Raw genomic sequence first — 122,271 nt, forward strand, 5'->3', positions numbered from 1 at the left:
TGTCCTCCCAGCTTCCCTCCGGCCCCTGCAGTCTGTGCTCTGCTTGGAAACCAGAAATTCTTTAAAAACGCTAATCAACCCTTGACTCACTCTTGCCCTCCACCCTGCATTGGCTTCTAGGCATACCTAGAAAAAAAATCTGAGATTTCAAGGTGACTTGCGCACTCTGCTCCCTGCCTTAGGGCTCAGGGCAGCAGGACAAGCCACCTCAGGGCCTTTGCACCTGCCGCTTTCCCTGCTGCGGACCTCTCCTGGGGCTCACTCCCTCACTGCACCGAGTCCATGGTCACCATGGTCACCTCCTCACCTCAGTGACGCCTGTTTCTAAACCCCAGCCCAGCCTCTCACCCTTCTTTTCCTTCCCTCTCTAACTTGTCTTACTCCCTGGATGCTGGTATGGGCCTGCTTGTTTGTTCTTTGTCTCTCCCTTCCCTAGAACATGAGTGGCACAAACGTGGAAAGCCAGTCCTGTCGCCCACGGTCTCCTGGTGCATGGGAGGGTGCCTGGCAAGAGCGTGGAGTTGGTGACTGTCACAATTGGACACATGAATGAATGAGGGCTACGGTCCTTATCAGGCTATCTCTTTGAAACCTAGAGAAAGATAGGCTGAGAAGGGAGGTAATATAATTGTATCCTGTAAGAAAATACCAGCGGCCCAGCCCTGTCTTCTGCTGGAGACGTTGGCTTTCCGGGATCAGGGCTGAGTCTGCCTATGCCATGGGCTCCCGAAGAAAGGCTCTTCTGCTCCCTGGAGGGACACAGGGGCAGGTGGAGAAAGCGCTTCAAACAGGTGGCCATGCCCCCTGTCTTATCTCTATCAGGGGCCCCGGGGGGAAAGAGGAGGGAAGGGCTTGCGAGCAAACCCAGTCCCTGCTCTCAGGGAGGTTTCTGGCAGCTGGGCCAGCCACGACTTGGCTCTACACAAAAATAGCACGTTCCTCCTTCCTCGGTGAGAGGGAGGAGGCAGAGGCAGAGGGAGCTCCTCCTTCCTCACCCTGACATCCCCTTGGCATCCCCTTGGCCTGAAGTGGCCCCAGAATACAACTCTCAGCAACCAGGCCCGTCCCAGGTATTGGGTCCACCCCAAGGCCAACAGGTGCTGGGATCATCTTCCACATTTCCCTGCTCCTTCAGAGGGATGTGCCCGGCCAGCAGTTCATTGTGGGAACAGATTCCTGGGCTCCAGAGTGTCCTGTGAACTGACCACTGCTCCTGCGTAGCTCCTGCAGAGTTTGGGGGTCCAGGGCTGAGGCCTAGTACCATCACCATCTGTCCCTCTCTCTCGACTCTGTCACCACCACCATCAGCCCATCACCTCTACCACTACCACCATCACCACTGGAGTAAATTGTGTCTCCCAAAAATATATGTGTAAGTCCTAACCACCACTGCTGCCCCCACCCCCCACCTGAGAATGTGACCGTATTGTATTTGGAGATAGGGTCTTTCTGGAGGTGATCAAGCAGGCTGAGACTGTTAGGGCGGGCCCTGATCCCATATGATGGTGTCCTTATAAAAAGGAGCAGTGTAGACAGACAAGATACATGTGAAGGGAAGACAACTCGAAGATACACAAAGGGAATGCCACATGAGGACCCCGGATTGGAGGGTGAGAATGATGCATACAGAAGCCAAGGGACACCTGGGGCCCCAGGATCCCGGAGAGAGGTCTGGAACAGTCCCTTTCCTGGCACCTTCCAGGGAGCACAGCCCTGCTGGTATCTCATTTTGGATTTCTGGTCTCTAGAACTCTTAGACAATACATTTCAGGTGTTTTAAGCCACACGGTTTGTGGCTGGCACTTTGTTAGGCAGCCCAGGAAATGAATACAGCCATTACCAGCATCACCAGCACCACCATCATCACTACCACTATCACTGCGGCCACCACGGCCACCCCCTCAGCCTCACGGCCAGCATCCCCCCTGTATTAGTTCCCTGGCTGTGTAACAAATGACCACAAGCTTGGTGGCTTAAACCAAGATTATTTTCAGAGTTCAGGAGGCCAGAAGGCCAAAATCTAGGTGTCAGCAGGGCTGCATCCCTTCCCAAGATTCTGGGAAAAATCTTTCCTTGTTCCCTCCTCTTTCTGGTGGCTCCAGGTTTTCCTGGGCTTGTGGCTCATCACTCCCCTCTCTGCCTCATTCTGCACCTGGCTTTCTCCCCTTCGGTGTCCCGGTCTTCTCTTCCGTCTCATATAAGGACGGTTGTGATGGCACCGAGGCCCCACTTGGGTAATCTAGGGTGATTGCATGTCGAAATCCTTAACTTCATGACATCTACAGAGATGCTTTTTCCAAATCAGGTCACATTCACGGGTTCCGGGGATGAGGATGTGGATATATTGTTTGGGGGGCCACCATTCAACCCACTACAATAGCCAGTATCCCTCCTTCCCCCGCATCAGCCATCAACATCATCACCAACATTAGTTAAGTACTAGTACGCACTGGTGTTAGTCCCAGGACTTCTCTTGCATCACCTTTATTCCTTAAGACAACCCAGGGCTGGTACTATTATCCTCACTTAACACATAAGACAATGGGGACTTAAAGAGAATTCATTTGTCCCAGGTATCACTTAGAAGTAAGGTATTTGGAGGTGCCTGGGTGGCTCAGTCGGTTAAGCAGGTTAAGCATCCGACTCTTGATTTCATCTCAGGTAATGAGATGGAGCCCTGCATGGGGCTCTGTGCTCACTGGGGAGTCTGCTTGAGATTCTCTCTCTCTCCCTCTGCCTCTCCCCCCACTTGCTTTTGTACTCTCTCTCAAATAAATAAATAAATCTTTTTTTTTAAAAAAAGGCAGTATTTGAACTCAAGGAGTCTGACTTCAGAGCCTGCTGCCCCCTCAGCTCCTGAACTTCTGATCCTACAGATAATTCCACAGAAGGATCAGAGTGGTGCAGTGAGCACCTTAATGGAAGGCAAGGCGCCAGGGTCTAGGTCCAGGTCACGCCTCTACCCACTGGCAGATCTGGTCAGGTCTCTTGCCCTCTCTGGCCTCAGTTTGCCCACCTGTAAAATAGGGAAGCAGGAGTGTTTGGGCTGCATAATCTCCAAGGTCTTCCTAGCTCTGGATGATACTGGGGTGTCATCTGTCATCTCAGTCCTATTCAAACACTGCCTGGCCTGGGGGGGGGGGGGCGGGAATCTCACATCAGCTAAACTCTAAACCAGTGACCAGAGATAAGCTGTGCTTAGAAGGCCAGCCCGGGAGTGGGGGGGAGGAGTGGAGGGTGGTGCAGCCTTCCCGTATCAGGGAGCTGGCAGCAAAGTACTGGGGCAGGACAGAGGTGGGGGTGCGGGGTACTCTTCTCGGAGCCCAAGACTTTAGCTTCATGCATTCAGGGAGGGCTCCGCAGCCCAGAGCTGGTGGATGCTGGGAACAGAGCTGAAGATAACTTTATCTTGCCGTGGCGCCCCAGACCCAGAGGCCTTAGCCGCTTGTCGCTTTAGACTCCAGAGAGTCTGGAGAGGCGAAACCGGCCCTGGAAAAGCCCTGGTTGATCATCTAAGGCCAAGAGACCAGGAGAGGCTGTGGTGACCAAATCCCAAGCCTCCCGTCCTTGGAAGGGGGATAAAAACACAAAACGGATTAGGGGGAGGGCCTCTGAAAATTCAGTTTCCAAAACCCGGTCTGTTCATTAGCAGTCATTTGTTTAGAAGTATAAACATCTTTTTAAAAATCCTTTTTATAATGTGAACTCCAGAGGCCCCTTTTCCTCTGGCTCTGGTCTGGAGCAGCAATTGTTTGCCTTTCAGCTAATAATGTTCAAGAGTGGGGAGTTGAGTTAGGGACAGAATTGCAAACTTTAATTAGCAGGATGAGATTAGCATCCCAGCAGGGGCTTGGGGGGTGGGGGCATCCTTCAGGCCCATCGGATCCCTGTGGACACACCTCCCGCAAACCCCCCAGCTGAAGGCTCCAGTGGGGTAAGCAGGAGCCAGGCCAGCCAGAGCTTAGACCTGCCGAGTTAATCTTCCCTTGCTAGGCCTCCAGCTGAGCCTCACCCGATTCCAAGGCTCCCAGTCCAGCTATGGCTTTCGTTGCCCAGCCTCTAACGGGTTTTGTCCCTGCAGGTATCTCAGGCAAAACCAACACGGGCTGTGTGACCTTGGGACGGTTGCTCACCCTCTCAGGGTACCGGCCTCTGTGTAAGTGGGGGAGGCGGGGCGCTGTGGGGAAGCCAAGCCCCAGCGGGGGTGCAGGAATGCGAACCTCCTCCCTGCACGCCCAGGGCTTCGGCACCTCCAACCCTGCCCTTGCTCGGCTCGGGCAAGGCTGAGAATTTTCTGGTCTTTATCTGGTTCAGTGTTAAGTGCTTCCAACGGCAGCGGAGCTGTTCCACCACAGTCCCCAGGAAACTGGTCCACGTAGGACCGAGCCTTCCCGAGAATGAAGTCATCCGTTCCTTTTTTTATGTTTTGTTGCCTTTCTCCAGCACGAGTCACCCGGGCTCTGCGGTCCCTCCCCGCGCACACGCGCCCCGCCGCGGGGGTCGGCCGGGCTGACCGGGAAGGGGCGCGGGGCGGGACCCCCGGGGCCGCGTCTGCTCGGGGCGCCCCCCCCCCCCGCGCCTTCCCCTGCCCGCCCGAAAGGTGAGCTCCCGGGAGGCCGCCCGCGCTCCGGCGCGGCCCGCTCGGCAAACAATAACAGTAAATAACGCTCCCTTGTCAACGTAATAAAAACGGAAACGGTTACAATGTTTTTTAATAAGCGTCCCCCATCAATCTGCCGCCCCCCTCCGCCCTCCCTCCCGGGCCGCGGGCACCGGCGGAGAGGGGCGGGGAGCAGGGGGAAGGGGGGGCGCCGGGCGGACCGGGCGGACCGGGGTCCCGGAAGAGAACGCCGCGGGGCGGGGGCCGGGGGGGCAGCGCCGCAAGTGAGAGACTAGGGGGCGCGGGCGGCCGGGGTCACGCGCGCCAGCCGAGCCGGGAAGCGGCCGCGGTGAGTAACACCGTTGCCATGGCGACGTGGCCGCGAGGAACAGGAAGCGGCAGAAATAGCAGCCGCCGCAGCCCACGCCGCCCGGCCCCTCCCCCCGCGAGCCCGTTGCCACGGAGACCGGCGCGAGCGAGGCTGCGCGGGCGGCCGCGGCCTCCTGCGCCCGGGCCCGCGCATGCGCCCCGCGCCCTGCCCCGCGCGGGCGTCTCGGAGGCACCCGCCGCGGCCCCGGCGCCGCCCGGCCCCGGGAGCTGCCCCGCCGCACGCTAGGGTGCGGGGGGGGGGCTGGGGGGGGCGGCGGAGAAAAAGGAAAAAAAGCAAAACTGTGCTGTCCGCCTTTGTTCCCGGCCTGTCCGTCGGTTTCCCGGCGCTGGAGGCGGGAGCCCAGGGGGCAGGGACGCACCGGCCGGCGTCCCCCGTGTGGTCCGAGCGCCGGGCCGCGTGCGGGGGCCGCCGAGGGGAGCCCGGGCCGACCGCGACCCCGCGGAGCCTGACGCCCTGCGGGGACCGGGCCCCCCTCCCGGGTTTCCTGCGCCTCCTCTTCGCCTGCCCTTCCCCAGATCCCAACCGGCAGAGATGAAACCCCGCCAAGCCCCAGGCTCCCTCTCCGCTCCCCGGTGGCCAGAAAACTATGAACCAGTCCACCCCCTCCCCCCAAGGAAGTTGAGGGAAACCTAAATGTTTCATAAACAAAAGCACTTTCCAGCAACTTGTTTACGTGAAAGCCTGGCTGCAGCCGCGCACGTCTGAAGCTGGGGTGTGCGTGTGCGTGTGCGTGTGTGTGTGTGTGTGTGTGTGTGTGTGTTGGGCAGACACACGATCATCTCCCAGGCTGTTTGTGGAGGGTTTTTTTCTTTCCAGATTTTGTTTGGTTTGTTTTTAATAAGGGTCAGAGGTCTGGGTTTCTGCGGGGAAGGGGGAAGGGTCACCTCAGATGGACAGGCCAGGGGGTCCCAGGAGGACAGGTCACGGGGCCTGCGGAGCTGGGGCAGAGGCCAGGAGCCGGAGCCTCCCCATCTGGCACTGCTCCTTGCAGGCAGGGGGGTGTAAGTGGGCGCCAGGCCCTCTGGGCTGCTCCCCAGGGTATGGCCCGGGAGAGGGCCCCGGCCAAGGACTTTGGGACCTCTCTCCCCTGGGCAGGACAGCTTTCATTTTCCTGGCCCCTGCCCTGGCCACACTGGCCAAGAGGGAAGGCAAGCAGAGCAGCTCATGTCTCTGGGGGTTTCTCTAATGGAAATGATAACGCTTTTGTTTTCGTATGGGGTGGACTCAGACTTGCAGCGTCCAGGCTGACCAGATGAGAATGTAGGGAGCCAGTGTGTGAGGAAGGGGGAACCACTGCTTCAAACCTCCTCCAGCTCTTCTCTCTGCACCCCTCCCGCATCCCCAGCCAGCCTGGTCCCCTGTGTGGTGGCCTTGTGCTGGCCATGGGATTCTGGCCACCTGGCCTCCACAGAACCGAGGAAAGAACGTGGGGGGCGGTCATGGATTGATGTTCCTTCTTCTCTCCTCTGGCCCCCTTTCCACGTGTGCCAGAGGATCCCCTGAAGGCGAAGCTTCTAACATCCAGAAGATGTCAGGTCCACCATGCCGACTTGGCATCGTTATTAGCCCTCTCCTTCTAGAAGGAAACGAAGACGTAGTTAAAAGGGAGCTGGGAGCAGTTGCGACAGTAAAGAGAAGACCCCACCTCTGTCCAAGGGCAGGCAGTAGCTGGTGCTGAGAACCAGGGCTTCAGGACCAGACTGTCCTGGGGATGAATCCCAGCTCAGGCCCCACTGAAGCCTGAGCATCTGGATAGTAGGGACAGTGCAATGCCCGCCTCCCACATTGTGATCATCCCTCGAAGTGATGCGTAAATGTTCTTAGCAGCGACTGGCGCGGAGTCGGTACTCAGAACACGGCACTATTGTTGGAGCTGGAAGGGGCTGTCCAGTCTCCCTGGTGTGACCCAGGACTGCCACCTGGGAGCCCTGAGACTCTGGGCTTGGCTCTGTCCTAGGGCAGGTCCATCTTCGGGATGATAATCACAGTAACCCCTGAATTACTCTGCACCAGGCACCTCACTGGGGTCTGTACATTGCCTTATCCAATTTAGCCTTCAAAACAGCCCTCGTGAGGACAGCCATGATCTGTACCACGATGCTCCTGATTTCACAGATGAGAGGACAGGTCCTCAGACAGGCAAAGCCACTTGCTGGGGATCACAAGGCTGGAACGTGGCACAGAACACAAGGTGCTTGAGTCCTGGACCGTCATGCACTCCTGAAAGCAAGCATCGTGTTTGTGTTACTGTCACTCTTACTGCTCCTCCTCTGACCTCTTCCTGGCTCAGGCCACAGCCCCCTCTGCATTCGTATCCTTGGGTTCAGCCATTCTGGACTCTTCTGAAACTGGCAGGGACCCAGCTCCCTTAGCACGAGATCCCCTCAGGGGTATGTGGGGCTTGAGGGGAGCCAGGTGGGCCCCACACGGACTCTGCTGGCAACCTGGCAGTGTGTGAGAGCTCCCCCCACCCCCTCCCATCCCTTCCTGCCACTTCTGCCGAAGGGTTGGGGTTCCTAACACACACACCCAGGTGGACGTGTGGCATCCAGATGGTGCAGTTAATTGCGCTGGAAACTGTAAATCTCTGTTATTATCCCAGCTCTCCTTCTGCTCTGCTGTGCTGTCACCTCAAGGCGCTAGAGGGGCCACTGGAGGTGGAAGAGGTGCCCCTCCAGCCCCACCCACCCAGCCTAGGCTTTGTTCCTGCTCAGTAGCCAGGGAGGAAATTGCCCAGTTGTGACGTCCACTGCCTACATTTGAATCCTGGCCCTGTCACCTCCCGGCTGTGTGGCTGCTGCGTGACTTAATCTCCCTGTTATTCTCAGTTTGCTCATCCATAAATTAGGGAGGGTTACAGCACCTGCCTATCCCAAAGGGGTCAGGTGGCTGATGTGGGTGAGTCCTCTGCCCTGCCTGACTCCAGAGGGTTCTCAGGATGTTACTGGTGATAGCAAGTGTTTCCTCTGTGCCGAGTGATACAATGCGTTAGCTCAGTAAATTCTCAAACAAGCACATCACTGGCCCATTTTACACGTGAGGAAGCGGCAACTCTGAGAAGGCAGGTGAGTGGCCCAAGGCCACACAGCCAATTAGCAGAGGAGCTAGGATTAAAGCAGGCAGACCTGTGTGGCTCTAAAGCCCTCGCTGTAACCCTAGGTTCCTAGCCCTCCCCACTGGAGCCCCTCTGGGGCTCTAAACCAAGGTCTGCAGTGATAGCATCATTAGCCCTGCCCAGGGCTGGCTTCTATAACCCAGGTCTGAAAGACACTGGGTTAATAGGTCCTTAATAAAGTCAGCAGAGGCGTCTGTATCTTTCAGGGGCGAGGGCCAAGGGGCCAGGTGCAGCAGATGGGTCCTAATGAAAATGCTAGGGAGGGGGGAAGGAGCCTTGGGGTGACCTGCCTGCTCACACCTCAGAGTCAATCCTCTGTTCCTCCCTACGTGGGTCACTGGATGCCTCCCAGTGCAGGGGACAGTCACCCATCACTCACTCCATCCATCCATCCATCCATCCATCCATCCATCCATCCATCCATGTATTCATGACTTAATCCTCCTTCCCTTCCATCCCTTCATCCAGTATTTATCGAGTACCCATTTTGACCCAAATCTTAACTTAGGTGCTCAGGGTCCCTCACTCCAAGGGCTTCTCATTCTAAAGAAGGCATTAAATAAACAACCAACTCTGCATTCACAGGATGCCCGGAAAGAGGACATCTTGGGGGCTCTGAGACTGGGCTGTGCAGACCCACCTCAGCTGAACTCTCTCGGCGACCTCCTCTGGGCCAGTGGACACAGAAGGGGGTGCACTGCGGTCTCCCCTCTTCTGCGATTCTAAAATTTCAAGTAGGGTGAGGAAGCTCCTAATCAACCCACTGCTGCCCTAGTCCCTAGGATCTGCCCTCGACCCCCGCGGTGTCTCCAGTTCAGGACTAGATCCACTCCAACTGGTCAGATGGGAAACAACGAGCTGAGACAGGGTCAGGCGCAGAGAACTGGGCCAGCAGGCAGGGTCTGGTCCTGACTGTGCCACATGGTGGTGGCCTCAGATATGGCCCTGGGGACACGATCTCCCAGAGTGATCCTTCACCTCGGCTGAAATGCCTTGGAGGACCTGGGAAGCCTCAGCGATTGGGACATTACTGTTGTTGTTGTCGTCGTCATGTTGTTACTACAGAGGAAACGGGTCTAGAGTGACTGGCTTTGGGCCGTGCCATCCATTCAGTGGTCACCATTTGTTCCCTCCCCCGTCAACAAATGTTGATTACTGTGACCTATGCCATGTGCTGGGCCCCCAGCCAGGAACGAAATCAGATTAGATCCTGAAGTCTGGGAAGGATGATGAACAGGGGTGTCACCTTGATCACCAACTCTCCGTGGGTTAAGGCTCTAGTGAGAAACCTGTGTTGAGAAGGATTCCGAGGCTGCATCTGGGCTGAGAGAGCCTGAGGTCAATTAGTAATGTCTGCCACGAACACAGGAAGGGGAACACTGGCCAATGCTTTTTCTGGTCTTAACACTGAATAACAGGAAGGACCACAGACAGGAGACCCTTGGTGACCGTGGCTGGCCTGTTACATGAACTTGGGCAGGTCATTGACCCCCTACTGCCTGCCTCTTTTTACTACTTTGTGAGGCTCAGATGCTGACATCATGGGACTCTGTATTTTTAGGGGTAGAAGGAGCCAGGAGAGCCCAGACTTCCTATTTTTTTTTAATTTTTATTTATTTATGATAGTCACAGAGAGAGAGAGAGAGAGAGAGGCAGAGACACAGGCAGAGGGAGAAGCAGGCTTCATGCACCGGGAGCCTGACGTGGGATTCGATCCCGGGTCTCCAGGATCACGCCCTGGGCCAAAGGCAAGCGCCAAACCGCTGCGCCACCCAAGGATCCCCCAGACTTCCTATTTTAACCCACCATCCTCTGGCCTTACGTGAGGACCAAGTGTGATACGCCCTGTGCAAAAAAACACACAGTGCTCGGTAAACATGTGGCCCTGGGGGGCAGGGGCAGGGGCAGGGGCAGGGTGGGGGAACAGGATGAAAGACCAGGATCTTGGAGCTGTGGCAAGAGTGCAGGAAAGCCTGGTGCCCAGCTGCTCTGCAGACTGTCCATGTTTGGGCCTCGGCTGCTCCATCTGCACAATGGGGTGGTTGGAGAATGGACATGCTGCAGGGTCTCCCACATCTGCTGTCTTGTGATGCCTACAATGCTGAGGCAGCTGGAGGCTGGGAGAGGAAGTATAAAGGGGCAGCACCCCAAGGCAAGGCCACCTCTGCTGGCTCCGGAGGGCTGCTCAGCTCCGGTGGGAGGTCGCATCCCAGGCACACCCCCTTGATGCTGTCCTGGAGCAAGGCAGGCAAGAGGGAAGAGAGTGGACAACACGGGGTCCCCAGGAAGGGCCGGAGGGGCTGAGACCCCTGACCAGTGGAACCAGTGGATGCCCTGACCAAAGCCCTGGAATTGAGGGCCCCCCACAGCCCTAGGACAGCAGGCTGGGGCAGAAGACTCAGGCCAAACCTTGGTGTTGAGCAAAGAGCAGAAGGAAAAAGGAGAACAGATCGAGGCTGGGAAGTGGACCCAGGAAGCAGACGTGCCAAGTCTCCACGAGCCTGACTTAGGGGTTGAGGGCACTGAGACCATGCTACCCACGCCCCTTAAAAATTCCTCATGGCTCTCAGAAATTCACACTCCTTAGAGGTGGCGCACGCTGCTGGGTGAGAGTTAGGAGCCAGAGTCCGAGCGCCAGCCTGGCCCTGTCAGCTGTGTGACCGCCAGCAGCTTCTCTGGGCCTCTGTTCCTCATCCCTCGATGGGGATGGTTAACAGCACCCACCTCCTGGGATTGTTGGCAGGTTCAGGGAGCCTCAGGGCCTGAGGCAGGCTAAGCACGGTGGGTGCTGGACACACGGTAACCGTTCAGCGGTGGGGCAGCTACTGTCACGGTTACTACTATTGCCTCTAAACTTGACAGCACGATGCAAAAGACCTTGAGCACTTGAACCCCAGTCGGCCTGTCAGCTCCACCCATAGGACCGCATGGACAAGTTGCTTGACACCTCTGACAGCTGTCCGGAGTTCTGTGCACACAAAGCCAAGTGGCAGTTCCTGGGGTACAGTCCGCGTTTCCCTCCTTGTCTGATCCTCCTACTTCAGGGTGACTTCTCAGGCACGAAAGCCATGGCCGATCCCTTCTCCAGTGCTGGGTGCCCAGCACTGTGCCTGTCACACAGTAGGTGCTCCTCAGAGGGGACTGGGTGATTGGAGCCTCCTCCCCGAAGCAGTGAGCTTCACAGCAAACAGCAGACCACTCCCACTCTCCTTCCTTATCAAGGAGAAACAGGACGCCTCAGTGCTTCTCTGATGATTCCCAAGGGAGAAGCTTCTGTGAAATGCTGGGGTTTCTAAGTTAGAGCTCAGCAGGAGGGGGAGACATGGGGGCTCCACAGAGGGTCAGAGCCCCCCCCCCCGCCCCCCGCCATCTGCTCTCCCCAGCCCCTGACTTCTCCTTGCCCTTCCCTGGCAGGCCTCCCCTGCCTTCTACTCCTGGCCTGGGCAGAGTGCTGATCTCAGGGATTGGGTGAGGAGCAGAGAGGAGGGTGTAGGTGGGCAGCAGGTTCCCGGATCCTACAGGAGCTGCTGGGGTCAGAGAGGAGGTCGCTGTCACGGCCTGGTGAGCAGTCTGCAGCATGGAGACAGCCAGGGAGGGGGTGCTCTGGGATCAGCCCTGCCTGGGCCCCTGTCCCCACTGCTCTCACTGGGCTTCTTCTGGATGCTCGCTGGGAGGCAGCCAGGTCTCCCTGTCCGGGCAGAGGGGCGGCTATTGCTACAGTCCGGCTGGATGCTCTGCTCCCAGCCATCTGCCCCAGACCAAGGGTCCCTGCAGGATGCTCCAGTTGAATAGGGTCAGGGGGTTATTGCTTTCAGCCCTTTCATTTGGCAGATGAGAAAGCTGAGACCCCGGGAGAGAAAGGGCTGTGTTCAAGGTCATGTGGTGAACCCAGTGTTCTTTTCTTTAGCTTGCTGCCCTGCCAGGAGAGGAGAAGACCCATCGACCTTGGATTTGACCTTGAGGAAATGGAAAAACTTGGACCTTAAAGACAGCAGATTGCCATGGCTAAGCTATGGGCAGGCTGTGTGACCTTGGGCATGTTACCGAACCTCTCTGAGCCTCGTGCCCTGGTGAGGATTCAGTGAGATGACAACTGCATGGTGCCTAGTAGGCCTCTTGGCATGTGCAGAACTCTCAGTGAACAGGAGATTTCTTATGATGCAGGAGCAGGTCAGCCTCGCCTTGAACAAACACAAGTGATGAGATGTGTTCTCATGTGGACATAGCAACTACTCTGCCAGTTTAGGCTGTGGTAAAATCCTCCGCGGAAAAGGAAGAACAATGGCACCTCCCTCCAAGGGCTTCTGTGGGGGCCGGTGAGATAACTTAGGGGTGCAGGACCTGGTGACCACAATCTCAGAACTCCGTCTTTTTCAGAAACTAAGGGTGCCTGTTATGGAGAAAGTGCTTGCTTTTTGATTGCAGGGTTGGCTCAGGAGACTTGGTCTCTGGTCCAGTGCTTCCTGGGAGAAATACAATCTAGAGGTGTGGGGGTTCCTTGGACTGGGAAGTCCCGCCCAGCAGCCCCTGCTGCCAGCCTGGTCACGGGTCACCACTGGTCCTGGCTTCCTACCCGCCCCCCCAATCCCATAGGCCCTGCCCTTTTCAGAGGGGGGGTGGGGTACACATTTTCCAGGCCCTAGTTCCTTGGCAGCTCCGAAAATTAATTGGCCTTTAATGTGGCATAGTATTTATTTTAATTAGCAGGAAATTGACCAATTTCTTAATAAGGGGCTTTATGGAGGCTCCGCATTTAGGGTGGGTGGTGTGTGTGTCTTGGGGCGATTTGGTGCTCAAGCAAGAATGATCCCCACAGCCCAAGAGGGGACTTTGGGCGCTGTAGAACTCTGACCTTTCTGGCTGCAGTCCTCCCTTGGGGGATTGAGAGGAATTGATGAGACCCCGCAGGTGAGGGGGCCCCTGCCTGGGGGTTAAGTCAGGAGATGATGGGAGGAGAGGACTCTGGACCAGGAGACCCACAGAAGGCCAGGTGGCCTGACTACATGCTTGTCAGGGGTCTGACAGCCTCGAATTTTGCCTTTGACCTTGGTCTATTGGGGTCCTGGGAATAGCTCACTGATCCCCAGGTAGGCCTTCACAGGCCTCCTCCCCATTTGAGGAATCAGTAGGAATTTCTTTTTTAATTTATTTATTCATGAGAGAGAGAGAGAAGCAGGCTCCATGCAGGGAGCCCTTCATGGGACTTGATCCTGGGTCTCCAGGATCAGGCCCTGGGCTGAAGGCAGCGCTAAACCGCTGAGCCACCCGGGCTGCCCTCAGTAGGGACTTCTTAAAGGACCAAGTTCCTTTTCTTTTTTAAGATTTTATTTATTTGACAGAAAGAGCACAAGCGGAAGTAGGCAGAGCCACAGGCAGAGGGAGAAGCAGGCTCCCCGCTGAACAGGGAGCCTGCTGTGGGGCTTGATCCCAGGACCCCGGGATCATGACCTGAGCTGAAGGCAGACACTTAACCAACTGAGCCACACAGGTGTCTCCCAAGTTCCTTTTCTTTGGTCTGATGGCATCACGGAGGTTCCCCGAGCCTGCGGTACCCCAATTTACAAATGTGGAAGCTGAGGATGTGTTTGGCCTCAGCCTCTCAGAAGTCCCCTACTCACCCCTCACGGGCGGGCCAGCCCCCAGAGAAAGCAGCTGTGACCTCCAGGGAGCTGGGGGTGGGGGGCCAGTTCTGCAGCAGCCTGCACCTCTCCTTTGCGGCCTATTGGCGGGGATAGTGAGCGTGTCCAGTGTGTCCCCTGGCCTGTTGGTCCCCTGAGGGTAGGCCCTGCATCTGTGTGCTCAGCTTTATACCCCAAACCACAGGGTAGGTGCCCTTCATGTGTTAAATGAGCAAGTGAGGGGGTGGATGATGGAGTCAACCAAAAACCAACCCACCGATGACACCTAGTCAGGAACTGTTGCCATCCCTCTGCGTTGGAGTGTCCTCATGATTTCATACCTCAAAGTACTGATGGGGGGGCCTCACCCCCTCACCCTGACTGCCTAACTCACCCTCAGGGAGTGGCCTTACCCCCTCTCATTTCCCAGGGATCTGACCCAGGAGCCTATGTGCAGGAAGGGGAGGAGGATGCTCATTCCCTCTCCAGCCTAGATCCAGAGGGGCTATGCTGGGCAGTCTCCAGTGGCTCAGCCTCCAGGCACCAGGGCTGCCCACTGCCCTCAGATCTGAGGGGCTCCCTAGGGATCTGCTCCAGCCACCAGCTGGGGAGAGCAAAGCCATGAGTTCCCCCTGCCTCCTCCCCCAGGAAAGCCATCCCAATGCCTCCTAGTGGCCCCAGGCCTGCTGAGGGGCTCAGTCCCTGGCCATCCCTGGGTTCCTCAGCCCCTCTGCCTGGACTCGGACCCTCCAAGTTCCCCACTGATTTATTTAAAACCTGGGAAGCGTGGGTGGCTCAGTGGTTTAGCGCCGCCTTCAGCCCAGGGCAGGATCCTGGAGACCCGGGATCGAGTCCCACATCAGGCTGTCTGCACAGAAAATCTTTAAACAAAAACAAACCATTTGCACAGTGTTTTCTCTGAGCCAGGTGCCGTCCTAAGCATGTTAGAGATATTTATCCTCAGTGTGAAGTAGGTGCCATTATGTCCCCATTTTATAGACGAGGAAGTGGAGGCATAGAGGGTGGGTGACCAACCCTCTTCCCCTCAGGCTTCCACTGCCGCTTCTGGGGCAACGAGGTTCGTTTCTGCAGGCTTCTCAGGTGTTTTCCGTGTCCCACTCACCAGGCTCCATCCAGCCCACGTGATTTTATGCAGACACTGGCAGGAAGGATGGGGTGGGGCAGAGGGTAGCACAGTGGCCCCTGACACGCTAGAGGCAGAATGGACCAGGCCCCTGGCACTGGCCACCCATGGCTTGGATTTGGACCGCCACGTGCAGCTGTGTGGTCCCCGGGCACATGCTTCACATCTCTTCTGAGAGTGGGGGGCAAAACTCTTGCTCCAAAGAATAAACAAGTGAACCTGTGTCAAGTGCCCAGCATGGTGTCCAGGAGCAATTCTTGATCTATACAGTTCATATTCCCTCCTTTTTCTCCCCAGTCTGTCCTTCCAGACCTGGTTTTCCCAGAAGCCCTTGCCCCCTTCCCAAGGCAGAGTCCCCAGGGACAGGTGTCCCCAGAGCAATTTCTGTCTGCGTCACTCGGCCTGGTGATTGGTCATGTGCGCTCTGGCCCCTGGCCCCCCAGCACCCCAGACAGAAGGGACACCAGGCCAGAGGAAGGCAGGGACTCTGCTGGGAAGAGAGCCAGCATTCTGGGCTCATTCACTTGTGAGGTAAACATTTATTGAGCACCTATTTTGTGCCAGACACATAACAGCCTCCAAGAATTTCCCCCCAGGGGGTAGGGGAGGGGAAGACAAGGGAACTGGCCACTTTGACTCTGGTCATGGGGCTGGGATCAGCGGAGGCAGGACCTGGCTGGAAGGTCTGGAGGCTTCGGGAAGTGACATCCAACCTGCAGCTCCACGAGCAGCAAGTGGCTGAAGGGAGGCAGGTGAGCGGGGTGCATTCCAGGCAGAGAGGGCCAAGAGACAAGTATGGCCTTCAGGAGATGGTGGCTCATGGTCATGGTCACGAGTCCCTCTGGTGCCGGTGCTGACAAAGGTGAACAAAAAAAGCTGGTCCTTGCCCAACTTCCAACTACATTCCAGTGCTAGATGGAGGACAGCAAACATCAACCAAGTCATCATTTTTTAAAATGTATTTATTTATTTAAGAATAAAAAGAGAGCATGAGCAGAGAGTGGTGGGGAGTAGAAGGGGAGAAAGAATCCTCAAGCAGACTCCCTGCTGCGGGGCTCAATCTCATGACCCCCGAATCACGACCTGAGCGCTCAACTGACTAAGCCACCCAGGTGCCCCTCAACCACATAATCCAATACATAAAGGAGATCATTACAGAGGGGAAGAGCGTATAAAGCCACTGAAATGGGGAGGTGGGGAGGTGGAGGCAGAGTGGCTTCCAGGAGCTGGGATGTCTCCTGAGGGTGGTGGGAGCCACGGACACCGGAGCAGAGCTGCTCGCATGGAGGGCCTTTCCCACGACTCCTTGGAACAAGGTGGAGAAGCAGAAGAGCCCCAGGGCAGGGCCGTGGAGTGTCCGGGTGAAGGATGGTCAGGGCTTGGGCCGGGCCGGTGGCCGTGGGACTGAGAGAAGAGAAGAGGGTGGATTTGAGAACGCTCCAGGAGGTGAAGGGACAGCCGGGATGATTCTAGCTGGGAGGGTGGGGATGAGGCTGACCCCGGATTTCCAGCTCAGGCCCAAGGGGGCTGACCACGATGCCATTTGCCAGCTTGGAGAGCCTAGGGAGGAGGTTGATGAGCTCAGCCTGAGCTCGTCCAGGGTCAGGTGCAGGAGGCAATCTTAGCGGGAAGCATCCAAGACCAGGGCAGAGGTCAAGGGCGCCTTTAGACCAGGACAGAGGCAAAGCCTGCAGCTGTGGGGCCGAGCAGCCCCAGGGTCCCGCCAGATTCTGCCTTTCTCAAAGGAAAATTTATGTCATTCATCCCTTCTGGTGTTTCTGACTCATCCCAGAGCGTCTGCAACATAAAACATTCGAGAATCTTGAAGACTTTTCCTCTGGGTTTGCGAAGTCCTTCAAAGCGCCCTTCCTTGCTCACACATTCCTTCCACGGGGACCCACGGGTCAGAGGCTCCGATTGGGGAAGGAGAGAGGCTATTTCTCCTGATCCCATTGGAAATGATGCTTGGGGTGGGGACGGTGGGGTGTTGAGTGTGGTCCTCGTGGGTGGAGGGTGGCACGGAGGCCCCCAGTTATCCTCCCTGAGAGGCAATACCTTACCTCCTTAGGGTGGCAGCTCTGGGTCTGTTTGGCCCTACCACTGGGGCTGGGCAGGGACCCAGCTGGGTTCTGTCGCCTGATGGAGAAAGGGATGTGTGTGTGTGTGTGTGTGTGTGTGTGTGTGTGTGTGTGTGACAGAGAGAGAGAGAGAGAGAGAGAGAGAGAGAGGGAGCGCCTGCCTGAAACCTAATTGTCCGCTGTCTAATCCGTCAGCGGGAGGACAGCTTGCCAGCCCCTCCCAGGCAGGCTGATAAATGCCGACCAAGCCCCCCTGCGCCAGAGCTGCCTTAATTGGTATCAGGACGTGCCTGGACTCCATCCTCCTGGCTCCTGCCTTCTTCCCCTCCTGCCTCAGCCTCCAGCCCCAGCAGGGCTCACTTGCTGCCATGGCCCTGGGAGGAGGGAGTGAGACCGGAGACAACAGCTCCTTTTCTGTGGCACCTACTGTGTGCCCGGCCTCTGCCAACAAACCCTCTGGCTGCCCTCACCCATCCTCCTGCAGCCCCGCGAGCTAGGGGACTCAGCCTACTTTCCTGTCTGCACACACAGGACCTATTTCCTGAGCCTCTCTGCATGACAGCTCCCCCACCCCCAGGGCTGGGTGCTGGGGATGCACTGCAGGGGGAGATAGATGAGGCTGCCTGGCCCCCAGGGGGCTCCCCGAAAACTGGCAGGAAGGGGCTTATTCCCAGACAATTGGCCTGGTAGGGCTTGCCCATTTTAGGAAGTTCAGAGAGGTTTGGCAACTTGCCCAAGATCACACAGCTAGAAAAGGAGACAGAAAGGGCCAGGTTGCCTTCAAAACAATCACTCAGTTGGTTCTCAATCTCGTGTGAGTCTAAATCACTGGGGGTTCAAGTTAGAAACTCAAACGCCTCCCCCTGAGATTCTGAATGAGGATCTGGTGCCCCCGAGAATCTGCATGCACATGAAGCTCTCTAGCGTGTAGGCCACTCAGGACCTGGATGAAGGTTGGTTTTCCCTTCCACACGCTGATAGAAAATCAGGAAGGGGGAAGCCAGTGGGACAGAGATGATGTTCCCTTCATTCACTGAACCGGTACTAACTGAGCAATTGACTTGTGCCAGGCCTCGCCAGGTGGTTTGCAGGGCCCTATGCAAAAGAAAAATTAGGGGCCGCTTGTTCAAAATGTGTTAAGAATCTGAAGATGGTGACCACAGACCATTAAACCAAGCTGGGACCCTGAGCCACTGGCAGGTTGCTTTCCGGAGAAACAGGAAATAGTCAACCAACGAGCCCGAGCCCTGATCCTGACCTGGCCCCCATCCCTTGGCTGGGATTCTGAAATTAATAAAGGATCCGAATGCCTTAAGTTCTTTTGTAGGACAGTGGTAAATTCATTTGGAGGCAAAACCTGACCTCAACTGACAGGAAGCTATGTATGGTTTTATTTATTCTCCTTGATGTGAACATTTGTCCATTTGGTTGCAGAGCTACCAACGGCTGTGATTGCGGAGGCTGCCCAGGCTCTGCCGGGTGTTACCCAGCATCTGCTGTATGCACCAGATTGATCTGCTAAAGGGAACCACTGGAGTTCCCCCCAATACCTCTGGCCCAAGGGTGTTAGGGAAAGAGATTTGGATTCACACAAGACTTGTATAGACACCCCGTACAGGATGATCACCATGCACGCCAATGTATTTGAGGTATAGTTGACATACAATACTATATTAGTTTCAGGTATTCAATATAATGATCTGATGTTTATATATTCCCTGTTTTTCTGCATCATTGGAAGATAAGAATCTGGCAGTGACCCCACCCAGTACCTGGCTTACCTGTTCTTGGGTAGTGGACAGCGGCTCTGTGGGAGAGAAAGTGCTCACTGGTGAGACCCAGGGAAATGTCGACAACAAAGCGGTTTTCTGTTTTTCTTTTCTTTCATTTTTAAAAATATTTTATTTATTTATTCATGAGAGACACACACAGAGAGAAGCAGAGACACAGGCAGAGAGAGAAGCAGGCTCCCATGCAGGAGTCCTATGTGGGATTTGATCCTGGATTTCTAGGATCACACCCTGGGCTGAAGGCCGGTGCTAAACCACTGAGCAACCCAAGCTGCCCTCCTTTTATTTTTTATTTTATTTTATTTTATTTTATTTTATTTTATTTTATTTTATTTATTCCTCCTTTTATTTTTTAACAATTTTACTTATTCATTTGAGAGAGAGAGAGAGAGCAGGAGCAGGGGGAAGGACAGAGGGAGAAGCCCCCAGGACCCTGGGATCATGACCAGAGCCAAAGGCAGACGCCTCAGACTGGGCCATCCAGGCTCCCTAAATACAGATTTTATTTCTAAGTAATATCTGTACCCAACGTGGGGCTCAAACTCACAACTCAGAGATCAAGAGTCGTATACTCTACCAACTGAGCCATCCGAGAGCCCCCACGGAGCAGTTTTCTTGAAAAAAGAGCCTTATTGATTTCACATGTAATATATGTTCATCATCATCAGAAAATTAATACAAAAGAAAAAAGTAACAACAACCTGAAATCTAACCCCTCCACAGTAACTACTGTTGACGTTTCTGTGACTACCCTGCCTTACAGATTTTTCTAGAGATAGCCTTTTCTTTCCCCCAAAGATGGGTTTCACCACCTAGTATTTTGCAACCTGCATTCTTCCCCGTCACTGAACAGTATGCTGTGGCCATCTCCCCACATCTGAGTCATGGTTTGTCAGGGAGACGAGGAAGTCCGTGGTAAACACGTCCTGTAACCAGCTCAAACAATCTCCCTGTTGCACACTATTTGAGTCCAGTGTTTCTTATTTTCTTTTAAGATTTTATTTATTTATTCATGAGAGACACGCAGAGAGAGAGAGAGGCACAGACACAGGCAGAGGGAGAAGCAGGCTCCACGCAGGGACCCCAACATGGGACTCGATCCCAGAACCCCGGGATCATGCCCTGAGCCGAAGGCAGACGTTCAACCGCTGAGCCACCCAGGCGTCCAAGTCCGATGTTTTCACTAACTGGTGTCCTTGTGCACGCACCCACCTATTTCCTGAGGTCAGGTCCATAGATGTGGAACCCCTGGGTCCACCCGGGGTGGGAACCTCCCTCCCTCGTGTTGTAGATGCTGCCACATTGCTGACACACATCTCTCCCAAAGAGCCATTCTCTGATCTGAGGGAGAGGGGCCCATCCAGGCCTGGCAAGGCGTCCCCCACAAGCCCTGCAGGGAAGGCAGGAAGCCAGGAGGGGTGGCCCATCAGCACTGCCATCGTGGTCCTGAGGCCACCTTTACATCGCCTCCCCCTGCCTCCACTCACTGTCCCCAGCCCCATGGAGGCCCACTGGCTGCCACCCCCAGCAGGGCCTCTAGCTCTCTCTCCTCAGGCAGGGACAAAGGCTGGACCCCAGGCCCCCACACACCCTAATCACTTGAGCTGTCTCCTGATTTGCATGTCCTTAAGGCGTCTTGATTAATAGCCCTTCCTGGGATCTTCTCTGCTCCAACCATGAGGGTTCTGATTGCAAAGTGGCCTCAACTCTTTTAAAAATAAGATCAATCCTCCCTAATGCAAGTGGAGCCTGTGCTTCCCTGAACAATAAGAGATCTGGAGGCCTCTCTCAGGAGCCCCATGGGCACGGAAACGCTGGAAACTTCTGGAACGAATCAGGCCAAAGCCTTTTTCTTTGACATTAACCCTCGTGGCAGTTGTTGGGAATGGACATCATCTTCCCAGTTACAGAAAGGAAGTGGAAGCTCAGAGAGGGCAAGCTCTTTGCTCAAGATCACCCAGCCAGGGAGCGTCCGGCTCAGCAGGATTTGAATCCAACCCTGTCTGATGGCAGCCAGACCTTAGCTGACACTCTTAGCCTTGTTACAAGCAGGCTGGGCAGGGTGCCGGGGCTGGAAGAAGCGGACACATTTAGCGAGGTGGCCATGACCCTCGGCCCCCCGTGAAGCCGGGCCTCGCCCCAAGAAGAGAACCAAATTGCCCCCCCTTGTTACGTTTCCATATCTGGGGGGCTGGGGCAGGGGGTGCCCGGTGTCGCTGTATCGGTTGGGGGACCTTTCCGGCATGACGCAGGGTCCCGGGGCCACACCCACAGCGGCACCTGCGCCCTCCCTGTGCCCGGGGCGGTCCTCAGGGCATCCTGGTCTGCGCAGCCAGGGAATGCCGCTTGCTCTCTACGGCCTGGAACGTTCTCAGGGGGCCTGCTGGGGCAGGATGGTCCAGGGTGGCAGGGCACGGAGACCTGGCTCCACTCTGCCCTGCCCTCCTCTCGGCCACCAGGCAACTCCCTCCCTGCTTCTCACTGGGGCGGGGTGGCAGGAGCAGCAGGTTTAAAATGCTGTGAGTGTAGCGCCGAGTTCTCCTTTTATCTCCTTGGTTGAGCAGTTTCTCCGCCCGCCGCTTCCCCCCTCACTCTCCCCCCACCTCCCCAGGTCCTCTCTCTCCTGCTGGTTGGGTCGCCAGGGTCTCCCAGGCCTTTTGCACAGCCCCTGGGAGTGGGGACCTGGCTGCTAGGAGTGCCTGCTGTCTCTGGCCCTCTCGGGGTTTGCTGAGCTGAGTGTGGCTGTCCCCGGCTGGGACCTGCCAGGCCACCGGGCCTTGGAGCAGGTGTGCACGCACGGTCCACCGGCCCCAGCTGGGAACAGGCCCTGGCTGGCCTCCGAACACGGCGTGCTCGTGCTCGGGGCTGTACCTTCCTCAGGAGCTGTTCCGCTCCTTTGGAGACACCCCCACGGGGTGGCAAGGGGGCAGCAGGAGGCACAGCACAGGCTGAGAACATTCTCTGGTGCCAGGCCCCCGGGCCTGAAGTGCAGGCACCCGGCACAGTGGCCCTGGGTGTGGCTCCCGGTTCTGGCAGGGGCGGCCCCTCCCCTCTGCTTTCCTCTCCCAGCTGGGCCTGGGCGCACCAATGAGTTGAAGGATTCTAGGGCACATTCCTGAAGCTTTCAGGTTTCAGAGACCAACACAATTTGCAAAGGAAACTTTGAGCGGATGGATGGGGTGATGCCGATTTTACATTTTGCTGGGGGAGGATGTTAATGAGAACAGACAAAACAAAGAAACACGCATTAAAAATCCCATCATCGGGGCACCTGGCTGGCTCGGCTGTAGAGCATACAGCTGCCCATCTCAGGGTCATGAGTGTGAGCTGGGGCATTGAATGTAGAGATTATAAATAAATAAACTTTTTAAAAATCCCATAACATGAAATAAATTATATTTTAAAACCCCAAAGTTATGAAGGACACAATCTTTGGATGAAGAAATGTCCTCCCCCAAAAGGAGCATTTGGAGTTTCCACGAATGTTTCTTCTGCATGAAGACCTGGAAGGTTTGCCAAGCATCCAGCACTGGCCCCTAACATGGTACTTGGGGACATCCCATTGGTCATAAGATGGCTGCTCCACCTCTGGACATCACATCCACATTTCCAGGCAGGAGGAAGGGGGCAGAGTGAAGTATATTTTCCTTAAAACCTTTGCCTTTTAACTCAGGAAGGGAAACCTTCCCTTGGCTCTTCTACTTTCATCTCATTTGTCAGAACTGGGTCACATGCCCACCCCAGAGCTACAAGAGAGGCTGAGAAATTGAGTGTTTTCATTTTCTGGACTCTATGGGAGAGGAAGGCCAGAAGGAAGGGGGGTGGAAGGAGCATTTGCACATACGGTTTTCTGGAAAGTCCCAGCTTTCCTTTCGTTTTATCCCTCCCTCCAGTCTGTGTGTGGAACCTTGGGCTCTCATGACTGACCGTGGCCTCCAGTCCCTGGTTCCTTAGGCAGCAGCCCACAGAGCCCGGTTCAGCCTTCTTCCTAGATCTAGACAGGTCCCTAATTCAGGGGTGCCAGTGTTGTCCTTGCCTGTTTGGGGGTTCCTGGTTTGAAGAGCACCCCAAAACAAAGCCTGCTTTCAGAGCAAGAGCCCCAGACAGAGCTGCCACGTAAAATATAGGCCATCTAGTTAAATGTGAGTTTCAGAATAACGATGAATTATTTTACTATAAGTATTTGCATGAGATATACTCAAACTAAAATGTTCGCTGCTTATTCAAAACTCAAGTTTAACTCAGTGTCCTGTATTTTTATTTGTTAAGTCTGGCATCCTAACTCCCAGAGTCGCAGCGTCTAGAGCTAGGAGATGTGAGGGAGAGACTCCAGGGCAGGTCTAAAGGTACTGTGGTGTGTGGCTTTGAGAACGACGCCTCCCCTCTCTGGGTTTCCCAGGCCCCATCTCCAGATGGAGGTCACTTGAAGCTCCCACCCCAGTAGGGCCAAGATCACTGTGAGGCACCCAAGAGAGCCTTCTACTGATGAAGGAGGGACAGCACGGTCCGCTTCTGTCCTTGGTGTTCCTTGGCTTTTGGGGGTGTATTGACCAGGAACTGCCCTGATGTACCATGAGTGCTGCTCTTGAATAGGAACTGCACAAAACTGAGGCTTACATAGGTCAAAATGGTTGAATATTGGCACCTTCCTACTGTTCAGTCGAAGGGTTTTACATGGAAGGAGAAGGTGCCCCTCCTGGCACATCTCTGCCTTCAGGGGCAGAATGGGGTAAAATGGGTTTGAATCCTGACTTTGTATCTTCCCCGCTGGCAGACCTTGGGCAAGTCCCTTCCCTCTCTGAGCCTCAGCTTGTCTTCCTGTGTAATGGGTATGCTGACAGTGGGGTTCCCCTCGGCTAAGTACAGATGAGCCCACTGAGCAGGAGCCCCGTCTTCACCAACCCTGCTACTCTCCGTAAACTGTCTACCCCACCTGTCTCCCCGTGGTAGCTTCTCCAGGGAGGCACTAGCTTCAGAGAGTGTGCTCAGGGGAGTGTGGGCAGGGGTGCATCACTTCTGCAGAGTGGGCCTGGAGACCAGCCTCATGTCCCATGGTTCCTCTTCCCCTGCTGCCCCAGCATTGCCACGAGTCCTCTGGTGCCAGGGATCCCCATCGGTGTCCCTGAGGGGCTGTGCCCACCTTCCACTTTGCAGGGAGCTGGTGTAACCCAGCCAGGGGGCACCCGAACGAGACCTTGCTTCCACACCTCACGTCAGTTGTCAGCTCCCTGGGAAGTGGAGCCCCTCTAGCAGGCACCTGGGCACACCTGCTGCCGCCCAGCCACCAGTACTATCTAGAAGGCCAAGCAGGCTGTCAACCAGAAAGCCAGGGAGTCACTTGGGGTTGTCTGTGAGCAGAGGTGACCCCCACGGACTCAGGGGAGGGTTCTGTCCCAGGCCCCATTGGCTCAGACCTGCCAGATGGTGAACCCTGACTGTCCTCTCTCCAGCTGTGTGATGTCCCCCTGGGCCCCCCTGCTTTCTGTGAAGAGGAGGGGCTGCCTGGTGCTGGTTGGGTGCACAGGAGGCCTGTCTTGTGCAGGCCCCTCGTTTTCCAGATGGGGAATCCATCCAAATCCCAGGGAAGGGACCACCCAGAGCTGGTCTGGCCCCTCAGCAGCCAGAACTCCAGGCAGCAGGCCCTCTGGGTGCCTGGCGGCAGTGCCAGCAGAATCTGAGCAGGAAGGAGGAAGAGGAGGCAGCTGGAGCTGTGGGGGTGAGGGTGGAAGAGAGGAGGGCAGTGGAGGCTGCCCCACCCCCCCAGGCCACCCAGAGAAAGGCAGATCCCGAGCCCCTGCCAGCTCTGAACCCCAGAAAGCCTGTCTCCTTCCAGACCCCTGCCCCCTCCTCTGTGCATCCCCTCCTCCCCACCCTCCTCCTCCCCACAGCTTTGCGGCTTCCCCTGGAGGACAGGCAGGGCCCTCCGGACCAGGGGTGTGCGTGTGCACTGTGCGGTGGCCCCTGTGCGTGCGAACGTGCCTTTGTGCACACGTGCGTGTGTGTCTTGGGTGCACGTGCACGTGTCTGAGTGTCTGGCGCGTGAGCTCGCGTGCGTGTGTGTGCGCCTCCGCGCACATGTGCGTGTGTGTTCTGCGTGTGTGTGTGTGTGCACGTGTGCGTGCCCGTGCGCGGCGTGCAGGCGCGGGGAGGGGGCGCCGGGCGGGCGGGCGGGCGGGGATTTAAAGCCGCTTGGGCGCTGGCGGCGTGAGCGCTGCTGATAAACAGCCCGAGAGCCCGCAGCAGAAGCGCTGGCGGCGGCGGGAGGCTGCGTATCAGAGCTCCTGGCAGCCTCGCAAAAAGCTGTCCCCGGGCCCGCGAGCCGCTCTATCAGCCCACGGAGGGAGGGCGGGGGCGGCGGGGGGAGGGGGAGGGAAAAAGTATTTGCTTCAGCCCTTAATCACGGAATTTGAAATCCCAGCGAGTCGGTGCCATTTATTTTCAGAGGCTGTCAAGGCTGGTTTCAGCATTTAAAAGAAAGGAGGATAAAAAACATTTGCATTTCTCTCTACTCCCCCCCCACCCGGCGGCTCGCTGGGCGCTCTCCCTCTCTCTCCCCCTCTCCCCCTCTCTCCGAGCCCCGCGGCAGAGCTGGGGCTGCGTGTCAGCGAAGGAGGGCACCGCGGGCTGGGACCCGTCGGAGGGCGGCGGTCGGCCTGATTCTGGGGTCGGGGGTCTGGGTGCTGAAGGCTGGTAGTGGGGAGGTGGACTTGGCCCAGGCTGCTGGGCTCAGGGTGCTCTCCTCATTCAAGCTGGAAAAGAGCCCTGGCCCCTAGATTCGCCCCGGGTCCTCCAGGCTCCTGAGGTGGAAGTCTAGGGTATTGGGGCCGGGAGGGGAGCTAGGACACCCCCAGGGCTGCCCTCTCCCTGCGCAGGTATGGAAACCGAGGCTTGGAAACCGAGAATGGCACAGCCAAGGTCACTCTGGCAAAACCAGGACAAGGAGGGAATCCTATGGATCCTGCTGAGCTCGGGGCAGGCGCAGGAGACAGCAGAGGGCGCAGGCCTGGGGCTGCCCATGAGGTCTTTGCAGCGAGATGGGCCTGAACGCAGGTCATGACACCTGCCAGCACAGTGACCTTGGCCACCATCCTCTGTCTGGCCTTCAGATGGAGCCCATGGTACCTCCTTCCAGGACCAAATCACCAGGCACACTGCATGGCCCTGGGCATGGGGGGCAGCCCCATCACCGGATGGCCTTCTAGCACCACACCCACTTTCCTTGTCTGGTGTCTCTCTTGCTCCTTGGGGATGACTGGAGGCTCAGTGGCCAGACCATTTTGTCCCTGAGGAGGCAGGCTCGGGCACACGAACCCCCAGGGCCCTGGGGCCAGGTCTGTGCCCCAGGGCCACTCTCTGAGACTGTTTACTCTTTGGTAAAATGAGAAAAGTCACCCAACTACAGTTGGGGTGCACTGAGTTCATGCATTCGGAGCACATGCAGTGCCCCACCCTTACCATGGTGGTTCTTACTTACATTATGAAGATTACAGGTCCACCTGTCCCAGATTCTAGGCCTCTCAAGGCCAAGACTCTGTGGTGCATGTGTGAATGTCCATTGGTGCCAACCCAGGGGAGTGATGTTAAAAACAGTGGGTAGGGCCTCCGCTGGGGAAGACAGAAAGGAAGGTCTCAGGGGAGGAGGAAACAGCCCAATCCTGTGGAAGGAAGCTCCCCACTCTTGCCCAAAGCGAAGGTGCAGAGACTCAGGATATCCCACTCCCTACCCACCTTTACCAACACGTGCTTATTTTTTTTAATTACAAAAAAGGAGATGCCTTGTTACAATACCGAAGGTAGAAAGAAAATAGCAAAATTACCTCCCTCCCAACACCTCACAATTCCACTCCCCAGATAATCAGTGTCGAGTTTAGTACAAAGTCTTCCAGATTTTTCTGTCAATACAAGCACATATAAGCCTTTTGTGGAAGTCGGGCAGTCTTATGCATCCTGGTTAGCAGTTTATTTCCTTTGACACACTGTAGTCTCCTTTCCAAGTTCTTTCTCATGGTATTCCCCTGTGCACGTGTGCCCACGCGCGGTCGACCGATCTGCAGTGGCTGGGCATCAGGGTTGTGTCCAGGCTTCTACAGCAGGCATCAGAGGGGCCACTGAACTGAATGGAGTGTGCAGGGAACAGCCGGTGGCCGTGGGGCCTCCATCCCCTTCCACAGGGAGAGGCTGGTGGGCGGGGCAGGCGGAGGGGTGGGGGTTGCTGCTAGGACCAGGGCTGGGGGGAGGTGACCTCAGGGAAAGCAGGAGCGTGGCCATCATCTCTACCAGGGAAGGAAACCCTCACCTGGCTACCCAGGGCCTGGGGATGTCAAGGCCTGGGGACAGGACCCAGCCTGGGCTGTCCTGGTCCTTCAGTGAGGAAGTGGGGATGGTCTGTGCTCTGTAAGTGGAGGGATGTCAGGAGCAAGCTCCTTCCTCTTGCTCTTTTACACTTTCCATGGCTCCCAGGCTCTGACTCTTCTTCCTTTCAAACTGCCTCCCCATACCGGAGACGAATCCCACGCCTCGTGTCCACACATGGTGCCTAAGTCAGCAGGGAGGTGGTGGTAGGAAGTCCAGAGCTCTGTCTGCCGTGAGGTAGGGCTTTTGTTGTTTGTGCATCAAAGGGAACATGCACAGTGTGTTTTTTTGGGAGACAGGCTGAGCCGTGTTCGGTGACAGCTCCATCAGTCTTGAGCTCTGAACCCTAGAACTCTCAGCTTCCTAACCAAGAAATGGGGACCACACTAGCACCTGCTGAGCAGGACTCAGGGAGGGATCCCCCAAAGCCTTCAGCAAGCTCCCCGACACACAGGATCTCATAAAGTTTTGCTATCATTTGATTTTTTTTTTTAAAGATTTTCTTTATTTCTTCATGAGAGATACAGAGAGGGGCAGAGACACAGGAAGAGGGAGAAGCAGGGTCCTTGCAGGGAGCCCGATGTGGGACTGGATTCCAGGACCCCAAGATCACGCCCTGAGTCAAAGGCAGATGCTCAACCCTTGAGCTACCCAGGCGCCCCCACTAGATTATTTTTTAAATTATTATTCCTAATAACAACATTTTAAAAAATCCGAAGTTGTAGAAGACCTCCGAGTTGGTTGTCAAAACCAAGAGAAAGCCTGTGGTAGTGTGTGCCGTGTGTGGGGGGTATGTGTGTTCTGTGGGGATGCAGCATGTGTGGTGTGTGCAGTAGAGTAACTGTAGCATGAGGGGTGTGTGCAAGCATCAGTGTGGGGTGTGCGTGTGCCATGTGTGCACAGAATGTGTGGTGCGTGTTGTATTTGTATGTGTGGTGTATGCACACTACGTGAAAGTGGCACATGTGGTGTGTGTGTCCTGAGTATGTTGGGGTGTCCTTCTCACACCATCCTTTGTGCCCTCAGCTCCAGCCAGACACTCTCTCCCATGACCTCGGGCCCCTGGCCTAGCTCCTTCTCCCCAAGAATCACTGTCACACCTGTCTTCCTGTTCCGAAGGACAGGCCTGTGGGTCTGGGCCACCTGAGAAAGCCCAAGGACAGCCCCAGGGAGCAAAAGAGACCCTCAGTCTCTAACCAGTTTCCCAGGTGGCCCCACCCCACTGAATGCAGGGCTGTCTCATCCACCCCCCTGCATTGGGTTAGGGTTCAGTGTCCCTCACCCCTGGCTGTGGGAAGTTGCTTTACCTTCTCTGGGCCCCTGTATCCTGTCTGTAAAACAAGGATTATAATAATAAGGTCATAAGCTTATTTAAGCTCCTCCTTCCCTCCTCCAAACAAACAGACAAACAAACAAGTAAACCAGAAAAAGCTCAAGCCATCAGGTACTTGGAACATGAAGGAATTTCTGCTAGAAGGTGATCAGCAGAGTACCTACCACATGAGCTTCCAGGCCGGAGCGTCTCCATTTCTCCCTTCCCTCCAAGAGGAACTGTGTTTATTCATGCAGACCCTCACTGCACCCCCCTCCCAGCCCTGCCTGGCTCTGGCAAGATTCCTAGATTTGCAGGGTGGGCAGGGCAGAGCTGAGCAGGAAGGTAGGGTGTGAGTTCCCCAACGAACAGGCTCTCCCAACACCCAGGCAGGGGCGCAGCTGACTCAGGATTCTCCACCCCAGCTGAGAAGGTCCCCAGCTAACATTTGTGTCCGTCCCAGCAGGACACGGGGTGAGCTGGCCCTGCCTCTCCACCCACTTTCTCACCCACTGCTGGAGAGAGGAGGTGGGAACAAGACCTCAGGTGTGTATGGACCCTCAGAGTTATTCAAGGTATGTTCATGGATCTTGTTGATGATGCTAGAAAATGAACAAGTCTCCTCCCCTCTGGAGGCCTCAATTTTCTTAACTATAAAATGGGGCTATGATGAGAAATCCATGAGCTCAGGATGTGAATGAAGCTGCTGGCACAAAGTCCCTATGCATAGTCAGTATTAACCGGTGTTAACTATCATGGCGGGGGCTCCTGGGTGGCTCAGATGATTGAGTGGCTGCCGTCGGGGCTCAGATTGTGATCTCAGAGTCCTGGGATCAAGCCCTACGTCAGGCTCCCTGCTTTTGCAGGGTCTGCTTCTCCCTCTTCCTCTGTCCCCCACCCCCTCAACATTCTCATTCTCTCTCTCTCTCTTAAATGAATAAATAAAAATTTTTTAAGATTTTATTTATTTATTCATGAGACACACACACATACACAGAGAGAGAGAGAGAGAGAGAGAGAGAGAGAGGCAGAGACACAGGCAGAGGGAGAAGCAGGCTCCATGCAGGAAACCCGACACAGGACTCAATCCCGGGCTCTAAGATCATGCTGAAGGCAGCACTAAACCACTGAGCCAGCCAGGGATCCCCTGAATAAAGAAAATCTTAAAAAAAAAAAAAAAGGGAAACAGGAAAAACCATCATGGCAGATGCTGCCTCTGTTGCCAGTAATTCCCTGCCCTAAGAAGATCGTGCCTCTCGGCCCATGGTCAGTGACTCACAGTGCCTCCCTACAGGCAGAACATACTTCTGTGCCCGTTGACATTGGGCTTGGCCATGTGACGTGCTCTGACCAATAAACTGTGAGAAGAAGTGCCCATATATGCCAGTGCCCCGCAGAAGCTTGAACAGCTCTCCTGGGGACGTGCAGCTCTCTAGCCCTTTTCTTTCCGGTGGATGTATTCTGTAGAGATGCTACAATTTCAGCCTCGATCTCAGCATGAAGATGGTACGTGAGGTAGTGAGATGGGACAGTGGGGCAAGCATGTTGTCGACAACAGTAAACCTGAATGGAAACAAACCGTGGCTACTGTGATCTACTGATATTTCAGGGATGCTTGTTACGCAGCATAGCCTAGCAAAATCTGACCAATATGGAAACTGGCACCTAGAAATAATGGCCCCAACAAATATGTAGCTCTGGCTCTCAGAGCAAATATCAGGTGACAAGAAAAGAGTTACTGAAGGTATCGAGGGTGACCTTGTCATACGGCAGGGAACATGTGAGAATTCCTGTGTACAGGTAACTCACAAAGCCCATACCATACGGCACTTAGGGCTTTAGCTGAAGAGCTGGGGAAAAAGAAATGTTTGGCATATCTTGTTTGCTATTTGCTGCATGTTACAGACTGAATCATGTCCCCCCACCAGTTCATACATTGAAGCCCCAACGGCAGTGTGACTGTCAGAATGTGACTATATTTGTCGTCTCTTATTTTTAAAGATTTTATTTATTTATTTATTTATGAGAGACACAGAGAGAGAGCCAGAGACATAGGCAGAGAGAGAAGCAAACTCCCTGCAGGGAACCCAACGCGGGACTCGATCCCAGGACCCCGGGATCACGACCTAACCTAAGGGAGACATTCAACCACTGAGACACCCATGTGCCCCAAAATGTGACTGTATTTGGAGAGAGTCTCTAAAGAGGTAATTAAAGCAAAATGGAATCACCAGGGTGAGCCCTAATCAACATGACTGGTGTCCTCAGAACGAGGGGAAGTTTGCGCACTCACATGTACAGGGAAAGGTGATGTGAAGGCACAGGGAGAATGTGGCCATCCCCCAGCCAGAGAGAGGCCTGGAACAGAGCCTTCCTTCGTGGCCGTCAGAGGGAAGCCACCTGCTGACACCTTCAGTGGAGACCCCTAGCCTCTGGGACTGCGAACAATACATTTCTGTCTACTTTGTTACAGCAGCCCTAGCAAACTCGTGCACTGCTTTTTCCCAAGACACCACAGAAAAGAGATGCACTCGGAAGGGAATTAGCCTATTTGCAAGCAGGGATGAAAGGGAAAGAGAGAGCCCAGAAATTCTGGATTTTCAGCGTTGAAAAATACAGCTATTTCTCATCTCTGTCCAGTGACAGAGAAAGGAAGCCAGAGATCCAGGAGCCCAGGGCCCAGTGGCCTGGAGCCCATGGGAAGTTGAGCGATGCCATTGCAAGAAGGCCACCCATCTTATGGGAGCAAGCTTGGACACAAACATCTCGTCCCCGAGTGAAAAAAGGTGATACTGTCTGGGACACACACATAGACACACACACACACACACACACACACACACACACACACACACCAGCAGTTTGTCCTCCAGAAACCTAGAGAACCCAGGGCCATTTTTGGAAAAGCCTGCTTGCTCTTTGCAAGATGAGTGGGCAAAACAGACCCAGTCCCCGCCCCTCTGGCAGTTGGTTGATTCTTCAAATTCGAGTTACAGATGACATTTTAGTAAACCTTCTGACATATTGGTATGTGGAATGCACAGTACGATCTTGGAGCAGATACGAGTTTTAAATTTAACTATCTGCATCCCCAGAAAAGTATTGTTTGAGGAGTCCAAGTGTGAATTTTAAACTTTCTGTAGAGACTTTTCAAAATGGGTAATCCACAACTTGTCAATAAAGAATCTTCTAGGCCGAGGACAAAATAATGCAACTAAGAAGCGCTTTGTGTGATGGAGTCCAGCTGAGATTCGGTCTCACGGTAAAGACGACATCCAGATGTGGCCATTACCTGCTTTGCTCAAACCTCTGGTGATGAAGTCTAGAGAAGCAGGCCTAGAAAATTTGGCTGCGTCTTTAGCATACGTTGCTGAGTGGGGACAAAGAGATAAAACATTAGCTAAGTTTCGAAGAGGATCACACTGGCAAAAGAGCTGCCAGCCTGCACTAAAAGAGGCTGTGACCGTTCACGACTTACAACCACATGTGGGCCCCGGAGGGAAGAGAGCAGATGGAGAGATCTGCTCAGCCCTCCATGAGGGCCCTTGGGTCCTCATTCCATGTGGCCAAGGACGAGATGGAAAAGGAAGTCCACCCATAAGGCCCCCCCCCCCCCCACAAGGGCCTCGGAGAGCAGAGGACAGAAAGAGTTCCAAGGGAGCACCGTGGGGCCCATTGGAGAGTGTCTGTGTCACCCTGGAGGCGGTGGCCCTGGCAGTCTCCACCTGGTGGACTCAGGATTGCGGCGCACGATGCCAAGGACTTGCCTCCTCTTCCTACCCCTTCTAGAAGACAGTGTTTGTGGGTATGCTGTCCCCATTCCAGCATTGAGTAGTGGGCGTGTGGATATGTGTGCCAGGGCCGCCATAACAAAACACCAGACTGAGCGGCTTATCAGGAATTCATTCTCTCACGGTTCTGGAGGCTGGAAGTCCAAGGTGTCAGCAGGGTTGGTTTCCTCTGAGACCTCTCTCTCTCTTTGGCTTGTAGGCGGCCACCTTCTTGCTGTGTCCTCACGAGGTCTCTCCTGTGTGTGTCCACACCTGGGTCTAGTGTCTTTCCATGTGCTTGTCTTCTTATGAGGACACTGGTCTTCCTGGATGAGGGCCCCCACCTTGATGACCTCATTTGAAACTAATTACCTCTCCCAAGACCTTAGCTCCAAATGTGGTTACTTTCTGAGGCACTGGGAGTTAGGACTTCAACATATGAATTTTGGGGAGACACAATTCAGTTTATAACTGTGTGGGAGACCCTCAAGTTTTCCCCCTACTTATAGATCTCTTTAGCAAGAGAGCCATGGGCTGGGGTCATCCCCTAGGGCTGCATTTAGCAGGTGGCTGGGCTGGAGGGTTAAGGAAGGCTTCCTTTATGCTTCTGGTACCCCTCATGCTGCCCACTGGTCTCCCTTGTCCATATGGCTCCTGGGCTTGCTCTCAGCATAGTGGGTTTTCACATGGTGGCTGCCTTCCAAGAGGGAGCACATCGAGAAGCTCAAATGTTAGAAGCTACACAGCATCATGTTGGCTCTGTTATGTTCCTCGAAGCCAGTCCTGGGACCAGCAAGGAATATCTCAAGAGGAGGAGAGAAGACACTATGTCTTCGTGGGAGAAATGAGGCAATCGGTGGCCGTCTGTAATCACCCACATCTGTGCAAGAGAGAGGAATATTTGTGGCCACAATGGTAGGTAGGTCATTGTTCCCAATTATTTGCTGTCTTTCCAATGAGAGGATTATCCATGCCTGCCCCATTGCCATGTGAGTGCAGGCCTCGCGAGGGGTTGCATTCCTCTACCCCCCATGTCAGGCTCAGCCTCATGACTTGCTTTAGCTAGTGAATCAGGAGAAGTGACACCAGGCTGTTCAGAGAAGCTTTCAGATGCATCACGTGGCTTAGCCAGGCTGCTCAGGCCTCCCTCTGCAGAGAAGAGACCGTTAGGGGAGCTCCCCTGTTCCATACAATACACGTCTAATTGGCAAGCCTTCTACTTATCTGGAGACCTTTATATGTTTACATCTCTCCACTTTCCAATATTCAAAGTTTTTAAATTCATTCATTTTTCTAGAAGTAATACCTGGCAAGTTTGGCATCTCAAGCTACCACCTATTCTTCCCTAGTCCACAAAAAGTCCCTGAGGGTGGATATCCAGGAGGTCCCCACAATGGTCACATTTGAGCACACAGCCAGGGAGCACCCTGTATAGTCATGCTCTCTACAGGCATGTGGGGATCATCTGCCCGGGCCCCGCCTGGCCTGAGTTCTGACCTCAGGAACCCCTCCGGGCCCTCACTCAGGAACACTGTGGCTCAGAGTGGTTAAGTGATGCCCCCAAAGTCACTCAGCTAGTAAGGAGCAGAGCTGGGATTTGAGCCTGTCTCTCCAGTGTTCTGAGTTCTTAGCCACTGGGCACTCCGGCCTCACTCTGTAAGTGGTCTATAGATACCTGGTAAGTGGATGAACACAGGACGCCGTGGTTCTTTTGGAGACCTGGAAGGCAGGTCACAGGGGTGTCTCAATCTCAAGGATTGACTAAAACTCATAGAAACTGGGGGGTAGGGTAGGATGCATTAATCAGGGTCCACTCCCCTTTCTAGCCCTTCTCCTCCCGCTCCCAGAAATTGGGTATCTTCAACGCAGAATACAGAAAATATGCAAAACACCAGTGGCATTGACATTAATGAGAGTTTGCAATGCTCAGCCACTGTCCTGGGAACCTTCCATCAATTAGTTCACTTACCCTTCCCAGGGATCTGATGAGGTTAAGGACCATGATTATTCCTATTTTACTACTGAAGAAACTGAGTCACAGAGTAGGCTAACTCTGTGCTTTTCGAGCTATCTGAGGTGGAGGAACTTGTAGAGACAATTTTCCAATCTGCCTGGAACGATATTATTGTAATGAACACAATCACAACTGGATGTGAACAGTGTCCGGTTGGAATGAATGTTTCTAAATTATGCTCAGTTCTGGTGGTTTTCTTATGATGTCAACACATAGTGCGTGGGCCAACACCAGTCTGTGGACCACACTTTGGGTAGCATGGGCTAAGGGACTTGCCAAAGGCCACACAGCTGGTGAGGGATGGGGCCAGGATTTGGACTCAAGTCTGGGCCTTGACCACTTACCTGGCAGAGGGGCTGAGAAGGGTTTGGCCATGGAGTCTAACTCACAATGAGTATCTGAGTATCTTAGGTGCTATACCTCTCCTGACACCCTCTAAGAATCTGAAACACCACTAAATTGATAACTACATTGGGTTCAATGGGTACATTTGGAATTAATAAATAATGAATAAAAAGGTAAACAATCAGACACAAAATTGTTCCTACGTGTCAATCGTGTGTGGGACTCCAGACCAAGATGTTGGATATGGAGACGCTGGAGGGGATCCAACTCCTCCAAATGTCAAAAAAGCCGGGTCATCTCCAGGTGATGGGATTAAAAGTGTTTTTATTTTCTTCATTGAGCTCATCTGCATTTTCAGCAATCTCGCTTTTTTTAAAGATTTTATTTATTTATTTGACAGAAAGCGAGCGCAAGAGAGCAAAACAGGGAGAGGGAGAAGCGGGGCTCGATCTCAGGGCCCTGGGATCATGAATGCTTAGCCAACTAACCCACCCGGGGGCCCCTCTGGCAATATCCACAAAAAGCATGCTTTACTTTTGTAGCAAGAGAAAGGTTATTTGGGAGGAAATAAATAGTTTGGACTCGAGGTTCGCTTACAGTTCAATTGGAGAAAAGATGGTCGGTTCATGGATGGTAAGGATCCTGGCAAAGGAGCTCAATACATGTTTGAGTTCAAGCTCAGTCACATACTAATTGGAAGAAGACCCTTTCTAGGAAGGGTTCTTTTCTTTACCTATTTCTTGGTCTCTTGCCTCCCTTAGTGCCACTGTCCTTACCCTGTGGGCTGGCTGTGCCGGGCCAGGCTGCCTGGACCGAGTCCCTCCATGGGGCACTGGGGGTGTGACAGTCACAGCTGGCCCTCAGGTGTGTGGATGGCCAAGCTGCTCTCTACCTGCGTGGTTGAGGACTCCCTACAGCAATCCGCATACCAGGTCTGTTCAGTTTCTGGGGGAGCCAGGGATGGGACTAGGCAGGTCGTGCAACCCAGAGATCCTGGGAGACCAAAAGCAGGAGCTGCAGGCAGCACGGCCTGTCTCCTCCCTCTCTCTCCCTTCCTGTCACCTAGCTGGTCCCTGGGGCAGAGTGCAGGGTCCCAGGGCCACAGCTCCAGCTTTCCCTCCTCATTCCCCTCCCCACTCCTGTGTGTCCCCTTTCCTGCTGCCTTAGCTCCCCGCTCAAGGTCAGGGAACAAACAGATAAACCCTTTCCCTAGAGCCAGCCTCGGAGAGTCCGCCTCCAGCTAGAATCCAATTCTGAGTCAGGGCCAGGGCTCTCTCTTTCCTGTGAATGTGAAGACAGGAAGGAAATTTTTTTTGTAGCCATAAAAATCAGTAAAAAATGTTTTGTAGGCAGAGAAGAGGCCAAGCAGTTGGCTTTGGTTTCAGGCACGAATTGCAAATGGAAATGGTCAGATATGGGGAGAAAGAGTCTGGAGGTAAACCCTAATATTATTGTAGATTGAGCAATATGTTCTTTTACCTGAGGGCCAACTGGGTGCCTGACGTGACATTGAGAATATGAAACTGACTGCTCCCAGGCTCATGGGGACAGAATGTGAGGCCTAAGAGGAGTCAAGTGTAGGGGCGGGCAGGGAGTTGAAGACTCAGGATGTTTCTAGGCTTTTTGGCTGAGACAGTCCAGCAGCCAGGGCCAGGGTGGCTTTGAAGACCCAGTATAGACAGCAGTGAACTTGATGGCTTTCATATCTTTTGAGGGATGAACCTGGAGACCAGAGAAGACAGCATCAGCCACCTTGGGAAGGGTCATAGAGGCAATGACAGGGACCTAGGGCTTTATCCAGAAGCCCATGGGAAGCCATGAAAGGTTTAAGTAGGAGACTAGAGTGGTCAAGTTTAAATTTTAGAGCCTCTCTCAGAGTGCCTCTTGTACATGTCCTGGATGGAGAGCAGTGGGAGGACAGAGGAGGTTGGTGGCCTAGCAGGTAGAAGAGTGACAGATTCACGGTTGTCAGATGGAACTGACAGATCTGGGTGACCGACCCGACAAGGCGAGGTCACCTGGGAAAGAGGAAAGAGATGCAGACGGCACAGGGGCTTTAGGACAGGGTGCCTGGGGGTGTGGAAGGGCTCTCCAAGAGGAGGGAGGAGAGAGGTTGGAGAAAGAAAAAAATTTTTTTATCTCTTGATATTTATTTATCTATCTATCTATCTATCTATCTATCTATTTATCTATCTATCTATCATCTATCTATTTATTTATGGATAACTTTGGCTCAGTGCTGCAGAACAGGATGTCAAGAAGGATAAGGCACAACTCTGACCCGGAGAAGCTAGAATTCTAGAATTCCCACACACTAAGTAAAAGCCTGTGAGGGGAGGTCTGTAGGGATATCTGGCTGTGAGCATCCCTGGGATTCGGAGGCGGGACAGGTGGGTGGGAGCGCTGCAGGACCCGGAGGGGGCCCATCTGGAGGCATCAGGGCAGTAGACAGCCATGGGACTGAATATTTCACTTCCCCTCCCACAATCCCGTGGGCCTGACTCTGTGCCAGACAAGTTGTCCCAGCTTCAGGCCCCGGCCTGCCACCCACTCAGCCCCAGAGTCAGCCTCTCTCAGCTCTCTGGTCGGCTACAGAGTGTCTCTGTCTCTCGCCTCCCATCTCTTTGGGGAAGACTCTCCCTTCCACATTCTACCTGGATTCCTGCTGCTTATTCTTCATGTCTCAGCAGAGAAGGCTCTCCCTCCTGGCAGCCTTTCCTGACCCCCTAACACTGAGCTGGGTGCACCTCTCCTGTGCACAGCATGGCCTGACCCAAACGCGTGGAGAATGGATGGACATTTGGAGGGATGGATGAATGGATGTTGGTATCAGGAGGGGACACGGTTGAACGGAGGGAGATGGATGGGCTGAGTGGACGAGTCAGCGGATGGACGGATGAAGAGGATGATTGATTCATTGGATGGATGGATGGTTGGACAGGTGGAAGAGCAGTGGGTGAATCCGTTAGGTGGAAGGTAGGTAGATTGGCTAAATGAGTGGGTTGGAGTGGGTGGATCGTGGTAGATAGGTGGGCAGAAGGAGACTGGATATAAAGGAAGACAAAGGAGGGGATCCCTGGGTGGCGCAGCGGTTTGGCGCCTGCCTTTGGCCCAGGGCGCGATCCTGGAGACCCAGGATCGAATCCCACGTCGGGCTCCCGGTGCCTGGAGCCTGCTTCTCCCTCTGCCTGTGTCTCTGCCTCTCTCTCTCTGTGACTATCATAAATAAATAAAAATTAAAAAAAAATAAATAAAGGAAGACAAAGGAGATGAGGTTGGCTCAGGCTTGTCAAAGTCTGTGGAAGGGCAATGGTGTCCAAGGCAGAGGTGGGAGGTGGCCTGGGGATGTTCTCTCCTAACTCCTCCCTCTGACCCTCAGCTTCCTTGCTGCACTCTCTTCTCTGCACTGGGAGGGACCCAGCATTGGGTACAACGAGAGATGGAATTAGCACCAGCAACTTCTTTCCATCTTACCTCTTTTCCATAACTCATCACTCTGTTTATGTTTTTAGCCAGTTGGTCTGATTATTGACAGTGAGCTGGAGTTTGAGGCTGAGCTAAGAAGGCTAAGAAGCTTGAGTGTCTCCTGATCCACTGTCCTCCTGCGTCCTTGCTTTCTGTGTCCTGGAGTTCTTCCAGCAGAGAGCCGGATACCCAGCCTGGCCACGCAGGGCCAGGCTGGAGGCACAGACTCAGCCGGTACCAGCTGCCCAAGCCCTGTCGCCCTCAGCTCCAACCAACCTGGGTCCCTGCTGCCTGGTGACCACCACCCCGCCCCCGCCCAGAAGCTCCGATTTTCAGCTTGGGTTTGATCGCCTGCCAGGATCTCCCAAATGTCAGCTGCAGCGTTAGCATCTTTAAGAGAGCGCCCGAGGCGATCTTTAAGCAGGGAGGCTGGGGCCCCATGCTGATGAGAGGAGCCTGCTCCGAGCTGACAGCTCTGCCTGATGCCTCCCCAGCCTCTGCTCTGGGAGCCTGTGGTCTCCACTCTTTAGGCTTGGATGGCACCTGGGTTTATTTTTAGGCCTGGGTGACTCAGGGCTTTGAGGTTGAGGTCAGTCCCCTGAGCATCCCCTTAACTGGGAGTCCCCCCTGCCGGCCCCAGAGCAGGGAGGGTCCTGTCCTGTCACTGCTCAACCCTCCAACACCTCCTGGCCTGATCCCTGATCCGGAGGAGGAATGGGTAAGTATTTGTTAATTGAATGAATGCATGAGCCTCCTAAGCTGCCTGAAAGACATGAGTGGTGACAGAGTGCTTTCTCCCCTACCCTCACCTTGAGGAGGAGATGCTCAAGGTGAGGGAGAATGGGCAAAGGCTCCAGACTTCGGAGTCAGACCAACAGGCCTAGGCTGGTGTATCAGATCTAGCGTGTGGATGCTGTGCACCTTTGGGAAAGCTGCTGGTCCTCTCTGAGCCTTAGCTTTCTCATTAGTGAAATGTGCAAAAGGATCCTGCCAGCCCTGTAGCATCGTGGGTAGGATCCACTGAGATAATGAGGTGGGAACACTGGCTACAGTGCCTGACACTTAGTAGGTACTCAAAGAACTTCCCCCGGGCCCCCAGGACTTTGCATGTGCTCTCCCTTCTGCCTCCACGTCCTTCTCCACACCCTCGGCCCTGTCCTTCCAGATCATGAGTACGTCCCCCCTCGGGGACTCCGTCCTCACCTGCGCAGCCCACAGCTGACATTCCTCGAGTCCCCCAGGACTAAGTTCAAGCCTCAACCAGAACCCATGTGAAGTGACTGATTTCCGTTCAGAGCCAAGTATCAGCCAATTTCTTGAGGGCAGAAGCTATCTGTATTGATTTCTAGATCCCTGGAGTCTTATATGGGCCCTAGTACACAGTTGGTGCAGAATGAACGAATGGATGGATGAATGAATGACTATCTAGCTGGTCTGAGCAGAATCAACCGAACTTTCTGGCAGGTTTTAGTAATAAGAGAGAGTATGCCTCAAAGACTGAGCCCTACTAACCCCTTCAAAAAAACTCTCCCTCATGTTGGTGAAGGGCTATTGCCTTTCTAAAGCTTCCGCTTGTTCCTCCAATTGTCAGAGGACCGGACAATTATTCTCAGTTCGCAATTGCTCAATTGTCACACAGCATGTTAGAGGCAGGAGCAGAAGCTGCCCCATCCCTGGTCCAAACAATCCTTTTGGTCCTTGGCTCCTGGGCTGATGGCTCTTGGTCCATTTTATGACAACCTCTGGAATTGATATGCTGAAAGGGGGGTTTGGGGAGTTGGTGCACCTCCGCAGAGAGGAAGGATCAGCGCCCAGCTCACCTGAACATATGTTTCCTAACTAAAGGCTGTAGAAACAAGACTCAGAATGGTTATAGAATAAAAATAAAATGAGATAAATGGATGGTGGGTTAGATGGATGGATACTTGGGTGGGTGAAAAGTCGTTGGATGGGTGATGGCTAGATAACTGAATGAGTAGATGGATAGTGGATGGATGTGTGGATGGATGGAGGGAGCGAGGGAGGGATGAATAAATGGATGGATGGACGGATGGGTGGATGGACGGATGGATGGATGGATAAGTAAGTGGATGGATGAGTAGTGGGTGAGTGGTAGATGGATGTAAGATGGGAAGATGGATAAGTGAACAGGTTCTATGAATGGATGGGTAAGTAGATAGGTAGGTGAGTGGGTGGATGGACATGTGAATGCATGGGTGGGCAGATGAGAGAATGGATAGATGAGTGGATAGGTGGGTGAGTGGATGGATGGGTGGACGGAGGCTAGGTAGATGGATCAGTAGGTGAGTAGGTAGATAGGGGTATATAGATGGGAGGAGAGATCAATGAGTGAGTGGGTGGGTAGCACTGACACACAGCAAAAAAGCATACTGGTTGGGGGTCAAAGAATCTTGCCTTTGCCCTGATTCTTTTTTTTTTTTAAGATTTTATTTATTTATTCATGGGAGACACACAGAGAGAGAGAAGCAGAGACACAGGCAGAGGGAGAAGCAGGCTCCATGCAGGGAGCCAGAAGTGGGACTCGATCCCCGGTCTCCAGGATCAGGCCCCGGGCTGAAGGCGGCGCTAAACCGCTGAGCCACCGGGGCTGCCCCCTTTGCCCTGATTCTGTCCCTAAAGCCCAATGGGACTTGTAGTAAGTCATCCTGCCTTTTTGGACTTCAGCTTTTTTATCTGTCAAAAAGAGAAATGGTGGGGCAGCCCGGGTGGCTCAGTGGTTTAACGCCACCTTCAGCCCAGGGCCTGATCCCGGAGACCCGGGATTAGGTCCCATGTCAGGCTCCCTGCATGGAGCTTGCTTCTCCCTCTGCCTGTGTCTCTGCCTCTGTGTGTGTGTGTGTGTGTGTGTGTGTGTGTGTGTCTCATGAATAAATAAATAAAATCTTAAAAAAAAAAAAAGGGGGAAATGGTCCCTGCCCCTCAATGCTCAAAGATCAGAAAAGATTCCTGGGCTGTGAGTACTCCTGGCACCATGGCCTCCCAACCCTACTGACCAGTCTCACCCAGCCACGTGCCTATCCTGTGATGAGCCTGCTCCTTCCTGCACCACAGGGACCTTCCATGCAGCTCCCATCAATATTTTCTGATGGTGCCCAGGGAACTCTGTTCATAGCCAAGTCCAACACAGGGAACAGTCCCTCGAGTTTGGTCGAGCCTGGCTGATCTGGTCTGGAGTTAAGAGGCCATCTCTGAGGTCCCAGAAGTGGATTCTCATCCCAGCTCTGGCACTCAGTGCTGTGGGGTCTGAGGCAAGTCCCTGCACCCGCCTGAGCCTCACTTTCCCCATCTGAAAACAGAGAGATGGGTTGCACCCATCTCCCAGGGTGATCTCTGTGACAAGACAGAGATCTTGGGTGCTCAGCCAGGCGTGGGGCCCCAGGTGGGCTCCGGGAGACAATGCTAGTATTCCTGCCCTGGGGCCAAATGGCCACCTGTGGGGCTTGTCCCTTATTTCACAAAGCTCTGGGGCATGCAGGTTTCTGGAATGAGGAAGTTCTAGGGAGCCAAGAACCCCAGGGAACAGGCAGGCTCACAGCCTGAGCTTTACATGCACCTCATTCCCCACACCCCAGGGCACGGGGCTTCCCCTCAGCAGCCAGGTGACCCTGGGTGAGCAGTCTGGCCTCTCTGAGTCTTGCTTTCCTCACCTGTAAAAGATGAGCCTCGCTTTGCCATTCCTTCACCAAAGTAGGTGATTTGCCTGCCAGCCCGCTGGGTGGGGCCGACCCCCTTCCCTGATGGAGAAGCAAACACTGAGGTCTGGAGAAGTTCTGGAATTAACTTCAGTGCTGAGTTAGGATAGAAACATGGACCCCTCCCAAGCTTTGCTCCTCATGTGCCCTGAGTACTCCAGCTGAAGCCTGGAGCCGAGGGCTGGACTCTGGGGCCTTCAGCACCCCACAGCCCATGAGCCCTCCTGCTACTCCCCTGCCAGCTCCTGGCAGTCCCTGGTCAGTGGCCGCATCCTCGCTGCATGCTGGGTGGTCACGGGGTTCTCCTCGTGGGTGGTAGGGACTTAAGAGATTGCCACTGTTGCCCTGCCTTGCCACACACCTTGTAAGACCCAAGGGGCACCCACAGAGTCCACAGGAGTTTGGGCAGCCCAAGTGACAGGGCTGTTGGGTCAGGTGAGCAACCAGAGCTGGGGACAGGTGCCCAGGTGGGAGAAGTAGGAGCCGAAGGCCCTGAGGAAGCAGCAATGCCAGGTCCCAGCCCCCCTCCAGCCCTAGGTTCCCCCCTCTCCTTCCCCAACTGCTGCAGACTCTGGTTAAAATGGCACCTCCAACCATCTGTCGTCCCTCCCCCATCCCGTGGGCGCGGCTGTGACTCCAGGACTGGCTCGCCTCATAAACAGGCGGCTGGCGGGTCCCCAGGGCCAGGCGGGTGATGGGCCTGGTGGTGGCCCAGGGCTGTGGAGCCACGGAGGAGCGAGGGTGGGCTGGCAGGATAGCAGGGCCCACGAAGTTTCCGTGCCCTCTCAGGGTGGTGCCCCTGCACCCCAGGGGCTCCCCTCTGCACCCATGCCTCTCCGGGTTCCTTCAGCTCACAGCCTGTCTGGGTCTCCCATCCTACCTGCCTTGCTCTCTCTATGTTTAGCAAATCTCAAATCAATATGTGGGTGTAGGGGCACCTGGGTGGCTCAGTGGTTGAGCCTCTGCCTTTGGCTCAGATGGTGATCCTGGGGTCCTGGGAGGTGCTGGGAGGGTCCTGGGATGAGTCCTGCATCGGGCTCTCTGCAGGGAGCCTGGTTCTCCCTCTGCCTCTCTCTCTGTCTCTCATGAATGAATAAATAAAATCTTAAAAAAAAAAAAATCTGGGTGTAGAGGCTGCCTGGATCCTCCTTAACCAGTGCTGTCTCCTTGGGCAGTAAGCATCCCTCCCACCCCAGGATCTCTACTTTACAACCAAGGAAACTGAGGCCAGAGACCTGGGTAGTGGGGGACGTGGGAGTGGTGGAGGACTCACCCCCACCTCTTCTGGCTGCAGCTCGCCTCCCAGGGGTAAGCAGTTAGGCAGAAAGAGGTGTCATAGGGTTCAAGCACCCGGACCTGAAACTGCCAACCGGCTCCCTGGCCTCAGTGTTCCCATCTGGGGAATGGGGGAGTCCACGCTGCTGCTGCCGCCGGGAGAGGGCACCTTTTGAGCCAGAGAGCACACAGGGGCTGCTCATGCTCTCACAACCCCCCAGGACTTGGGAGAGGCAGCCCTGGAGAGCTGGGGGGCGGCGGGTGAGGGAGTGTGGGGGGCCTCCCCACCCCCACCGCAGCGCTGCAGGGCCCGCTGCCCCTCCTCTCTCCAGCTTCCGACCGCCAGCTCCATCCCCGAAAGCCCCCAGACCCCAGATGCAGTGTTTTTACTGCTCTGACCGCGCTCAGCCTCCCTCCTCCTCCTCCCCTCCTCCTCCGTCGCTCCCCCCTCTCGCCTCCATCCTCCCCCCTCCTCCTCTTCATCTCTCTCCCTCTGTTCTCCTCTCTGCCTCCCGTCCCTCCTCCTCTCCCTCGTCCCTCCTCCCCCCTCCCGAGCGCTGCCTCCCTCCCTCCCTCCGCCCTCCCTCCCTCCCTCCCTCCCTCTCTCCGGGGGAAGAAAGGTCACCGTGCGGCTGATTACTCAGAGCTCAGTTGCTGTGGCAACCGGCGGGGGAAGTGGGCCAGGCTGGCTTTGAGGACGCGTGAGGTCGGCCGCGGGCGGCTGGAGCCGGCGCGGGCCTCTGTGCTCCAGCGAGAGGGAGGCCGCCGGCAGCCCGGCTCCTCGGCCGCTGCGGGCCCGGCTCCGGGGGTTCATTTTTAATGAAGAAGCCCTGCTCCCCTCGCGCTCCCCTCGCGCACCCCTCCCGCCTCCTTCCCCCTCCCCGGGGTCTGCAGGGGGAGTGGCCCCTCCTGGCTGTGACCGCCTCTCTCCCCGGTTCTGGGTCTCTGTCTCTGTGTCTCCCCCTCTGCCAAGGTTCCGATGGCTTCTTTCTTTCTCCTCTCTCGGAGCTCAAAGGGACTGTCTTTTACCAGCGCACACACACACACACACACACCCCTCTCCCCTGCAGCCTTGGTAAGGAGCCCAATAAAATCCTCAGCACCCCCCCCAATGCCCCAGAAGCCTTTGTCACTGGCCTGGGAGACCCCCCTCCTTCCTCTGCAAGCCAGAAGCCACAGGGGTCCACAGAGGGTGCAGCCCTGCAGCTCCCCCCCACACACTGGCCTTTCCCCTGAGCCCACTATGTGCCCAGCCCTGCCTTCCAGGAGCTTCTGGGCCCCTTGGGAAGGCATGGCCCTGCTCAAAGAGGAAGCCAGACCTGCAGGGGTGGGGGTGCCAGTGCAGTGGGCAGGTGGGCAGGGGGCACCTGCTCCTGCGGGTGGAGAGGATCTCAGCCCCTGCTGTCCGTCGGCTCCTTCTCCAGCTAGCCAGTCAGCCCAGGGAGCCAGGCCAGCTAGGAGGGAGGGCTGGGGAGGTCTGGGGCTTGGCAGTGAGGGCCCATGGCTCCGGAGCTGGGCAGGCCTCGATTCCAGTCCCCATCCCCCTTTAGGACCCTTCTCCATGGCTGGTGGGAATGTCAAGTGGTTCAGCGACTTGGGAAAACATTTGGCAGCTTTTTAAAAATTGAAACGTACACTTACCACAGGACAGGCGATTCCCCTCTAAGGCATTTATCCCAGAGCAATGAAAACTTAGGTCCATGCAAAGACTTAACGCACGAATCTTCATGGAAGCTTCATGGAAAACTGGAGTTCCAGCAAAACTGGAAAACAACCCATCGATAGGCAACTGGCTCAACAGTTTGTGGTACGTTCTGACATGGAACACGGCTCAGCGGTAAGAAGAAATGAACTCTTGAGACACGCAACACCATGGAGGAATCTCAAGGTCGCGAATGCAGAGTGAGAGCAGCCAGGCAACAAAGAATGCATACTGTGTGATTCCATTTATAGAACATTCTAGAAAATGCAGACTAACCTGTAGTGACAAAAAGCATCTCAGTGGCTGCTGTGGGACATTGGGGACCAGGAAGTCCCACAAAGGGGCACAAGAGAACTTTTGGAGGACGGTGGATATGTTCACCGCCCTGATAGCAATGATGGTTTTCTGGGCATATATAGATGCCCAAGCCCCTCAAATTCTGCAGTTATTGTTATGTCCATTAGACCTCCATAAATTGAAAAGCCAAATTCCTGTTGTGTCACTCACCTGCTGTGTGAACTTGGGTGGGTCCCCTCACTCCTCCAAGCCTCACAGAGAGCAGGGGAATTATACTGGCAGCCTCACAGGGATGGTTCTGAGGATTCAGGAATAAAATGTTAACCACTTAGCTCCATCCAGGGCAAACCAGTGGTGCCCCCACCAGGTCCAAGAGGGGCACGATGGCCCAGGTGTGCAGCAAGGCCATGCCAGAGCCTGACGTAGACTCCCTGTCCAGTACTCTTCCCATGGGGCCAGGCCAGGCTGCAGACCAGTCCCTGGCTCCTTTGCTGCCACCAAGGCTCCCAGGGGAGCTTCCCAGCTTTGTGCTAGGGAAGGGGAGGTAAAGTGCTATGTTGAGTCCCCCAAGCCTCTGCAGGGAAGGAGGCTCTAGCCTCCAGTGGCTCAGGATTCCATGGTCCCTTTGAAGCTGCCTCCCCTAGTGGGATGGAAGTGTGCCTCCCCGCCTGCATCCCCTACCCCTGCTCCTGCCCAGGATGGGAGAGAGCCTGAAGCCACAGCCCTGTCACCACAGAGTCTCCCGACTCCCTCAGAACAGGGCTGAATAGGCCACACCCAGCAGGCCAGTCACCATGGCTGTGGTTACAGAGAGGAGCTTAACTGAGAAAAATCTCACTGGATACCACTTGCCTTGGCTTCAGAGGCCCATACAGATCGCCACGTGTTCTGTGACCATGGCTACATCACTGCCCCTCTTTGACCCTCCTCTTCTGGAAACTTCACCTGCCACTGCACTAACCAGCAGCACACTGATTTCACAAACGCCCTCTGCATGGTCGTTGCTTTGGGATGTCCATTTCTCGGAGGAAGAACCAAGGCCTGCTGAGTCTGGGAGAAGTGTCCACCCTCAGCCAGGTGGTGACCGGTGACCAGCTGGTGGTGAGCAGCCGCGATCCTGGGTTCCCATTCCAGCTCTGGCAGGATCGAGTGACCTTGGGCAAGTCACTGTGCCCCGCAGAGCCTCAGCTTCCTAGTCTGTGAACTGGGGGTGATAAAGGGACAGAATGAGCTCAGGCAGGTGCGGCCCTCAGCACAGAGCACTGCTCATCAGCCTTGTTATCATCCTGTGGGTAGAGGCCCGGTGGTGACCTCCGGCTGCCTCCTCCATTAGTGGCAGGGGATGAGGATCTTCCGTGGGACTATGCCAGAGCCCTGGAAGGGCGGGGGGGGGGGGCATCACATTTGCTGTAATAACTGTTCCAAGAGCCCCCTCCTCTCCTTTCCCCATACAAAACCAGGAGGCAGGGATCCCTGGGTGGCGCAGCGGTTTGGCGCCTGCCTTTGGCCCAGGGCGCGATCCTGGAGACCCGGGATCGAGTCCCACATCGGGCTCCCGGTGCATGGAGCCTGCTTCTCCCTCTGCCTGTGTCTCTGCCTCTCTCTCTCTGTGACTATCATAAATAAATAAAAATTAAAAACAAAAACAAAAACAAAAAAACCAGGAGGCCTGAGCAGGGCCTGTTTCAGCCCTGCTCCCCAGCGGTCCTCCCTGGCTGCCCTTGAACCTTCTCCCGGACACCTACCAGATTCTGGGCATGGACAGGCCCTGAAGGAGAGGCCCTGTCTAGGGCTGTCAGGGCTGTGCTGCGGGAAGCCCAAGGTCTCATGGGGGCCTGGAGGAGGCCCCTGACCCAGCCTGCTCTGACGGGGAGAGGGCAGAGAAGGAGAGGTCTAAAAAGCTTGAGTAAGAATCAGCCAGGCAGGGGCACCTGGGTGGTTCAGTGGTTGAGTCCCTGCCTTTGGCTCAGGGCATGATCCCGGGGTCCTGGGATGGAGTTTTGCATCGGAGTCCTTGCAGGGAGCCTGCTTCTCCCTCTGCCTGTGTCTCTGCCTCTCTCTGTGTCTCTCATGAATAAATAAATAAAATCTTAAAAAAAAAAAAAAAAAAAAGGATCAGCCAGGCAAGAGGCTGTGGGGATGCTCCTGCTGAAGGACACAGTAGCATGTGCAAAGATCCAGGGGGTGAGACTAAAACAGGGCTAATTAGGAAAATTGAAAAATCCTCCATTTCACAAGCAGGGAGCTACAGAAAGTAGCACTGAGGGAGGGAGGGAGAGAGGTCAGTGTGGGTCACGCCATCCTGGCTTTGTGTTAGTCTCCATGTCAGGCTGAGGGTAATGGAAAGCCGTGGAAGGTTTGAGACAGAGAAGTGACATATTCAGTAGCACTTCCAGAAAGATCACTCTGGCTGCCTTGAGTAGCAGGGAGTGCAGGGGCAAAGGTAAGAGCAGGAAGACCCGGTGAGGCCGCTGCTAGATATCCAGGTGAGACATAATGGGGGGCCGGTCTGGGGAGGCAGACAGAGGGGCTGAGTGGCCTGAACAAAAAGCCTTAAAGGCTAGATTTGTTGGACAGAGGGGTGAGGGAGGAGAGCAAAACGGGGGTGATGGGTCGGTGGTGGGGCCATGTCTGAGTCAGGTCATGGAGGAGAAGCGGGCAGGGTGGTATCTTCCCAGTCCTGGGGCCCCACAGCTCCCCCAGAGCCTGTGACCCGAAAACTGCCCTCCTCAGGCCCCAGGGGGAACAGTCCTGGATGGAGCCTGGGGTCTCTAGCAGGTGGAAGGCCTTGAGGGTAAACAGCTGGCAATGGTGGGGGCCCAGTCCCCAGGCCTGCACCACCCGTAGCCAGCAGGGGCTCTTGGTCTGGACTAGTCCATTTCCCCCGGTGAGTCACTCCAGCAAAGCAGAATGGGGAGGGCCTGGTTCCCAACCCTGGTGGATTTCCATTCTGCCTCAGCTCCCCTCCCCTCTGGTTTCCTCCTCCCCGAGACAGACAGATGTGCACGGACAGACCCGCAGCCGGCCCCAGAGGGCTCAGCCAGCTGAGCAAACACTGCATGGGGCCTTCATCAATCATGAGAGAATGGGGGTGCAGGGCTGGGGGTGGGTTGTGGGCAGCGGTGACAGCCCTGCGAGTCCCTGGACAGTCTAAGTCGAGCTGCAGTCCAGGGCTTGGCCCCTTCACCCCAGCCTCCGGCCCTCCTCTGTCCCCTGGCTCCACATGCTGAAAAGTGAAGGTCCCCAAAGTCAGAGTCCTCTTTGACCCCCATGCCCAGTCACAGGCAAGCATATCCCCTCTCCCTGCCCACAGCCACGCCCAAGTCTAGCCTCATCATCTCCCCCCTACACCAGCCTCATCTGGGCCTCCTTGCCTCCATGTCCCCTTCTCCTCAGCCTCCTACTCATGCAGCCCCTGGGAAGCCTATGGAAACTTTAAAGGACTCGATCGGGTTTCGACTGGCTCGTGACAGCTACACGCTCTACCCAGAAGGTGTCGAGCTCTGGCTCAGTGTGCCAGCCCATCGCGACCCTGCTGCCCCATCGGGTCCCTCCCCTCCGGCCCTCCCTCCCTCTCCTGCCACCCTCCTGACCTCTGCACTCACCGGTCCTGATATCTGAAAGCCCTCTGCTTCCTGATCCTCAGGTCTCAGCTCAGATGTCACCTCCTCAAGAGCCATCCTGCCTCTCCCCCAGGCCACATTCCCTCCTCTGCCTGCCTCCCCCCACCACGCCCCCAACTACCTCCCTCACCTGTTCACCTGTGTCCGTTTGGCTGTCCTTCAGAATGTTCCCTAAGGACACAGTCCTCCAGGGGACAGACACTTGCTCATCTGTGTATCCTGAGCCAATGAGGGAACAAATGGACGAGTGGATGGATGGATTGGGCCTTCCTGGGTTTGCAGAGGAAAGGGTCGCCAGGGGTCGGGGGTGGGCTGGGAAGAAGACTACTGTCAGCCCACGCTGCTGTCCTCTGGACGACCTCCCTTGGGAGGTGGGCCTCTATTCTGGTTCCTTTTTTTTTTTTTTTTAAGATTTTATTTATTTATTCATGAGAGACACACATAGAGAGAGAGGCAGAGACACAGGCAGAGGGAGAAGCAGGCTCCATGCAGGGAGCCCGACGTGGGACTCGATCCTGGGTCTCCAGGACCACGCCCTGGGCTGCAGGCGGTGCTAAACTGCTGAGCCACCTGGGCTGCCCTCTATTCTGGTTCCTGACTGTTTCCCATCTCCCCTGGGTGACATCTCACCAGCCACCCTGCTGAAACCACTGAGGGGAAAGATGGAAAGGGCAGAGGTGAGCCCAAGGTCCTGATGCCTAGAGCCCAGCCCCCTTGTCATTCACCAAGGGACAGAAGAGCACAGGGGCTGAAGTCAGGTCAGTAGAGTTCAAAAGCCAGCTCTGCCATCCGCAAACCACGGGGCCCTGGGCAGAACTCATCTCTGTGCCTCTCTTTTCTCATCTTTGAAATGGGGAGAATAATGGCATCTATCTCATAGGACCAGCATGAGGAGCTAACAGACTGGGACCTGGTGTAAATAGCTCAGCCCGGCATGCCTGACACATGGTAAGTGCTCAGTAAATGGCAGCCCCCGGACAAGCATCAGCTGAGCTCCTGCCCCGAGCCAGGCGTGGAGGCCCGTGCCAAGTGGAGGGCACAGGCCAAGGCCCCGTTCACTCTCTGACCAATGATGGGTATCTACCTCTTTTCATACTTGGACCTCTGGCCTCTCCCCTGCCTCTCTGCTGGTTCCGGAGGCTCCTTCCTGTGTCCGGGAAGTCCATTCTGGCAAGGCCAAGGCACTCCCATGACCTCTCATGATCTTCCAGATTGGGAGAGCTTGCAGAGCATGTGGTCCTGTGCTATCTCCAGCCGCCCCCACGCACCAGATGTGGAACCGAGCCTCAGAGATAATGGTGCTAGCTAGAGGCCTGATTTCTAGCTCAGTGTTCCTTCCTTGGGTCCTCGGGCCACTCCTGCTGTGGCAGCTCTGGGGAGAATCCACTTGGTGTGCAAAGGACTGGGGGTTCCATGAGGACAGGGACCATGACTGCCTTGTTTACTTTGTGAGCCCCACACAGGCCTGGGACCTGTGAATGAATGAATGAATGAATGAATGAATGAATGAATGACACCAGGACCCACCTGCCTCCCAGGGCAGCATCCCAAGAGAAGCCCACTTTGACCCCCTGTCCCGGTGGGGTCAACAGACTAGGACCAGCCCAGGGGAGGAGGTTGCCAAGGTTGCCAATGGTCCAGAGGCTTCCAGAAGTCTCTTGACAAAAGGATCAAAGGAAGCAGATGACAGGAGGGCAGGAAATGGCTGCAGGTGGGGGTTGGGGGCACAGAGCCCCCTGCCCAAGCCCAGATGAAAGAGCCACAGGAAAAGGACACAGATGGAAGGGCCATGGGGGGTTGAGGAGGACAGGATGCGGACAGAGGGCCTCAGCCACTTCCTTTGTGCAGAGGATGGACCTGAGGGTCTCTCCCTCCTCCCCCTCCCCCTCCGGTACAGGGTCTTCCTTTTTATCCCCAGCTACCATCACCCAGCCCGGGCCCCCAGCACCCAGAGGACACTCAGAAAATGTTTGTGGATTCACTGTGTTCATGAACGAATGAAAGCTTTTATTAGCCAAACTGATTTCTCTAGTAGTCGAGGAGAGAGGGTCAGTCCAGTTTTGAGATCAAGTGAAGAAGCAGGGTCTTGCTTCTGGTCACCTAGCAAGTCAATGACAGAGTTGACATTCAAATCAGAGTCTTTCCAAGTCTGTAAACTCTGCTCTTAGATACACAACCTCAGGCTGATGGCAAAACTCCTTGCTCATCCATCCGCCCATTCATTTGCCCATCCATTCATTCATTCCACAAGCATTTCCTAGAATCCTCGTCACGCCGAGACCTGTGCCGGGCACTAGGGTACTGCGTGAATGAAATAGTCACAATCCCTGCTGGCTTGGGATTCCTTGTCTGGAAGGCAGTGTTCCACCCACAGGATTAATTCATCATGATTGTGGAAAGTGTGAATGCTGGGGTGCAAAGCTGGCATATGCGGAGGACCTGCCCCATCCATCCAGGGGCCTCTGGAAAGGCTTAGGATGTGGACAGCAGGAGGCATGGACAGGTGGCAGGCAGTCAAGGACTGTGGAACGCATGGAAGAAAATAATTGGCATAATCCTGATCTGAGCAGGCATCATTCAGTGAACCTTTTCCCTCCACAAACACCTTGGGTGGTTTATTCTATAAATCTTTATAGTAAGATGGAGATGCAGATGCCCTAATCATCCCCATTATAATCGGAGAGGTCAGTGATCACAGCTGCTAAGAGGCAGAGTCAGGGTCATCTGATCAGGGGGTCGCAGCTCCTGACACTGAACCCAGCGTCTGCAGGAGAAGAGACCCTTCTACTCGGTGGCTGGGGGGAGCTGGACCTGTAGGGACACAGCACACACCTTCCCATGTCATCTGTCAGTCCTCCTAGGGCTGGAAAGAGCTCTGAGTTCAGAGGAGAATATTTAAGGAGGGAATGCTTCTGAGCTCAAATCAGCTGGTGCTGCGTTTGGGGGGACAAGGATGCCTGTCTGGTGTCCTGACCAGCGTCCGAGAGCCAGAACATAGCAGAGCGGACCCGGCCTTGAGTCACAAAGCAACAAAGGTTGCCATGCTCCTCAGAGGCAGCCGGGGGGCAGGGCTGCAAGGGCCCCAATGTCACCATTTCTCCTTGTCTCTGAGCCCTGAAGTAAAGGCTGTTTTCCTGTTTCTTCCGTGAAGAGAGACAGGAGGCCTGAGATCCTCCGTGGCCTGGGCTGTGGGGTGGCTGGGGTCTGCTGTCTCTCGGTGCTTCTCCTGATCACCTAGAGGGTGGAGGGCATGGGATGGAGCCCCCACGAAGCCACCCGAGCCACCCCAAGGTCCCTGGATCCCTTGGGAAAGTGAAAAGGACACACTTATGATACCAATTAATGTCACATATTCCCTGAGCAGGGCCGTATATCTGGCCCTGTGCTGAGTGTCTCCCCAGAGTATCTCCTTGAATCCTACACGGCAGAGACTGCCGGCTGTTGCCCAGTATCCATTCTGCCATCTTCCCTTTAGTAACAGAACATCCCCCTCTGGGGTTTTAAAGAGGTCCAGGGCTGCCAGGCTAAGTACTACATATCCCAGGCTCCCTTGCAACTACGCACGGCCATGTGATCTGTTCTGGCCAATGGGACACAAGCAAGGTGTCCAAGCCCCTTCCAGCTTCCCTTAAAAGGAAGGGGTGGTCTCCACCTCCTGGGTCTTCCCAACACTCCCAGGAAAGATTGGGGAGGGGGAGACGGCGGCCGTCTTCCACCCTGTGCACGGAGGCGATCCCGCACAAGATGGGAAGACAGAAGGAGCGTGGGCCCTGGACCAGCTCCCAGAGCGGGGCCCCCTACACTGACACACCAAGGAAATCAGCTCTTCTCTCCTCTAGCTCGGGTTCCTTGGGTTCTGCCAGAAGAGCTAGGCTGCATCCTAACAGACACCCTGAGGCTCCCACAGGGAAGTTGGCGTTAGCTCGGAGTGGCCAAGCCGACCCTTTAACTCAGGCCAAGGAAGAGTGACCCAGAGCCTGTGCTTGAGGCCGCTGAGCTGAACGCACTGCTGCACACAGGTGACGGCTCAGTGAGTGACTTCCAGGTGGACAGATGAGGAAATAGCCTGGGGTGCTTTCTAGGGAGGATCTAACCCTGGAAGAATTGATTGTTTCCGAGCCCTGAATTTGAGTTCGATTTCCCTGGGAGGAGCTGCAGCTCGTACTTCTAATTTCTACGCCCAACATTCAAAGATGATCACTTTGATAATATCTTCCAGTTTACAAGTGGCTTCATACCCACTGTTCCCTTTAACCTTGACCCTCCCTATGAGGTCAGCAGGGAAGCACTGTCCTGATTCCCATTTTGCAAGCAGGGAAACAATCTCTGGGCACATCACTGCTTCACTTGCAGCGGGTCTTCTGCTTCCTTTGGTAATTTGTGGTGTGTGTGTGTGTGCGTCTGGTTATTTTTTTTTATTTTCTTATTTTTTGAGAGAGAGAGAGAGAGGGAGAGAGCCTGCAGGCACTTGTAGTGAGGGAGGGGCAGAGGGAATCTTAAGCAGGCTCCATGCCCAGTGTAGAAACCAAGAGCCGGTTGCTTAACCCATTGAGCCACCCATCCAACCCAATAATGTTTTCTTTTCTTTTCTTCTTTTTTTTTAAGATTTTATTTATTTATTCATGAGAGACACACAGAGAGAGAGGCAGAGACATAGGCAGAGGGAGAAGCAGGCTCCATGCAGGGAGCCCAATGTGGGACTCGGTCCTGGGACTCCAGGGTCATGCCCTGAGCTGAAGGCAGATGCTCAACTGCTGAGCCACCCAGCTGTCCCTCAATAATGTTTTCTTAGAAATATGCTACTACTGACAATTTTTAAATTTTATTTATATTTTAAGATATGTTTTTATTTAAAAGAGATCTAGAGAGAGAAAAGAGAGCACAAGCCGGAGGGAGATGCAGACTCCATGTTGAGCAGGGAGCCAGACTAGGGGAGGCCAGGGAGGATCATGACCTGAGCCAAAGGCAGATGCTTCACTAGGGCACTTCAGTGCCCCCCATTTAATTTTATTTATAATTTCATTTTTTAAAGATTTATTTGTGTGTGTGAGAGAGAGAGGAGAGAGAGTATGAGCAAGAGAGGGAAAGAGGGAGAGGGAGAGAAAGAGAATCTCAAGCTGAGCTTGGAGCTTGACACCGGGCTCAGTCCCAAGACCCTGAGATCATGACCTGAGCTGAAACCCCAAGAGTCAGATGCCCAACTGACCGAGCCATCCAGGTGTCCCTAATGGTGATTTTTCAAATATCATTTTTAAAGAGGAGTGGAGGGACACCTGAATAAACAAATCTTTTAAAATAAATAAATAAAGAGGAGTGGAATGTGGGAGTGCAGTAGGAGAAGCCCATCAGGAAGACTCAGGAGACCCAGTGGCCACTGGACTTGCTGATGACCTTTAGAAGTCTCTTCCACTCTCTGATACCTACTGCCCTGGTGTAAAATGAAGAAGTTGGAGATGGCCCCTTCTCCCATTCTCATTCTGGGTTCTGCTACCCTGGGCCACTGCAGTTGACAGTGGCCAGAGTTCTGGGCCATGAGGGCAGAAGCAGCCCCATAGATGGAGGGCAGCGTGCCACTCCTTGGCCCTCTGCCAGCACTTCCCAGCTCCCCTCCTGAGCCCAGCTCTGAGTCCTAGGACTTCTCATGTCACTCTCTTAGCTTCAGTTTCCTCATCTGTAAAATGGGAATGATAGTAGAAGTAAAGACATTGCTCATAGGACTTTCATGTCAATTATATACATTAATAAATTTATTTATTTATTTATTTATTTATTTATTTATTTATTTACTTAGAACAGAGCCTGTCTCAGTAACTGCTCCATTCATGCTTATGAGTGTTATGGTTAGTGATCGTCAGTCATCGTAATATATTATTAATCATTATAATGAAGGGTTCTTGGACATTTATAGATGATTGCAAGAGAAATGAGGACATTTGAGTGTCAAGAAATGGCAGTTCTGTTGGAAGCCAAGGGAGGGGTCTTGATTCAGTGCCCCTGGGTGCCTCACTAGGGTCTGTGGGTTCCTAATCTGGGCACCTTACCCTGCCACCTTTCTTCTCTGTAAATTTTTCCCATCAGCCCTACTTGGGTTGGTTAGTTATGTTAGGAATGGAAATTCCCAGTCCCGACATTGAAAAAGGTCTCAAAGTAGTAGCCTTAGCCAATCCTTTTCCTGAGTCATGGCTCTGTATACACACTGACACACACAGCCCTGCCTGTCCTTGAATACCTCCCCAGGTGGGTCACTCATTACCTACAAGGCTGCCCTGTTAGTTTATCTTGTGAGGCAAAACCGACCTCTCTGGGTGGCCTCCACTGGTTCTGTCTTCGGGGTCCTCCTAGAGCAAGTCCACACTTTTCGCTGCAGCTGGCCCCTCCAGCAATAGGCACAGTGACCACTAAATTGGCCCCTCCCCACCTGAAATCTCCCTGATGCCTTGATCACCCTCCTAGAGTGAGAATTAGCACAGAGCACTGGTTCAGGGGAAGCAAAGTGGTAACAGCCCCGTAGATAAGCCCAGGGAGTCATGGTGGCCTGCAATGCCCACCTGCCCACCACCAGCCTGGTTCTCTCTTCTTGCTGGCCTGGATCCTTCCCTTTTGTACCAAAACTGCAGACAGAGAAAAAGGCAAAGATTTGCCTGAAGCAAATACAGCAAATCTTTTCACAACCCCCCACCCCTCAAAAGCTGACTCGAAGATACCAGGGAGAGGAGGCCTACTTGATTAGATTTCTTTGGGGTCTGTGGCCTAATTTCATTGCATATCTTTGCTTGAGGTTCTTATCGTGACTGTAGCATGACTGATTCTCCAAGCTGTTCATGGGCTGGTGGATAAACTCTCAACTCTAGATATTCTCATTAGACCCTTGTAAGCTATATTCCTGAGGTCATTGGTCCTGTACACTATGCTCCTATTCGAGCCTCCTCATTCCCCAACACTTTGTCCCTCTGCAAGTCACTTTGCCTCTGCAGGCCTCAGTTTCTCCATCTGAAAGATGGAGATAATAATTGTCCCCACTTCTTAGAAGTTTTTTGTTTTTTTGTTTTTTTTTTAGTATCCACTGAGGTTGAGTATCTGAAGCCTCAGATCCAGTCCCAGGCATACAGGAGGTCTTTAATAAGTGTAAGAAACAATTCATTCTCAGCTGGAAGATGAGCTTGGTACACTGATAAAAATCAGCCAGAGTTAGGGGGGGATGAATCCCCTTTGTGAGAGGGGCTTGGTCTGATGCAACATTTTGCCCTTTCTGGCTCCTGAGTCAGTGAGTCTCAAACTTTAGTGAGCTTTACTTTATCCAGGGAGCTGGAAAATGCAGAGCCCCAGGCCCAGTGCCCAGCCTGATTCAGAAGGTCTGGAGAGGCCCCAGGAACGTGCAGTTTAACAGCCTCACATCTGCCTCCGCTGCCCCTCCTCCCAAGCTGGGAATAGATGTTCCAGCGACAGGCACCATGCACGTTTACTCTGTGCCTCTGTGCTGGGACCAGAAGCTCAGACCGGGAAACACGAAGCCAAACAGAAGCCAAACAAGATGCAACAGTCCCCTGCCCCCAGGGAGCTCACCGCCTGATAGGGGGTGTTCCCTCAGGGTCAGCTGAGGAGGCTGAGTTCTGGAATGAGCATGGACAGCTGTGGGAATTCAAAAGGTCAGAAGAGACCTACCTCCTGGCACTGTGTGGTTGTTGTCACAAGACAGAAAGTCTCCTAGGCTGGGGCCTTAGGGCATGAAGGCCTTGGGAGGGAGGGGCCAGGGCTGGTCTGGAAGCAAAGGCTGCTGTGCCTGACCTTGCCTGTGCTGGGGATGTGGGGGGTCGGGGGTGGGGGATTCCTTGTAGATGAGGCAGTAAGGTGGTATATGCACTGAGGCAGTTCAGTGTTGCTGATGAGCTCGGAGCTCAGCTTTATCCTTCCAAGCTGTGTGACCTTGGGCCGGCACCTTCCCTGTTCCTAAGCTTTATTTCCACCTCTGCAAAGGGATGACAATGGTGCCAGCCACCTGCAGTGGTGATTTGCCAAGAAAGTAAGGACCCTTTAGCTCCAGGGACTCTCGTTGCCTGGGCCCTGCCAAGGCCCCTGGGCTTAAATGTGTATTCATTACTTCACATTATTTTTCTTAAACAGGGTCCCCCCAACACCACTCCAAACCTCTCCCACCCAGGCTGGAAGCAGAGAGGAGCAGGTAGGAAGCAGAATGGAGGACATGGGGGAGGGAAGGAGGCTGTAGAGGAGGGAAGTGACTAGCAAGAGGATTAGATTGAGCCTGGGGCAGACCCCTCTGGCTGCCAGATGCACTAGCCTTTGAAGGACCAGGCTGGTGAGAAGCCAGCCAGAGGTAAGGGCCCTGGGCCGAGGCCTTGGGGTTGACATGGCTTTGATAATGACCTTCAAATGTCTCAAACCAGGAGAGGATGAAGGCTTTCCAGAACCCACAGCAGGGAGAGGGGAGAGGGAGGGATACTGGGGGTCTGGGAGTCTTCCCCCCAGTATGAGAAGTGCTCCTTCCATGCCTACTCCGTGCCAGGCCCTGCCCAGGTGCCTCACCTCCCTGAATCCCCACACCACCTCCTTCAAGCCCTCATGCTGCTCCTCTTCATCCCTCCCGAGAGGAAGTGGAGGCTCAGAGAGGGCAAGTTCCTAGCTTAAGGGGACACAGCAGGGGTGAATACAATATACTGATGGATTCGGACCCAGCTCTAACTCCAAATTGCAGTTCTTAACCCTCTCCTACCACAGCCCTCTGTGTGGGCTCCGCGGCAGCAGAGGGCTCGCAAGAAATGAATGAAGCGAGGAAGGAAAGAATTCACAGGCTAGGCTCTTCCCCCGCCCCCGCCCCCGCCAGCCCGCTCCTTCTCACCCCGCCACCCCCCAACCGCCCCGGCCCAACTGGGAGGTTTCTGCAGGTTCCCCCGCGCTCCTCCCGGAGCCCACCCCGAGGCAGCCTTCTCGGACCGACACCCCCGGCCCCCCCAGCCCCGGCTAGGGGACGCGTCCCGACCCCCGAGGCCCAGCGGGAGAGCCGCGACCTCCGGCGGGGTGGTCTCCGCAGCCGCCTCCCCTTCCCGGGACAGCTAAATAATTGATTCGCCCATAAATAATTGATCCGCGCCGCGCGCGCGGCCTCTGCCCGGGGGTGCGGGGTTCCCCGTTAGGGTTGGGGGGCGGGGGGGGCCCGCGGCGCCGAGCGCGCAAGTGGCGCACAGTTGCGCTCCGCGGGCCTTTCTCTCTCCCTCTCGCTCCCTCGCGCCGGCTTTTTCCCTTTTTCTTTTTCCTTTTTTTTCTTTCCTGGAGCGGAGCCCGGCGCCAGGAGTCTGGAACCAGCTTGACAAGCTTTTGAGTTATGGAGGGGGGAGGGGAGGGGAGGGAGCGGGCGGGCGGCGCGCGGAGGGGGCGCGGGGGAGGGGCGGGGCGGGGAGGGCGCGCCGCAGCGGCGTGGGGGCGGGGCGCACCCACTCCCCAACCCCGCAGACCCTCCCCGGCTTTGGGCGAGCGTGGGGCGAGGGTCGGGTGGCGGCGGGGCAGGGCGGGGCGGGGCGGGCAGGGGGAGTCGGCGGCGAGGGGGCGGGGATGAGTCATCCCGGGGACCCGGCGAGCGGCCCGGTTGGCGGAACGAGCCGGGCTTTAGGGCCGCAATAATTGAGGCCCGGGGAGGGCGGCGGGGTTTACGCGGCCTCGGGGGCCGCGGCCTCCCCCGCCGAGCAAGACATTCCTTTCCGCTGAACCGGGCGCCTGGGCCCGCGCCGCCGCCGCGCCCTGCACGCTTCGCCCTAGGCGGCCGGGCCCGGGGCTGGGAGACAGCGCCGGCGGGGGCGGGGTGGGGAGCGAGGCCTCGGGTGGCCCCCTCTGGCCCCCAGCGTTGTTCCCCAGGAACCCACTGGGCCCTCACCTGCCCTGGAGGGAAGGGATCGGTGTGCCCATTTAACGGGTTGGGGACCTGAGCCCAGTGATGGTCATCACTGCTGCGGGTCGCTCAGCTGCCCCCCCACACCCCCACCCCCGCCCCAGGTGCCTGATTCACAGCCCTTCTCTTTTACCTGAGGCCTGAGATTCTCCAGACACCCCCATACACATTCCTCCGGTTTGACTTGGGGCCTAGGGGCTCAGGGCCAGGCACGCAGTCCAGGCACCCCAGCCATCGCGCAGATTTAGAGCAGGGCGCTTTGCCAGGAGCCCCACTAAGGCACCACGCCTGCCTGTCCATCTGACCATGCCGAGCCAGCCAGCCATCCGGGTAGGGATGCGGGCAGGGGGGAGGATGAAGAGTGTTGCGGGGCGGGAGGTATGCATCTGGAGTCATTAGTTTACCAGGACCAGTAATAGAGAAAAGTTTCCAGACCCCTTGAGACTCCAGGGGGACCCACTGTGTCCCAGGAGGACACTCCTACATACTAACAGAGACCCGGGTTCCAAGCATGCCTTCCCCGAGGCTTCAGAGTTTCTTCTGGTCAAGTCATGGATGTCTTCTGTGTACTTCAGCTTCCCTAAGGGACCCTCAGCATTTCCCCCAGCCCAGCCCCCACCTGGCCTCTTCTAGCTTTTCCAGCCCCCAGCCAGTTAGTGACCTAGATCTGCTCGGAGGCTCTGGAATGTCACCGGCCTGGCCTCAGGCTCTCAGCTCTGTGGCCTGGGGCTGCTCCTTCCACCACTCTAAGCCTTTCTTGCTCATCTGTGAGATGGGTCACTAATTCTGCCAGCCTGGCCAGGGCACTGGAAGGTTCCATGAGGCCATGAAAGTCTCGACTTAGCACAGGGCCTGGCATACAGTAAGCTCTCAATACGCGGTCCCTGTTGCTGGAGCTGGTTGTTGTTATTATTATTTCTGACGGATTGGGAAGCTGTGTGACCCCCCCATCCCTCCCCCCACCCCAGCAGAGCTGGAGAAAGCTGAGCCTGTTGAGCAGCCTCACTCCTCCTCCCCACCCCCCACTGAGCCGAGTGTCGAAACCTTCCCCGAGAAGCTGCTGAGCAGAAATTTCCAGTCTCCCTGGCAGAGCCTGGAAGAGTTTGGGTGCGGCTCCCAGATGCAGTTGGGTAGGCGCTGCAGGGCCAGGGCTAGGGAGGGATCCTGGGAATGTTCTGTGAGACCCAGGAAGCACCCCAACCCTAGGGGGGTCACTTGGCCCCCAGCTCTAGCGCGAGAGCCGCTCCAGCACGGGAAAACCCCACTGTCGCCTGTAGTCAGTGTGGGGCTCAGGGCTTTACCCCTCCTTTAGCAAGCGCCTGTACCCCCGAAGTCTAAATGAGCACCCCGGGAAAATGGGGTAACAAGATCACTGAGAGGATTAAAGAGATGATGCCTGTGAGCCCTAGCACAGCACTCCCCAAATCCCAAATCTCCGTAAGTGGGGGCTGTTTGCTTTAGTGACTGTCCCAATCTTAGAAGCCACCAGGCTTCCTTGGCCACCAGGAGGAGCAGACACACACACACACACACACACTCACACAGGATGGTGGGTCTTGCTGGGCTTGTGGGGGCTGTAGGGTCCCTGCTCCAAGTGGCCTGGGGACCCTGCAGACCTGGCAGACAGCCTGACCTTTGCTTTGCTCACCGGGCTGTGTGACCTCAGGTGAGCAACTCAGCCTCTCTGGACCTGGTGTTTCCTATCAGAAACAGGGACAGTGGCCTGTGACCCTCACTCAGCAGAGGGAAATAAGGAGCACTGGAGGAGGAAGAAATGAAGGTCAAGTCCCAGCACTGCCCCAGACCAGACAGATGACCTTGGACAAATTTGATGAGACTAAGACAAGATCGAGTAACACTGAGTATGAATGAGTAGAGTGAGTAGTACTAATGAGTAGAACATGTCAACTGCTCTCTGCTCCAGGCTAGAGCTATTAGTTCACAGTTACTCTTGGAGGGAGCTTTTATCATTAACTTTATTTTCCAGATGAAATAGTGAGGCACAGAGAGGTCAATTCACTTTCTCAAGGATTCAAACCCTTATCTGTTGGCTGAATCTCCAAAGAAAAGCAAGTTAAATGTTTTTAAAAATAAAACATTTCAAGCACCTACTATGTGTAAGACACTGAGGTAGGTGGCAATAAAATTAAGGATGCCTGGTCCAGCCTGCCAGAAGCTTATTGAGTCTAGACACAAGACTCCAATGGGACCCTCCTGAAAGTTAGATATGAAAAGCACCAGCATAGGGGCACCTGGGTGGCTCTAAGCCTCTGTCTTCCTTTGGCTCAGGTCATGACCTCAGGGTCCTGGGATGGAGCCCCGCAATGGGCTCCCTGCTCAGCAGTGAGTCTGCTTCTCCCTCTTCCTCTCCCTCTGGGATCTCTCTCGCTCTCACTCTCTCTCAAATAAATAAATAAAATCCTAAAAAAAAAAAAAAAAAAAAAAAAAAAAAAAAGAAAGAAAGAAAAAAGAAAAGCACCAGGGTTTAAGTGGAGGCTGGCACAGCAGCAAGGGCAGGCGCCTGGCTGCATGAGAAGATGTAACCCCCCCCTTGGGGGCAAGGAAGACAGTGGGGAGAGAAGCAGGAGGGGTGTTGCTGAGGCTGGGGCTGGGCTGCAAAGGCCTTAGGCCTTTGCTCTGTAAAAATGGGGAGCGGTCGAAGGTCTTGGGCAGAGGTGGACATCATTCTGTGGGAGTTTTAGAAAGAGAATTCTATAAGCTGTGAAATGTCCTGGAAACATACACAAAATGACTAGAAGCCCAGGGTCAGGATGCACAAACTTTTACAGTGCCTCCTTTAAAAACATTTTTTTTTTTGCCTTGTACAGGTATAACTATTCCAAAAAAAAAAAAAAAAAAAGGACATTTTCAAAAGGAAGAGGGGAGCTGGGAGGCAGAGAGACGTGGGAGGCTGAAGCTGGAGTGAGCCAGGATTGGTGGGCAGGCCGCCTCTCCGACTGCTGGCTCCCCGGCTGTTTGAGTGATGGGCAATCTGGCAGGGGGGGCCAAGGCAAGGGGGGGGCGTTTGGGACCCTCCTCTTAATCTAGAGCCTTTTCCTTGTCTGACTGGCGGTGGCTTCAGCCTGTCCCTACCCCTCCCAGAAGTCTGTCCTCCCTGATCTGCCCAGTGGCTGGGCTGCAGGGCACAGGCTGATACTTCAGTCCTACTGTATATGCTAAATGGGGCAGTTATCCCAGGGCCCCCCTATGTCCTTGAGGACAGACTGTCCCCTGTAGCAGCACTGGGCACTGTGCTAGGTGCTTTACTGGTGGTGTCTCTTAATCCGAATATAATACAGCAAAAAAAAAAAAAAAAGTAGGGGTGCCTGGTTGCCTCAGTTCGTTAAGCATCTGCCTTTGGCTTGGGTCATGATCCTAGGGTCCTCAGATCCAGCCGGCATCAGACTCCCTGCTCCATTGGGAGGCTGCTTCTCTCTCTCCCTCTACCTGCTGTTCCCCCTGCTTGTGTGCGCGTGTGCACGCTCTCTCTCTCTCTCTCTGTCAGATAAATAAATAAATAAAATCTTTAAAAAATGTGTTGTTCTCCCCATTTAACAGATGGGAAACTGGGGGCTCAGTAGCTCACTCAGCTTTCACAGTGAGAGGGGAGTGGGTTCTTATGAGGTGGGGAGATCACCTGAAAGTCCCTACCACTAGGCTGTACTGCCACGGGCTCTTCGGGAGAAAAATCTATCTCTCAGGTGTCCCTAGATTTTGTGCCTGGGGCCTGCCCTGTTTCTGGAATAGGAGCTATAGTTCCCCCTCAGAGCCGTTCCTTCTGCGTGGGATGCTTCTCCTCCCCTCTGAGCACCATCTACAGGAAACCCCTACTCGACCTGTGAAACCCAGTGAAGCCACTACTTCCTCCCCAGAGAACCCCAGACCACCCCTACAGTCTCCTTATCTGTGTTCTGTTCCTAAGGAGCTCCCCGGGGAGAAGAGAAGATGCTCAGGAGACATGGCTGGGATGAGAGTTCCAGCCCAGCCCTGCATGACAGCAAAGAGGGAACAATCAGCTTGTTCTGGGCGTTCAGAAGGGAAGGATTGGAGCAGGGTGGGTATGAGAGAGAGGATGGCCTTGGCTCAACCCAGGGAAAGACAGATCAAGCAGCCCCTGGGATCGTTTGGCTTGGAGGCTGGAGAAGGACAAGTTCAGATGGAGAGAGAAACATTGAGGCTGCCTAAGCATGGCCTCTCCGGCTCTCCAGCAGCCCAAAGATGACACAGCCCTCTCCTGCCTGGGCGTCCCAGCTCATGCGCACACTGGACCTCTGTGGCAAGGCTGGGGTGGGATGCTGCCGTTTGTGCACAGGTGTCGCCAGCCCCCCCACCCCCGCCCATCCCTAGTGAGCATGCACACATGGAGATTAAAAGCCCCCTGTCAGAGCCCAGAGGTCCCCATCCCAGACAGAAATGACCAGAATTGGAAACAGAGCAGTGTGGGCAACTCATAAACTCAGAGAACCCCAGTGCCAAGGACAGTGATTGGCACATAGTGGCACATAGTGGACGCTTCAGCATATGTTGGGGAGCACAAGAAAGCCTGAGTGAAAGAATGAATGATTGTCTGACCCCAGCCCAGGGAGGAGAGCTGAGAGCCTTATGTCTGTCTGTCTGTCTGTCTCCTTATAACACAGACCTCTTGTGTCTGGGGAGCCCCAGAAGTGCAGGGTGGCTGGGACAGGCTTTGGGATTGGGAGAGGCTGGGTGGGGGGGCACAGGGAAAGCCTAAGAAAAGTGGACCCCCTGGGGAGGGACACAGACAGTGAGCCATGTTTCTGCTGAAACACCTCTTCTGCTGCCTGGGCATGGGCAGTGCCTGGAGCCCCAAGGCACCCTCACACCAGGTACCCCCACATCACCCCGGTGGGGACCTCCCCACGTAGTTCCCCAGAAGGCAGCATGCTGAGGTCATTAAAGCCAGGGGCTCTGGACTCAGACATTTCTGAGCTCCAGCCACACCACTGACTAGCTGGACCAGTTGCCTCAGTTTCCCCATCTGCAAAGGGGACTGAGAGCACCACCTGCTGCACATGTTCACTGGGAAGATCACTAGAGGTGTCAGTTCAGCACACTCTGTCTGCCATTGTTATCAACAACAGTATAGGGAGGGCCGGCTGCGGGGAGATGGCCAGACAGCCAGGCCTGGGCTCTGGGCCCCGTGCCCCAACTTATAGGGTGACTTTGGACAAGGCCCAGCTTCTCACCAGGCCTGTTTCCCCAATGGTACAGTCAGGCCCTGCTAATCCCGCCAGCCTTGCCCCTTCCACAGGCCAGACCTGCACATACAGCTGCCCCCTCCAGACCTGCACGTAGTGGCTGGGCTTGCCCAGAGGCACACAGGCACGTGTGCACACGTGCACACACACACACTCACAGTGCACACCGGCTCACATGTAGTGCACACACACCCTCACAAAGGCACATGCTCATTCACGTTCACACAAGCAGACACACAGGCAAAAGCACACACATTTACACACAGACCTCACTGGCCCATCCCATGCTCAGCCCCCCACCCTGTGCCCTTGCCCTTCTTGCCCAGACACGCACACCTGCTCACACTCATGCTCACACTCAACCCCCCCCCCCATCTGCTGTGCACCAACTGTTGGTACGGGAGGGGCTGGGAGCGGGAAGGAACAAAACCCACGACTCAGCCGGGGAAGAGGGGTGCGGGGTGGGGGGGTGCGCGGGCGAGGGAAATGACAGCCCGCGGTCCCCCTCGAGTCCCGGCTCATGAATATTAATGCGGCGGTAATTAAAATGCAGGGACGCAGCAGGATGGATGCGGCTGCCTCCGGAACGCTGGGGAGCGCGGCGTCCTCGCAGGCGGGTGGAACCCGCTCCTCGCTGGCGAACGCGGGATGGGCCGCGGGCCGGGGCTCGGGGCTCGGGGCTCGGGGCTGGGGGCGGTGGTTCGCGCCCCCGCCGCCCCGCCCGCGGCGCCCCGCTCCGCGCTCGGCCCCAGGCCGGGCCGCCCGCCAGGCCGCCTTTTCCCGGAGCCGGCCCCCTCCCGCCCTCGCCGCCCGGTGATGTCATCGGCACAAAACTTTCCGCTTCCCGGCCGGGCTCGGGGCCCTGAGTCATAGCCGCCCCCGGCCCGGGCCGCGCCGTCTGTTTGTGCCGAGCTGGGCCCCGCTGGCCCCGGCCTGACGTCAGGCTGGCGCGGCCCGGAACCGCGTGGGGCCCCTCAGCCCGGTGCTGCCGCGGGGCCGGGGGTGGGGGGATGAGGGGGTGGGCGTCAGCCCTGGGGCGCTGGGGTCCAAACCCCGCGTCACCTCTTGCCGTTGGCTTCATCTCGGCCGGCTGCTCTGAGCTCTCTGAACGTGTTTCCTTACCTGCCAGTTCGCAGATGCTCAGCAAGTCTTCGCAGACTCCGAGCCAGTTGTGCAGCTGGATGAACCCACGCCCAGAGATGGAAAGGGGCTCTGCCCAAGTCACACAGCAGGTGGGCAAGTCACACAGCTCTGCTGGGTCCCTGGGCCGGGAGTCACACGTTCTTTCTGCTAGGCCACATGCTGTAGCCACGTGCAAGGCCCGGTGAAGGGCTTGGAGCAGGTGCCCAGAAACCCCCCACCCTCATCCTATGGGGGCCCGGGGAGTTCTGGGGCAGGACTGGAGGGGCTTGAGTCCCGCCAGGCCATGGGACTCAGGCCAGCTTTCTCATCCCTGAAGCAGCCACCATCATCTAGAATACTAACCCTGTGGAATCCATGAAGATGAAGAAAACCGAGGAAGGCCACGTGGCTGTGCAAACCCTATGGGCTGCTCGGGCGTGATTAAGATTCTGGTCACTCTTGAAGGTGGGCGTGGAGGCCCTTTTGGAATCCGGACACCTAGGTTCAAATCTCAGCTCTCCCACTCCTTTCCTGTTCCCTCTTCTGTGCCCTCAGGCCAGCGGTGCTAAAAGCTGAGCCCTGTGCCACAGCCCACCACCTTGTTAGAGGTGCCCCTCAGGCCTTCACCAGAGCTGCACAGGGTACGCCCCAAACCTCTGCAAATCTTAAGCTCTTTCTTGGGCCTTCCACACATGATCTCGGGACCCAAGTTATAGATGGGAACTAAGAGCCTTTTGGCTGCTGCTCTCAGGGGCTGAGTGGGGATTAGGCTCAAGTCTGTAATCTGGGATGCAGGGCTGTGGCTCTTCCCCATATGCACTACCACCTCCATCCAATATCTGCCCCTGGTGCTGAGAAAAGCCTGCCCTGCTGCCCCCGCACCCTTGCCTCTCCCTACCCACCCCCCCAAGCCTTACTGAGACTCCTCTGGTGCTCCAGGCTTCCTTTTCTTGCCTGAGGATTTGCACAGGCTGTTTGCTCCCCTCTGGCCCCAGACTCTCACCCTCGTTTCCCATCTTCCAGGTGGACATCTCCTCTTCCAGCTCTCTTTACCCTGTCTCCTGGAGGGTGTCCCAGTTACCACCACCCCACAACATAGACACACATCAGCACACACTCCCCTCACCCCACCCCTGGTCACAGACTACACCACACAAAGGCACAGACCCAAAGGCACACACACTCCAGATGCCACAGACTGCACACACACATCCCCCACGCACACCACACAGATGACTCACAGGTACACCTTACACACCCTGACCACACAGCATACACACACGTTCACACCCAGACCATCAACATGCATCGAGGCTGTATTGGGGCCTTGCCTCTGGGCTCTTAAAACTTCTAATGTTGACCCCCTACCTCCATCATGGTATTTATGCCCTCACTGAAGGAAGGCCGGGACCCACTTTTTCCTTCCCCCTTCGAGCACAGAATCTTGCATCAAGTCTCGTGCAGCCAGTGGTTGGACCCCTGGACCCCTCCCTTGGTGACATTGGTCACCTCCAATCAAGGCCTCCTCAAGTGGGTACACACCTCATCTCTACCAGGGGCTCTCCTCACTCCCTGTAGAGCTGTTCCTGGCCCGACCTTCTTACCCACAGCTCATACTCACCTGGGCTTTGCTCAGCTCCCCTCCCACCCAGGCAACAGCAACTCAAGAGGAAGGGCCATGTTCGATCGGTCCTTGTCCTGCAACTGCACCCCCACCAGCCCCAGCCCAGCGCCTCAGGAATATTTGGTGATGTGAACTGGGCCAGAGCCTTAAGGTCTGCGGCCCCAACTTTCCCATTGGTAAAATGGGGTAACATTGAATGTACTTTACAGAAACTCAGAGATGTCATGGTGACTGCCATTAGCACAGCCATTCAGGCCCCTGCTGGGCTGAATTTATGGCTGAACTGAGCTTTGGTGGATGCCACCCATCCCCTAGGTGAAGCCCTTGCCCAGGTGAGCGCCCTGGTCAGTCATGCCTTTCCTGCAGACTGGGTCTCTGAGGCACTTGGTGCTGAGCCCCCGGAGGTGGGCGGTTTGGCTGGAGTTCCTTTTTTTTTTTTTTTTTTTTAAAGATTTTATTTATTTATTCATGAGAGACACACACAGAGAGAGAGAAGCAGAGACACAGGCAGAGAGAGAAGCTGGCTCCACACAGGGAGCCTGATGTGGGACTCGATCCCCAGTCTCTAGGATCAGGCCCTGGGCTGAAGGCAGATGCTAAACTGCTGAGCCACCGAGGGATCCCTGGAGTTCCCTTGGGAAGCATTGGCTGTCTGTCCCAAGCACCCCGCCTTGGGGACAGCAGTCCCTCTTCAGGCTGAGCCTTGCAGGTTGGGGGACTGGGCTGGAGCCTCAGATGGCTTCCTCCATCCGGCAGAACACCACCCAGTGCCCAACCCTGTTGAATTGGGAGAAGCTTATAAGGCAGGAGGGCGAGCCTCTCCTGGTGGGTGACCAGAATCAGGAGAACCAGGAGGGTAAGATGAGTAACATGGGGAAGGAGCAGAGTTGCCTGCTTTCACCGAGGCGGACGCATTTATGGGAGACAGACAAAGATGACTTGCCCAACGCCCACACATGCCCACTTCGTCCTGGCTGCCTCTTGGGTGCTGGGGGCCTTCCCTCCATCCAGCAGGATCACCCACCTCCTATGGAGAGATGGAGACACAGAGGCCAGGGTGGGAAGGGGACTGGCCAGGCACCCAGAAGGGCTGGCCGGGTGGAGCAGCCATCTGCTGCTCGAATGCCTTCATTCACAGGTGCTCATGGGAAGCTTCCATGCGCCACCTGGAATGTCGTGCAGGGTGTATGGTGAGAGACAAAACGGCTGATTCTCTGGGCCTTAGAGGCTTATGGAGTCAAAGGGCCACAAGCCAGTAAAAAACAAACAAACAAACAAACAAACAAACAAACAAACAAACGCAGCAGGACATGATTGCAATAGCAGGGGTGAGTGGGGTATGTGCTGGGATGGAAAAGAAGGGGCACCCTGGCTCATTTACAAACATTTCTGTACCTGGGCCCTGTGTGTGTCCCAGGGTTTCTTCCAGAACGTTTCTTAGTTCACTCGTCCTGTCTATGAATGTGGTTGGAACACCTTGGTCTGAAGCAGGGTGCAGAGTAATTATGAGCAAGGTCCAGACTCCTCCTTCTGGCTGTGTGACTTGGGGCAGGTCCCTGTCCCTCTGTGAGCCACCAGGTTATGACGACCCCTGTAAAATAGGTGCATATCCTGCAGGGCTGTTGTGAAGAATCCTCCAGATGATGTGTGTAAAGCTCAGGTTTGACCACCCCAAGCGCCCTTGGCCCCTGACTGCCCTGCTTAGACCCTGTAGGCCTGTAGTCTTTGCCTGAACTCCAGTACCTTGCAGCTCATACCCCAGGAGGGTATGAGCGGTCCCTGTTCACTGGAGGCCCAGAGCCAGCTGGCCAGGATGACACAGACTGCCAGGGACAGTTTGGTTACCCAACTGTGTACTCTGGGCTCCTGCCTCTCTGGGGTGGAATGTTTCAAATGGAGATGAGTTCTAGAAACACAAGGGCAACTTGCTTGGGGGAGCCATGGGCCCTAACTCCTGCCTGCTGGGACACCCTGTTAAAAAAAGGAAAATTGAGGGGCACCTGGGTGGCTCAGTGGGTTGAATGTCTGACTCTTGATTTTGGTTCAGGTCGTGATCTCAGGGTCATGGGATGGAGCCCCACACCAGGCTCTGTGCTCAGTGGGGGGCCTGCTTCTCCCTCTCCCTCTGCAACTCCCCCTGCTTGCAGGCTCTCTCTCTCTCTCAAATAAATATATCAAATCTTTCAAAAATCAAAAAGGAAAATCCACCACAGCCTCTAAGAACTGACCATACCCACCCATGTGGGCCAGGTACTGTGAGGCATTCCAACAGCCCCTTGAAGCTTCTGCAGTGTAGATGAGGCACAAAAGATAAGGAAACTGAGGCTGGGAAGGGGAAGTCCCATGCCTCAGGCCATGCGATTGTTGTGTGGAAAAGCCCCCCCCCTCCCCGGTTAGCGGCAAGGGGCTCTGGTCTTGTGAGCAGAGAAACAGGTTTGTGAAGCGCCCAACTTGCCTAACTCACACCCAACTGTTTTCCGTCCTCCCAACTCCTGGGTATCTCCCCCAGGCCCTCCTCAGAAACCCTTGGCATGAGACCTGGGGAGGGGGTGCTGAAAGCAGATGCTCACTAAAAGGCAGATCATCAGTGGGAACTTCCTGGATAAAGGCTCTGAGACCCCAGGATGTCACAACTGGAAGAGACCTCAGGAGTCACCACTTTGGCAACTTTTCTGTATGTTGTGCCTACAGAAAAGCTTTGGCTCAGAGAGGTGGAGACACCGGCCTGGTGACCCACAGCAAGGTTCTGATCCAGTTGGGGCTAGATGAGAACTGGATTTGGAAACTAGATGGGGGCGAGATTTGCAACTCAACTTCCCGGGTTCAAATCTGGGTCTGTTCCTTGCCAGTTGTCAGCCTAAGTCTCTAAGCCCTCTGTGCCTCAGTTCGTCATTCTGTAGAATGACAGAGGCAGTTGTGAGAAACAGGTGAATGAACACACATACTATGCTTAACAACGGGGGGGCTGGTACGCAGTGAGCATGCAATCGATGTTCATGGTAATCTGTCATTGCCAGTCTCTGGGTTTCTAGTTCAGTACAAACCCATTTGCCCAGTGGTGACCTTCAGGGTCACCTACTCTGGACAAGGCACCCTGCCAACATTGAAGACCAAGCCTGCCCTTCTGGTGCTCACAGTCAAGCTGGGAAATGCCTGAGATCTGAAGTTGGCAAGAAGAGGGGCAGAAAACACTGGGCAGAAGGTATAACATGCATGAAGACTGGGGCACAGAGAACTTAAAGCTCCCCCAGAAGGTCCACACGGCTGGAGATCGGGACCAAAGGTGAAGAGAGGAGAGGAGTGGCAGAGGGGGTCAGACATCTGGTGCCTGGGAATGACAGAGTCCACAGAGCCAGGGATGGCTAGAAGGGAAGGAAGTGGTCAGGCTTGCATTTTGGAAGGATCTGCTGGCTGACCTAGAGGGCACATTGGACGGGAGGGGGGCCAAGGGAGAGTGGGAGCCCAACCCATACAGGGGCAAAGGTTGTAGACACAGGGAACGGACTCCTTTAGGTGGGAAGCTCCTAGGGTCTGGGTAAGTATTGAGCTAGTAGTTGGGGGTGGGGGGATCCAGGATGGACTTGGGATCCAGCCAGGGTCCAGGTGCATGGCTGGAACTGATATTCTGGAAATTGAAGGAGGAGAAAAGATCGTGCATCCCACTTGGGCCACTCCAGCTGCAGCTGCACCCAGGGACCTTGGTGGCTTGAGTTCCAGGCTTTGGGGAACAGCGCTTCAGTCCCTTCTGTCAGTATGCCCTTCCTCATGGGGCAAGGAATCTTTGCCACCAAGATCCATGATCTGGGCACTCGGATCCTGGAATTCCCTGCTCAATGGCCCCCAGCTCACTTCCTGGGTCCATCTTCCTGAGGATGGCCTGAGCTGGCCATTTGGACACCCCTGAGCTCTAGGGCAGGCCCAGAGGTGGCTGTTTGCAGGGGATGTGGACAGAATTTATGCACACAGGCTGGAGTGTCCGTGCCAGAGCACACAAAGCCCCTCATAGAAAAGGACAGGACCTGGGAGGCTGAAAGAAAAGGTGGGCCCAGTGGGCGGGGCTGTCTCTCCCCATGGATCCCAGGAATCTGAGACTTCTAAGTACAAACCCAACCTTCTAGGTTTGTATTTGACCTTAGGAAGGCGTATTTATCAAAGAAGGAGGATGGAACATATTTTATTTAGCAGTTTATTAGCTTGATTTATAACTTGTGAATACTTAGACCTCTGCTTGTACTCCTGCCCGCCAGTACTGCCCAGAGAGAAGCAGCCTCCCTGGGCCCCTGCACAGCCATCCAGTGGCTGACCTTGACCAGCAGGTAGACTCCTGGGGATCCTCCAGGCTTCCTTCCCAGCATCTTGACCTCACTGTGCTCTATCCAGTCCTTCTGCTTATGTCTGCGTTACCCTTTGCAAATTCATCTCCAGCCCCTCCTCCTCCAGGAAGCCTTCCCTCCCCAGAGGCGGTGGCTTTCCAGTTTGTGGCTGGTATTTGTGTCCACAGGGGCCTGTGGTGGTCTAATGCGCAAGGATGTGGGCCCTGTCCCTCCTGCAGCATCAGAAGCTCCTAGAAGCAGCACCTCCCGGCAGAACCAGTATCTTGCAGAGGGTAGGAGTCTAGCTCAGAACACACACACACTTGAGGTCAAATCCCAGCTCTGTGACTTTCTTGCTGTGTGACCTTGGGAGGCGGCTTCGCTGCTCTGAGCCTCTTTCCACTTCTGAAAACCCATAATCATAACCGTACCTCTCGCAGCGAGGAGGCAATGTGGAACGCGGAGCCCACGTGTGCCCAGCATTTGGCAAGTACTCGGGGAAGGAATTAGGAAGGGCAGGAGTTACATCATTCACGTCTTTTTACAGCTGAGAAAACAAGCAGAGGAGGTTCAGCGAGGTGAGGCCGGTTGCCCAAGGTCACACAGCCTGGAGCGGGACAGCAGCCCGAGCCAGGCCGGGCAACCTGCGCTCTAATCACGGCCCTGCGGCCCAGGCCTGCCCCCACACCTTACCTCTCCCCGGTCTCCGTGGCCCTTGGGCGCCCGGTGGCCGCGGGGGGCCGCGGGGACGAGGGGCCGGGCCGGGACTCGCCCGCGGGGCGGGACGGGTTAACCAGCTCCGCCGCATTGGGCCGGCCTCCGGGGGAACCAGCCAATGGGCGCGCGCCGCGATGAGGTAATGCCGGGGCCGCGAGCAGTGGGCGGGGCCGGCGGGGACCTCGCCCCGCTCACGTTCCCTCTCCCCACCTACCCCTCACCTTTGACCCTGAGGACCCTTCCCCGGCCGCATCCCCGCGGTATACCCCGGTGCTGCAGCGGAGGGTCCGGGGGATAGGGGGGAGGAAGCCCTGGGTCCTTTAAGGTCCAGCAGGGACCCGGAGACCTCTTGCCTCCTCCGGGCCTCAGTTTCCCATTTTGCAAGGTGGGAGCCGGTGATGGCTAAAGGCCGGAGCGGAGGTGGTCGTCCCGGGATCCCGGGAGTCTTCAGCGCCTCCTCGCCCTTGGCCCGGGCGTCAGCGGGCGGCGCGAGGAGTCCCCGGGGCCAAGCGGAGGGAGCCTCGCGGGCCCAGTTCCACCCTCCACGTGGGCCCGACCCGTCAGCCCCTCCCTCCCCCCTTGGGTACCTGCGCCCGACACCCGCCCTCCGTCCCTTCGCGGCCACCAAGCCCCGGGTTCGTGGCAGAAGTAGCTGGACTTGGAGGTTTCCTAACCAGAGGTCAAAGTTCGATATTAATTGAGCGCCTGCTGCGTGCCGCTCGGAGCCTGGGGCTTGCACGCTGCCCCCCCCCCCCCCGCCGCACCCTTTCCCCGTCGCCCCCGCCCTCCCCCGGGCTGTCCGTCCCCGGCTCCTTCCCGGCAGCCCGCGATCCGGGAACGAAGCGGTTAAAGCCTTTCTAGCCGAGCTGGCAGGGCCGCGGCGGCCGGGCTTATTAGTCAGCTCGCGGGGAGGGGGCGGTGGGGGAGAGGAGGGGCTGGAGTTGAGAACCGCAGAAAGCTATTCTCAGGGGCTCCCAAGTGTGGGGAGGGCGGCTCAGCAGGAGCTGCTGCTTCCCAGAAAGTTGATTATTTTTAACCCAGGAAGAAGAAAGGAAGGAGGCGAGGGAGAAGGACTCAGAAAAAAGAGAGGATTGCAGAGGAGAGGAGAGGAGAGGAGAGGAGAGGAGAGGAGAGGAGAGGAGAGGATGGGGAAGGGGAATGGGGAGAGGGGAGGAGAGAGGCTGAGAGCAGAAGAGAGGGCAGGGAGGGGCAGGGCAGGAGGGGCTGGCAGGGGGTGATGGAAGGGAGTGGAAGGAGAGGCAGGGCCAGGGCCAGTCCAGCCAGGGAGGCCAGCTGGCAGGGGTCTCTGGGAGGGGAATGGATGTGAAGGGGGCACTGCCACCCTCCTTGGCCCCTCACTGCACCCCTGCAGCTGTTCTCTCTGCCCCGGTTCGGCCGGGGCCTTCCTGCTGGACCCACCCCTGGCTGCCTTCCTGAGAGCAGCACCCTATGGGCTATCACCAACCCAGGGCTATGCCAAGAGAGTGGGGTCCCCTGAGGCAGTCGAAGTCCTAGGGCGCTGTCCACCCGACAGGCAGCACAGGGACAGGGCCTGGCCCAAGCAGTAACCACTGGGGGAGGGGGCAGGAGGGCTGCCCCCAAAACCTCATGGTCCCCAAAGGGAAAGGAGGAGAGGGCATAAGGCACCCAGGACTCCTTTTCTCCAGCCTTGGGGCAGAGCCTGGCTGAAAACTAAGCCCAGGGAGGGGCGTTAGGACACAATGACAAACAAGAGACACAGCCAGGCCCACACAGGGCTGCTGTCTTGCCTCCAAGCAGAGGCTGCACAAACCACTAGGAATAATGCATTAAATAACAACAAGCAGGCAGTGGGCCTGGAGGGCTGGTCCCAGGGGCCTAATCTCAGCAGGGGTCATAGGAGGGCTCCCGGAGCACCTGGAGTGCTAACTAGGTGAAGAGTGACATGACGGTGAATGGAGTCCCAGGGCACAGACAGAGCCTCAGAGAGGATCAGTGTGGCCCGAGACTGTGGCCCTTGTCATGGAGGTGGCTAGATGTTCGGGGAGAGTTCCATAGAGCAGAATGAGGAGTCCAGACCCGCAGAGCTCCCTGGGCTGCCTGGAAGAGGGGGTGTGTGGGTGTGGGTGTGTCCCTTGCACTGAGTGGCCTGCCCTCCACTTGAGGCAAGGGGGGCACACATCCAGCCCCTGCAGTACCAGGAATGGCCAGGCCTGGCCATACCAGAGGATGATGAATGGAGGACCCCACCCATGGCTGGAAATCCGGCACTGCCCTCTCCACCTCTTGTTACTCTAGAACCCAGGATCAGACTCCGCCCCAAGGAGCAGGAAGCCAGGAGTCCTGGGCTCTTGGCTGGTGGGCAATGTCTGTACCCTGATGCCTGCTGAGGGCCAAGGAGGCCTTGTTGCGGCATCACGGAATCATTCGCACCCACTTCCCTCTTGGGTCCCGTCTGTCCTGTCCCAGGATGGGAAGGCAGGTCTGCTCAGCCTGTGCCAGGGAGTGGCTCCGCCAAAGCCTGATTCCAGGCAGCACCTGGGGGCAGAGCTTGGCCACCTGCAGCTCCGCTCTGAACCTCCCTGCATACCCTAGGCCACATGGCCTGTGGCCTTCCCATCAGTCCTTCCACCTACCCTTAGCCACTCCCCCACAGGTGGCTCATGACCTCATAAAGTCATGATTACAGTTAAGGGACAGACCTGAATCCAAACCCATTGATGACTGGCTGTGAGCTCTGGCAAGTGGCTCTGGCCTCTGTGTGCCTCACATCGTGTGCAAAATGAAGATAATAATGACAACGGCAGAGAAGCAATGGAGGTAAGGCCCTTAGTGAAGAAGTGGCCTGTCCCACCAGGGTCCCTTGCAGGGCTGAATTTCTGCCTCGGAATAATGAGGGGGCTGGGCGGCAGCCTCCAAAGTGCAAGAGTTAGCCTCGCCACCCTCTCTGCACTGGCCAGGCAGTGGTATGGCTCCCATTTAGCAGAGGAGAAAACCAAGGCTCAGAGACATGTGTCGGGTCCAGCCCTGCACAGCAGGAAGGTGGGGGATTGTGGGTTCGCACCCCTTGCCTCAGGAATTCTGTTCCCACTGCCCCTGCCCTCCAAATAAACAAACAAGTGCACAATGCCTCCGCCTCCAGGACGCCGTCCTCTCCCTCCTCAAACCCGCACAGTGACCCTGGGCCGGCCCTCTGCGCCCAGGAGGAGCTGCGTCCCGTCAGGCATCTCTGAGCTGTGCTTTCTCCGTGGTGGAGCACAAAGGAGGGGAGCCGGGCAGAGAAAGAGCCCGACAGGCGAGGAGCCGGCTCCGCGGGCGCTTTTCTCCCCGCTTTCTTCCTCTCCTGGCTCTTTGTTAAGCTCCCTTTCAGCTGAGCCCGCAGAGCCTGGGTGTTCCGAGCTGACAATAATTGCTGCGTCTAGACAGTGTCTGGTATGAGGCCTCCCTCTCCAGCGCCTCCCCGGCCTCCCCGAGGCTCCTTTCCCAGCCCTGCTGCCCAGCTCCACGCCCCCCATTTCCCATACCCCTTCTCCTCTCCGGCTGCCCCCCCAGGTCGCCCCTCCTGCTCAGACCTTCCCGGCTCCCTCTCCCCATCCCACCCTTGGGCGGGCACACACTCACCCCCTTCCCTCCCCTGAAATCCAGGGAACAGAGGCCAGTTGTGCATTTGGCTCCAGCTGGGAGACCTTGGGGGAGGCTATAGGCGCCCAGGAGCAGGAGGTCCCTCACTTTGCTGGGCTTGGGGCTGAGCTGGGAAGCTCTGGGATCCACCCCACCCCTGCCCTCCCCTCTCCATCCAGACCTAGATGGGAACCCAGAGGAACCTGAGTAGGAGGGACTTAGGAGAGGTGGCACTTCTTGGCACCTCCAACCACCAGACACGGATGGAGTGGTTTCAGGAGGTGTGAGGAGTGGGAAGTCGGATTTCACAAGTTCTAAGGTCTATTCCCACCCCAGGTCAGGTCAGCAGCTCTGGAAGATTCCCCAGGAGCCAGAGGTTCCTCACTGGTGTCAGAATTGAGGCCCTCTGGGTGTCAAGACCATAATAATAACATCCAACGTTTGCTCAGCCCTTTCCCTGCTCTGACCACTGTGCAAATTCTGTACAAACATTCATTTATTTAACCTCCCAACATTTATTTAATCTCACTAAGAGAGAGAGAGAGAAAGGGAATGAGCCTATTATTTACCATTTTACAGATGAGGAAACTGAGACCCAGAGAGGCTAAGTAGCGGTCACAGAGCCAGCGAATGGAGGAGCCCAGATTTGAAGCCACAGAAGCTGGCTCCAGCCCCAGTAATTACCAATGGTACAAACATTAAACGCTTACTGAATACCTGGGGCTGAGATGAGCACTTTACACTTATTATGTCCTTTAGCCTCATGACACTGTTGGGTAGGATCCAGGGTTCTGTCCATTATACAGACTAAAAGAGCATGGCTGAGGGCTGCTGGGTGTGGCCAGATAGTGCAGAGAGGCCTGGTCATCCAGGATCTCTCCGTAAAAGGCTTGACAGGAAGTAGAAGCTTCTGTGCCATTTTCCACTTCTTCCCTCTGGGCCTTCTTGAGCACCTCCTGGGCATGCAGCTCTGGCCAGGCTGGAGCAGACAGAGGCCAAGGTGGGGCTCTGTCATCACAAGACCATGACTGGCAAGTCCGCCAGTTTCCATCTTGAGTGGAAATTATGATGATGCTCAAGGGGCACAGGGTCTCTGGGAGCCGAGGGGAGGGGCCCTAAATCCAAGAAGGCTTCTTGGAGGAGGTGGAATCAACATTGCCCTGGAAGATGAGTAAGACCTAGGCCTAGAAGGAAGGGAGAGGTGTTCCTGGCAGAGGGAATCACACGTAAGAAAGTCCCAAAGTGAGAGAGAAATGGGGTCAATTTCAGAGGACCCGGGAACCCTGAGCAGCTTCAGGCTGGACAGGAGTGGGGGTCAGGGAGGCGAGAGCCCGGCTGATAGGAGGGGCCTTGATCGCAAAGCCAGCTGGAAGCTGGTACTTATCCTAAGGCAGGCAGGCAGAGCCATGATAATTGGGGATGTTGCAGGGGGCAGGCTGGGGGGAATGGAGAGGCCTGCCCCGTTATACAAAGATGGCCTCCCCTCATGTTGGGGACTGGCCTACAGGTGTGTCTTCCATGTCATTCCGGACATGGGAAGTGGTGGCCTGGAGGCGAGGGTAGCCTGGCGTGCTCCCCGAGGCAATGAGGCCAGGTACTGAATGGCCTTCAGAAAGAAGCAAGGTATAGGGAGCAGCAAAGGTTTGGTGGCTTAGGAAGAGGATTAATTGGGAAGATTAATCCAGAACCTTCACAGGATGGCTCAGAAGAGCACACTTGGAGGCAGGGAGGCCGAGAAGAGGTCACTGCCAAGTCGGTTTCCCTTCTCACCTCCACCCTCTCCTCCCTCTGCAGTCATTTTGATTCCGCACCGCCTCCCCCCTCCATGCGCTGCCTTGCACTCTGCCCCCACCCCCCACCCCCACCCCCACCAGCTGGAGTTGGAAGGAAGATGCAGACCATGGAGGGAAATGTCAGAACGCGCAAGCCCATGCTTGAACACCTCTCGTGGCCGCCAGGGGCTGACGCTGGCAGATCCACTGATGAGCTTGGAGCCTGCCACCTCTGGGTCTGCCTCAGAGCGACGCGGCCACGGGCCGGGTCATCACATCTCCAGACTTGACTCGGAGTGCACAGCATAGGCCCAAGAGGGAGCTGGGGGCAAGCGGACATTGCACCTCCTGTCCGCAGATGGTGCAGTGCTGTGCTGCCCATCTGATGCTGGGGCTTCACACGCTGGGACAGCAGGAAAGTCGGGGCAGGCAGGGGACATAAAGCAGACGAGGAAGGTACGGTAGCCTACTGGTGTAGACCTGAATCACGCAGGCCTGTCATCTCTGACCCCAAACCCCTGGTTCGAGAACTCAGAATTTTCTCAGTTGTAGAAAGATGATATGACACATATACTGCCAATTTCCCAACACCCCCCAATGAGGTGTGGGGCAACTCGTGTAATCACACACATTAACATGTCCGCAGCAGAGCAGATGAACAAAGATGATGACTACTCACTCAATCCCAGTTCCTTGTCTTACCAATGAGGCCACGTGGTGCCCAGCTCCCAGGGTGGTCCTGAGAATTTGATGCCTCCCATGGTGCCAGCCGGCCTGAAAGTGCCTCAGACCCAGGTTCCTGTCCTGCCCCCCACCCTTTGCACTTGCTGCTCCTTTCCGGAATATCCCTCCCCAGACATCTCAGAAGATGGCTTTGTCACTTCCGCGAGGACTCAGCCAGGTTGCTCTTCCTTCCCAGCACCTGCCACCTGACCTAGAACTTAATCAAGGACTCCTTTATTTTTTTTTAAGATTTTATTTATTTATTTATTCATAAGAGACACAGAGAGAGAGAGAGAGAGAGAGAGGCAGAGACACAGGCAGAGGGAGAAGCAGGCTCCGTGCAGGGAGCCCGACGTGGGACTTGATCCTCGGTCTCCAGGATCACGCCCTGGGCCAAAGGCAGCACTAAACCGCTGAGCCACCCGGGGCCGCCCAAGGACTCCTTTATTAATTGCCTTCTCTCTCTCTCTCTCTCCCTCCCTCTCCGTGGAGTGCGAGCTCCTCCAGGGTGGGTCTCTTTCCTGTTGCCCACTGGGTGCCAGCACCTACGACAATGTTGCACAGGGGCCCTCCCAGTCCCCGGCATGCACAACGGCCTGTTCAAGTGCCCTGCACATCAGACCAGCGCAGTAAAGCCTTGCTGGTACCATGGTCATTACTGATGTTATTGATGCTCTTGCTGTTTCTATTATTATCATCTTATTATGTTCCTGAGCTGATCCCAGACCTTGGTTCTCCAGCCTGTGAAATGGGCATCCTGGGGAACCAGGCTCCAGAAGCTCAGGGAAGCCTGGAGAGTGGGGTGGGGGGAGGCAGCAGTAGCTGCAGGAGAGACAAAGAATGCCGCCCGCCCACCTGGGGGAGCCTGCGCCCCTCACTGGAGAGAGAGGCCCAGGAGAAGCTCCGAGAACGCCAGCCCCAGCGCAAGAGGGGCTGCCAGAAGGCCATACATAATTCATTGCCAAATGGGACCGCGGGCGGCTCACTGCGCCGTGAGCTGGGGGCTCACTCTGCGCCTGGCACTTTGCTGACTGCTTCTCACACGTCGCCTCATTGCATCTTCGCGGGTTTGCAGGGTGCGATCCTGCCCCTCCCCCTGGCTCACCAAGAGGGGACCTGAGGTTCAGAGGATCGGGTGCCCGCTTGAGTCGCATAACTTCTCAGGGCCCAAGCTGGGCCTCGGGTTAGGAGACTGGGTTGCGATCCAGCAGCCCCAGTCACCGCGTCTCTGTGGAGGGCAGACGCAGCCCAGGGGAGGGCCTGGAGGGACACAGGAGAACGCTCACCCGCAGGGCAGGCAGGGGACAGGGTGGATGACAGAGGGGCTGTGAAAGGCTGGGGACAGGCATCGCGTCCCTGACCCACAGCCCACTTCCCTGTGTTCTCTTCCCCTTCAGTGACCATCAAGAGCACTAGCTCTGGACTTTCAAGGGCTCAGTTTGCTCAGCTGTACAATGGGAATGACAAGACCCACCCCCTGGGACTAGGAGCTCATGTAGATGGGAGCTGGCCCCAAAAGCGACATTGGCTCCAAAAGCAGCACCTGCCAAGGGGAAAAGCCAATCCCCAAAAGTTACATATTCTGCGATTCTGTTCAGATAACATTTTTTGAAATAACATTTTAGCAATGTTGGACAGATTAGACATGGTTGGAGATTCAGGACAGCTGAATGGGGATGAAATGGGGTGTGGTTATAAAGGAACAGCAGCAGAGACTCTTGTGGTGATGGATCCTGACGCCGAGGGACACCCTGTGACAAAACTGTATGGAACTAAGTGCAGGTGCAAAGGAGGAGAAGCAGAAGGCTGAGTGAGCGGGGTGGGTTGTGTTGTGCCCATGCCCCAGCTGGGACATCAGCCTGTCGTTTTGCCACACTTTTCTGTTGGGGGCGACCAGGGGCAGGGTACCTGGGCTCTCTTGGCATCACTTCTCACACCTGCATCTCAATCTACAGTTAGCTCAATAAAAAAAATTATTTTTTTATTTTTATTTTTTTAATAAAAATTTTAATTAAAAAATATCATCTGCTGGGGCGCCGGGGTGGCTCAGTCAGTTGAATGTGTGCCTTCAGCTCAGGTCATGATCCCAGTGTCCTGGGATTGAGCCCCAAATCGGGCTCCCTGATCAGTGGAGAGTCTGCTTCTCTCTCTCCCTCTGTGATCTCTCTCACTTTCTCTCAAATAAATAAATAAATACAATCTTTTTTTTTTTTTTTTTTAATGTCATCTGGGGATCCCTGGGTGGCTCAGCAGTTTAGCACCTGCTTTGGGCCCAAGGCATGATCCTGGAGTTCCGAGATCGAGTCCCACATCGGGCTCCCTGCATGGAGCCTGCTTCTCCCTCTGCCTGTGTCTCTGCCTCTCTCTCTCTCTCTCTCTCTGTGTGTGTGTGTGTGTGTGTGTGTGTCTCATGAATGAATAAATAAATAAAATCTAAAAAAATAAAATAAAATAAAAAATGTCACCTGCCTCTGCCTCAAAAGGGTTAAGTGAGTTACTGTGTGCAGTTCTCCCCATCACAGCATCCAGACCAGGCCAGGGACTAGGGGGCATTTGCCTGGCAGCTAGAGTTTTCCTCACTGAATTATTCTTCCTGCCTCACTCAGAGTATCCCCAGTCTTCACTCCAGAATGTTCCTGCCCTCTTCCACCTTCCCATAGACAAGAATTCAATACCGCCCCATGAGACTCTAGAATAGATTCTGGAGGAGGACAAGGAAGGCCTTTGTCATCAGTCTCCTGTCTGCATGCGGTGGGGAAACCCAGCCATGCTCAGAGGCGTTCAATCAGGATTGTGAGAACCATGACCTCCACTCCCATGACCCCCTGGGTCTCCTGCCTCTGGGACAGTTAGGGGCAGATCAAAGCATGTTGAGTTTCAGGCAAGTGGGTCCTAGACCTAGCCAAGCTCTGTCTCACTGAGTAATTCTAGACAATCATTATCCTCTCTTTGGTACTTAACTTCCTCATTTGAGGCACAAAGGAATTGGACTAGATTATACTGAGTGGTCTCCAGGGCCCGTGATGCTGGCCAAAGAGGACTTTCTGTCTCATTCCGTGTGACTGGACAAGAAGAACTTGGCCCCAGGCCTTTCATCCCCTCCTGCATGTGACCTTGGGCCCTCCCTGCCTTTCAGCATCAGTACAGCTAGAGGGTCACACAGCGTGGGTCGTTAAGTCACTCAACAAACATCCACTTTGTCCTCTCTATGCCAAACACTGGCACAGACATTGGTGGAAAAAAAAAAAGTCGGGAAAAAAATACTGTTCTTGCTTTCATAGAACTTGCAGTCTAGAATGCCACAATTAAATAAAAAATCACAACCGAGATTATACAGAGAAGGACAGTGCTCAGTTGGGACGGTGTGCTTAGGGGCCTCGTGAGGGCTTCCCTGAGAAGTGGCAATTAAGTGGAGGTCTGAGCGAGGAAGTAATGCTAAGCCAATGGGGTGGCCATGGTAGTGGCAGCAGGAACTGGGGGCCGGTGCAGACACACCCTGGGGTGTGAGAGATCATGATTCAGAAAGAACCATGGGCAGCAGGTACAGGTATGAGGCAAGCATGGGAGGCAACAGTGTCGGGCTGAGGAGCCTCATCTCCATCTCAGACAGAAGGGATCCTCTGAGATGCATTACACAGGGGAATCACCAGTTTGGATCTGTGTCTTGAAAATCTCCTGTTTACCGAGAGGAAAAGGGGATCTCTCACGGGCCGGCACTGATGCGTTGAATAGTTTTTACCGTGGTGTTACTTAAACATGTACCAACATAAAATGAGGCATAAATTCCTTGTAGCTCTTAGACAACCATAAAACCAAGACACATTGATCAAATACAAAATCAATTCAAATCAGATTAATTTTATGTGATTTAGTATGTCTTTTGTTTGAAACCCTGTCACCAGCTCCAGTAAGAACATGGCCCAACTACTGTGGTTCTGAGTTTGTGGGGCAGTGCAGATTGGCCTTGTAAATCAGTAAGACCTAGGCAGACAATTCAAGAGGGAAAACATGGGGGAACGGGGAAGAAATGCTTGAATTAAAGTACGAGAGAATATCCAAATGATCAACAAACACATGAGAAGGTGCTCAGCTTCATGACTCATCGGAAGGGACACAAGTTAGGACCACAGGGAACTACCACCTCAGATTCCAGCACAGCTACGGGGAGGGGGACCCACAGTACCAAGTGTTGGTGGGCCAGATGAGCAACCAGAAAGCCTCGCGGCCGGTGGGAATGTGAATTGGTCAAACCACCGTGGGAAGCGTGCACTAGGTCTACTCCAGCTGAGCACGCCCTGCCGTCTAACGCAGCACTTCCGCTTCTAGGCACAGATCCAACAGAAGCACATCCGTGCGTTCACCAAAGGACGTGACCTGCAGTATTCACCATGGCACTATTGGTAATAGTCCTAAATGGAGTGAACCCAACTGTCCTGCAGCTATAGAAAAAAATGAAGGATAAATGAATTGCAAACTATCCGTGTGGTAGACAACTGGCCAGCTTTCAAGATGCATGATCTATAACTATAAGCCACAATATAGACAAAGCTCACAAACATCCTGTGCAAAAGATGTCTTATATACAGATGACAGAAACAGGTACAACTGGTTAGGCATCATGGTAGATGTTAGGCATCATGGTAGATGGAGATTAGGCATCATGTGTTAGGCATCATGGTAGATGGAGATTACCTTCATGAGGAGGTGGGGTAGTGACCAGGGATTTGGAGGAGGAGGAGACCATTGGACTGGACAGTGGAGGAAGTTGCTAGAAACAGCACGTTGGTCCTCAAAGCTCTGAATTCAATTGCAAGGCCAGAGATGGGGTGCGGTGGGGTGGGGAGGGAGGGACCAAGAGGTACAGCCCGGGATCCCCCAGCCTCCTTTCCTTACCCACAAGGACCACCAAACTAGCAAGCAGTAGCCCAGGCCTATAGAGCCCACCCTGGCCTGACAGAGCCTAAGGCACCTTGTCCTCCTTCAACCCCATGACATTGCCTTGCTGTTCTGTACCACAACTGTTGACCAGAGATGCTTTGGCTTGGCGGTGGGAGCCAAGGATAAGGGAGGGGCTGACCCTATAGGCCAGAAAGTGGGAGCTCCTCCAGGGGAGAGGCCTTGCAGGCAGTGCTGGGACACTGGACACTGGTAAGCAGCTTCCAGGGGAGGAGTGGGCGCCGGGCAACATGAGGCGGCCACATTGGCACAAGCTGCCGACCCTGGCCAGCCTCAGGCAAGCTCGGCTCCAGCCCTGGCTTTGATCATCCATTTGTTTGTGACTTCACCTCCCCTGCCCTGCTGCTTTAGAGCGAGTAAAGGGGGGAGGGCCATTCCCTGCCCCTGAAAAGTGGACAAATAACCCACATGCAGCTGCCAGTGAGGAGGGCCTTGCCTGTCTGCATGAAGCTGGTGTTCCACAAAGGCCAGGTGGATGAATGCTCAGCAGGGTGGGATGCTGTGTGGATGGCTGACTGGGGCCTCCCCACAGGAAGCTCACTGACAGGCTTCCCAGAAAATGGGATTGTAAAATCAGACTCAGAGTTTTTGCTTAAGAAGCACCCACTGTGGGCCAGGCACGGGGCTCAGAGCTCTGATGCACAAGCTCATTTAATCCTCCCATTTACAGACCCTGAACTCACACAAGACTATTTTTAAAACCAAGTCTGACAGTATCTGCCTTTCCTTTGGAGTGTCTAGTCCTTTTACATTAAATGTACTCGTCGTAGTAGGTAGGTTTACATCTAGCATCTTGCTATTTATCATCTATTTGTTCCTTCTCTTCTCCGTGCCTCTTTCACTGCCTTCTGTTGGGTTAATCAAGTATTTATAAATATTCCATTCTGTCTTTGTTTACTTTTTTAGCTATACCTCTTTATATCTTTGGTTGCTCTAGGAGGGGCTACAATATGTATTCTTAAATTATCACCATTTACCTTCTGGTAATAAAACATTACTTCATATATTCTGTAAGAACTTTACAAAAGTAGAATTTTATTTTTGCCTCTCCTGTCTTTTGTATTATTGTGGTCATATATTTTACTTTTATATGTAATAAATCCCAGAATGCACTGATATTTTTGCTTTAAGGAGTCCATTATTTTTAAAGAAGTTCAGAAAAGAAAAATTGTCTTATGTACCCACTTATGTCTTTAACATTACCGGAGCTATTTTTTTTCCCCTGTCAATCTGAAATTCTATCTGGTAAATAATTTCCCTTAAACCTAATATGAGGGCATCTGGGTGGCTCAGTTGGTTAAACATGATTGTTTAATCATGTAATTGGAGTCCCAGGGAAGAAGTTCGTTAAAACTCTTGATTTTAGCTCAGGTCACGAACTCAGGGCTATGAGATGGAGCCCTGCATTGAGCTCCACACTGGGCATGGTGCCTGCTTAAGATCTCTCTCTCCCCGCCCCCCCATAGTCCCTCCTCACCTCTCTCCCTCTCTAAAAAATAAAAATAAAAAAATAAGTAAAATGCTTAGGAAAAACCCTAAACCTTTCTTTGGCATTTCTTTGTTTTTAAAATAGGCTCCACACCCAGTGTGGAGCCCAACGTGGGGCTTGAACTCACGACCCTGAGATCAAGACTTACGCTGAGATCAAAAGTTGACACTTAACCAACTGAACCACCCACATAGCACTGGCATTTCTTATCATACAGGTCTCCTGGCAACAAATTCTCTACTTTTATTTACCCAAGAATTTAAAATCTTTTTCCATTTGGAAAGATATTTCACTGAGCATTCTAATAGATTTTTTTCCCTTTCATCATTTTTGAGGTGTTGCTCCATTGTCTTCTGACTTACATTGTTTTTATGAGAAGTCTGTTGTCTCTTACATCATTGTTCATTGCATAATTGTCTTGGTTCTTTGGTTTGTTTCTTTTCTTCTCTTCTCTTTTCTTTTTTTTCCAGCTGCTTCCCAGATTCTCTCTTGATTGCTGGTTTTCAGCAGTCTGGCCATGGTGTGCCTAAGTACAGTCTTCTTTGTCATTATCATGATTAGGGTTTACTGAACATCCTTGACTGTTTTTTCAAACAGAACATTCTCAGCCAATATTTTTTCATCACCTACTTCTTTTCTGCCCTATTATCTGACTCTTCTCCCCTGGGACTCCAATTACATGTGTGTTAAGACTGCTCAATCCCATCCCACAGATTATTGAGATTCTGTTCATTTTTGTCATTTTTTTCTTCATGCTTCAGTGTGGGTAATTTCTATTGACCTGTACTTAAAGATTTTATTTATTTGAGAGAGAGAAAGAGATGGAGACAGGGCACAAGGGGAGGAGCAGAGGGAAAAAGCAGACTCCCTGCTAAACAGGGAGCCTGACTCAGAGCTCAATCCCAGGACCCTTGAAATCATGATCTGAACCAAAGGCAACCACTTAACCAACTGAACCACCCAGGTGCCCCTATTGACCTGCCTTTAAATTTATTGGTCCTTGGGGCACCTGGGTGGTTCAGTTGGTTAAGCATCTGACTTTTGGTTTCAGCTCAGTCGTGATCTCAGGGTCGTGAGATTGAGCTCTGAATTGGGCTATGTGCTCAGTGGGGAGTCTGCTCAAGATTCTCTCTCTCCTTCTCCCTCTTCCCCCTGCACCATACACTCTCTCTCTCTCTCTCAAAATAGACAAATACATCTTTAAAAAATTTTAATTTTAATTTTAAACTTGTCTTTTTAAATTGGGTCTAGCCCATCCAGGGGATGTTTATATGGCTTTTAATCCCATCCAGTGAACATTTGACTTTTGAGATATTGATTTTATAGTTTAGAATTTGATCTGATGCTTTAAAAAAAAAGTTTCCTTATCTCCTTTGTTATGTCCTGCTCCAAAAAAAGATATGAAGTCCTAAGCCCCAGGACCTCATAATATGACCTTATTTGAAAATAGGGTCATTACAGATGTAATTAGTAAAATGAGGCCACACTGGAGTAAGGTGAGTCCTCAATCCAGTAAGACTGGTGTCCTTGTAAGAAAAGGAGAGAGGGGCACCTGGGGGACTCAGTCAGTTGAGCGTCTGCCTTTGGCTCAGGTCATGATCTTAGGGTACTGGGATCGAACCCCATATAGACTCCCTGCTCAGCGGGAGTCTCCTTCTCTCTCTTCCTCTCCCCCTCCTCACCCCCTTCATGCTCTCTCTCTCTCTCTCTCTCTCTCCCTCTCTCTCAAATAAATAAGATCTTAAAAAGAGAAAGAAAGAAAAGAAGAGAGACCAAGAAAATACCATGTGAAGAGGGAGGTTAGGATTGGAGTGATGCACACACAAGCCAAGGAACATCAGGGATTACCAGCCTCACCAGACGCTAGGAGACAGGCATGGAATAGATTGTTCCTCAGGGCCTTCAGAAGGAACTAACCCTGGCCAACACCTAAATTTCAGACTTCTAGCCTCTGGATATGTGAGAGAATAAATTTTTTTTTCTTAAGATTTTATTCATTTACTCATGAAAGACACACACACAGAGAGAGGCAGAGACACAGGCAGAGGGAGAAGCAGGCTCCACAGAGGGAGCCTGATGTGGGACTCGATCCCAGAACCCCAGGATCACACCCTGGGCCAAAGGCAGGTGCCAAACCGTTGAGCCACCCAAGGACCTCCCAAGAGAATAAATTTCTGAGAGAATAAACCATCCAATCTGAGGTACTTTGTTCTGGCAGCTCTAGGAAACTAATGTACTACTAAAATTTCTCATGTCTTCATCCATTATAATTGCCTTTTCCCATAGACTTTTTTTTTAAAGATTTTATTTATTTATTTATGAGAGACACAGAGGGGCAGAGGGAGAAGCAGACCCCTTGTGGGGAGCCCATGCAGGACGCGATACTAGGCCAGGATCATGACCTGAGCCGAAGGCAGATGCTCAACCACTGAGCCACTCAGGTATCCCTCCCATAGACTCTTTAACAAATGTATCATAAGGACTTAAAAGTTTGCTTACTAGGGCATCTGGGTAGCACAGCATTTGGTTGAGTGTCTGAATCTCAGTTTTGGCTCAGGCCATGATCTCAAGGTTGTGGGATTGAGCCAGATATCAGGCTCCACTCGGCACAGAGTATACTTAGGATTCTCTCTCCCTCTCCCTGCCCCACCTGCTTGTGTGCTCACTCTTTCTTTCTCTCTCTCAAATAACTAAATAAATCTTTAAATTTAAGGAAAAAATTAAATAAAAGTTTACTTACTAGTTCCAACATATGTTTTTTTTTTAAGATTTCATTTATTTATTCATGAGAGACACAGAGAGTGAGGCAGAGACACAGGCAGAGGGAGAAGCAGGCTTCCTGCCAGGATCCCAGTACAGGACTCAATCCCAGGATCTGGTGATAATGACCTGAGCTGAAGGCAGATGCTCCACTGAGCCACCCAGGTGCCCCTCTGGGTTGTCTTTGATCTGTTTCTACTGACTTAAAAAAAAAAATGTCTATGTGTCACATTTTCCTGTCTCATCCCATATCTAGCAATTTTTAAATTTATGCTGGTCATTGTGTGATACAATGTAGAAATTCTGGATTGTGTTATCTTCCTCTGAAGAATTTTGTATATTGTCCTATTAAATTTTTGGCCCTTTACCTTGATTTTGTAGAGGCTTGGTGTTAGACTTCGTTAGGACAGGTTTACTTCTAAGTCATTGTCTCCCAGGATCTCACTGAAAAGCCTTGTGTTTAACAAACCACTCTAACTTGATGAAATCTGAACTAGGAAATATGTTTCCTCAATGCCAACCAGCTACAGAAATCTCTGCTCAGCATTTTCAGTCCTCCAGCTGTGTTTTCTCCTTAGTGTCAGAACCCACGCCAGAGTCAGCCAAGGACTTAGGGGAGTTTTCTCCCTAAGTGGCTCTCTTTTCTGGGATTTTTCTCTCTCAATTTCCAGCTCTCTAGAGGCTCTAAACTCCAATTTCCTACTCTTCAGCTAATAAGATTTTTGATTTCTGTTTGTGTTCTACTCCCCTATGCACTATATAAACTGGAGAATGCCTTCAGGGGAAAGGCCAGATAAATGTGTCTCTCACCGTATGGTTTCCTTTTCTCAAGGGTCATATCTCCTCCAGTTTCTGTCTGCTTTTGGTCACTCTCTAGTAGTTCCAAACAGATGTGTTTTATATATTTGTCCAGATTTTATCATTGTTACCAGCAGAAGGTTAATCTGATATAAGTACTCTTCCACTATCAGCAAGTCTGTGCTTTGTAAATCATTACAGTATATTGCCTAAGACTTATAAGTTAATGCTCATGTTAGGTCTAGTTTTAGGCTTGACATTGGAAGTAATATGGTTTTGTTGTGGTCTGGAGCCAGCTACTCCCAATGTTGAGTCTTGACCCTGATACTTTGTTGAACAGAGTCCTTTATCTCACTGAGGTTCAGTGGCCTCACTTGTATAACAAGAATAACAGTCTCTGTCTTGCAGGATGAGGAATGGAAATATCCTGAGTGAAAGTCCAGCACCATACATGCATGCAATAAAGTGCTCAGTAAATGGGAGCTGTTATTTTTTTTATATAAATTTTTATTTATTTATGATAGTCACACACAGAGAGAGAGAGAGAGAGAGGCAGAGACACAGGCAGAGGGAGAAGCAGGCTCCATGCCCAGGAGCCTGATGTGGGATTTGATCCCGGGTCTCCAGGATCACGCCCTGGGCCAAAGGCAGGTGCCAAACCGCTGCACCACCCAGAGATCCCGGGAGCTGTTATTAACAGTGAATTACATCATTCTCTTCTTATAAGATCTCCAAATGACATGACCATCAGCTAGACTCAATACTGGCCTTGAGTAAGTTCCCACCCTATTCTGTTAATAGATTTTATTGCTCTTCAATTTTTTTTATTTTTTATTTTTATTTATTTATGATAGTCACACACAGAGAGAGAGAGGCAGAGACATAGGCAGAGGGAGAAGCAGGCTCCGTGCACCGGGAGCCCGATGTGGGATTCGATCCCGGGTCTCCAGGATCGCGCCCTGGGCCAAAGGCAGGCGCTAAACCGCTGCGCCACCCAGGGATCCCTGTTAATAGATTTTAAAGTACAAGCTGATGTCCACGAGTTTGGTCTTCACAGTCAAGTCAAGGGTGCATCTGCTGAGTACAAGGAGGGACTCGGCACCCTCTACGATGGAGTGAACCACACCTTCTGCACCGTAGAAAGTCTCCATTTAGATCACCAGTAAGGGCTCCTGCTAGCTCATATCTGGCCAAGTCAGGTCCTCATTGAATGTGATGTGCTAGGCTGGGTGACACTTACTCACCAGGCTTAAACAACAACCCAAGTAGGTAGAAATCAATACACTTGGTATTTATGGGGAAGATGTTCTTTGAAGTAGCTCAGGCCACTGACACAGCAGCCAAAACAAGTAGCTTGGCAGAGGGGCCCATTGTCTTTAGGCAGAGCTGTGGGAGCGAAGGCTGCATTCTGGATCAGTTGTGTGGCTTGGGCAAGTCCCTGCCCCTCTCTGAACTTCCTCCTACTAAGAGGTGACCTCTGGGGTTCCTCTCACCATGGGATCAGATCCTTAGTCATGGACTTACCTCCAGCATGCCAAGTGAGGTTGGGCACCCTGCTTCAAACAAACAAACAAACAAACAAACAAACAAACAAAACAATCAAAATCTCTCTGATTCAGCTTCCCTATATATAACATGGGGTGCACATGCCCAACACCCTGTTCTGTACCAGGCTATCATGGGGCCCTTAAAAATAAAGTACTATGAAGTTCGGAATAAAAAGTATGTATTCCACCCCGAATCTAGAGCCTTCCATTGTGCTGGGCAAACTCAACAGTCTTTATAAGGGCAAGCAGGGGAGATGGAGCCAGCCCCTCTTGGGGAAAAAATGAGAGCTTTCAAAGAGAGACAAATAACTTGCAATTTAAATGCATAAGAGACCAGGCTGTGCCACCACATATGCAGATTGATGCAAATGATATGCAAATGGCCTAGAGTCAGCCTGGGTTTGCCAATGTCCTTTGCCAAGTAGCCAGTTATGGGGTTCAGCCAGGACTGGTCTATGCCAGAAGCTCACATCTGGGGCCCAGAGGCCTTGGGGTGAATGTTTGGTTGCACTTCCTCCAGAAAGCTTTCCAGGACCTAGCAGGATGCAGCCCCTCCCTTCTCTCCTCAGGGCTTGGAGCCTACCTCCAGATTCTCTACAAGGGTGACACCCTCTCTCCTTTCAGACTGTGAGCTCTTGAGCACAGGGCATTCCTCTCACTCACCACCACACCCCCAGACCGTGCAGCGCCCAGCACCTAGCAGACACTCAGGGGTTGCAGGCTGAACGAATACAGGAAGGCAGAATGAGTTAATTTCTTTTTTTTTAAGGTTTAATTTATTCATTTATTATTAGAAAGAGAGAGAGAGAGTTCAAGCAAGCAGGGAGAGGGGCAGAAGTAGAGGGAGAATCTTGAGCAGACTTCCCCCTGAGCTTGGGAGCCCAACACGGGGCTTGATCTCATGACCCTGAGATTGTGACCTGAGCTGAAATCATCAGTGGGATGCTTAACCGACTGAGCCAGCCACACACAGCCTCTGGGAGAGTTAATTTCTAAGTTAATTTCTTGCTTAACCCAAGAAGAGGCTGAGCCCTCATCAGAGGCTTTGAGTGCTGTCACCCAACAATTCAGCATCAGTACCCTGTTACCAATGAAGATTAAGGGATTGAAGTTTGCAAGTGATTTACCCAATTTGTGAATTAGAAAAGGTTCCACTTGGTTGATATGAGAACATCCTTACCCTCTCTCTTTCATTCTGTCATCCTTTCTGGGGTGGGCCCAGACTTTACCTAGAAGTGGTGTACAAGAAGTATTGGTTGACAACTGAATGAATGCATGAATGCATTATGAACAAACAAACAAGGTGTCAGCTAGCTTTCCAGAAACTGTCCATAAGCCATATCCCATTCTTTTTTTTTTTTTTTTTTTTTTTTTTTTTTTTTTTTTTAAGATTTTATTTATTTATTCATGATAGTCACAGAGAGAGAGAGAGAGGCAGAGACACAGGCAGAGGGAGAAGCAGGCTCCATGCACCGGGAGCCCGACGTGGGACTCGATCCCGGGTCTCCAGGATCGCGCCCTGGGCCAAAGGCAGGCGCCAAACCGCTGCGCCACCCAGGGATCCCGCCATATCCCATTCTATGCACCACTCTGACGTTCAGCTGCTGATCTTTGTCTATTGTTGTAGCAGTTATAAATTTTATTTTTTAATTAAAAGATTTTATTTATTTATTTGACAGAGAGAGAGAGCACAAGCAGGGGGAGCGGCAGGCAGAGGGAGAGGGAGAAGCAGGCTCCCCATGGACCGGGAAGCCTGACATGGGACGCCATCCCAGAACCCCGGGATCACGACCTGAACAGAAGACAGACACTCAACCGAGCCACTCAGGCGCCCAGCAATTCTGAATTTTCTTTGATGCAATGAAGTGGACAGTCCTGACTCTCTGACGAGTCAGAGTGTGCCACCTCAAGTGGATGCTTTTCTTTTTCTTTTAAAAAATATTTTATTTATTTATTTGAGAGAGCACAAGAGAGATCACAGAGGGAGATGGAGAGGAGGAAACAATCCCTATTGAGCAAAGAGCCTGATGCGGGGCTCAATCCCAGGACCCAAGATTATGATCTGAGCCAAAGGCAGATGTTTAACCAACAGAGGCACCCAGGCACCCCTAGTGGATGCTCTTCTGCCTAAGGTCTTTTCCCAAGGGCTCCTGAAGCCACTAGCACATCTTAGAAGTGTGGGAGAGTAAAGGTCCCCCCAGCAACCTCCTGCAATGGAGGCCTGGAGCTAGTGGACAGATGCTCCCACCTCTCAGCTTCTGGATGACAATTCTGGGAGGCATTCTGTATGCTTCCAGAGTTCCTGGTTGAATAAGATTCTCCTTTGCCTACAGCAGGACAGGATATCCACATCGTTCCTCTTCCAAGCCTGGCCCTGCTTTCCTGCCTCCTGAGGTCACTTAACTCAGACTCTGCTTCCAAGGGACCCCGAGTTAGGACAGAGTCAGTTCTTAAAATCTGGTTGCATTCATGGCTGTGCATCTCATGAAGAGGATATACATGCGAAGGTAGAAAATAGATGGAGAACGGCAGATGACTTGCCTTCACAGCCAAAGTGAACTGTTTCATTTAGAAGCCAATACCAAGTGGTGTTGAACAAACACTCATTCATTCATTCATTGATTCAGCATAGAATTCTTGCCCTCCTGCTCTGTGCAGGATATAACAGACAAGGCCCTGCTCTTGCACCACTAGCAACCAATAGAAATAGGACTCAAGGGACGCCTGGGTAGCTCAGTGGTTGAGCATCTGCCTTCAGTTTAGGGTGTGATCCCGGAATCCCAGGAACAAGTCCCACATCAGGCTCCCTGCATGGAGCCTGCTTCTCCCTCTGCCTGTGTCTCTGCCTCTCTCTCATGAAAAAAAAAAAAATCTTAAAAAAAAATAAAAAGAAATAGGACTCAAGTCACAAATGCAAACCACATAGGTAATTTAAAATTTTCTGGCAGCTTCATTAAAACAAAGTAAAAAGAAACTGGTGGAATCCATTCTAATAATATTTGTATTTAACCTAATATACCCAAAATATTATGATTTTGACATGTCACAAATATTACAATTATTACTGGGATTTTTTTTTCCATACTTTGAAGTCTTTGAAAGCTGTCATGTGTTTTACACTTAAGGCACATCTAAATTCAGACCAGCCACATTTTAAGTTCTCACTCAGTGGCAATAGGTGGCTAGTGAGTGGCTGCTCTGCTGGAATAGTGCAGCCTGGACCCTGGCCTGGTGTGACTTTGAGCAAGTCCCCTCAGAGTATGTCTTCGTCAGAGAGAGATTTCAGAGAGAAAGTGCTTTGTAAACACTGTGAGCCAGTGGTTGCAACCGTTTCATCCATTTACACAGGTTTGGGGAATCACGCACCCAGTTTTCCTTGTGGAAAGAGATCTCTCTTTTCCAAACTTGGGGCACGAATCCCCAGTCACCCAGGGGAGGAGGAGGGTAGATTTGGAGGAGGAGTCAGTGACCAAGTCCCTCTTCCCCTCCTCCCCCAGATAGAGCAGCGCTGCTCTTAGGAGGGCTAATAAGAGACCATTTTATACCAAATGACCTGCCACCTCCCTATTAAAATGCCAGATAGTTCTGCTCCTACGGTGCAAGGCTGGTGTCTGCCAGGCAGGAGGATGGCTATGGTTGGGTTTAGTGATGGGGCTTTAACAGCTGCTTTAATTTTGTAAAAATCTAAAGTCGGCATTTGGAGCTGGTTGTGTGGGAATGCTAACTGGCTCATTCACACATTAGACACACATTTACCAAACGCCTCGCATGTTTGCACTGTTACCGTGAGGATGCTGGAGATACAGAGAAAAAACAACAGGGCCTGGCCCAGGGAGTGCAAGTCTAGTGAGGGAGGCTGGACAACAAGCAAGCAGACACAGCAAAGCTGGTGAGAGGTGGAATCAACACGGTCAAAGAAGGCTGGGGGAGAGCTTGTGAATAGATGTGTGGCTGGAGGGCAGGGTGCTGAGGCGCCCTAGCTGGACATCAGGCGGTACCCACGGTAGCTTGAGTCCAGCCCAGGATAGGTCTTGAATGTTCCCTGAGATCCTGCTCTGAACAGCAGGACTGCCACAGCAACTCTGACTCAGTTTTGCTGTGGCCTTTGGCAAAATCACCAATTAGGTAATTAGGTGAAAACATGGCAATTGGATTTCATTTTCCGAACATTCATAGGCCTCTACTGATGCTCTGCTCTGAGGTATTCAGAGATGCAAAAGAGGTTGGAAACAAACAAAAAACACAGGACTCCATTTCTAGCAGAATGGTGAGTTACACAGTGGAAAACCATCCTGCTACAAATACTACTTGGATATGGTGGCTAAAATATAACAAATATCCTCCTAAATGCACGGCTGAGCTTGCCAGAAAGGAAGGGACCTCCCCAGGGATAAAAACAAAGAAGTAGCTGAAAACCAGAGCGAGAATCAGGAAGGCTGGTGCTGGCTGCTGTGTCGCACCAGGCGGGCAGGGCTGTGGGTCTCAGCAGCCTGAGGATTGGATTTTACGGTCCCCGTGGGGACAAGAAATAAGGCTTTGGGCTCTGCAAAGCAGGGAGTTGTAAATGAGACCCACCTCCAAGCCAGACTCTTCTGAGTTATTTTCTCAGTGAAAAGGTAGATGAGGATCAAAAACAAACAAATAAAAAGAAACCCACTCCCTGCTCAGACAGATCACCAAGAAGCTGCTCTGCAACTGCCTGGGCTTCGGATGGGACACAGGCATCTCTGGGAATTTGTAACCACAGACTTAGCCTCAAGGTATTTGGGATTTAAATTTACACTACCCTGCTTCCCGGTGTGTTCTGGAGACCCTACCCTGAAAGCAAGAACTTAATATCTACAGGGGTCTCTGGCTGGAGATGCCCTGTGCACAAGGCAGAAACAAATGTGAATACTCACTAGACACTAGAGGGCCTTGACTTTCACTCAAGCTCACCCCACTGACAAAGGTCCCCACAGATGAGCTCACAAAGAAAAAATTACAAACAATAGCAGTAATAAGAGAAGGTCAGTGATAAAACCATCAGTAGGTTTGGACACCCTCCCCCCTCCCAATCCTGCCACAACCTCACATGATAGATCCAAGAGCTAGAGACTACAAAACAGCTGTGATTAAAATGACTAAGAAGTTCTGGGAAATATCAAAAAGAATTAAATATCATGAAAAAAAAAGAGCCAGAGTTTCTGATTAGATGAAGCAGATCAAACACAGGCATTTGTCACTGTTCCCTCCTGAAACTCCTTTAAAATGGCAGAAAAGGAATTCTTAACATACTACAATGGCAAAGAAAATGGGATAATTTTGAAATTGGAAAGTAGATCAATGAATGGGAACCAACTTAATGGATATGAAAAATGGAGTTCTAAACCAGCAGTGAGGAGAGTGCAGAACCCCTCAAAGGCTCAGGAATTGAGTACCAAGTACTACTGGCAGCAGAGGTGAAAGGGAAGATTGAACCACAAGGAATTTGTTGAAAGACAGTTTATAGAGTAGTTGGTAACCTTAGAGCCCACCCTCCAAGGTGACTGTCTCTGTCATATCCCAACAATTCCAACAGAAAACAGATGGTTTATTCCCCAGAGTGGGTAAAACCAAAGGACTCTACTGCAGAAAAGTGAACCCAGCTGGGGGAAATGAATGAGAAAATGGGGAATGAATGAAAGTCTTCACATTGAGTACTGACACTCCCAACTGGCAACCAGGCTTAGAATGAACTTCCAGGTAGGAGATTAAAAGAAAACTCTATGCGTATCGGAGAAGTCTAAGAGGAAAGACCTAAAGATGGGAACATCAGAAATTTCCCAATGAAGGAGCCTAGCCAGATCCCTTACCAGTAGAGTTTTTGGTGGGCAGCCAAATCTGAGCTGAATTTCTTAGCACCTTCTTCTTCTTCTTCTTCTTCTTCTTCTTCTTCTTCTTCTTCTTCTTCTTCTTCTTCTCCTTCTCCTTCTCCTTCTCCTTCTCCTTCTCCTTCTCCTTCTTCTTCTTCTTTTTAGATTTTATTTATTTATTTATTTGAGAGAGAGTGAGAGCATGAGTGAGATAAGGAGCACAGGGAGAAGCAGACTTCCCACTGAGTAGGGAGCCCACGGTGGGACTAGATTTCTGGACTTCAGGATTATGACCCAAGCCAAAGGCAGACGCTTAACCAACTGAGCCATCCAGGTACCCCTCTGAGCAACCTCTGTTTGCAGAAGCCAAGGATCACCAGGCACACATGGGAGGCTCCTAACCCTGAGTCAGACAACAACAAATAGATAAAAAGCAACTTTGGAGGGAACACAGATAATCATAATAAGAAGAAAAATGTAAAAAAAATCATTAATATCATCAAAGACATAAGACATATAGCACACAATGAACAAGTACAGTATGTTATTAAGAAGGAATGTTCTGAAAGCAAAAAAAATATCTCTTGAGTAGAACAAATTAAAAGTTTAGTGAAAGGACTGGAAGAAAAATTTGTAGATGATGCAATAGCTCAGAAAACAGAAGAAGAGGACAACACATAGGAGAGAAAATACATGAAAATTAGAAAATCAGCCTGGGAGATCTAACAACCAAATAAGAGGAGTCCCAGAAAGAACAGAGGAAATAGAAAGGGATGGTAATCGTCAAATAAGTCATTAAAGTACATTTCTTTGAATTAAAGAACATGACTTTCCAGATTGAAAATACCCACTAAGTATCCAAAATGGATGAAAATATCTGCACACAGAGACACATGATTGTGAAATTTCAGATCACTAAGAACAAATGAAAAATCATACAAACTCTCTGAGACAAAAAGCTAGGTTTTATACAAAGCATCAAGAATCAGAATGGCATCAGACTTCTTATAGCACCACTAAATTAGACCAAAATGAAGCCAATGCCCTGAAAATCCTGAGAAAAATATATTTCAAACTTGAGGTTCTATACCCAGATAAAATATCAATCAATAGTGAGGATAGAATAAAAATATTTTCAGCAATGCAGTACCTGGGTGGCTCAGTCAGTTAAGCATTGAACTCTTTTTTTTTTTTTTTTTTAATCTTTTTATTCATGAGACACACACACACACACACACAGAGGCAGAGACACAGGCAGAGGGAGAAGGCTCCATGCAGGGAGCCCAACATGGGACTCAATCCCGGGTCTCCAAGATCACGGCCCAGGCTGAAGGTGGCACTCAGGTCATGATCTCAAGGTTGTGAGATGGAGCTCTGTGTTGGGCTCTGCACTGGGTGTGGAGTCTGCTTAAGATTCTTTTTCTCTGGGCAGCCTGGGTGGCTAAACGGTTTAGCACCACCTTCAGCCCAGGGCATGATGCTGGAGACTGGAGATTGAGTCCCACGTTAGGCTTCCTGCATGGAGTCTGTTTCTCTCTCAGCCTCTCCCCCAACCTCGAATAAATAAATAAAATCTTAAAAAAAAAAAAAGACTCTTTCTCTCCTTCTGCCTCTCCCCCCAGCTCATGTTCTCGCTCTCTCTCTCTCAAATAAATAAATAAATACTTTAAAAAATCAACTCCACACAGGCACAACCGGATAGCATTTATGCCTCTTGCTCCCATGGGCTTCCCTGTGACTGCTGGTGCTTGCATTGCCATAGGATCCACTCAACACCCAGGCATGTGCAAGACAGGTCCACAAGATCAATCATTTGGGATTAACATCAAGAAGTAGCCAGCTCACTAATGTATTTTCATACTGTGTCTCTCTCCCTTCCTTTTCTCTCACTCCAGTTTTTCTTGGATTGTACTCCCTAAAACATTAGTGGCACTTTACTTTCACCTGAGTTCTGCTTACTAAGGTCCCAGAATCCAGACCTCTGGTTTAGGATTTGGTGTTGGATTATTCACACATCATACTTAATTACAAAAGCAGAGGGACACTTGATGGCTCAGTGGTTAAGCGTCTGCCTTTGGCTCAGGGCATGATCCCAGGGTCCTGAGATCGAGTCCCACACTGGGCTCCCTGAAAGGAGCCTGCTTCTCCTCCCACAACCTATGTCTCTGCCTCCCTCTCTGTGATTGTGAATAAATAAATAAAATCTTTAAAAAAATACAAAAGATTGAATTTTTTCCTCTTAAGGTCAGGAAAAGGGGGATCCCTGGGTGGCGCAGAGGTTTGGCGCCTGCCTTTGGCCCAGGGCGCGATCCTGGAGACCCGGGATCGAATCCCACATCGGGCTCCAGGTGCATGGAGCCTGCTTCTCCCTCTGCCTGTGTCTCTGCCTCTCTCTCTCTCTCACTGTGTGCCTATCATAAATAAAAAAAAAAAAAAAATTTAAGGTCAGGAAAAGAACATCTCCTCTCACTACTCTTAATCAACAGCTACTGCAATAAGACAAGAAAACAAGACATATAACTTGGAAAGAAAGAAAAAAAGAAACATGTTTCTATTCACCACAAGTGTCTAAGTAAAAAATACCATATAACTAATAAGTTTAGCAAGATTACATAAGTCAGTATATTAAAAAAGTGTATTCTTATATACTCACTCATAACAAATGACTGGAAATTAGAATTAAGAAACAGAACTGGAGGGGTGCCTGGGTGGCTCAGTCAGTTGAGCATCTGACTCTTGGATTTAGCTGAGGTCATGAATCTCAATGATCTCAAGGTCCTGAGATTGAGCCCCATGTTAGGCTCTGTGCTCAGCACAGAGTCTGCTTAAAACTCTCTTTCCCTCTCCCTCTGCCTCTCTTCCAGTTCTCTCTTTCAAACAAATAGATAAATCTTTAAAAAAAAAGAAATAGCGGGGGATCCCTGGGTGGCTCAGTGGTTTGGCGCCTGCCTTTGGCCCAGGGCGCGATCCTGGAGTCCTGGGATCAAGTCCCGCATCAGGCTCCCGGCATGGAGTCTGCTTCTCCCTCTGCCTTGTCTCTGCCTCTCTCTGTCTCTCTATCATGAATGAATAAATAAAATCTTTTTAAAAATCCCTGGAAAAAAATAAAATACTTGGGTATATCTGTATGCTGAATACTAGAAAACACTAATGAAATAAATTTTAAAATACCAAAATAAACGGAGAGATATACCATGTTCATGGATTGGAGGACTCAATTTTATTAAGCTGTCTAGATCTAATTGATCTATAGATTTGATCTAATTCCAAACAAACCCTTATGGGCTTTTTGGTAAAAGCCAACAAGCTCATTCTTAAACTTACATGAAAAGACAAAGAAACCAGAAAAACAAAAACAAATTTAAAAAAAAGAACAAAGTTTCAGAACTCACACTAGATTTCAAGATTTTTCTATAAGGCTATTATAATTAGTGTGGACATTTTAGCCAGGGACTTTGCTAAACTCACTAATTTTAATAATTTTTTTGTTAATTTTGTGTGGATCTTCTATCTATACCATCGTGTCTGTGACTAATGACAGTTCTTTATTTCCAATGTTATACTTTAAATTTATTTTTCTTGCTTTATTGGAAGTCCCAAACTTCTATCAACAGTAGAATATATAGCTAAATTGGGGCATATTCATGCAATGGAATCCTAACCACTGTTAAGAATGATCAAATTATGGGATCCCTGGGTGGCGCAGCGGTTTAGCACCTGCCTTTGGCCCAGGGCGCGATCCTGGAGACCCGGGATCGAATCCCATGTCAGGCTCCCGGTGCATGGAGCCTGCTTCTCCCTCTGCCTATGTCTCTGCCTCTCTCTCTCTCTCTGTGTGACTATCATAAATAAATGAAAAAAAAAAGAAAAAAAAAGAATGATCAAATTATTGTTACACAAGACAGCAGTATAAACTTCACAAACATAATATTGAATAAAAGAAGTCAAACACATGGGGCATGTGGCTGGCTCAGTAAGCAGAGCATATGACTCTAAATCTCAGGGTCCTAAGTTTAAGCCCCACATTGAGCATGGAACCTACTTAAAAAAAAAGAGAGACAGTGAGAAGTCAGACACAAATGAATACACTGAATCCCACGTATAAAAGGCAACAGTAATAAAAACCAGACTAATAATTATGTTTTTGGAGTTGCTTACTGAGGGGACAAGAGAGGAGTCTTCTGGGATGCTGCTAACATTCTATTTCTCATCCTGGATTGTGACTACAGAAAATGTGTTCACTTTGTAAAAAATCATCAAACTGAAACTAAGATTTGTGCTATTTTCTATGCGTATGTTGTTAGTCTTTAATAAAATGTTTAAACAGTTTTGGCTATTTTGCATATATATTATATTTTAAAACTTGGCAAATACTAAAATGTATAGAAAATAATAAAAAGAGGGGTGCCTGCGTAGTTCGGATGGTTTAGCATCTGCCTTTGACTCAGGTCATGATCTCCAGGTCCTGGGATCAAGCCCCACATTGGGCTCTGCACTCAGCAGGGAGTTTGCTTGTCCCTGTCTCTCTCCCTCTTGCTCTTCCTTTCCCTCCCCCACTTGTGATTTCTCTCTCCCTCTCTCTCTCAAATAAATAAATAAAATCTTTATTAAAAAAGGAATGCTTTTAAATTAACATGCTAAACTCCTCAAAGAGATAAGGAAAGGAATAACCCAAAGAATCCGAACATATAAGTAAGCGGATATGAATCAAGAAAAGGGTATAAGAAAATGATAACTATTGATGTAACAGCTCAAGATATGGAGAAAACTCTTGACTAGACACAGAGAGAGCTTTCCCTCTCTCAAAATAAAGACCAAGAAAGACCATGCTAAATAAATAAAAACAAAAATTCCACTTAGATACATTGTAATTCAGAATATCAAAGATGAAGAGAAAAATCTTAAAAGCAGTCCTAAAGGGGAAAACAGATTATCCAAAAAAGAAATAATATATAAGCCAGTAGGAGAACTCTCAACCACAAGAGAGGCAAGAAAAGAATGGAATAATACCTTCAGGGTATTGAGAAAAATTAATTACTAACCTAGAATAATATACCTAGCTAAAGTGTCACTGAAGAGTGCAAATGAAAACTCTAACTTACAAAGGCAAAAATATGGGATCCCTGGGTAGCGCAGCGGTTTAAGGCCTGCCTTTGGCCCGGGGCGCGATCCTGGAGACCCGGGATCGAATCCCACGTCGGGCTCCCGGTGCATGGAGCCTGCTTCTCCCTCCCTCTGCCTGTGTCTCTGCCTCTCTCTCTCTCACTGTGTGCCTATCATAAATAAATAAAAATTTTTTAAAAAATGTTCAAAGGCAAAAATATTTCGTCCCCTAAACTCTTGGTGAAAAAAACTCCTGAGGGATGTTCTCTGCAAGAAGAAATATAAACCAAAAGGGAAGGAGTATCAAAAACTAAGTTGGTAAATGATATTAGTAAATCTAATTATTGTATTAGGATACAGATTTGGCTGATCTGACCAAGATCCAAAACACCAGGATCTCTCAAAGATAGAATCTTATTTATCCCTAAGTAACAGTATGGACACAAGTAGCTCATATAACAGCTTTGAGGTGTCAGGGACCCAGGCTCCTTCTGTTTTGTTGCTTCATGATCCCCGTGGTGCTTTGGTACCCAGAATTCAGGATAGCTGACCATTGCATCTACTCCCTGGTAGCAGAAACAGGGAAAGGGCAAGGCACAGTTTCCATTCAAGAGCATGATCTGTAAACTGCACACATGCCCCTCCTACTTGCATCCCATTCACCACAGCTAGCTTCAAGATAAGTTGAAACACAGTAGTCTGTAGCCCAGATACAAGTTCTATTACATTGCAAATAGAGAGAACAGATATTGGGTGACGACCAGCAACTCCACCATATGAGTAGAAAAACCATATAATCCTAACTAAATATTTTTACATTAAAAAATATAATTAAGGTGTGGTTGGGTGGCTCAGTCAGTTAAGCATCTGCCTTCAGCTCAGGTCATGATCCTGGGGTCCTGAAATCGAGTCCCACATCAAGCTCCCTGCATGGAGTCTGCTTCTCCCTCTGCCTATGTTTCTGCCTCTTATGAATAAATAAATAAAATCTTTAAAATATATATATAATTAAGGGGTGCCTGGGTGGCTCAGTCAGTTAAGCATCTGCCTTCAGGTCAGGTCATGATCCTGGAGTCCTGGGATCAAGCACTGGGTCAGGCTCCCTGCTCAGTGGGGAGTCTGCTTCTCCCTCTCCCCCTGCTCTTGCACACGTTCTCTCTCTCTCTCAAATAAATAAATAAAATCTTTAAAAACAAAACAAAAAATTAAATTACATCAAGAAGGAAATGTTTCCAGGGGGAAAGAAAGCCTGCAATAAGTTGTTTTGAAGTGATAATGTGCACAATTTGAAACTGACACACACATTCACTCACTGTCAGGTATCTACAAAAGAATGAAATTTCCATCTAAACTTAAGAGATTCCACCTGGGACAGAGCAAGTAAAGACCTTCCACAAAGATGGAACACAAAACAAGAGACGATGTTAAGGACCAGGCTGATGGGCTATGTCAAGTCAGATTCAGCAGATATGCCATAAACCTATATATCACTTACCTGTTAAAAACCAAAAAGGTGAGGTGCCTGGGTGGCTCAGATGGTTAAGACTCCCTCTCTTGGTTTTGGCTCATTGTTGTGATCTCAAGGTTGTGGGATCAACCCTACATCGGGCTCCACACTCACACTCAGGATGGCTTCTGCTTGATATTCTCTCTCCCTCTCCCTCTGTCCCTCCTGCTGGTGCTTTCTCTCTCTCTCTCCCTCTCTCTCTCTCTCTAAAATGAATAAATGAATTTTGAGGGGAGGGGGGAAGATGGCATTGAAATTCCAGACAAGAATAACAAAGAATAGATTTCATGACATACAATAATTCTACAGAAATTGGGTCAATGGGATGTTGGCCTCCGGTCAGACAAACAGGTCACTGGAGCAGGACAGAGATTCCAAAAACAGACCCCACACACACCGTTGATTGATATCAGTGATGGTGTCAGAGTAAGACAATAGAGAAGACACCTTTCAACAGTTGGTGCTGAATCACTTGATGCCCACCTGGAAAAATAATGAGCCTCCACTCTTACCTCATGCCTTACACAAAAACTACACTGAAATAGGTCATAGCTATAAATTTAAAAGGCAAAACAAGGAAACTGCCAGACAAAAATATAGGAGAAAAATCTTCTCCATCTTGGCAAATATAGATTTCTTAAAGACATAAAAGCACACACAGTGAGGGAGAAAATTTTAAAACTTTCACCCTTCAAGAGGCCAGTGAAACAAATGAAAAGACAAGCCCCAGATTGGGGGAAGATATTCACAACACAAATATCTAACAAAAAGGCTGGTATCTGAAATACTTTAAGGAACTGCTATGCTCAGTAAGAGAAAAGGCAAATAACTCAATTAAAAGATGTGAACAGATATTTTGCAAAACCAGATATACAGATTTTCCAATGTGTATTCTTTCATTCCTATGAAAATATGTATATTTTTTTCATCCACATGAAAAAGATGCTCAACTTCAGTAGCCATCAGGGAAATGTAAATTTAAAAACCACGATGGGGCAGCCCCGGTGGCACAGCGGTTTAGCGCCACCTTCAGCTTGGGGTGTGATCTTGGAGACTGGGGATTGAGTCCCACGTCAGGCTTCCTGCATGGAGCCTGCTTCTCCCTCTGCCTGTGTCTCTGCCTCTCTCTCTCCCTGTGTCTCTCATGAATAAATAAATAAAATCTTTAATAAAAAATAAAAACCACGATGAGCTAGTACTTTACACCTACTGGAGAGGCTAAATTTAAAAAGACTGGGCAGCCTGGGTGGCTCAGAAGTTTAGCGCCGCCTTCAGCCTAGGGCATGATCCTGAAGGCCTGGGATCGAGGCCCCACATCGGGCTCCCTGCATGGAGCCTGCTTCTCCCTCTGCCTATGTCTCTACCTCTCTCCCTCTCTCTCTCTCTGTCTCTCATGAATAAATAAATAAAATTTTTTAAAAATAAAAATAAATAAATAAAAAGACTGACCATACCAAATGTGAGAGAGGATTTGTAACAACTGGAACTCTCAGACAATACTGATAGAGATGTAACACTTTGGGAAACCATTTGGCAGGGTCTTATAAAGTTAAACATAGAGACATGTGAGTGGCTCATTCAGTTAAGCATCTTCCTTTGGCTCAGGTCATGATCCTGGGGTTCTGGGATTGAGCCCCACAAAGGGGTCCCCTCCTGAGTTTGCTTCTCCCTCTCCCTCTATCTGTGTTTCCCCTGCCTGTGATCTCTCTCTTTCTCATGCTCTTGCTCTCTCTCAAATAAATAAATAAAATCTTTAAAATTAAAAAAATTTGAATAAATAAAAATAAAGTTAAACATCACTACCATACAACCCAGCCAGTTCTCTTTTAGGTGTTTCTTTATCCAAGAGAAATGAAAACCTATGTCCACACAAAGACTTGCCCATGAATGTTTATAGCAACCGGATTCATGACAGCTCTGACCTAGATGGAAGCAAGCCTAATGTCCTCCAACGTGCGAATGCAGAAACCAACAGTGGTACATCCACACAATCCAACGCCACTCTGCAACACAAGTAATAAGGTAACAAACTGCTGACACGTGCAATAACGTGGATGAATCTCAAGAACATTATGGTGAGTGAAAGAAGCCAGAAACAAAACAACATATCCGGTGTAGGTCCATCTAGATGAACTCCGGAAAAAGGCAAAACTAATCTAGAGTGAAAGAAAGCAAAAAAGCAATTGTTCTCTCTCTTCACTCCTGTGGAGCTTTCACGGGTATATTCATTTCTCAAAACTCATCAAAATTGCATGAGTATTATATGTAAATTATATATTAATAAAACTGATATTTTAAAAGAGTAAGTTAACAAGGCAGAGGGGAGGAGGCATTCAGAGGATACCCTCCAGGAGCGCAGAGGGGCTGAGTATCTTAGACGTGCACCGTCCAATCCAGCAGCCATGAGCCATATGTGGCTACTGAGCACTTGAAATGCAGCTGGTCCCAATTGAGATGTGCTGTTAAGTGTGAAATACATACCAGGTTTCAAGATTTTAGCACCAAAAATACAAAATGTTTCGTTAATAATGCTATACGATTACATTTTGAGATACTATTTTTGATGTATAATGTTAAGTTCAACATATTACTAAAATTATTTTCACCTGTTTCTTTTTTTTTTTTCTTTTTTTTTTTTTTTTTTTCACCTGTTTCTTTTTGCTTTTTTTGGAGAGGGAGAAAGAGGATTCCAAGCAAGCTCCAGGCCCAGCACAGAGCCCAATAGGGGGCTTGATCCCATGACCTCTGAAATCATGCCCTGAGCCAAAATCAAGAGTCAGAGGCTTAACTAACCAAGCCACCCCAGGTGCCCCTCTTTTTGCTTTTTAATATGGCTACAGGAAAATTTAAAATACTGTGTGTGACTCACATTATTCCTCTATTGGACAGCACTGCTTTAAACATTGGTAAGAGGGGCATCTGGGTGGCTCAGTGGTTGAGCATCTGCCTTTGGCTTGGGTTATGATCTGGGAATCTGGGATCGAGTCCTGCATCCAGCTCCCCACAGGAAGCCTCCTTCTCTCTCTGCCTATGTCTCTGCCTCTCTCTGTATCTCTCATGAATAAATACATAAAATCTTTAAAAAAATAATCATAAGGAATAAATAAGTAAATAAAAAAATCTTTAAAAACAAACAAAAATTTATGGGCAGCCCCAGTGGCTCAGCAGTTTAGTGCCACCTTCAATCCAGGGCGTGATCCTGGAGACCTAGGGTCGAGTCCCATGTCAGGCTCCCTGTGTGGAGCCTGCTCCTCCCTCTGCCTGTGTCTCAGCCTCTCTCTGTGTGTGTGTCTCTCATGAATAAATAGATAAAATCTTTTAAAAAACAAACAAACAAAAATTTAAGGGCAACTAGGGAAACAACAGAAGCATATCTATAGTTTCCAAACTATCAAAGCAAAAAGGAGAGTACAGAACACTGCAGATTTAATAGATGATAGAACATGAGAAACAACTTTAGAAGATAGGGTGAGTAGGACAGCAAAATAAAATGGTAGATGTGAATCTAAATATATCAACAATCATTATAAATGTAAATTGATTTCATTTGCCTCTTAAAAGACCGAGAATGTCATATTGGATCAAAACAAAACAAAATACAATATTATGCTGGTTAGGAGAAACACTCTAAAGCAAAAGAAAAGAGAAAGGCAGAAAATAAAACAAAGAGAAAAGATATACTAGGCAAATATGGGCCAAAAGAAAGCCAATATAGTAATACCAGTATCAGACAAAATACACGTAAGTCCAAGAAACGTTAAGAGATAGGGACCCTATAGAATGATTGAAGTAACAACCCACCAAAAGGATGCAACAAAAATTAAATTTTCTATACCTCACTACACAGCCTCAAAATAAGAAAAGCAAAAACCAGAAGATTTGCTTTGGAAAATCAAGAAATCCACAAAAGGAATGGGGATTTTGATGCTCCCCAGAAACTAACAGAGCAAGCAAAGAAAATTTACATGAGATATGAAAGATGTGAACGACAGAATGAACAAGTTTGATGTGGTGAATACACACAGAACCTGCAGGAATCCATGCACCTATCCCAACCGAGAATGCACGTGTGGGGCTGACCTGTGATCCCCCAAATTCACATGTTGAGGTCCTAACTCCCAGTAGCTCAGAACATAACTGTATTTAGAGGCAGAGCCTTTACAGAAGTGACTGAGTTAAAATGAAACCCTTTGGGGGCCCTACTCCAGTCTGATTGGTGTCCTTACAAGCAGAAGAAATCTGGACACACAGACAGACACCAGGGGTGCCGGACAGAGGGAGGTGTGTGAATACATAGGAGAAGTTCAGGAGATTGGCCTCAGAGGAAACCAAACCTGTTGACACATTGATCTCGGATTTCCAGCCTCTAGAACGGTGAGAGAGGGAATCTCTGTTGTTTGACTCCCATGTCCACAGCCGCAGCCAACTCAATGCAACACATGATGGTCAAGTGCATGTGCACACTTAGAAAAACTGACTTGTGGGGCACCTGGGTGTGCCACAGCGCTCAGTGGTTGAGCGTCTGCCTTTGGCTTAGGTTGTGATCCTGGGGTCCTGGGATCAAGTCCCACATCAGTCTCCTGGCGGGGAGCCTGCTTCTCCCTCTGCCTATGTCCCTGCCTCTCTCTGTGTATGTCTCTCATGAATAAATAAATAAAATCTTAAAAAAAGAAACAAAACTGACTTGTGTTGGGTCATAAATGAAAGCCTAAACGAATTTTGGAGTGGATGCAAGGCAGACCACATTCTCTTCCCACCATGCTGCAAAATAAGTCAACAACAAGATAGTCAGAGTTAACACAACAACAGATGTATCTTTGAAAACTAAAAAGCATGTTCCCAACGATCTCATGGGTTCATCAGGAAATGGTTGCAGGAACACTTCTTTCCTGTCCTGACCTTTCCTTCCATGCAGAGGGAGCTGAGTTAGTGTAACACACTGAGCCTCTCCGCCCAGAGGAGGAAGCGACTGCTGATGGGTCGATGTGGGGAAGATAAAGTGGGCTGCTCCACTGACCAACTTCTCTTCTCTTCTTGGAGTGAGCTGCCTGCAGGCAGTGGTCCTTCTCTGTTCCCTGACCACCAGACCACCGCCACACACAGCAGCACAGTGACTAGGGGTTAAGGCTGCCAAATCCCCATTTTCAGTGTTAGGACACCAATTTAGCTGTCACACCTACTCTCATCCGCCAACCTTACCTTTAACAGGTTTTGGCAGGCAGGGGGTGGGGGGGTGTTTTGTTTTTTAAATAGGCTCCATGCCCAACGTGGGGCTTGAACTCAAGACCCTGAGATCAAGAATGGGATGCTCTACTGACTGAGCCAGCCAGGCCCTCCACCTTTAGCAGTTTAAAAAAAAATTTTTTTTTTTTTGAAAGATGATTCTCAGGACGTCTGGGTGGCTCAGTGGTTGAGCGTCTGCCTTCAGCTCAGGGCGTGATCTCGGGATCCGGGATCAAGTCCTGCATCAGGATCCTTGCAGGAGGCTGGCTTCTCCCTTTGCCTGTGTCTCTGCCTCTGTGTGTGTGTGTGTGTGTGTGTGTATCTCTCATGAATAAATAAATAAAAATCTTTAAAAAATAAAAATAGGGGATCCCTGGGTGGCTCAGCGGTTTAGCGCCGCCTTAGGCCCAGGGTATGATCCTGGAGTCCCAGGTCGAGTCCCACATCGGGCTCCCTGGGTGGAGACTGCTTCTCCCTCTGCCTATGTCTCTGCCTCTCTCTCTCTCTCTCTGTCTCTCATGAATAAAGAAATTTTTTTTGTTTTTTTATGAATAAATAAATTTTAAAAATAAATAAGTAAATAAAATAAAAAATAATAAATTAAAAAGATGACTCTCCCCCACCCCCACCTTTATCTTATCTGTTCAGAATCCGGGAGAGAAAAAGGGAAATTATTTACTTAGCCCCCCTCAAAGACATCAACAGAAATCACAATGGGAATTATGAAATATTTGGTCTTGAGGATAAAAAGATAAATGCAAAATTAAATTTGTAGATTGGAACTAAACTGACATTTATAGAGAAATATATAGTCTTAAGTGCATTTACTCTAAAACAGGAGTGATTTAAACACACATGAATAGAGCTTTCAACTAACTAAAGAAGCTCAAAAAAAACTGGAAGGAAGAAAACAGTAAAGATAAGAGCATAAATGAAAAGGACATCAACAATCACAAAAATGATCAACAAAGCTGGAAGCTGGTTCTTTGAAAAGACAATAAAATTGACAACTATCTAGCAAGATTAATCAACACAAAGAAGAGTAAAGGCACAGATATCTGATATTAAGAATGAAAAGAAAGTAAAGTACAGATACAGTTGAAGTTTTAAAACTCATAAGAGGGCACCTGGCTGGCTCAGTAGTTGAACATCTGCCTTTGGCTCAGGTTGTGATCCTGGGGTTCTGGGATAGAGTCCTGCATAGGACTCCCTGCAGGGAGCCTGCTTCTTCCTCTGCCTGTGTCTCTGCCTCTCTCTCTCTCTCTCTCTCTCTCATGAATACATAAAATCTTTAATAAAAAAATAAAAGACTCAATACCATGAGTGATTTTATGTTACTATATATGAAATAGAGATGATCAAAGTTCACTAAAAAAAAACAAAAAAACAAAAAAAAACAAACAAAAAAACCTAAATAAAGCAATGGCTAGGAAAGAAGATAAATCAGTGTTTTATAAAGCACCCCTCTCCACCGGTGAGCTCCCCTCAAACCCCAGGTGCAGTGAGCTGTTCCTCACAGGCAGAAGCAGTAGGGCAAGAATAGCTAGAAATCTGGAAGAAGTTGACTCCCATGCCCCAGTCCTCACTGATGTCTGCTCCACTCCTGCCCCGTCACTGTTTTTTTTTTTTTCTCATGCGAGCTCATGAATTCCCCTTTTTTTCCTAAGCAAATTCAGTCTGGTTTCTGTCATTTGTGGAACTCAAATCATGTCACAGTAAAATTTCAAGAAATAGAAGCCCTGGGAAATCCCATAGGAGTATGTCTCACACCGTCCTAGGACTCCCCTGTACCTAGGCACTCATCCAAATTCCACATTTGTGGCCACCGTGAAAAACAAACTTCCCTTCTATCTCCTTCTCAGATACCTCCAGAGAGTCCCTGATGACCAGTTAGTTGGTCTTTTCCTTGTGCCACATCACCCCAGTCCTGGAGTGGGGGCTTCTGCTCCTGCCTGCTGTTCTGCACTAGGATGGCCAGAGAATCACAGAACTCTGTGCCAGCCACCCAACAACACCCAGGCCCCAGTTCCCTGGAGAGACACTGATGAGAAATTTCAGGTCACTGGTGGCTCCGCTCCTGCCTGACACACTGACCGCAGGCCCCCTGCTCAGTATATGGTACATCTCTTTCATCCTCTTTCCTCCAAGCCCGACAGCAACACAGAATTTGGCCAAGCAGCACTTCTTCCAGGGAGAAATGTCTTCTAGTAGAAGGCATAGAAGGATCCCTAAGCCACTGGACAGGAGACTTGGAGGCATTACTGAATTCGGAGTTTAAAGGGAACTCAGGGGGCACCTGGGTGGCTCAGTCGGTTAAGCATCTACCTTCAGCTCAGGTCAGGATCTCAGGGTTCTGAGCTCCCGCTGAGCAGGGAGCCTGCTTCTTCCTTTGCCACCCCCCACTCGTGTTCTCTCTCACTCTCTCTCTCAAATAAATACTCTTTAAAAAATAAATAATTACAGGGACCCACTCTTCAAATGAGAAAGGAGAAGGGGCACCCAGGTGGCTCAGTCAGTTGAGTGTCTGACCCTGAGGTCATGATCTCAGGAACTTGGGATGGAGCCCCTCATTGGGCTCCACACTGGGCATGGAGCCTGCTTGGGATTTTCTCTCTCCGTCTTGCTCTGCCCCTCCCTTCCCCTGCCTCTCTCTCTCTGAGAAAAAAAAAGAGAGAGAGAGAGAAAAGAGAAGGGTGAGACTTACATGACGGGAGTGGTAACCAGGCTGCTACTGACTGAGAACTTCCAGAACTCTTTCTTCTGGAAGAGTCTGGCATGCATGGTCTGTCTGAATAAGTTCCCAGCATAGAAGGAGGCAGTAGGGCAGGGAATGGACAAGACCTGAGGGCCCATTCAGGGTGCTTAGAATTGATGCACCTAGCAGACAGTCTCCCCGGCGGCTCCCTGCACATCGCCAGAAAAGAACCCCATCTTCTTATGCCCTCGGGTCATGTATTTCAAGCACAGCAATAGCAGGGGTTAAGCCACATCAGTAAACCAATAGCCAGTTGCATGTGTGCAGTAAGTATGTTTTCAGTCAATGATAACTATTTAATTGGGCCTTAATTAATGGATGTTCACAGAGCACTGGAGATGCTTGGGTGCACGGCCTGCTGAAAGGGACAAGTGCTATTATTCTGTTAGGGGCAGTATTTTAAGACATTTGTATTCATAGGTGTGAGAGATCCAAGAAGATTAAATTCACTGAAAGTGTACATGAAAATTAGTGCCCTGGTGTGACCCCCGCCTCTCTCCACACCCCTTCTTTCCTCCTTCCTCCTTCCAGAAAAGTCATGGGTCCTATAGAACCACTCTGGTGTGAACAAGGCTCTCAGATTCTCATAGCTTTTGACTCCTAGGCTGAGCCCACAGTGTACTTGGAGCTCCCTGGGGGCCCCAGCGAGGGTTCCCCTTCCTCCTGGCCACACCCTAGTCCCTGCCCAGGGCTGCCTGCACCAACCAGGAGCCTAATAAATCTCGGTGAAGTCAAGGAGGACAGGATGTTAGACTCCCTTAATCAGAATATTAGGTTCCCGGTCGCTCATTGGTAGCATCACAGACCGCTAGCCTTCCTGCTTCTGAACCCAAGTCCCCAGAAAGGTAAGCAGCACCCACATTTTTCAGGTGCCAAAGCGAGGCGCTGTATCTGGCTGTAGGGGGTTCTACTAAGCACCTCCAGATGCTGGAGGGGAGGGAGAGAGGCAGAGCAAATGGAGGAAGAAAGGGTGAGGGAAGATTCTTCTCTCCTGGTTTGCAAGGAACTCCTAAAAGTGAGGACACCAATAGAGGCCCTCACTCCCAAGGGCCCCTGAGCCCCTCCATTCCCCTGCCCTGACCCCACTATACCCTCCACAGGGCCAGCGAGGGCAAATCAGCTCTGGGACTTGGGAGGCCCCAGAAGGAAAGGCTGTGACCTTGGCTGACAGGCTGCATTCTTCCCCTCCCCCATGCCCTCCCTCCTCCCGCCCCTGGAGAATTCTAGCAGGGGAAATTCTGGCCAGAGAGTCCAGGGAGTTCTCTGGAGGAGAGCCCGGTCCCATTTATTTCATTGCCCTCCGCAGTCCACCTTCCATTTCCTCTCAAATGCTCCGTGGAATTCACAGGGTCGGGGATCATCACTTCCCTGGGGAGGAGCATGCAGTCTAAGATGATGCTTCAGTGGGTGGGCAGGCCTGGGTCCTCTTTGGGCCACAGTTTTCCCTGTCTGGAAAATGAACTTTGGATTAGAAGAGCTCCAAGACTCCTTCCAGTCCCATAGGCTAAGATTTCCTTTTTCTTATGGACTCCACTCCTTATGGATGTGTGCCCTTGGGCAAGTCTCCAAAGCATAGCCCCTGCTAGCTCATCCATAAAATGGGTACATTACCGGAGGCAGCCTGTCAGCTAGACTGGGATTTTCACTCCAACACACTGCTTGCTTGCTGGTTTCTTGGGTCCACCAGTGGAAGTGGCTCAGGGCCACTTAGCTAAAACTGAGTCCAGACCTTGGTGTCTGGCAAGGCTGGCTTCAGGTTCTCGCTTCACCAATGACTAACTACCTGACAAGCAGCTAAGATCTCTGATCTTCAGCCTCATCTAAAAAATAACTGAACAGGGGCATCTGGGTGGCTCAGCAGTTGAGCGTCTGCCTTCAGCTCAGGGCATGGTCCCGGGGTCCTGGGATCGAGTCCCACATCAGGCTTCCTGCATGGAGCCTGCTTCTCCCTCTGCCTGTGTCTCTGCCTCTCTCTCTCTCTCTGTGTCTCTCATGAATAAACAAATAAAATCTTTTTTAAAAAATAAATAACTGGGGATCCCTGGGTGGCTCAGCGGTTTGGCGCCTGCGTTTGGCCCAGGGTGTGATCCTGGAGTCCCGGGATTGGGTCCTGCATCAGGCTCCCGGCATGGAGCCTGCTTCTCCCTCTGCCTGTGTCTCTGCCTCTGTCTCTCTCTCTCTCTCTCTCTCTCTCTCTATGTCTATCGTGAATAAATAAATAAAATCTTTTTTAAAAAATTAAATAAATAAATAAATAAATAAATAAATAACTGAACAGATACCCACTTCCTCAGATTGCTAAGAGTCCACACCTCATGGCCCATGCTAAGTGGCCACTCAGTGTCAACTGTCACTTTGTGTTTGGCCGAGGGCTCCAGGGGGTCAAGGCAACCACAGTGGCCTGGAACAAGTCCCCAGCTCAGAAGCAAAGCTGGGACCCCTTCTGATGACAACCCTGTTCTTGAGGCCCCCAGAGTGACAACAAGGCAGCAGTGAGCACAGGATGTTCTCAACTACCCCCTTCCCCATTTGCCCTTGGATCTTTTTAAAAGATTTTTATTGGGATCCCTGGGTGGCGCAGCGGTTTGGCGCCTGCCTTTGGCCCAGGGCGCGATCCTGGAGACCCGGGATCGAATCCCACGTCGGGCTCCCGGTGCATGGAGCCTGCTTCTCCCTCTGCCTGTGTCTCTGCCTCTCTCTCTCTCTCTCTCTGTTACTATCATAAGTAAATCAAAATTAAAAAATAAAAGATTTTTATTTATTTATTCACAAGAGACACACAGAGAGAGGCAGAGAGACACAGGTAGAGGGAGAAGCAGGCTCCCTGCAGGGAACCCAGTGGGGGACTCCATCCTAGGACTTAAGAATCACACCCTGAACCAAAGGCAGATGCTCAACCACTGAGCCACCCAGGTGTCCGGTCTTTGGATGATTTTCTGAGAGGCCCAGGACCCCATGGGCCCAAAGCTTCTGCAAGGGCATGATTAATCTCTGGAGGGACCTGCATGACAGGCCTCCCTCCCTCCATGGTCTATCCCTTTCCCTGGTCTGTCATTTCGGGGCTCCCAGAAGCCAGCCTTCCTGGGGGGGGGGAGGCGGGGCAGTAAGCAGGCCCCACCTGCTACTTTTGAGAGTTCAGAGAAAAGCTGTTTCAGCTAGGTGGAGGGTGGTGCCCTCCCGGGTTACAGCCACACTGGGAGCCAGGGAGCCAGGCTTCCCCGGGCCCAATGAAAGGAGTACTGCAGCCTTGACCTTGGTTGATCCAGGTGCGGGGAGTGTGCCTCTGGGTAGTCAAGCTTTGGATGTTTAGATGTGCTTGCTCCTGGAGTGCTGGGGTCCACCCCGCAGCCCCACGCTAAACATCTGCTTCCTGAACCCCTTTGCTTAGGCTTTTCCAGTTGAAATTCTTGCCATGCATGAGGCTCCAGTTATTTGTGGCCTTCTCTATAGCCCTGATGGTAATAAAATATTTTGGCGAGCGGGTGCCACGGTGCACAATGCCAAGAGCTACTGAGGTTGTCTCTTTAAATCCACCAGCCGAGCCCCATGAGTGGCCCTTCCTGCTCTTCCATCCCTGTTTGACAGCTGGGCAAACTGAGGTTCAGAGAGCAATTTGCTCAAGGACGCACACAGCGAGGAAATGAAGGAGCAAAATTTAAACCCAGATCTACCGGACTACACAGTTCAGCTCTTAACCTTCCCACTGGGCAGTGTCCACTCTGCCTGCCATGGCCTGAGTTCCCTGAGGATGGGGACTGCTCCTGCTTCAGGACAGGCTTCTCCCAGGCCCCGTGCAAGGCCCAGAATGAATAGAGTCTACCGACAGACCCAGTTCAGTGCGACAGAGACAGAGAGTCTGAGACTGAAGGAGAGAGGGAGCAAAAAACAGAGTAGGTGGGTGTCTGTCAGAAGCCCTTCTACTCCCAGCCCCAACCACAGTGGGGCAGGGGGCACTGCAGGTGTCGGGAGTTTTGACATCACACCCCACCCCCACCCCCGGCGCTGGGCAAGACCCAAGGGTGTCAACTACAATGTGAGGGCGGTAATAGGGAGCCGCAGATGGTCTGGAAGCAGAATGACGCAATGCGAGGGGGGCGGGGGGGGGATGGTGGTGGCACTGTTCGCAGCACAGTGTAGTCGGGTGCTGGAGGCCACAGCCCAGTCCTTCGAGAGCCGAGAGCGGAGCAGACAGTGGCGAGGCGCGAGGGAAGGCGGCGACGGATGCCAGTGGCAGCCCGCCTCCGCGGTCAGGGCGACCCCGACCCAGCCCACACCGGCCTTCGCGGGGGTGGGGGACACTAAGATGTGGGGAAACGGCGCCCTTTCACCTGCCTTCGGGGGCAGAGCAGGGGAGCTGCGAGGGCGAGGCCCCAACGGGCACAGGCCGGGGCGCGAGGAGCACAGCCGCCCGCGGTGGGGCGCAAGGCCGGGCGCACGGGCTGGAGCGCGCAGTCGGGGCGCCCCTCGGCAACCCTGAGGCCCCGCGAACCGCGGCGGGAGGCTCCGGTCGGAGGAGCCGCGTGTGCCGCCGGCGTGTAACCTGGTATTTTTCTGCGCGGCCCCCAGACGCATGTTTCCGCGACGCCAAAGCCTTTCGTCGCGCGGCCCCGCTCGCCAGCAGCCCCGCGCCCCGCGCCCGCCCCCCGCGCGCAGCCCCTCCGCGCCGCCTGCGCCCCGCACTTTGTGCAAATGTAACCTTTCCGCAGGCCCCGCCTCCGCCAGGAAGCCGCGCGCCGGTGCCAGGAACGCGGGGCGGCGCGCTCGAGCCCGAAGGCGGCCCGGGAATCCGCGGCGGCTCACGGCAGAGCCACAGCCCGGCGGCCGGCCTCGGCCCCGCTCCCTCCCCGCTCCCTCCCGGCGCCGCTGCGCCCGCTCCCGGAGCCCCCGGCCCGCTTGCCCGCGCGGCCCTCCGAGGGGCCCAGCCTCTCCATCACGCCGCCCCTCGGTTCTCGCACCTTCTCCCCCTCTGCCCCCTCCCGCGCCGCCTGCCCCCCGCCAGCTCGCCTCTTACCGGCTTCCTGGGGAGCACAAAGTCCGAGAAAAGAGGAGAGAGGTCCGCTCACACCATTCCTCGCCGGCCTGTCGCGGGTGTGCCCCAGCGTGCGTGGTACCAGCTTCCCCACGGGCTCCCCGGGATCTCGGGGGCCCTCCTGTCCCCCCGGGCGGATCTTAAGCTGAGCTCTCTGGGTGACCTTGGCGCCGAGAAGCCCAAGAAATCCCTGAAATGACACATTCCACTCCAGATGGCCCCGGGGGAAGGGACCCAAAGGTTTCACGGGTTTTTCAAAGAAGTCGGTTCGGAAGGATGAATACTCACAACCCTAGACATGCTTTCCATTCATCTCATCAATTAATTACCAAACAAATATTTATTGAAACCTACTATGTGCCAAGTGCCTGCTAAGTCCTAGAGATGCAGCCATGAACTCTGGAGGATGATCCTCTATAAAGAAACGTCATTTTTCCCCCTGGCACTTTGGGGCTGGGAAGTTGCCAAGGTGAGCGGCGGCAGGAATGACAGGTGAGCCCAACCTGGGCTGGGACAAGGGTGTCTCTGAGGACTTCACAGGTCCCTTGCACTTAGCCTGCTGCCCAGCCTCCCTGCTCCCAGGACCGGCCTCAACCGCAAGGCCCTGTCCCGTTCTGTTCTCACAACAACAATAAACAGTGTGCAAGGCATACCTGGGGGAGAGGGGTGCTCCCCAACTGCGGCAGACCCTGCGCTCTCTCTAGGGCACTGGTGCTCAAAGAGCCACTGACCCAAAGGTCCCAGTGTTATTGTAAACAGGCTGCAAATGTGTCTGTGTTTGTTTTGTAGTAAGAACATTGGCTAGCACTTCTCCAGCGATTGCTGGGCAGGAGGCACTGTGTTGAGCATTTTATATGCATCATCTCTCGTGATTTATTTGCCACGGCAACAAGTGTGTTTTGAGCCCCTCCTCTTGCCAGGCATCCTGCCAGATGCTGGGGACAGACTACTAGAGAGCATGCTTGCCCTCGTGGAGCACACAGTCTGCTGGGGAAGAGGCAACAGACAAACAAATGAATTCATGAACATCATAGCCTGTGATGAGGGTTGGGGATGAACTAAGCAAGGCAGTGAATGAGACAGCAACCAGTGGGCAAGGCAGGAGGTGGGGTGCCAGCTCCTTTGTGTGGGAGTAGTCAGGGAGGGCATTCCTGAGGAGGGGGCCTTCATGCTGAGATGTCAGGGGTCTGAGAAAAGCCTGTCCTCTGAAAAGCCGGAGAGGAATGGCCCAGACAGAGGAACAGTCCATGAAAAGGTCTGTCATTCTCACAACTACCATGTGCCCATTTTATAGACTAGGAAACTGAGGCTTAGAAAAGTAAAATTCCTTCCTGCCTGCGTGGGGTCACTCCACTGGGACTGGGCAGAGCAGGCTCCAGAACCAGGCCTTCCCCTACACGCACTTTCCCCTGTCCCCCTTTTGCCCCCTGCCCTGAACCCCTTTCTGAAGATCATTTAGCAAGCCTTTCGTGGGGGCAGCAATGAATGGAAGTGTGCAGTGGAAATGTTCTATCTAGACCAGAAGCCCTGATTTCACCCTGCGTCCTCCTCTCCCACGCAAGGTGACTTTGGGTAATTCACCCATCCTCTCTGAGCCTGTTTCCCCCTCCTCGTAAGGAGGATAATTTTGCAGTCCAGTGAGGTCAAGGACACAGAGTGTTTAGCAGAGGGCTCCCAGCCCTCTGAAGGCACTCAATTTGATGTTCGCTGTCGCCAGATTAAATGAAGTGTTGCTAGAGAAGTGGTTTTTATAACTTGGCAAAAATTAGACTGGATGTTTTTTTGCTGCAGGGCATACACAGGGATGGCAGTGAGGGGTGGCCTCAATCCTCTGCTAAAGGGTCTGTGGCAACACCGGCCAATGCCCCTCCTGGCTCAGCTCCCCCAGCACCTGGAACCTGTCTATCAGTACTCAGCCCTGCAGGGTGCTGTCTGCAAGTTTACCCATCAGAGAGGTGGTAAGAAGATCCTGCTCACTGAGCTGCTGTCCCCAGCAGAATTTCCTCAGCCCCCACCATGCCCCAGGGCTGAGGTGTGGGAGGCATGAGGGGCAAAGGATGCCCAAGGCCGGGGAACCAAATGCTGAGCCTGGGAGAAAGAAGAAAGCCAGGGTGGGTGCTTAGTTTCCAGCAAGCGCTCTAACCTCCTGGCTATAGAATGGGGATGATAAGAGCACGTTGTAAAGGATTCGGCAGTTTGTGGCCCAGTGAGGGCTCAGCAGTGTGGGTGAGCCCTCGTCACTGTGATTTTTCTAACCTGGGAGGTTGGGAAGATAGGATGGAGGAGGTACCACTGAGCAGAACCTTGTAGAACAAAGAATTGGAGGGCTCAAGCAAAGGGAGTGGTGGGTGAAGGGGCATCCAGGAAACGGCACATAGGCAGGTGGGAGCTGACGAGGAGAGGGTGGCCAGGATCAGAGGAGTCTCAAGGCAGGGCAGCTGGACAACCGGGTGGCATTGCCACATGCGGCATCAGTGAGGATGCTCCCTGCTGCAAGCAGTGGGCATCCTGACTCAGGCTGGCATTAGCAGTAAGGACACCAGAACAGAATGGCCAGTCCAGGGCAGGGGGTGGGAGGTAGTGCTGTCCCTTTTGCAGCAAAAGCTTAATCCTCAGGGAACAGTGGAGGCCACCTGCTTGAGTCCCACACGAGGGAGAAAGGGCATCCCACAGCCACTGGTCCCAAGGCCCTCTCTTACGAATGTGCCGCGGTCCCCATCTCAGGAGATGCTGGGCACTGTGGCTTAGAACAGAACTCCAGAACCAAGCAACTAGTGAGGGGCTGGCTTACAGAAGACAAGGCCCACCCTTGCGCTTGGGTAGCTCCAGAACAGTGCCCTCACATTCTGGGGAGGTTGGGGTGGATGGCAGGAGCAGGGGTAGGGAAGGCAGGAGCCTGATCTCTCTCTCTACCAGACTCAGAGCATGAGGGGCTGGGTCTACCCCACCTGAATGTCCGCAGCATCCAGCACAGGCTCGGCACGGAGCGGGAGCTCCATGAGGGCTTCTTAAATAAATGCTGAATGGTGCCCTGTTTCTGTAAGCTCCGAGAGCCACAAGAGAGCAGCCATCAGTTAAATAGACGATCCTTCCAACCGGGGTTTCTTATGAGAGTATCAGGACCTTCTACACTGGAATCTCTACAGGAACGGGAGTGGACTGAATAATCCCCCCTAAAGACATCCAGATTGGGATGCCTGGGTGGCTCAGTGGTTTGGCATCTGCCTTTGACCCAGGGCCTGATCCTGGAGACCTGGGATCGAGTCCCGCATCGGGCTCCCTGCATGGAGCCTGCTTCTCCCTCCGCCTGTGTCTCTGTCTCTCTGTGTATCTCTCAGGAATACATAAATAAAATCTTAAAAAAAAAAAAAAAAAAAAAAAAGACATCCAGATTGTAACGGCTAGAATATTCCCTTAGAAGGCAAAAGGGACATGGAATATGTGATTAAATTAAGGATCTTGAGATGGGAAGATGATCGTGGCTTGTCTGGACCGGCTGTGAATGTAATCACGGTGTTCTTGTAAATGGAAGGAGGGAGATTTGACACAGAAGAGGAGAAGGGGAGGTGAAGACAGGCAGAGGCAGAGTTATGTGGCCACCAGCCAAGGAATGCCGGCAGCCACTGGAAGCTGAAGTGGCCAGGAACAGACTCTCCCCTGGAGCCTCCAGGAGGACCCAGCTCTGCCAACACCTTGATGTTAGCCCGGTGAGACTCAGCCTGGGCTGTGGCCTTCAGAACTGTGGGAGAATATGTCTCTGTTGTTTCAAGCCACCCAATTGGTGGTCATTTGCTACAGCCGCTGGAGGACACAGAGACAGGGTGGTAATTAAAATGCAGATGCCTGGTCCCATCCACAAACTGCCCCCACAAAAAGCTCTGAATGAAGGGCCAGAGACTCTGAGTTTTAAGCAAGCTCTTTCCTCCCCCTCCTGCTGCACAGCAGTGCCACACAGGGAAGTGTGAGGAGCTTCTGCGGCAGAACAGAAAGGTGATCCAGGCTTAAGCTACACCAGAGAACACTGGTGAGAATTAACTTTGGCTCACGGCAGCCTCTTTGGGGCCGTGAGGTCCCAGTCCTGTGCAGCTCACCAGTTCTATCCAGCCTGCCCCACAGCTCTCCCAGGAGCCCTGCCCCGAGGCCTTGCATGTGGCGTTCCCTGCTGGAAAGCCAGGTTTGGGGAAGGGCAGCATGAGGGGAACCAGCTTCACCTTGGATTTGGGACACCAGCTTCTCTCACCCGTCCTTGCCTCTATCCGGCTGAATGAATGACTGACCATGAGCACCTGCCTTTCCTGCCCTGGTCCTCCATCCTTTGGCCAACAAGGCAGAGCTCAGGATCTGGGCCCCCATCTCCTGTTGGAAGACATGATGGCCAAGATTTGCTTTTAACACTAATGTCTTTTATGGGGATTCATACTCCCCAGCTCAGAGTGGGGTCTGTTGCTCCCTGCTATTAGCCCAACCTGTTACCCCCAAACGGCTGAACTGGCCCAGTTCCAAGGGCTAGTGGGTCCTTCCCCACTTTGCTCTCAGGCATCAAGCAACCTTGCAGACAGGGGCTGCAGTCCCCCAGCCCATGGCAGCCTGATGGCAAACTGGTCCAAGTCCAGCCCTTCTTTCTACCAACCCAGGCTCAACTGCCACTGCCGGCTACCTCCATATCACTCCCCTCCTTACTCAGTGGCTCCCCATCACCTACAGCAGTGGTTTCCAAAGCTCCCGAGCCGAGAGACTTGCCTCCTGTACCTATGATTATAAAACAGTTGGGGGCAGCCTGGGTGGCTCAGTGGTTTGGTGCTGCCTTCAGCCCAGGGCCTGATCGTGGAGACCCAGGATCGAGTCCCACGTCAGGCTCCCTGCATGGAGCCTGCTTCTCCCTTCTGCCTGTGTCTCTGCCTCTCTCTTTGTCTCTCATGAATAAATAAATAAATAATCTTTAAAAAAAAAAACAAACAGTTGAACGCTGAGCAGCGCAGGTGGAGGCAAGGCAGGAGTCAGGGGCGAGGGGGAACACGGCCCCACCCACCCCTCCTCTAGAAGCGCAACACCCAACACCGTTGGCAAACCATTAGCCAGAAGATAAGAAAGGTATGAATGTGGCCCACACAGCTCCCATCCCACCTTGGCTCCCATCCCTCCTTGGCAGGCCTCCTGGGCCAAGGGTCATGGCTGCAGGAAACCTCCCCAGGGGAGACTGCACTTAGGAGCCCAGCAGGGTCCCCACCACCCTATAGATGCACCTACAAATATTTAACTCGTCACCACTCTGTGTCATGCTGGGCACTGGGATACTTGAAGCAGAAGTGCCTGCCTTCAGAAAGCAGGAAACTTCCAGTAGGGGCCTCACACCCCAAAAAGCAAGTACAGGGACAAGATGGTTGCAAATGGCAATAAGCACCCCAAAGACAATGAAGCCAATGAATAAAGGGCTGGGGGACATGTGTAGACCCGGTGGTAGGCCAGGGCCTCTCTAAGAAGGTGACATTTAAGCTGAGACCCAAAGGATAATAAAGAACTCCTACACCAAGGACAGGGAGCAGAGCAGTCCAGTAGCGGGAATAATACATGCAAAGGCCCTGTGTCTTCGTATGCTCCTATGAGGGATCAAGGAATAAACAAAAGTGTCCCACTGAGTCCCTCCCTCTCCACAAGAAGACAGGTACACAGAAGTCCAGAGCAGCTTCACTCCTCAGTCTGGGACCAGAAGGACTGGGATGGCCAGGGACAGAAGGGACAACAATGAAATAAACTGAGCCACGAAAAAGGACAGCTTGCAATGAGATGGACGATCCCCAAGATATGAATGATGGGAGCCAGGCCCAAAGGAGGTGATGGAGATCAGACTAGGGGTTCCGCCTGGGGTGGGGGCCTGACTGGGAGGGGCACCAGGGAACTTTCTGGAGTGTGGCATGTTCACTGTCTTGTTCCGGGTGGCGGTCACTCGAATGCCAGACCTCGTGAAGCTGTACAGTAAGACTAGTGCATTTGATCCCATGTAAAGTGGCACTGGAAAGTAAGAAGGCCCCCCGCCCCCCTAACTGGAAAGACAGGACCCCACCTCGGCCCAGCCCACCTCATCAAATCAGGAGGCGCCCGGCAGGCCTTGTCTGAGGTCAGCTCCTGAGCAGAAAACAAGAGTCGGGGCTCCCGACCCCGCACACGACCCGAAGCCCTCTCTCCGACCTTGACGGGAGCCCGCAGGGAGGGGTCAGTCCTGCTCCTCATCCCCTCCTCTTCCGAGCTCCTCCCCCTCCCCCCTGGGGCCGGAGGCCTGGAGGGGTTCCCAGGGTGGGGATCGGGTGGCCGTGCCCCGCCGTCCGGAATGTGGGGCCGGGAAGGGCCGGCTCCTCCCCGAGCCCCGAGGCTGTAACCCGAGCCTCCGGGTAAGCGGATTTCTCCCGGGGCAGGACCCCCTCTGGTTCTGGAATGCAGCCTGGGGTGTGGGGGCGGGGCCGGGAAGGGGTAACAAAGGGTGAGGCCGCTTTGAAATTCCGCTTCCTGCTCCCCCCAGCCCCCCAGCACTGAACAAACACGCCCTCTCCTCCGCCCGCCGGGGTTGGGAGCGGAGGGGGCTCGCCCTGAGCCGCCTGAGAAGCTGGGGCTGGGGCAGCCCCCCGCCGGCTGGGGTGGCACCCGGCCAGCACCGTAAACCACCCCGCACCCATCCTCCGAGCTGCTCCCCTCGGGCTCCCCTGGGGCCAGAGCAGGAGACCCAGGACCTCTTCCCCAAGCTGATGAGGGTCCCCGGATCAGAGCGCTTGGGCCCTGGAGGCACCAGGGGCCTCCTGCAATGGGTGAGGCTGCCCCGGGGAGGCCAAGACTGAGGTCACTGGGTGCCCTTACCTGCTACCCTGCAGGGACCTGCCACCTGCTCACTCCTCCCCTTGTCCACCCCACTGAGGCCAGCTTGCGTGGCTCCAGTGCCAGGATTCCATTCTCAAGCCTGGACAGGCTGAGACAGGGGCTGTGAACTGGCCCCAGCGTGGGTTTTGTTTAATCTTAGTAAGAAGAGCCACCACCTCCATCCAGGGCTTTCCCACAGCTCCCAGAGTCCAGTGGGGCTGGGACGAGGCTGTGGCCTCTGCTGCTCAGTCTCCCAGCAAGAAAACTGGGGGATGGAGGAGCATTGGTGATCTCCAGGCCCCCTCCTCCTTCAGACCTAGCACTGACCTGTAGTACACACACGATGACCTACACACATGACACAAACAGGCACTCACGAGCACGTGCACCTGCCCCAGAGAGCCCCCAGGTCAGGGCTGCCAACAGTTGACCACCTTGAATGCCCCCTGAAAAGCCCAGCCCCCTGGTGGCTTCCCACTTCCCCAGGAGATATCCTGACCCCCCAACCCCCATCTCCACCCCTGGAGCAGTCCCAACCTGCTGTCCTATCTTTCCATGCATCCCCTCCTCACCCTGAGAACTACCTCCTTCCAACCCTCTTGTCAGCCTCGCACTGCCCTTCTTGCCCTCTCTCAGGGGAACCTCGCCCTCATCTCCCAATTCCCATCGGCACCCAGTGCTAGCACATGGCTCCTCCAAGCCCAGGGACAAGACCACCAGATGGCTCCTGGAACCTCTCCAGCCATGGATCCCCCTTCCCTTGGGCAGGACTGCCACCTCAGCTGCGCACCTACTGGACCCCAAGAGGGGACCTCTCTCTCCCTTCTCAGCT

The 122,271-nt window shown here is 52.8% G+C and overlaps 3 long non-coding RNA genes across 9 annotated transcripts; 1 reads left to right on the forward strand and 2 right to left on the reverse strand.

Moving 5' to 3' along the window:
- Window positions 1–27,517: 27,517 nt before the first annotated feature.
- Window positions 27,518–121,573, reverse strand: LOC144285657 (uncharacterized). 6 transcript variants are annotated; one of them, XR_013353913.1, is made up of 6 exons: window positions 121,440–121,573; window positions 114,576–114,783; window positions 45,943–46,185; window positions 45,192–45,279; window positions 44,624–44,745; window positions 27,518–33,050 (listed from the first exon to the last, which is right to left on the reverse strand). It is a non-coding gene; the product is annotated as an uncharacterized LOC144285657 (long non-coding RNA). The 6 variants fall into 6 exon arrangements; XR_013353912.1 differs by lacking the exon at window positions 121,440–121,573 and adding an exon at window positions 120,670–121,004; XR_013353915.1 differs by lacking the exons at window positions 114,576–114,783; window positions 121,440–121,573 and adding exons at window positions 41,663–41,749; window positions 58,636–58,823.
- Window positions 56,737–66,904, forward strand: LOC144285658 (uncharacterized). Of its 2 annotated transcripts, XR_013353917.1 has the most exons (4): window positions 56,737–56,783; window positions 64,851–64,953; window positions 65,181–65,308; window positions 65,867–66,904. It is a non-coding gene; the product is annotated as an uncharacterized LOC144285658 (long non-coding RNA). The 2 variants fall into 2 exon arrangements; XR_013353916.1 differs by having other exon boundaries at window positions 65,181–66,904.
- On the reverse strand, window positions 70,640–72,059 carry LOC144285656 (uncharacterized). The gene is made up of 2 exons (XR_013353909.1): window positions 71,474–72,059; window positions 70,640–71,327 (listed from the first exon to the last, which is right to left on the reverse strand). It is a non-coding gene; the product is annotated as an uncharacterized LOC144285656 (long non-coding RNA).
- Window positions 121,574–122,271: the final 698 nt, after the last annotated feature.

The sequence above is a fragment of the Canis aureus genome, chromosome 16 (assembly GCF_053574225.1).
Source record: "Canis aureus isolate CA01 chromosome 16, VMU_Caureus_v.1.0, whole genome shotgun sequence".
NCBI lineage: Eukaryota > Metazoa > Chordata > Mammalia > Carnivora > Canidae > Canis > Canis aureus.